This window comes from Gossypium hirsutum, chromosome D03, assembly GCF_007990345.1.
Source record: "Gossypium hirsutum isolate 1008001.06 chromosome D03, Gossypium_hirsutum_v2.1, whole genome shotgun sequence".
Classification (NCBI taxonomy): domain Eukaryota; kingdom Viridiplantae; phylum Streptophyta; class Magnoliopsida; order Malvales; family Malvaceae; genus Gossypium; species Gossypium hirsutum.
The window spans coordinates 38745169-38889347 of record NC_053439.1 but is presented as its reverse complement, the minus strand read 5'-3'; the positions used below and the strand labels follow the sequence as shown (position 1 = coordinate 38889347).

Below are 144179 nucleotides of genomic sequence, written 5' to 3'. Positions count from 1 at the left end.
GTTGTAGCACTCTATCTGTCTGGTGCGGCTCCGCGATTGCGTAGTTGACCAACACGGCTTTCACGTGCCAAGCTTGTGGATTTTGTAAAAACTCTTCCGGGATTACTGCCCGAATTGCCGGATCCTTGTATGGTGTCCATTGAAACTATATGAACATGATAGAAATATTAGTTATATACATAATACTAAATATTAAATACTAAATATCAATCGACTAGCGAATGTATGGAAATATCTATTTGCAATAATACTTACTTCTGCTTCCGACCGTTGGTCCAATAGAAGCCGTATATCTTCAAGAGAGGATGATAATCGAGTATAACTTGCCGGATGGTTCCACCTAATTAAATAAAATTTTAGCATACTTTTATTTTTAAAAATCTACATAATAATTGTAAAATGTAATATAAAATTTACCTCGTTATGAGTGGGAATGTATATGGGTGGTTCACTCGAGAACGTAAAAATGGAAAGCAAAACCGTGCCCATGACTGCAGTAGTGATAGGCAACCTCCGATGTTTGCTCTCCTCGGTCGCGTCACCCCGCACATCTCCCGATATAATGCCAAGACGGCAAACCCCCAACTCAATTCACCAGCTGCTCTAAAATCAACGAGTTTTAGTAGCCATCTTAGATGTACGCGGCTCCGTGACGTGTCGGGCATCAGATAACCTCCAATTAATTAAAGAATGTATGCCCGAGCATATCGGATTCTTTCAATTTCGGTTGAATCTTCATCCGGATCAGGGAATGTGTCATGTAACCAGCCAATCTCGACCTTACGTCCCTCCATTTTCTCCGGAATAGCACCCAAAAGCTCGTAGCACACCGCCTCCCAATTGCTAGATTGAGCAGACCCGGTGACTGGGTGCCCGTCCACCGGCAATCCCAATTGCAGACTAACATCTTCTAGAGTGATAGTGCACTCTCCACATGGAAGATGGAATGTGTGCGTCTCGGGTCTCCACCTCTCGATCAACGCATTGATCAGTTTCGGGTCCAACTTGTATCCCCAGCCTACAGTCGCCACGTGCCAAAAACCCGCTTCCCGCGGGTAGTTCTCTACCAACGGTGATAGAGGAGCATGCATATTTCAGATATTGCATTCCAATACCCGATCTACAGACTTTTATAACAAATAATAAATTAATAATTATCTAAAAATGTATAAATAAAAAACTCGTAAATAATATTTAAAAATTAAATTTAACACTTACCATTTTCATTTGTTCCACCGATATGTGATGCCTATCAAGACAAGTCAATGATCCGGCCATTGATGAAATCGTACAAATTTTTACGATTTATAAAAATATAAAAAAATTTAAAATTATTTTAAAAAAGGAAATTGAAATTAAATATGGATTTGAGAGAATTTTGGAAGAAAATTGAGAGGAAATATGAGAGAGATTTGTTTGTGAAAAAATAAAAAGGGGTGGGGGTATTTATAGTTTTTTTTTGACTGTTGGGGAGGTAACGGTCAAATTTTTGACCGTTGGGTACTGTTCACGCGCGGGCCGAAATCGCGTCCACGTCAGCGCGAGTTGCTGACGTGGACGCGATTTCGCGAAAAAAGGATCATTTCGATAAATAATTAAATAATGAGCCCATTTCGATAATTTTTGAAAAAAATAATATTGGTAAATTGCCCAAACGAGAAAATAGGTATATTTCAAAGGTCAAATTATAAATTAAACTATAAAAACTATTTATATAATTAAACTTGCCCCCAAATTATAGCTTTTTTACCACTTATATACCTAAACTTTGGTTCATTTTCACTTTTGGTTTATTTGTTTTATTAACCAATTAAATCACGACACCTAACATTTTTATTTATTTTAAATTTTATTAAGCGTGTCGTCTTACATATTGGGACACCGGTGAACTAAAAAAAATTGAAAAAAATAAAAAATACAAGGCAAATATGGCTACTAATATGAAAATACAGTTAACTAAATATAATTTTAAAGTTTTAACTTAGAGCAATTAACATAATGAAATTATAAAATCCGGGTATAGGTTTTATCGACCCGCCTCTTTACAATCTCCAAAGCCGAAGTAAAACGAAAGCGAAAAGACAGCGATCATGTGGAGAAGAGCCGTGATGGATAGCAAAGCTTGCCAATCATGGCGCCTGATAACAACAAGAGGCGCGGCTGCCGGAAATGGAAAGCACGCCTCTACGTCGCCGTCAGCGGCGGCGGCCGTTAATTCACTATTGCTGCGTTCCCTCAAAGAACACTATCTTGAAGTCTCCAAAATGAATCCCCCTCCTGTATGTTTTATTCTTCATCTCTCTAACAGTAAATTTTTTTTTTTATCTTTTTTGTTCTTCAAAAAAAATATTCTTGTTAAACCTCTGTAAAACCCTATATGGTAGGAAGTTAGGGTTTTGGATAGGTGTTCAGATGTTGATGAATATATATGTACACAAAAGTTTTTTTTTTTTTTGGGGGAGGGAAGGGGTTTATTATTTGTATGAGATTTAGGGAGGTTCTGCGAGAGTTTTATAGACACAGATATAGGTTCAGTTTAGAATTTGTACGAGTGAATGGTTGAAAATTGAAATAGATATGAGAAGTGAAGTAATGCATTTTGCTGTCCATGAAAACCAAATGTTTAATCTTAATATTGTTCTATTTTGTTTCAATTGCCCATTGGAAACAAATTTAACTACCAAATGTCTTATATACTCCATATGTTTTATGATAGAGAAATAATATCGTTCAGCACTTTTTCTGGTAATTACTTTCATTTAGATCTGAAAGTTAGCTTACTTCGACTTCTGTTTCTTTCGGGGATAAAACCAATATGGTAAAAGTCATCAATCAAAGTTTCTCTTGCTGTGGGAAATCTGTTTGTTGGGTTGATTTTATGGTAAATCTAATGTGGTACATTGAAGGGACTTTCTGCTAGTGTGCATGTTCAAGCTCTCATTGATTCTATTCTGTGTACACATGATGTTTTAATCGGCTTGTCTAATAGTGTAAATGCATAATGTTGACAGAAAGTTAACCCTCCTTCACCATTTACGATTATCAAAGGTGCACTTGATTCTAATGGCCCTGTTCTCAAGCGGACCTATGGCAAGGAGGAAATTAGCATCTTTGTGATGCGGTTAGCTAATATTATTCGTGGTGAAGGTGATGATCCTGAGGACAATGGAATTAATCAGTTATTCCTTCATGTAGATGTATCAAAACCCGGACAGGAAGACTCCTTACAGTTTCTATGCGGATTGTATCCTGATGCTCTTGGAATCCACTCTGTTTCAATGAGGCCAAAAGATGAGTCTTCAGTGGAAGTTGTGGCTCCATCTAAGTATAACGGCCCTGTTTTTCAGTGAGTCATCAACACATCATATTCAATATGCTTAAGTGTTAAATTTGATTATTTGATGCGTCTTGATTGAGCTTTCCTCATAAATTGCTGTGATGATTGGTGTGTAAATGACTAAATCGTCAAGAGAGGAGTTGAAATCATGGGTGTTTTCCTCCTTGAACCTATAATCTTCCCCCATTATCTTGAAAGTGGGAGCATATATTACAATTAGGTAACCCCAGTATCCATTGTCAATTTATCATCAAACTACTTGCTGAAAAAAATTTCAAGTTTTAGCTTGAAAATAAATTTGTAAAACTTGGGTTCCTCAAAGCAGTTTAAGTTTTAGCATATCTGTAACCAAAGAGCAGTGATGCTGCAAAAGAATGTGCAATGATGGCTTTGGTTTTGGGGGCATTTGTTTTAGGTAATGTAATATAATGTGTATAAACCTGAGGTAAGAGACAAAAGGGAGGTACATTTAAGCTGTTCTTGGATGATAAGAATTAGAGCTGTAGAATGAGAGTTAGTCTTGGATTTTCATGTGATTAGAGCATGTTGCCTGGACTTAGATTTGAGCATTGGATACAGGTATGACTCCGACATGGATATGCTTCAAGTTTTTCTAAGTTTTTTCATGTATTTGGAGGATACTCATATCCATGTCTTAATATGTGTTGGACACAAGTGCTGAACATGGGTACTTAAGGAAAAATGAAGCGTTTGGTTAGCATATGCATGATTGGTTGTACAGTTGATTATATATTTAGATTTACCTCCAGCATCCCACCAGAGATGCATTTGGTTGTATAAATATTTGATAGGATAAAAGCTGAAACTCCAAGTAGAAGATTTCCATGAGTGGAATGGACAAAGTATTCTTATTCTCTAAAGGCTTCTAAGAAACTTCTTCTTCAACTGTGCTTTAAACCTCTAGCCAGGCCGGATAGGCTCTTGTTCTGAATTAGATCTTCAAATTTTTACTTGAACAAGTAAAGATAACGTGTTTCTCAGGTTATTAGTTACATTACTTCATAAACGCTTCATTAGTCTTTTTTATAAACTTTGATTTGCTTAAAACTGATTTTTTTCAGCCGTGAAAATAATTTAGGTAGATACACTCTACTTTCATTATAGATGCTTTGTAGCCACTATGCAATGATAAATAAAGTTTATTTGCTTCTTATTATTTTTCTTTTGGTACAAAGCAGGATGTATCCTAGAGATAGGGGAAGAGGTCGCAGATTTTATGATTTGAATTCTAGATTTGTTGAATGTCACCTCTCATTCGGGTGACTAAATGAACTAATTGTGTTAAGCCCTCAATTCATCTTAATTTTCTTTTAGTCATCATTATATAACCCGCTGCTCATTTCTTATGTTTGCTTATTACTAAGCCATCTCTATGCATTTGGGCAGAGATCTTGATGAAAAGATGAGGGATGCATTTCATAGTTTCATAGAGGAACGAGGGGTGAATGAAAGTCTCTTTCCATTTCTACAAGCATGGCTGTATGTAAAGGATCACCGGAATTTGTTGCGTTGGTTCAAATCGGTAGGCACATTCATTACTGAAAAATAAATTTGGAGTTGATGATGCAAAGCATTGATCAAGTGATTTTATGAAATAGAGTCATCTTTCTACTTTTCAAAATGGTAGATAAAATCTTTGAGGATCAATGCATCATTCCTGCTGGTTTAGATGATGTTTTAGTTTACATATAAGATTCCTTCCTTAGCAAATGGAATTTAGCATTAAGACTCCTTCAGGCTGTCTCTTTTATGTTTCATATTGGAAGTATGGCCTGTTTTTGTGTTCAATATAAGTAAAACTTTTCTCATTTAATTTATTCTAATGCTTTTAAGTGCTCTTTTTGGCTCGTTTTCGTTGTTCATTTTATTTATACGAATGTATTGTCTATAAAACATGAAATTTGGGAAATGGATAAGCTTAGACACTCTTCAGCACTTGTGTGGGTAGAGATCTCTGTTTCATTACTTTGTCGAAGCAGAAACTATGCCTGCTTCAAAACCACTTCTCCTTTGGGTATAGTTAAGATTCTTTACTTTCCTCATTGGTCCAAACTTTTTACATTCATAGTTACCTGTTGTTGTTTTAAATCATTCATTAATTAAGCCACTTTTCAGTTTGTTCTCTCTGTTGCATTGTAAAGTTTGAGCAGTTCTACAATTGTTCCTTGTTTCATTCAAGTTATTTCAATACTCGATAGCATCATCTGTAATGTCTGAAACTCACTGCTTAAAACTGGCAGATGTTGCATTAGCGAAAAGAATTAAAGCTACTTTCAGTTTTTCTGTACTTTTTCAGTAATCCATTCATTAATGCGCATGTCAATTTTCTCTTTTTGGGTAAAAGAATTTGTTTGGGGGAGATTAATATTTAGTTCTGTTTGAAATTTCGGTTGGGGTTCTAATGGGGTTGCAAGGTGTTTGCGAGAAGAAGATGATCGAACTTAAAAAAGAAAATTTTAAAAATTCAAAATATTATTTAAAAATTAATAACAATTCTCCAATTTTCTAGAAGGTACAAAATATACATTAATAGTTCATATCAATGGTAGATGGTAGAAGTAGCAATTAGATTGCACTTGGGATATATTAGTTAATAAGGTAAAATTGCATACTTGCGAAGATTTTTCGGTTTTCTTAGCAATAAGATGCAACTCATGGAATAAGTAAGACATTGCAAACGGATGTGCATTGGTAATGTAATAGAGATTGACATAGGTTGAACTATGGGAGATACTTGATAATAGCAATGGATGCTTGCTCTGGAAATAAGTTTATCGTCCATGACCTGCTATGAGAACTCTGCTTGGTAAAATCAATTAAGTGTATTCTGTTTTGATTCATTACGAAAACGGTCCTTCTATATAGAGAAAAAATATCAGATTCCTGGTTGAACAAGGGGTTTGTGTCCTTAGTGCGGTGATTTGAATAAATAAAATTATCACATGTTGATTTAATTAATATTTGTATGTTTGTCTTCAATAATTAGAGACACAGATATATTGAAAAGCTGTGCTCTTATGGTAGTAGGTCGAAAGTTTGTGTGTTGGGTATAGACCTGATTATGGGTCGGGTCAGACTAATGCATATGCTTAGTTGCAACTCTGCCTAAAAAATAGACTTAAAATTTTGTCCAAGCCCAACCTAGATAAAAAAATACTGAACCTGAACCCAACTCGCTTATATTAAAAATTTATTTATATTATTTTTTATATAAAAACAAATTTAAAAAAGATGGTACATCAAATACGCTAAAAACATTAAAATAAATGTTTTCCAACACTTTGAAAATATATTAAAAAAATCTTTATACTTAAATAATACTACGATAGTTGCAACTTAGCAAACAAATGTTTCTAAAATAGTAGCAAACTTAATAATAGAAAAAAAATTCTACAATATCCAAACAATAACAACAAAATAATAACAATATAATAACAAAATGACAACAAAACAACATCAAAATAGCAGCACAAAATAGTGAAAAAAAACTAGGTAAATTCAGGTCGGGCTTGGCCAAAAATCTTACTCAAGGCTCAACCCGTTTAGAAAAGGGTCTTATTTTTTTGTCCAACCTCATTTTTCGAGTCTATATTTTTGCTCAAACTCTCCTACTTTTCGAACGAGCCTTCGAGCCTAGACGGGCGGCCTGACCCATAATCAAGTCTAGTAGGGTACATTACTTATGCATGACATGAGTCCACTCACAATAATGGAATCATAACTCAAATTGAAAAAAAAAGTCATTAAAATTTTGTTGGCAATATTACTAAAGTCCGTGTTTGAACACATAAATATATACTTAAAAACCATTTCAAGTCAAAATAATAGAAAAAGAATAAACTTGATTTTGCAATTTACTTGTTTAAGGCTTTAAATTTATTGTTTTGGATTTATTTAAAAATTTTGTAATTTAATATTTTTATATTTTTTTTATAAATTTTTGGAGTTTTTTTGAATTTCTTAAATATTATTTTGATTTTTTGTAGCTTTTTAGAGAGATTAGTTTGCTCAATTTTTTAAATTGACTAGGACCTAACATGTATTTACACTCATTTGTTTTTTCAATTTATTTAGGTTTTCGAGCTATAAATATTCAACTTGACTCGAACTCGAAAAACTATTTTACTTATTCAAGTTCATTATAAAAATTGAAAAACTTGAAATTTTAAAAAATTCTCAAGTCAAATTGAGTTTTGCTCAGCTCTATGACTGATTCGACCACTAATCTGGTTCTTACAACATTGGTTTTTAAAACATATTAGATCCAAACTAGTCCATTGAGTAGGTACACACATGTTTACAATCCTATTAACATTTTTTTTAAATGCTCATATCAAATATGAACAAACATTCAACAGTAAATTGACGGCTAGTGTAACGATTCAATTTTTAGTGGTGTTAAAAAACACAGTTTTAGGATCCCATTTACGTAAATCGAATCCGTAAATATAAAATAGGAATATTTAAAAAGTTAATATAAAAATATAATGAAGTTCGATTAAGTAATTTAACTGAGAAATTTGTTAATTAAAGCTCAGGGACTAAATTGTAAAAATACAATTACTATTGAGTTTTAATTGAGAAAAGACTTAGGAACCTAGATAGTAATTATTCAAAGGACTAAAATAGTAATTAAATCATTTTTTTTTATAGTTAGTGGACTGTGATGATGATGGCCATTTTAATTAAGGTACAAACAAGTTTAATATAATTATAATTAACTAAAATTAATCTAAATTTAATTGAGGTATAAATGGCAAAATAAGTAGAAAGAGAGATAGAAAACTCATCATCTTCTTTCCCAAGTCGTCCAAGTTAAAAGAAAAATAAAAGAAGAAAACCTTACGCTATCCAAGCATTCGGTCAAGCAAATTCATAAGGTAACTAAGCTAAATTCATGTATTTTTTTATAGATTTATGATTATGGGAGCTTGATTTAGTTAGATCATGAGTCAATTTATTCAATTGTTAAGCTTTTAGCAAGTGGTCATTGCTAAGAAATTGATGAATTAGGCTTGAATTTGATAGATATTAAGCTTAGGTTATGATAACGATTAAATTGTAAAACTTAATAAGCTTGATAGTTAACTTTGTAACATTAGGGACCAAATTGAATAAACTAAAAACCTTTATGAAATTTATGCTAGGAATAGAAAGTATAGGGTCCCTAATGAAAGAATGTGAAATCAAATTTTGATCTGATGCTAAATATCGAAAGATATGTATATCCCGAGTAGAGGGACTAAATTGAAAAAATGTAAAATATGCTTGCCTTTATATTTTAATGTGAATTGGAGGAAAATTGATATATTTTATTTGTTGTATTATCGTACATAGCTAGAGACGATGTCAGGCCGGCGAAAGGGAAAGGAAATGCGAGAGTCACTGATGAGTAACTACGATTCGGTTTGTACTTTTATGATTTGAGTTCAATATGTTATTATTACATATATGCTTATATACGTATGTGTGAATGTTGCCAATCTATTTGTTGAGGTAAGTGTATTACTGTCACGTGATTTGGTTAAATACTTAATGATATTGAATGTCGAGAAGTTGGACTGAATTGAATATGATAGAAAAGAGTATGATATAATTGATATATAATATGTGATATGAATATGGTATGAACCATGCTATGTGATATTGGACATAAATGAATTGATTATGAAATGAGATTATGATATTTGAATTGTGTAACAATTTGATTTATTGTGGTATCAAAAAATACAGTTTCAAAATTCCATTTTCGTTAATCGAGTTCGTAAATATTAAATATAGATATGTATGAGGATAATATAAGAATGTATTGAAGATTGGTCAAGTAATTTTTTCAATTAAATAGTCAATTTAGGCTTAGGGACTAAATTGTACAAGTCCAATCACTATAGGTTTTTAATAGTCAATATTGATTAGCCAAAGGTCCAAAATGGTAATAAAAACATTTATGTATAAGTATTGGTGGATGATGATGGCATATTTCATTATATGTGATTAAATGATAATTAAACTAATGAAAACATGATCAAACTAATTAATCTAAGTTAATTAAAGTATAAAAGTTAAAAATAATGGAGCATTCACCATCTTTCTTCATCCTTCAACCATCCACCATTGCTAAAGCCAAAGAAAAACCCTTCAACCTTTGAAAAACATTTAGGTACAAATTGGGTATGTAATTCAAGTTATTTTCTTATAATTTTTATAAATTTGAGGTCACGAAAGCTTGATTTAGCTAGCCCATTTATCAATTTTTAAAACTGTCAAAGTTTTAGAAAGTTGGCATTGTTAATTTATTAAAGAATTAGGATTGAAATTGATAGATTCTAAGCTTAGAATTAGAAAATGACTAGATTGTAAAGTTATTTGTCTTTATTAGTTAACTTTGTTATATTAGGGACCAGTTTGAATAAATGTGAAAGTTGTGATGAAATTATGTGAGAAATAGAAAACAGAAGGTCCTTAATGATATTATAATACATGTGTATTGTATTTGATGTGTGCGAAGTAACAAATCAATGAGAAGCCTCATTGAGCAAAGACAGAGGCAAGCAAAAGCTTACCTAGGTTTGACAGCAAGCAGTGAAATAGTGGAGGTGAGTGGTCATGAGTGCTGCAATTAAGCACCAATTCGCGTGATAAGGGGAGCTTAGGTAATCTAAACACTTATCCTAAGTTCCTATAGTAAGTGTTTCTGTTTATGTAAGCTATGATAACATGCGAACTATACCATGTGAGCTTTGCTATGATTATGTGAGCTGTGTTTTATTTATGCGAGCTATGTTATTGTGCAATTTATGCTATATGTGAACCATTATATGCGAGCTATGCTATATGTGAATCATGTTGCATACGAGCTATGTGTATACGAACTATGTGTAATGCGAGTTATACACTGTAAACTGTGTTCTTTTGCGAGTTCTACTAAACTGCGAGCTATATTAATTGCGAACTGTGAATGTGTTTAAAGTGATATGTTGGCGTTGTGAACCCTTAAAACAGTTGGATATCATTGGCATGCCATAGGATTGTGAGTACTCACCTTTATTGCTGTGATAGGGCATTGTGGCTCGAAGATAGCGTTGGAGAGACAAGGGAATGTAGAGCTTAGCTCCATTCACTAAAGATAGCGTGGTGTGTTTGAAGAGTGTTAGCACTCGTACTACACTTATTGGAGATAGCGCAGGACTTTTGTGGTTATTTAATGTGTTTGGAGATTTGTTTGTTCAATGCATATGATTTATAATTATGTTTCACTGTCACAAATTGCCAGTATATCAATATAATGCATTATGAGTATTATATATATTATACTAACTACATGCTTCGAAGTTACAATATGCTATTAGGTTTCCTAAAGGTTATGCAAACCGCTTATTTACATGTTATGACCATATGAGAATGTATGCGAACTATTTAATATCGTGTGTTCAATTGTGATTTATTGTGAGCACTCACTGAGCTTCAATAAGCTCACGCTCCTTATATGTACTTTGTAGAAAAATAGCTCACGGGAAAAGTGGCAAAGTGAACATTCCAAGTGACCCACCGCAAGGCAATTTTTTTAGTATGTTGACGTGTTTTTCAACCCCAAATAACGAAAGCAATGTGGGACTATTCCTATGGATTAGATTAGATTTAGATTTAGATTTTAAATAAATTTGATAGGTTGTAAATGGACATTATAGATTGTTTAATTTTTTTTTGAACTTTTATAAATTGTTGGATGGATGTTTGACTGCTTAAATTGTGAAGGCGTGATAGCTTGTACGTTTCATTGTTTGACTAACACATAAATTGATACAGAATGATGTAGATGAATGCGGAAAAGGATCGTAAAGTTTGTTCAAGTCGCGGTTTTGACTTAGGGCTCTAGACATTCAAAAAGAAACTTGGATTCTGACACAACTTGAAATGTAAACGAAACCAATTCAGATAAGAAATAAATAGAACAATTAAAAATAAATAAATAAGATGAATAAAATAGAAAAATGAAATAAGATATTATAATAATAAAGAAGAAAATAAACTCAATAGATGGAATAGATGAAACGTGGCGTGTAGAAGTCCTAAGAAGTCTTGGAAACAAAAAGAATCCACAACTCCCTTCAAGCGACTCTAATTTTCTCTCTAAAAAAGAAAACTTGGAAAGAAAAAGTTTTAAAATGATCCTTACAGTCTTAAAAGATTGTTAAATTTATTCTAAAAGAAAACTTAAGAGAAATTCTTGAAAGAAAAACTCAAAGAGAATTTATTAACTCAAAAGAGAAGTTGAATAATAATGAATTGAATGATTTGTGTACAATGAAAATGCCTATATATAAGCTAGCTAAATAAATCTAAATAAAACTCTTAAGTATATTAGAACTCTAATTAATCTAAACAAGAAGTAGTTTTAAACTAAATTTTCTTGTTGACATAAAACTCCTAAATAACTTAAACTACTTAATAATTGTTAAAATTCGGAATAATAAAATAATAAGAGCTGATAAATACAATATTGGGCTCAAATATAATGAATTTTAAGCCTATAATCTGAACCCAATATGATTTAAAATCGAATTAAAATCCCGAAACTCGTAATTCTCATCATAATCCCATCTAGAAATTCTACTCACGCAGTCTTCACTAAAACAGTCATAACTTGAGCTCCAAACCCAAAACCGAGTGGTTCAAAGTGTGTTTTGAAGCTAAAAGATAGATCATCGAAAGCCATGAAGACATCTCAACGCAGAAATGCCTGGATCCCATCCAAAAAGTCGTCGCAAGTATGCTGATTTCTCAAACTTGAAAATTGACATATTCGGTGAATAAAATTTAATAAATTTCACCACATCCGTGCATATATCATAAATGCAGTTGGAAGAGCTCGTCGAACATTGAGGTAAGTCCCAAATTGTTTAAGTATGTTTGAAACAATCTAATGCTTGGTATGCATGAGAGATAAATTTTGACTTGTTGCGTGAAATTATTGATGCATGCGAATTGTCTAATTGATGAATGAATGAGTAGGCAAAACATGTTAGGGGTTGTAAGAGTAAAGGTTTTGTAAAATGATAAAGGGTTGTCATGTAGAAACATTAAATAAGTTGTAAAGTAAAAATGAATATGTGAGGGATAAAGTTTGCCAGTATAGGGTTAGCGTGAGAAAATGGGGTTCGTGGATAGACTGTACACGAGACAAGCTGCCAATTATATGTTCAATAGATTGTTTTATTAAAAAGGCTTCGCATGTTTTCTTCCTAATTGGTGTTCGCAAAACGGACTTCTGTAGGGTTCGCCAAATGCCATCTGCAAAGTGGCATGTGAAAGGTTAGAGTTCACAAGGTGCGAACCTTGCCAACCTACGAGCCTGAAAACGTTAGACATTAGGAGCTCGCATGAACTAAATTGTTTTACATTGTGTGTATTTCACATTGTCTGTTGCCTTATGTGCTGGTTAACTCTATGAAGAGTCAATTGAACTCGATTGATGCATGCGAAGTATGTTTGTGAAAGTATTGTATGTCTAAAGAATGTCCATTAAATATGTGATAATTTTAATTAGAGAAGTACGATTTTAGGATTTTTTATACAATGATTAATTATTTGTGAGGTGTGATTGGTGATCATTGATTGGAGAGTCACTTCGGTGACTAATGTGACGTTTGAAATTCGCGTCGGACTATCCCGGTCGAGTTTGGGGTGCCACATATATAATTAGGGCTTAAATAATTTGTAATTAAGTTTTGACTTTTTCATCTATTAAATACAATATTATTTAGTCATTGGGTCATTTCATTATAGTACCATGATTAAGCTCTCCCTTACTGTATATCATTACAAAAACTACTTAATCAAGTGCTCATCCAATGACCTTATCATATATGTGTTACTCTCATAGTATATCTTTAATCTCTTTAAATTCGTTCACCCAATATGATTCTAGTTTATCTCATGGTAACCATTACATCTTCCTTCATGAAAAGGTTGATTACTAATACATAGTAATTAAATCATCCGTCCTAAACAAATGACATATGACCACGTTACTTTTCCATCGATCATGTAATGTAGATGAGAGGATATCATTTACCCTTTATTGGGCTATTAATTTTGCTATTGTAGGTGAAATTATGTCATGTAGAAGTCGTATACCCAAAGTACTAGCTTTTGACTCTATTACCAATTGAACTCGGGTTTTCAATATATCAAATTATATGAGTCGCACACACATAGTCCATTACTTACTCAAGATTGAGATAAGCCACGCTAAGAACGCACAAGTGAATAAATCCATAAATGAATCTGGGATTTATTCTACTTGGTTCTTGTTCGATGTATTGTCATTATGATCCAGCCACATAACACAACTTAATATTAGTTAAACGTTAGATAGTCAGTGAGCTAATATTTTCTTTATATTTTGCTTTGCGTGCAAAACCCGTTGAGGATATAATACACAAGATATTAATGTGAATGATAGAATTTTTATTAAATCAAAATTTTCAAAAAAATTACAAGTGTATTTGATGATTTAACTACACTAAGGACACTAGATCCCTACATACATTTTATGAGTTTTATTATGAATTTATTCCCTCTCCTTTACAAAAAAAAAAGGGGTTAGTCTCATTATTTTAATTTGTTAGAATTTAATCCTAAAAGAAAATAGAGAAGTTAGACTAGGTATTGGTAAAATCATGAACTCAAATAGCTGATTTTTAATAAATTATTACATATAAATTATTGAATTAATACTTATTTTTAAGTTAATGATTTAGCAACAAAGTTTAAGGGTGTTATTGAGTTGGATTAACTGCTCAGTTTTGTAAAGTACAAGAAAGTGAGAAATAAATTTCGACAAATTAAAGTAGAAGGATCAACTTTTTCAATTCTAATAAAGTAGAGGGATACAATTTGCGGTTAGACCAAGTTTATGAATCAATTTAGAATCTGAATAAAATTTTGAGGACTTTTGATGGAATTAACCTTAACGAAAAAAAGTATTAAAGCTTTTATGAAAATCAGACGGCCAAAACATAAACATCTTCAAGCGTGGGCGGCACTGATTGTTCTCCACGTGTCCGAACCCTCAGATTCGTTTTTCCAAACCTTACCTTCGGATCCGAGCCTCATTTTTGCTCTTCTCCTCGTTGAAAATTTTTCACTATTTCTCTCTCTCTCCGAGCTAATTTAATTTCTCTCTCTAAAATCGCATTTCGGATTCGAACCCTAACTTTTTTTCCCCCAAAAATTTGACACTCTTCATGGATCGTTTTTTCAAGCTCCATTTCAAAGGCTTCTCTATGTCACTGTAAGTTCACATCTCATCTTTCTTTCTCTACGAACCCTAATGTCTTTTTTTTTTCTCCTACAATTTTTTTTTGGTTAAGTTTTGAGACGCTTAATTTATGCCTGGGCTCTGATGTTCTAGGGTTGGGAGCGGTAATGTTATTTGTAGTGCCATTTTATTTAGGTTGGAAATTGCTTGATGTCGTCTTGATATTTATGGTATTGATTAAAAATGTGAGATTTATGTGTAATTTGTTAGTTTTACATCTGTTTGGTTGCCGAGAAAATGGAGGATACCGGGACCTTTATCCTGAGGAATTGTAAACTTCAATTAAGCAAAAGCTATAGTAGTTCTTTTATTCCTTCTCTTTGGAAGGTTATAAGCTTTCATGCTAAGTTTTGGTTTTCATCTTTAATTTCGTTCCTACATTTCTAATTACTTGTGGATTAGCGTTTTCACTTCACTTGTGGTTGGTGCTTTGGTTTCTTTAACTCTTTTCTTTTTGTTATTCCCATTTTTGCAAATGGGAGGTCGCCTATTTTATTTTATTTTTCACTTGGTTTTAAATTACTAGGTTTTTGCTGTCCTTATCTATTTATCTGGTTTGTTGGCAACGTCTCATACGGTAAATTGCCTTAATTAAGTTTCACCAATAGGAAGTTCGCGTTTCATGTAAATGAGGACTCTACATAATTGACAAGAAAACAAAGAAAAACAATCATTAGATTTCTCTAGTTAGATAATAAGACACTTTAAATATTAGGTTCCAGTTCAACAGCTTGCCACATATGATGAATTCATAGTAAACTCCTGTAGATAGATTTACCATCAATATGCTATGGAGCGTGGAATTTCTTATAGGGCATTCGGGAGTGTGTATAAGAACAATTTATAGCCACAATTTCTTCCCATTTTTCTTGGTTGGGTTAATATATTGTAATTTGCACTGAGAATGCAAGGGACCATGACTGAATGAAAATATGAATGGCAGTGAAAATATTTGTGAAGTTTTTTGGAGGATGTCAATGGCAGTACAAACACTTGTAGTAGTTTAGTAGAGGAGGATGCCAAGCTTCATTAGAGGGTTTAGGGTTTTGTATTAGAATTTTATGCTTGATTGCAGAAAGACTGAGTTTTTATACAAAAAGGTTATGTGGTTATTCACATGGGTGCCTTCTTTGTGGATAATGCATGGTTATTCACTTTTGTGGGTCAGGTTTCTTTACTTTGGTTCTTCTTGCTTGCCTTGTAGTCTTTATTCGGTTGCCAAAATGTTTTGTTTTGATAGGAACTTATGATAGTGTTTCATGCTAGCTCTTCATACTTAGGTTGAAGCATAGCTGTTCTAGGTATTTAGGTTCTTAGCTAGAGTCAAGGAGTTGAAAGTTCATCTCACCATCAAGAAACTACTCGTTAATAGCTAGTAAATGTTTTAGCTATTGTCCCTTTATTTTTTTCAAGAACTGGATTCTCTTTTGTAATTGCTAAGGTGAAAGCCATTGTAAATTTATGGTGTTACCTCTTAACCTCCAAGAGTTGTGTAGTCTGCTGGGGCAGCGTTGCCTTTGAGCTCAAAAGCTGAAGCTTAATGTCTATCCTTTTCCTGTCAAGCTGTGAACTTTGTTCTGAGGCCATAAATCCATCAATAGTTATGTATATAACCACTTCAGTTGTGCACATTGTTCGTTGTTCATTGGAAGTTTTTATTTTTGTTTTTTTTCCTGGGGGAACATAGTTAACTAGAAATTATTATGTTTATGGTTCTTCATCCACCAGTGCATAAAATGTTCCTTTTTTCCATTCTTATATGAAATGGAAAATTTATTAGCAACAGGTCGACATGGCGTGTTTCATAATGCTCAAACATGAGCTACCTATGGAGGCTAGATATTAGAAACCTTAAAGAGTTAGCTGGGGCGTAAAGTTAATTCCTTGAAGAAAATTTTCTAAACGTGTAGATAGGCTTCAATAATGAAAGCTTGGTGATTGAAAGTTGTTGGTGAATTTTTCCTACCTGTCTATTCTGTATCTAAATATGTGTGGTGACAGACATTGCATGGGGGATCGAAATGCACCGTTTCCTTTGGGAATGGTAAGGCAGTTAAGTCAAAATTTTTATAGGGTTTGGGGATGATCCATGGAATGTAATTTCAAAAGATAACTATCCAAAGAAAGAACCTTCTTAAACTACATTATCTGGAAGCACTGTTCATTCCTTGTCCATTCCTTTTGTGGAGTAATAGAAAGTCCTTCTTAAACTATAATTTCATTGCTCAAGAACCAATAGATGTAAATTTGTAGAAATAATAGAAAGTCCTTGTCCATTCCTTTTGTGGAGTAAAATTGGTTGCATTAGGTGAAAGGTTTTTTACTTTGTTACAAGTATCATGATATGTTGTACCCTAGAAGATGTATTGAAGCATATTAGTTTTTTGGGCTATGCTGTTATTTTATTTGTTTCTTGATGCTGTTTTTTTTTTTTACTTGTTACCACACTTTCCCTACAGACGAAGAAAGAATGGTGGGACAATTCTCATTATGGGATAGATGATTTAATTTCTGTTTCCATGAGATCATATATTTGATTTTATGCATGCAGGATAAGGTTGAGTTTTGAAACATGGCTATTGGGGTGAATGTTTAAATGTTAAAGAAGAGGTTTGTTTCTAGTTACAAATTGGATTTAGAGAAGGATTCATATGATTGTGTGCTTGGTATGGAGTCGCAGGCATGCAAATCTTTAACTTGATTCTTATTCCTTGTAGGCACTAATTTTCTTCTCACAAAGCTTTAGCCGTTGTGTTTTTGGCTTTGGATTATCCATGCCTGGCAACGAAGTTGGAGATAGGATCCATAATTTCCTTGGAGGAGAGAGTTTGTCTCAGGGCCAGCATCACTCACACGTCTTTGATGGTACCTGGTCTGGCTTAAATAACAATCAGTGGGTTGGAAGCCAGAGACAAGTTGGCGGGCCTCTTGTTTCCGGTTTGAAGAATTTCAGTTTACATCAATTAGGTAATAATCAAGATATCTTCATCGTTTAGTTTCTGCTTGCTTTTGTTGCAACAGTTTCCATGATGTGATTACAGTGCATTGTTATTACATGCTTCTATACCACTGTTTAGCTGACGTGACTATATTTTTTGACATTAGCTGATGCTGACAGAGGACAAAGTGGTCAGTCTTCAAGCCCGCAGCATGGCCTGAACTTTACACAGTCAGGTCTGAGGCCTGAAGGTGTCAGAAGTCAATCTCAAAATCAATCATCAAATGTAAATGGCTATATGCAAGGGCATCAGGCTTTCCAGACAAGGCAGAATGAAACCAACTTTTTGGGAGTGGATACAGCATCTCGGGGCCCTGATCTTCATAAGAAAAATCCAATGAGATTGGACGCTGCTGAATTGCCAGTAAATTATGATTTTTTGGGCGGGCAACAGCAAATTAATGGACAGCATCATGGCATGATCCAGCCTTTGCCGAGGCAACAAGCAGAGAGGACTGACATGCAGCTGTTACAGCAACATGCCATGCTTAAGAAAATGCAAGAATTACAGAGGCAGCAACTTCCAAACTCACAGTTTCAGCAACCAGAAGCAAGACAGTTGAGTTCTGTGAATCAGGTTTCCTCTGTAAAACAGGGATCAGATAGTGTTTTTCTTGCTCCAATAAATGGTGTTCCTGTCCATAATGCTTCGAATTATTCGTGGCAGACAGAGAACGTGAACGTAAATGTAAATGCAAATTGGCTGCAGGATGGTGCCACTCCAGCCATGCAAGGATCCTCTAGTGGATTTTTGTTTTCCCCTGAGCAAGGCCAGGTGCATTTGATGGGTTTGGTTCCTCGACAGGTTGATCAGTCATTTTATGGGATCTCTACTAGTGGTCCAATAGTAGATCAATATCAATATTCTTCTGTCCAAATGGATGAGCCTTTAATGCAGCAGGTGCAAGCCAGAAGTAATTCCTTTCCAGGTAATCAGTATGCTATGTTCCAAGATCAAGTTAGCTTGCAAGATGGGTCTTTGGTTTCTGGACAGGGCGACCAGGGTAAAAATGTCTTTGGTGCTGCAGCTGGTCAAGGTTTAAATAATGGATTTCTTTCAGAAAATTTGCAGCAAATGACTATCCTACCCAAAAATGCAGTGATGCAGGAATCTAGTGGGAAGCAAGGACAACCTGGTCCCTCAGAAACATCCCTCAGGAAGTCATCGATTCAGGCTGACCCCCCTCAGGCTGTGGCTACCCTAGATCCAACTGAAGAAAAGATATTGTTTGGTTCAGATGACTGTGTGTGGGATATGTTTGGAAAGAGTGCCAATATGGGCTCAGTTTTGGATGGTATGGACTCTTCTGGGGCATTTCCTTCACTGCAAAGTGGAAGTTGGAGTGCTCTTATGCAGTCTGCTGTGGCAGAAACCTCTAGTAACGATATTGGGATACAGGAAGAGTGGAGTGGTTTAGGCATGCAGCATAACGAACCTCCAAGTGGTAACATGCCTTCATCAATTGTCAACTATGGCAGCAAACAGGAATCTGCTTGGGCTGATAACAAGTTTCCGCCTGCCTCAACACTGAACTCTAAACCTTCTCCCATGTCTCAGAGATTTGTTAAAGAGTTAACAGAAGACAGTAGCAAACGGCTAGATTGCAGTTCTTTACGAAAGCACGTAGCTGAAAGTGCTGAATTCTTAGGAAATGCTTCTCACTCTCCCGGTATGCAAGTTACTGCAAACAGTATTTCAGGTCACCAACAAGGATTGGCCATACATAGTCCTCATTGTCAGCCACAGAATGAACCAAATGGTTGGAACTCCATTGATTCTGCATCACATAGTGTTGGTACCATATCAAAAAGTCAGGATATTCAAAGGTCCTTGCAACCTTCTCAGAGTAGTGATCAGAGAGGTGCTATGTATAAGGAGAGAGGTCATAGTTCTGGTTTTGATCTTACAAATATTAAATCAGGGAATGTGAATTCTGGCTTGGGAAGCCTACAGGTGAATGGGGAAGCCTCTGATCTGGATAATTTTGCTGAAATTACAAATAAAAGAACCACAAGGGTCACCAAGGAAAGCAGCCAACTTCCAAACAGTCGTAATCTTCATCTCTGGAAAAGTGTTGATTCTCAAGTTAACCGTGGACTAAGCAGGGTTCCAGTAGAATATCAGCAAATTCAGGAAAGGAGCCCTGAAAATTTGGATTCATCTGGAAATCATTGCTTGGACAAGGGAGCATCTGGAGTAAATGTTTCTGGGGATCTCAATGTCAAAGAAACTTCTAATGACAGTTTTTGCTCCAACTTACCACAATATACTTCCACTGGTGTTATGAGAGACAATGTTTGGCTGGATGTAAATGATTTACGAGGAGGAAAACAGAAGTCATCTGCTCATATTAGTCATAAACCTTCTGTGACCCGTAAGTTTCAGTATCATCCTATGGGGGATTTAGATGTTGAGATCGAACCTTCTTATGGAACTAAAAGTGTTGCACATTCACGAGCAACATCCCAACACGTTTCTCAAGGATTGAAGGGTCATGACAAGGGATACTCTGGGCAGTCACAATTAACTGGTCATGCTGGTGGAGAGGCTACAGAAGTTGAGAAGGTTATTTTATTTGTTTGGTCATATAAGTAAATAGTGTGCAATTTGCCTACTCTTTTTCTCTGTCTTTACCCGTGATGAACTTTCCTTTATCTTTTTGGAATAACTTAGCCTTTGGAAGACTAAATAGTTGTATATTAACTTTCTTTTTCTGTATGTTAGGGTTGTTTTCCTGGCCTTAAAGTAGACAAGATACCCTCAAAAAGTTCAAATCCTGGTTCTGCACCTGACAGATCTTTTGGTGGTTTTGTGCCAAACAAGACATCTCCAACAAGGTAGTTCAACTGTTGCACTTCTCAATTTTTTAGCTTGACCTGAATTCATAGCTTTTCTTCCGACCAAAACAAAGAAAGGAATTCCTGGTGCTTTTTTTTGTTGATGTAAACTTGGCTATTAAAAATTCCTTTTGCTGATAAAAAAAAAGAAAAGAAAAAAGCTTTTGGGTTGTTAAAAGTATTGAATAAAAACTTAGCGTCATTGTATTAATATTTGAAATCTAATTTTGATTTGGTAACCCTGAACATCTGCTTTCCTTGTATTATTTTTGTGCTGGTTTACTTGTTTACATTCTATTGAGCTCTGAATCTTCTCAATGTTTGCAGTCAAAATATACTGGAGCTTTTTCAAAAGGCTGATCCGCCAAAGGAGCATGGTACTGCAACACGCTTAAGCTCTTCTGAACACAATCAATCATCTGAAATGCCTGATGCAGAAACTTCTAATGGATCAGTGGGTCAGTTTCAGCATAATAGGCCTATTGCTTCTCAAGGTTTTGGTTTACAATTAGGGCCCCCATCCCAAAAGTTTACTATTCCAGATCGTGCAATTTCATTGCAGAGTTTCCCTCAAGGAGTTAATTCTCTAAATTTAGTTCACGGCTCTTCTGAGGTAGGAAGGAAAGGTCATACATGGTTGGATACTATTGCTTCTGTTCAGTCCTCAACTCATGGAGCATCCCATGGAGATAGGAGTAATGTTTCAAGTGTCTCTGGTCAAACCAGCAACAAAGCCTCACAAAATACTATGGAGGCCAGTGTTTCTGCAGGTTTTACCTCTTACAATGCTCATTCAAAAAGTCATCTCCAAAGCCAGCACGTCAGTAGTGTTGGCAGTCAAGGAACACCAAAGGAATATGTCAATGCACCTTTTGGTGTTTTGGCATCTCAGATGAAGCAGACTGATGATTCTTCTGTGATAGTTCAAGCTAGTCAAGGAAGGAAATCAGCACCTTGCGTGCCCAAAACTGCTCCTGGTGAGAATCTTGCTTCTTCAGAGGCTTCTTGGCCTAGTAGTAGCAACGAAAACAATGCAAGGGATCCAGGCCAGCATTTTCCAGTCTTGGAGGCTTCTTTACCTTCTACTACATCTGAATCTTCACAAGGTGCTTTTACAAAAAATATGCCTAATTTACATGCAAGTGTCTCAGCCCCACAACATCTATTAGGAGCTCAGAGTGCTCTGGCCTCACAAAATTTGTTTAAGCCTAATCATCAGTCAAATATTAAGTCCGAAGCATCTCATCCTGGATCAAAAAAGCTAGATGATCAAATTGCCCAGGTAGTAGGTAGTGGTCGATCTGAGTTCCCTGCAGACTGTGCTAAACCACAAAGCTTTGTTGGAGAAAAGCAACCTGCAAACGCCCAGCAGGTATTGCGAGAGAACGATGCCAGCCAAAATCTTGCAGCCATGCAAAGAGATATTGAAGCTTTTGGCCGTTCTTTAAGACCGAATAATGCTGCAAACCAGAATAATTTATTGTTGGATCAGGTGCAGGCCTTGGAAAACGTAGAGATTGATCCGAGTTATAGGAGTGTCAAAAGATTTAAAGGTCCAGACTCTGGTTTGGATGCTCAGCTGGTTGGTTCCCATGGTCAGGAGGAACGATCTTATGGATCCGGTACTGTGATGAGAGATGCTGCAGTTAATTTTTCATCAGATCCTTCTGGAAATTCTAAGATGCCAAGCTTTTCATCGAACACTGGAGATGACAATGAAAGACAGTTATCTTCTAGTGACATGCTGGCATCTTCTCAGGATGATTCCCAGGATTTCCCCAATGCTAATAATCCAGCTGCTGTTCTGAAGAGTGAACACTCTCAGATCAGTCCCCAGATGGCTCCGTCTTGGTTTGATCGGTATGGGATGTTCAAAAATGGGCAAATGATGCCTGTATACGATGCTCGGAAAATTGCCATGATGAAGGCTACAGAAAAAATATTTACTGTTGGTAGACCTCCTGACAGCTTGCATCCTCTTCATTCAAGTGAGCAGGTTAATGCTGCTGCTGCTGCTAGTCAGTTGGATAATGCCCAGCAAAGCTCAAACCTGTTGCCCGTAGCAAGTGATCATTTCTCCCCCCACTCTCTGTGTCCTGGTGTCACAAATCAGAGTTTGGTTGTTGTGAGAGCAAAGAAGCGTAAAAGTATGACATTTGAGCTTCTATCATGGCATAGAGAAGTGACACAAGGTTCTCAAAAGCCTCAGAACATCAGGTATTTGAGATGTGTTCAATTTGATGTAATTACTTTTAACAGTATCTATGTGAATGACCACAAGCACTAAAACATTTCCAATTATAAATTGCTAATATGAAAAAATTAGTTTCTCTCTTTTTCTCGCTGTCATTGTGTTTTTCCTTTCCACTTTTGGAATTATGTTGAAATTTTTTGTTGACCACAGTGTGGCAGAAGCAGAATGGGCGCATGCAGCGAATCGCTTGATCGAGAAGGTGTCTTTGGTGTTCAACTGTCTTTTATTTTGTGTTATTCCTTGGAGTCTCTGGCCGTTCTCATCTCAAGGACATTGATCTAAATTGCAGGTTGAAGATGAACCTGAAACAATTGAAGAATGGTCACCAGTGCTTAGAACGAGAAGAAGGCTTATATTGACAACACAGCTTATGCAACAACTACTTCGTGCTCCTCCAAGAGTAGTTTTTTCTACAGATGCTAGCGAAAACCATGAGACTGTGGCCTATTTTGTTGCCAGATCAGTTTTAGGGGATGCATGCTGCACATCATATGTCCCTGAAAGTGATACAGCTGATCCTCCTGACGGTGGATGCATGTAAGAACATGTTAATTTTATTTGAAATATTTGAATACTGTTTTTACCAGCTCTCATTTGAGGGCATTATTGTTTGTCATATCAACTATCTTTGTAATGATTCTTTTGTTGTTAATTTGCTGTTAGCCTCTCTGAAAAGCTTGAGGAGAAAAATGAGTCCATCTTAAAGGCTGCAGAAGAGATTATTGTCAGGGCAAAGAAGCTGGAGAATTATTTACAGAGGTAAGTCACATCTAGTTTTTACCAATCTTATATGCATAATATCTCTTCTGTTAATCTTTTGCAACACTGATATTAATATGAACCGTTCATGTTGTTTACTAAGCTTGACGTTAAATGTTGTGGTCAGAACTTCTCAGACCACCCATTAAATTTAATTATATTGTTGTCTCACGCGGAAGGGTTTACTTGTCACATCCATGGATGGCATTAGTTGTCCCTTTTTTCTTATACTCGTAGTTTCTCCAGCACAGGCTCAATTGTCCGTTGGATTTTAGATTAAGAAGCATTCTGCCTTTTGAAAAGTCTGGGCTGATACGAATTTCTAATTTATCATATGATTATATGTTCCCATTTCTATTAAAACCACAGGAGCTGATTTTGTAGTGGAGGAAGAGGATGCAAACTGCTATTACTTTGCCATTGAGTATTTTATTTGACTTTGTAGGAGGGATGCATCATTTCATATACTATACAGAGGCTTTTATTCTTATTTTTCTTTGATTTGCATTTTGTTGGAAGATCTTAGTTGGGTCTAGACTGAACCTCTATTCATTTGTTTTAGATTTTTAGTTCGTTTGGTTGCCCGATATTGGCCCCATTATTTGTTTTACCCTAAGCTCTTGTTTTATCCTGACTCGGGTGTCACGGTCTGTGTCTAATAGTAGTGTGTTTGTTTTTTACCTCACGTTTTTTCATATATTTGAATGATTGTACCCCCATTTTCCATTTTCAAATTGCGGGCAAAGCTATTTGTCGAAAACTAAGAAGTTCGGTAACATCTAACATATGGTTTTCTAATGTTTCGTCTTTGTCATGCAGTCTGGACAAGAGAGCCTCAATCTTGGACTTAAGAATAGAATGTCAGGATCTAGAGAAGGTTTCTGTCATCAATCGTTTTGCCAAGTTCCATAGCCGGGGGCAAGGTGATGGGGCTGAAACCTCGTCATCTTATGCAATTGCTAGTTCTCACAAATTCTTCCCCCAGAGATATGTTACTGCACTACCAATGCCCAGGAATCTCCCCGATAGGGTACAATGTCATTCACTTTGATCAGTAGCTAATTGATTTTCCCCTCGTTTTCGGCCAACCGGTTCTTGCCGCACCACCTTCATCAAACTTAAATATTTCACCACACAAATGGAAACGTTGGAGAAGAATGTGCGGTTTTAAACCAAGGAAGGCTCATAGAATCTCTTCACTGGTGCATGATTTTTGAGAAATTAATATATAAGTTGGTCAGTGAGTGTAGGCCATTGGTGCCTCTTGATTTTTGGGTGAATTGGGGGAGAATAGAAGAGCTTTGTTTCTGATAATTCAACATATAGAAAGCTGAATATTCAGGTAATTAAAGTGTAATTTATTAAAAGCCTTTTGGCCTTCCCATAATAGCTGTCTCATCTTTTGTTCTCTTTCAGACAGGCAGTGGAAGGGGTTGGGGCTTAGGGAATTGGTTGGCGATGTTTACAGTATAAAATGTTCCAAAGCCTTCAATCAGCTATTATCCTTTTATATCGGGATTCAAAGGTGAGTGTAAGATGTTGGTATATGTTATTACCACTATATTTTTTGATATATATATATTTAAGGTTACAACATGAATATTTTTTTAAAAATAGTTTAAAAGTTCGGATAGCATAAATCAATGAAATATTTTAAGGCTCTCTAATATCTGGGAATTCCTTTTTTCAATTTGAGTAGTCTAGAATCTGACATTTCTTCTTAATATGATGTCACTCTAACATGCCAGTCCTAAAAATAAAAAATATATATATAAATAAATTTTTTATATAAAAACATATTAGTCATTCAATTTTTGTGGTGTTAATATAATTAAATAAAAAATATATCCTTTCTCTATTGTCTCTCCCCTCCCTAACCACCATACCTATCAGTCAATTTCTGGTGAACGTGTCATGTTATTAGTTTTAAATTTTATTTATATGATATATTTAGTTATTTATATAACAATTTTTATAACATCTGTCAATCTATATTATATAATAACATATACTCAATTGGCATGGGCATGGTTGCCAATATAAGAGGATTTGGATTTGAGTAATTTGAAGTGTATTATTCTTCTATTTATAGGTTGGGGAGTGACTAGATAATTCGAAGTATTGTGTCAAAAAGAACAGATATGATCAAAATCTATAATGAGATTATTCAAAAATATATATAGCATTTTATAGGAATAACAAAATTAATTTATAACATCTATTTATAGAAGTTCTAGTATTTGGTTAGAAATTTTTAAAGTTTGAGAATAATCAGTTAAATGTTTAAGAAACTTGTCCAAGAATTTTCGCAAGTTTAATTCATCTAAAATCACGTTATATTAATTTTATATAAAAATAGTTTAAAAAATAAAAATACACTAATAATAATACAACTTATTTTGGGCTATTTTTTTGAAGTAATTTAAATTAATTCATTAATTACGAAAATGATTAAGGGAAAAAATTATATATGTAAATGATTTAAAGCCTACATTTATCGCCTGTGCTGCTTGACATACTAGTGACACCACTTTTTAATGATATCTAATTATCAGTTTTTTTTTAAAAAATTTTTTTGGGTGCTATCATTGTTTCAAGCTGCACAAACATGTATTTTTAGAAATACCCATGGAAAAAATAAAAAAATAATTTATTAATAGATGTCGGTGTATCAGGCAATATTGGAAAAAAATTTAGAAAGTAATAATTTTTTTGTGCTATTGGCATGTTAGACAACATCGGTGTCGAGGAAAAAAAAATTTAAAGGGTGTCGCTGGTGGGTCAGGTAGTATTGGAGAGTAAAAAAAATGATTTTTTTTAGGTGTCGTCGATATGTCAGGTGGTATTGGTATATATTTTGAAGAAGTCAACAAGAAGGAAATCTCTTCTTTAGTATCGAAATCGGCATGAAAGGTCATTTTAAATGGTGAAATTGATGGCTATTGAGTACCGCGGTTAGGTTTTCATTGAGAAAAAGAAAAAGAAATAAAATAAAATAAAAAAACAAAAATGACAAGAAAGAAAGAAAGCATAATAAAAAGGAAAGTTATGTAAACTTAATGAGAATTAAATGATAATTTGAAAAAAAACATAGAAGCATTAATTTTGAGACGTAAATTTAAAGGAAAAGATATTTAATGAGAATTAAATGAAAATTTTAATGTTAGTGACAATTTTTAAGAAAATACTTAATGGGAAATTAAATGCAAATTTTAAAGTTGGTGATAATTTAAAAAATATATATATTTAATGAGAATATTTAATGGTAAAATAAAATGGAATTTTAAAGCTGATGGCAACTTTTTAAAAAAGAATATTTAAAGGAAAAATATTTAATGGAAATTAAATGTTGACAATTAATTTTCACTATATTTATTTTAAAGTTGGTGAGAAATTTTTTTAAAAAAGTATTTAAAGAAAAACAATATTATTATATGAATCTCTCAAATTTTAATTTAAAATAAGTTAAATTACTAAAATAGTCAATTTTGTTTCCCTCAGGTTACATTTCAGCCACTTATGTTTGAAATATTACGTTTTATTCATTTACGTTATCGTGTTGTAACATTTTAGTTATTGAGTGTTAATTTTCGTTAACGGCGTAATGGTAACCTGATGTGGCACGTTAAATCATCATTTCAAATGAAAATTTTAGGTTAAATTATACAATTGGTATTTTTTTTTTCATTTTGAGCAATTTAATTTTTTTCTTTTACGTTAAAAGAGATGGAGAAGGGTGTAACACCTCAAACTCGGCCTAGACGTTAAGATCGAGTCTGAAGGGTTACATTAACGTTATTAGGAATACCAACTTTTATGAACATAGTTACAGACCATCTAACATATTATAAGCATTTATAAAAACCTAGTCGATAATTCAACAATCTTAGAATGTCATAATACGAAGAAAATACTAAAATTACTGATGATATAAAAAGGGTGATATAGCAGAATGACCGAGCTTTCGTTACGCCGACTTGATCAAGATTGTGAGTTACTTGAAATTCAGACAACAGACAAGGATGAGTTGATAACTTCATGTGCAAAAAAAACATGAAGTCAAATAGAATTATCAATATAACAGTGATTTCCCAAACTTGTTTTCAAAATCCAAACCAAAGGATATTCAGTATGGTATTAGCAAATTAAATGAAGACAAAACAATTCAGGATTAGAATCAGTACAGAATAGATACATATGTAGTTTTCTTACCCCATTCGCTACACACCATCTCCGACCAATCCAACACACCATTAAAGGGTTTTAATACTCATCCAGCTCTACACACCACGTAGTGTCGGTACGACATGTTCGATATGATTGCAGACTAGCTGCTAGGTCAGGTTGTTATAAAACACTAGATTCAGATATAGTCTGTGGCTTGGCCACTGAACCAGAATAGATCACTTCCTCCTTTACACATTTCCTATACCATGCAGATGTAAATTACAGATGTTAGACATTAAGAATGTACACATGGTGCTCGGGTACAGTTCATATTTAGATAGTACAGATCAATACTATTACAATTATAACATTCAATATACGTTCAAATACTCAACTATTTAGTCTTGGATCATTAGATAGCAACTTATACGGTTCAATTCAGATCATACGAAAACTATACAAGGCATGTACGGATCCACACGCCCTAGAACATGCCTGTGTGCATGCTCGTGTGTTTCACACGGCCTAGTACACGCCCGTGTCCTCTGGCCGTATGGTCATTTTTGCGCACTTAGTGAGTCACATGGCTTGGGAACAAGCTTGTGTCCCTGGCCGTATGTCTCTAAGTTGTGAATCAGTGAGTTACATGACCTAGGCACACGCCCGTGTCCTTGGCCTGTGTGTCTCTAAATTGTGAATCAGTGAGTTATACTGTAATGACCTAAATTCAAGGTTATCAGAACAGTTGTTTCGGGACCACAAATCTGATGAGGAAAAATTTATTTTTCTTATATTTTTATGGTCTACGATTTCACAAAGTGATATCGTGAAATTTTCGTTCGAAAATTTCGACGTTTGGGCACTCAATTTAGTCAAAAGGACTAAATTGTAAAAAAGTGCAAAAGTTGAGTTCTACATGTTAGAGGTGTCCAATTGTTATGAAACTTTAAATTGGAGGTCCTTATATGGTAATTAGACCATTGGTTAATTTGGTAGACAAAAATGAACATAAGATAAGTGAAATACGAAATTTTTAAGTTAGGGGCAATTTGGTAATCTAGTAAAGGGAAAAAGATGGCCAAAAATATCATCTTCTTCATAGTGAACGAAATCAGCAAGGGGGAAGCCATATTTAGGGTTTTTCAAGGTTCCAATCTTCATAGTAAGTGATTCTAAGCCCTATTTTTAATGTTCTTTACGTTTTTGAGATCCCGGTAGCTTAATTTAGCTTATTCTAGCAATAATTTAACCTAGGGTTTATATTTGAAAAAATATCCATAGGTGAAAAGTGTTTATTTTGATATTTTATTATAGAATATGAAGCTAGAAATTATGTTAAATAACTTTTTCTAGTCGATTTTAAGCGAAAACGAGTAAAACCCCATAATCGGTAAAATACCTAATGTTCATAAATACATGTTAGAGTGGGAATTTGATGTTTCCATAGAAGGGAAAAATGTTCAGCATGTTATAAAACATAAGAATAAGAGATGAAGTTTAATTTCCGAGCCTTGGGGAAAAATGTAATTATGTAAAAGTTTAGGGGCAAAATCGTAATTTTGAAAAAGTTAGAGTCGAGGGCTGTTTTGATGAATGTGAGTATTAAATAAGTTAAATTTTCTATTGTAGATCAAGAAGAACGAAACTCGAGGTTAGACAAAGGGAAGAATAAAGTTGAAGACTAAGTTGGTGAATTGGACTATCTTTGATACCGAGGTAAGTTTACGGTAAATAAATACAATATTTCAATAATTATCATTAATATTGTTATTTTCCAGCAATTATGCATTTATTTTATAAATTTATTTAATGTTGACTCAAGTATGAGATGACGGAGAATCGGTGTTAAAAAGTCTCGTTGAAACATGAGGAATGTATCAGATACAAATGTCATGACATTTGGGTAGAGAGATCCCATGTAAGACCATGTCTGAGACATGGCGTTGGCACCGAGATGAGAGGTCCTATGTAAGACCATGTTTGGGACATGGCGTTTGCACCGAGATGAGAGGTCCCCCGTAAGACCATGTCTGGAACATGGCATGGGCACCGATATGAGAACATCCCATGTCAGACCATGTCTGGGACATGGCTTTGGCATGTTATGATCAGAAGAGACCCAAGTATCCTTATTATTCCAATGTGGCTTAACGGACTAGTAAACGAATCATATACATGAAAGTTCAGTTAAAAGCAAAAATGGCAAGCTTAGGTGAGTTATAAGAGTTAAGAATTTATTAAATTAATAATTGATATTCAACGATGCAACAAGAGAAGAGTAATTTATGCACACAAGTATACTAAGTAAACAAGCAAGAGAACTAGAATGAGATTAACTAAAGAGTAAACTAGAGATATAGACACTTGAGTTTAATTATTTGTGTTTAATGTTGTTATTTATTTGCTAGTAAACTTACTAAGCTTTATGCTTACTTCTTTTTTTTTTCTCTTTCTCTTATAGTATTGCAAAGCTACTTCAAAGATCCTAAAGAAGTCGGAGATCGTCCACACTATCAACCACAACTGCTCGGTATTTTATGATGAAACACGTTTGAGTTATGGCATGTATAGGGATTTAGTTATTTTGCATGTTTGTAATTATGATTTTGCTAAAGAATGGTGTGTAAGTATTTGATGATGAATGGTTATTAAAATGGTTAAGTATGAAGGTGTTTGTTGTTATAAGAGTCTAGGTGATAAATTATGCATGGAAATCATGAAAGGGGTAAAATTTTGCAAAGAAACAGAACTCAGGCAGCACAATGACGTGACTTTGAAAAATCACCTAGGATAGTATATAATGAGTTAGAAGGTGAATGATATATATATATTGAAAGCTTATTGAGTCTATTTTCATGGAAAATTAACGGTTTAACAAAAGGAATTTTATATTTTGAGATATGTGAATTTTAGTGAGACAGGGTCAGATCTATTTTTGGAGTCCCCTATTCTGAGTTTAGAAAATCATTAAAATTCTACAAAAATGTTTATTAGTTATAGTTTATATGTCTAGATTCCTTATTGAGTCTATTTTCTGTAGAAACAAGTAAGAACTTCATATGAAAATCCTACAGTGAGAAAACTTATTTTTAGTGGCAAGAGGTCAGGACAGTTAAGTGGTGAAACAGGGGAGACTTTAACTAATAAAATGTACTAATTGGCTGAACCAAAAATTCTAAAAATTTTATGGTAGGAAGATATATGAGTCTAGTTTCAGGAAAAATTTACGGAATTAAATTTTGAGTCCCGTAGCTCGAGTTATAATCAATTTAGTAACTGCTGTGCGGTTGGACAGATTTGCTGTAAATAGTGAAATTAATTTTCAAAACAAGTTTTTATGCTTCGAATTAGTAAGATAAGCAAAATAATGCCTCGTGCTCGACTCCGACAACGGTATCGGGTAAGGGGTGTTACATACACGTCCTAGCACACGGCCGTATGACGTCGACAATCATGTTTCGCTAAAATCGGGTTTTCAGTATGCACCTAATAACGTGTTGACATAGGAACAACGTAGAGAAATCCCGAAACCTAATTTCCATCCAACAACCAATCAAGCAATTAAATTGATGAAAATCACATACATTAATACTCAAACAATTATGTCAAGAACCTCGACGCGAAACTTCCAACAAACGAACACTTACCAAAAAATCAACAGAACTAATACGAAACAACACGCGAAGGACCACTTTCCTCAATATTCATGCCTAAAGGGAAGAGATCAACGACAATTTAACAGAGAATTCGAATGAAACAATTAGAGAAATCTCAATTTAAATACACAAACGGAAACCAACAGAACTTCGCAGAAACACAAGACTTAACGATAGAACTTACACAGAGATCTTCTAACAACGCATCGAACAACTTAGGGCCCTCAATTATTTCCGACAACCACTCGCCAAACACAGTCAAAAAGAAAAAATCAAAAGAAAGAAGAAAAATGTAAAAGAAAAGAAAAGAGAGGAAAAAGAAAAAGAAAAAAACGTTTTAGAATCTAATTTAACTTCCAACAGATTTCTAACATTTAGCTAAATTTTTGTAATACCAACGCCAAGACTTAAACACAACACCAGAGAGTAGACAAATTCTTAACTAGTGAACTAATTGGCTCATTCTTGACACAAATTAGTAAGGAAATAGACTTAAATCAAAGGCTCAAGAGTAGAGGTTAATTTTAAACAAAAGAGCAAAACTTCCTAAAAACTTGGCTTGAACCCCTAACCTCAAACACATACACAAAGCACATAGCCACAAATACAAAAATTTAATTACAATATAATATGGCAATTAAACATTCAAAATTTTGGGGCATTACAAAGGGAGGAAAATAGAGGGAGAAGTAGAAGAGAATGGAAAAAAAATAAAAAAAGAGAAAAAATTAAAAGAACATAAAAGAAAAAAAATTACTCAAAACGAAAAAAATGGGGGCCGATTATATAATTTAACCTAAAATATTTGTTTGAAATGATGATTGAACGTGCCACATCAACTTACCGTTACACCGTTAATGACAATTAACGGCTCAGTGACTAAAATATTACAACAAGTTAATGTAAGTGACTAAAACGTAACATTTTAAACATAAGTGACTAAAATGTAACCAGATGGAAATAAAAGTGACTATTTTAATAGTTTATCTTTTAAAATATTAAGTTGTCTTTCATATCTCTTTTTCCTTTCCCATGTTTTATTTTTTCTCTCATGTATCTTTTTTTTTTCTATTTCAATAGTTTCTTTTTAGTTTTTTTTTTCTGTTTCATTGGAGGCACCCAAAAACCATATATATATATTAAAAATTATCGTTGTTGCCTGACACACCTGCGATACTTATTAAAAAAATATTTTTTTTCTCTTTTTTTACTCACTGTGAATATCAATATTTTTCACGTGTATTTCAAAAAATAGATACTAATGTTGTCTGACACAATGGTGACACTCAAAAAAATTTTTTTTTTAAAAGTCGATGATTGAGTCATCATTAGGGACGGTGCCGTTGGTGTGTCAGGCGGCACCGATGGTCATTGTGGACTTTAGGTCACTTACATATGTAATTTTTTTCTTAGGTTATTTTTGTAATTAATGAATTAATTTGGATTATTTTAGAAAAAGCCTTTATTTTTGTGAAGTGAGTTTTTAATTGAGTTGTTCCGACTGAGTTTAAAATAATAGAGTAACGTTTGAAGCGCAAAACCTTAGCCAGAAAAAAAATAAAAATGGAGGCAGCGAGAACTGTTAAGGACGTTTCTCCCCATGAGTTCGTGAAGGCCTATGCAGCCCATCTCAAGCGCTCCGGCAAGGTGGTTTTTTTTTTTTTTACAAATTCATCCCTTTCTTTCTTTAATCTTTACTTTGAGTTTGTAGATTTCGCTGCTTTCTTTCTTGTTTTAGTGTTTTCTTCTTTAATTCAAATTTCCCTCTTTTTTTTTTATTTAATTGGAAGAGTCTTCTGATTATGGGAAATTTGTATTATTAAAAAGATGATCATTATATAAAATTTTTAAGAAAGGAGCCTAAAGCAAGTAAATTTGAAGTAAAGCTTGAACAGCTTGCTCTCTCATATATATATATAATTTGTAATGTGTTCCTTTTTAGCATTTACGTAATTTTTCGAGAAATTTAAAGAACATGAAGGAATAAGGGTTTACTTCATTGATAGCAGCTCATTCCTCATATTCCCTTTCTGCTTTGTTTTTTGATAGATTGAGCTTCCTCCATGGACTGATATTGTCAAGGGTGGTAAACTAAAGGAGCTTCCTCCATACGACCCTGATTGGTACTATATTAGAGCTGGTATGTAGATATCTCGCTCCATAATCCCTTTACCGTGTGATATACTGTTAAAAGCACTAAAGGATACAGTGCAACTATATTCTCATATGTCATTGTTGTCCATGACTTTGTAGCTTCGATGGCGAAGAAAATCTACTTGAGAGGAGGTCTTGGTGTTGGTGCCTTCAGGAGGATATATGGAGGTGCCAAGAGAAATGGCAGCCGTCCACGTCATTTCTGCAAGAGCAGTGGCTCTATTGCTCGTCATATTTTCCAGCAATTGCAAAACGTGAACATCATTGATCTTGATACCAAGGGGTGAGTATTTTTCGTGTATGATTCTTGGGTTTAGGGTTTGTCATTGCTATTAGCTCAAGTCCTCTGAATGTATCAAGCTGATTGATTCTTCATGCTATTAATAGTGCAAGGATTGGTAAAGACATCCTTTTGACTGTAATCTGTTTACTAGGCTGGGATGCTGCAATTATCTTGTCTACTTTAGTGTAAGAGACATTATTGCATCGAAGCATGTGTGCATGAAAATGCCTTGTGACTTGTGATGTTCTCAGGACTGTTGCTAGAAAATCTTTGAAAATCGAATTTATGACCTTTAGGATTATAGCAGAACTAGCTCTTAAAAATTTGACTATTGATATTTTATTTAACCAGGCAAGATTTTCCTTTCATTAATCTCTTCAGATCATAAAATGTATATTTTCAAAAGATTTAGTTACTGTATAGCAGATACTAGTATGGAGAACACCTCTATGTTGCTTCCATTTTCCATTTTTCTTCAACTACCTGTATCCAACACATATTTGGACATGGACATGGGATATAGCCTTTTCAAATCTCTCCAAATAATTTGATGTACTCATCTATGAGACATTCCGCAACTGCCACACCCGGGTCTGAGTAACATAGGAAAAGCTTATTTATATCAATGATCATCCTGTTTTGTTTATATTTGCATATAATCAACATTCTTTCATATGTCATATAAACTAAAATCATATCCCTGTGTATCAGTGGTCGGAAAATCACATCAAACGGCCAACGGGATCTTGATCAGGTTGCTGGAAGGATTGCGGTTGCCCCTTGAAAAATTAAAGTAAATAATTTTCTATGGCTAGAAATTAGTTTTTGTTTGAAAGAGAAAGGTTTCAGGAGGTAGTGTTAAATTAGTTATCTCTTTGGTCTGTATGTCATGTTTTCATTCTCTTCTCTCTATTTTATTTTATTTTATTTCTCTTAACCTCCATTGTGCTGCTTGTTTCTTGACTTATGACTTAAAATAGGTGTATTTGAAATTGACTAATTTCAAGCTTGCTTTAACTTTATAGTAGACTTGTCCATGGGCCGGGCGGCCTGACCCGGCCCGACGGCCCACCCGAAATATAGGAAGGTTTGGATAAAAAAATAAGCCCGAAATATGGGCTTAGGCAAAAAACAAGGCCCGTTTAAAAAATGGGCCGGGCTCAGGCTCAACTTTTTTGGCCCGGGCCCGGCCCGAATATAATAAATATATATTTTTTATTTTTATTTTTTAATTTAAAATACTTTAAAAATATTTTTATTTTTTTATTTTTAAAATATTTTTGTGTTTATTAAAAACCGGGCCGGGCCGGGCCGGGCTTGGGCTTATTATTTTTTCTCGGGTCGAGCCTGGGCAAAATTTTAGGCCTATTTTTCAGGCCAGGCCAGGCCCGGGCCTAAGAGTCGGGCCAAATTTTTTCCCGAGCCTGGCCCGGCCCGGCCCATGGACAGGTCTAACTTTATAGGATTAAAAAAAAATCGAATTCAGGGATGGGTTGGGTTGATTTTTTCATTGAAAATTTTAGGGTTGGATTTGGGAAAGTTTAGGTAAAATTTCTCTCCCTTGTTAAATTGTTTACTAAAATATTTCTTTTAAATTTATAATCATATTTTTAAACAATAAATTTAATTTAATAAGCTTTTATAACATATTTTTTATTTTATAAATATTTTTCCAGTAGTCTTGTACTTAATTTGATCATTTTAGTTTATATATTCTTTGAATTGGGCAAATTTAGCTCTAGTAATTTTCAAAATTTGGAACTTTAGTCTCGGCCAAATGATAGTAGTTAAATCCTTTTGGAGTTTTATTTTACTATTAGTATTATATTATGCGTAAAGTTATAGATTTAATCTATATTCTCCAAATTTTAAAATTTTAATTCTGACAACAATTAAATCTGTTAATTGATTTTTTTAGAATAATAGGTGAAGATAATAAACTGATATGACATTACATTATCATCATATGTTTTTTTACGTCAAATTTTAAAAGTAGTAGAACTTAATGAATTTAATAAATACTATTTACTAAAATTTTAAAATTCTAAGATGCTTAAAATAATCTAATTAGAATTTAATCAATTCTTAATATTATTTATTTCCATAAATTCTAGAACTATCCTTATAATAAAAACCAAGAAATAAGAAGAGAAAATAAAATTTTCCACCTCACCCACCAAAAATGCCACGTGTTAGTTTTGCATAAGCTAACCGATCAAATTGCGATTCGCCAAACGCTTATAAAGTATGAACCCCATAATAGACAAAGGGGGATCCTACATATACGCCCTTTTTCTATTCCATTAGCTCGAGTGGCCCTCCCCGTAATTATCACCAGATACGTGTCCTTTTTTTGGCTATTTCAATTTTCCGACATATCTGATCTGTTACGGAAAAACAAGGTAACAATATCTTTTTACCCTTTTTTTGTCATTAACAAAATCCCCAATTTCGATCTCCATCGTTTCTCAATTGATTTGATATCTCTTTTTAATTATAAAATCAACTTAGGATTTCCATTAAATTTCTTCATTCTCTGCCGACCTATCCGATTTTATTTTATTTTTCTTCTCGTTTCTAAGATCCGTTAATAAGGTTAATTTTTCCTTATCGATCTGTATATTTCGATTATGTCTTTTCTGGGGTTGGAGCTTTCTGGATCTGGATTCCGGTTTGATTAAAATTAGTTTTCAAAAACAAAATTTTGAGGTTAATCGATTTCTAGGTTTCGGTTCATTAAAAGGTTGTTTGATCTATAGATCTGTTAACCTTTTGGGTTGAATTTGTTGGGAATTGATGTTTCGTCTGTGAATCAGCCTCAAATTTATAGATTTCCTTAACAATTTCTAGATCTAGGGTTAGGTTCTATTGGGAATTGGGGCTTTTGTTGTTTTTCGTTTAATTGACTCAGGGAAAGTTAATTCGCATCTGATATCATGATCTTAATCCCTTTATTGTTCGCTAATTAACACATAATTTCCAAATTGTTACCCGACCGATCATTTGAAGGAAGGACATATTTCTGAGGTATTAAAATAAAACTTTTTCGTTTAATTTCCAAATAAAAAATATTATTTGTAAATTTAAAATTTTTTAGAAAATGGTAATTCTTTTAATAAGCCAAGTCAGTACCAGGACATGATACCCAGATTGACACACCTCTCACATGATAATAAATAATAATATTAATAAATGAATTATAACAATAACGACCTTTTTTTCTTCACTTTTTCCATGAATTGATACATGAACATGTGAGCTTTTTAATGAACTTCGTAATCTTTAGTGTTCTGTCATCTACAATACAACAGTAAATAAATTATGGCCATTTTAGCTTAGTGTTTGTTTTTCCATGTGTGAAATGTCATCGTTGGATGCCTGCTATATATCATTTGATAGTTAATCATGACATTCGTTTACTGTATCCAATTCTAATGTGGTTTGAGTCCTCATTTATTTATGTCTTAAGTAAGTTATTGGGATTTGACTTCGAGGATGCAGGGATTTATCCTAGTGCATTTTGTTGTCATTGTAGAGTAGCTTATTTTAATGAGCATAATCTGATATTTGCATTTATTGCTCAGTTCCCTTTATTATATAGCTTATTTTGTTGACTTGTTCTTGTGGCTGTTGTCATTTTTGTCATCGTTCAATGTCTTTGATGTTGTTACTTCCTGATTCGAGTTACAGTTGAGTAATTCTATCAACAACTCTTTTGCTTTATTTGATCGATTCGACTTTGTGGTGCAGTTCAACATGGTACATAAGCGGCCTTTTATCGAGGATGTATTTGAGGTTTCATGCAAGCAACCAAGACAAGCAGAACATAGTAATCAATGGGTTTTATCTTCTGAACCCCTTTTTCCTGAAGACGCTGCCCCGTTTTCTAATGCTTCAGGTACAGAATTTCTAGCGTGTAATAAACTACACATGGTTCATGTAGGCTGCTATGTGGGCATGTTAACGTGACACTTATTTTTGGCATTGTATCTATATTGTAACTGATGATATAAATAGTAATTGGGACCAATATTAAACATGTATCTATGTTATGAATCCTGATCCACCGTCTTGAATGAATCCTTTTTAGCACCTAAAATCAGGTGATTATTCAATCTTTAGTCATAGCCCTTTGTATTTTAGTTATTTTCAGGTGCTTATTTCTTGTGCCTGGATCAAAGTTCACTGTCTGAGTCACTCTTGAGTCCATTTTCATGTGTTCTGCGTTTTTACCATTTGAGAACACTGATTTTTTGAATAGCAACAAACTATCAGATGATTCAGTAGCGAATATGTCGATTTGTTGTCCCCCTCTTCTCAATTATTTCTTACTGCATTATAATGTCTAATGGGTAAAGGTGAGGGCAGATTCCCAAATGTTAACACCAAGTGCGATGAAAAGCTTGCAAATGCCATTGATACTGAACACCAAGGAAATCCTGAGGATTTAGAAGCCAATATTCCTGGCTGCATTGCCATATCTTCCCTGGGCACCTCTAGCACTCATGAAGAAGACTTGTGGCCGGATGAACCACTTCACGTGCCTTCATTTGCAGAATGTTTTAACCCTGAACGTCCAGTAAGGACAGTAGCTCGTTTGGAAGACATCTATTCTATACTTTTGCAATACCCTCCAAGGAAACCAGTTCTTGTTGGTCCTAATTACCAAGCAGATATTCCTGAATGGGACTCACAGGTCACTAGGAATGCTTCTAATTGTGAGGAGGTATCTGAAACCGCTAGCAGATATGAGAGAGAAATGGTTGGAACTTGCATAATACCAATTCCTGCCTTAGAGTCTTCTGCTTATGATGAAAAAGTTGGACATGGAAGAACTAATTGTAGTTGTGAGGACAAGGATTCTGTTAGGTGTGTCAGACAGCACATTTTGGAAGCAAGAGAGGAACTACGAAAATCCCTTGGGCACGAGAGATTTATGGAGCTTGGTTTTTATGACATGGGTGAGGTAGTGGCAGAGAAATGGAGTGAGCATGAGGAACAGCTATTCCATAAAGTTGTATTCTATAATCCAGCATCCTTGGGGAGGAATTTCTGGGGCAGCCTTGCTTCTGTCTTCCCTCATCGAACCAAAGCAGATATTGTCAGCTATTATTTCAATGTGTTTATGCTGTGGAAGAGATCTGAGCAGAATAGATGTGAATCAATGAGTATCGATAGTGATAACGATGAGTGGCAAGGGACCGATGATTCTGGCAACAACGAAGCTGAGTTCTCAGATGAAGATGAGGACTCTGTTGTTGAATCACCTGTATGTGACGAGGATTTTGCTCATCATCATAGCAAGGAAAACGGCTTGTGTGTTCTTGATGAGGATATTGCAGACGAAATTTGTGATAACCAAAGTTCAGATTTTGCTATCAAAGATTCAGAAACATATGGTGGAAAGTTGTTTAGAAACTGTGGTTCTGATCTCATGGATCAGGTGCATGGGAACACCTTGAACGATGTCTCCCGAGGAGAAAGAGAAGTCCAAGATGACTCATGCACATCATCTGATACAGGGGGTGCTTCACAAGAAACCCATGTCCCTGCTGACAACTTCAATGGTGGTAACCGTGGATATGTCTTGGAACCATGTTATCCCAAAGGATGGGATACCAGATATCCAACTTGCCAAACGAATTTCAGAGATGATTCATGATATTAGAGATGAAAAAAATAAATAAAAGAGCAGTTTTGGATTAAATCATAGGAGTTTTTCCCTTGGCTGATTGAATTCTCATCAATCAATCATTCACGTATAATACAAACATGCCTTCATTGTAACATAGAGAATTGTAGGTGGTGATTGGGTTTGATTCTTTTTGGTTTGGGGGGGGTACTTTTAAGGTAAAGCTATCTATTATCTTTTATAAGACTTCCACTGATTTTATCCCATTATACTTGGGAAAATATAGATGTGGTGGCTCGTAATTTAATTAATTTTTTTAAAACTTAAAAATAATAAAAATATTTTTATATTTTTTAATAATTTTTAAAAATAACTCTTATATATTGACATGATATTGACATGTATTATAGAGTGATTTGATAAACAACGAAAATTTAAAGATTAAACAAATTGATGGTTGAGTGAGTGACATGTTCCTCCACTGCTTAAGTGTAATACAAGATGATTAATAGTAGTAGTTGTACTAATACCACAATACGTAGTGGAAGAAATTGTCAAAATGTTATTAGCTATCAATGAATCCAAAATTTGGAAAACCAATTCTCTTATTTTATCTTTACTGTTTCATTTTTTAATTACCTTTAAACAGAATAATCTATTTCTATATCAATTTAAACCTCATAATCTTTTCTTTTATTCTTAAACTACAACATATTTTGCGCCCACAATAATATAATATCTTAGATATCATATTAATGGTTGCTAGTATAAATAATTTAAATAACCAATTCTTTGGAATTCTTTTATTATTATTATTATAAAAAGTAATTTATTTATTTTTTTGCATAACGATTTCGAAATAGAAAGTTGTTATGAAAAAAAATATAATTTGTAACCTAAGATATGGACTAAGAGACACATAATTTGATGAATATCTACATAATGCAATTCAATAATGCAATTTTCGTTACTTTTTTCTTTTTATGATTAAGGAGGGTAAAAGTTATTACATGGCAATCAATCTAGGAAAAGATAAATTAGTAACATTTTCATACAACACATTCAAAGCAAAATCAAGAGGTTGAGACCAAGAGTAAAAACCAATAATCAGCTTTTGCTAAGCAATTAGCCATCCTACTGCATTCTTGATACACATGCCTAATACCACTGTTGTATCACATTTGTTGTTTATAATTTATTGTATTCTAGAAACAAACTTAAAAAAAGGTTTTCCACACTTCATCTAAATCTTTTTTATTTTCTTACTTGTAACTAAAGTTGTTACTCCATTACACTTTAATGTGTGTACATATAAAGAATAGTTTGAGAAAAGAGTAAGAGGCATGTTATTTAAAAGTAAACTTTGTTATGCAAAAGTAAAATGTTGATGATGTATGTTTTAAAACAAAGGAATGTTGGTTGAGTTGTTTGATTAAATTGAAGGTATAGTAGTTGATATGATGAAAGAAGTTGACTATTCCAAACCCAACTTTCTTTTTCAAAGTGAGGTTTCTTACTTTGCTTTCAATATCAACTATGGGATTTTGACTTCCAAATAATTTGATAGTTTTAAAGCTTACTCTAAAAGTGGGTAAAGCAATTAAGCTATCATCTTATTTTGCAAGAAATATTTTCAATATGCCATTTTAATGTAACATCTTAATAAATCATATATCTATACTCTCATTCACCTAACTTTCTCCTTCTTTCTCTCTAGTTTGACACTTGTAAATAAACGGGTATTTAATGGTTTAACTATTACATTTAATTTTTAACACATTTGTTTATATACAAATTGAATGAATGGTTAATGATTTTGTATATAGAACAAAAAAATATAGGGTGGTGGGAGTGTTTAAATGGTTAATCGAATTTTTTAATTTTTTAACCGTTAATCAAATCGAAATTTTTAAAAAAAAAATTTAATCGAACCGGAATTTATATATTTTATTTAATTTTGTTAAAACAAGTATAAAACATATAAAACAAATAAATTGATAATGTTCATTTGACCAAATTAACCAAATTAGTAATAGCCTAGTACATATAATATATAATATATAATATTATTTATTAAGTTCGATTAATTACCCGATTTCGAACTGAATTAATCGTTAACCGAAATTCAAAAAACTTTTAACTGATCTCCGAATGAACTAGATTAGTTAACTGATTGATTAACTGAATTAGATAGACTCGATCGTTTAATTCGGTTTTAACCGAAGTTTGAACTCCCCTATAGAGTAGCTATACAAGCAGAAAAAGAATTAGAATAACAATGAATACTTACTACACGAGAAAAAAACCCTTTCCAAAATCCAACTCGTAGAGTTTGGCAAAAGTATCGGGGAAGTCTCTGTATTTAGGAGCAAATTGCATTTTGGTTTCTCTATTAGAAAAATGGATAAAATAACCCGTTAATTTTTTTCTGTTAAATGACGATGTGGAATGTTAATTTAAATGGTTAATTACTAATTTGATACCTAAAATATCATATTTAATTTTTTTAAAAATTTCTTAACCATAATTCTAAAAAATTAAAAAATCTTTAAAATAAAAATAAATTATTAAAAATATTAAAAATTATATTAACATGTTTTAAAAATAAAAGTTATAGGTACAAAATTTCTAAAAGTTCAAACTTTCGAGACGAAACCAGAAATCATCATCTTTTTACAAGATTTTCTTCCCTATTTTACAAAATCCAAAAAATAAACAAAAGTTTCTCATGCTTGATTGAAGAAAAAAAAACTTGATTGAAGCAAAAAACAAAATTGACACTCGCTTCCAAATTTCTCATGTTTTCATTAATGTTTAGTTTCATCTTCATCACCTATGCTTCAATTGAAAGGTACATAAAAATTTATTTAATGTTTATTTTATTCTACTTTAGTGAATGCTCATTTTTTTGCATCTCCTATACTTTTATATCTCCTGATGGTGTGTAATCACTGTTATAAAAATTCGACCACTCATTTTTGCATCCCCTTAGCTATTATAAAATTTCCCATTTAAAGATCTTATTGTTTAATATCATAAGAAGCTTTAATATTTAAGTTACTAGGTTTAACAATTTTTGAGTTTTGAACAAGGATGGGTTTTGAAATTTTAGAAAATAATGTTTTTAAGCTTATGAGAAGAAATAAAAGATAAAAATTTAGATTTTATTTTAAAATAAAATCCCAAAACCATCAACATGTCTCCAGAGGTGGAAAAGCAGCGAAATAAGCTCCTTGTCTTCATCTTCTTCTTCGTTGCCAAAGAGAAACAAAATTTAAAGATTTTGTTTACTGTAAATATGTTGTTTCTTTAGTTTGATTGTATTTCAACAATAATAAAACCATGATTTTATTGAAATGAATGTTTTTAGAATTGCACTGAATAGTGTATTCAACATGTACGGTTAGTGACTCATTGCTTTAGAAAGTTCCATAAAATTGAAAATTTTATTGAAAATGGAAACATTTCTCCACCATTGAAGGAGAGCTCAATTTAATAAAAAAACATCATGATTCACGAAAAAATAGTTTCTTTGAGTGTAAGTTTTGACTTTAATAAAACTTGGTTTGATTTTGTTTTAATGAAAATCTGGCTTTGATTTCTTAAGAGAAAAAAGATAACAAAAGATAAAAAAAATCAATAAAAATATTTTTACTGTAATTTTTAAGATATTTTTATTTTTTTTAAAAGTATCAAAATAATTTTTTAGCTATAGTTCAAGAGCTAAATTAGTAACTAACTATTTAAATTAACGTGTCATGTCATCCTTTTAATGGTAGTTAATGGATTAGTGACCAAAATATAACAATTCGATTGCGTTAGTAACTATTATGTAACTTTTGAAAGTTGGTGATTGATTTGTAATTTTAAATAAAGTTTAGGGGCAATTGGTGTAATTTACCCTAAAGTTTTTTGTATTTTATCCCAACTTTTTAGAGTTTATTTCAAGTGACTTGAAAGTGTGTACTCTTTTTCTTATTTTAATATTTCACATGGGTTAATTGATGAGTTATAAAGCGTAACAAATGATTTTTTATTTTATTTTTAATTTTTAGAGTTAGGACTAAATTAATATATTTTGTAAGTATCGAGGGCCAAATATATTGAATTTTTTAGAATTAGAACTAAAATGACAAATTTTGTAAATATTGAAGGCTAAATTTGTTGAAAATTTTTAACATAATTTTTAATATATTTTAAATAAATTTAATAATATTTTAAAGATTTTTTTTAATTTTTTAGAATTATTGTTAAGAATTTTTTTAAAAATCAAAATGGCATTTTAGCTATAGTTTAGGGACCAAAATAGTAATTAAGCATTTAAATTAACGTTCCACGCTAAAAACTTTAATGAAGGGACTATTTTGCACGTTTCGAAATGTATAATAACTAATTTACCCATTTTTTTCAGTAGAGGGACTGAATCTTAAAAGTTTAAAATATTAAAAAACTATTATATCTATATTTAAACATTTAAGATAAAAAAAACTCAATCTAACTTAGATTACTGTTTATTTTTTATTTGATTATAAAAATATGAATAATTTTGAAGATTAATGAAAAAGCTTTTCAATTTGGTTCCGGATGAAGAAATTAAAAAGTTTGGAATTGTAATTAGAATCAATAGTGGTTAGAGAGGTAAACAAGAATCATCAACTACATTAACTTGTTTCCTCCCAAAGTCTAAAATGGTAGCCCAATGTCATCAATGCTAAGTTTTTCCTTTGGGTAATCATGAAAAATCTCAAGTAGATGATATATCTTTTCTCTGTTTTGAGGAAAGTAAAATTTTATAATCCAAAAATTGGATCAAGTAAGTTCGAGATCTTTTTATGTTTACGATGTTTTACTTAAAGAGTTAATCCACTATATCTCAACAAGTATAAGCTGTGATTTAAGTCTCATTCACTCATTAAGTAGTAACATCACACCTATACTCTAAACAGGATCACTATCCCTTTAAGACTTTGTCCTCGAAAGCTTAGATGTAAACTAAGCGACTCTCTTTAATTTACTTACAATATTACACTCACAATGACAGTTCTTATTTGAACAAATATGAAATATGATTTGTTAGGTTACGACCACTTTTCTACCCACATAGAAAGGTCTAAAATTATTTTCATAATGGCCGAGATCTCCTCAATATTCAACATGCATCATGATTAGATTTTTTAAACAAGAAAACTTGAGCTGCATTGAAAGACTTTGATTTGATGCTTGATTAATTTGATTCCAGTGTCTTAGTTTCACAAATGGTCATAATGTTGGATAAAATATGTGCTAGGAAGCAAATTTTATTCAATTTTCCATCTATGCCTACTAGCATTGTACCTAGAAGATAAAATTGAGACTAACAAAAAGTTAATAGATTTTTGGCTTTGCATTTACTTGAGGAAGTGTTTTTTTAAGAGGAGACTTCAATCAATTTTTTGAGAGCTTAAATGATAGAGTTTTCTTTCTTTCTTTTTATATCTTTTATTGAGATATTGGGGACAATGTTCAATTAAGTAGGGAAGGGGGAATTTAGGAATTTTTGCATATTTTGCATGTTTGTATGTTTTTCTTTATTTTTAGATTTTTTTTAAAAAAAATTCTCAAAATTTTGTATGATTGCATGGGCATGTAGTTGAATTGGTGATTTTAATTCTTTTATATGTAACACTTTATACCCTACCCGATAGAGATTCATATATAAGATGCCACATTCGTTATCAAAACAACTCAAATAAATAATTAGAGTAACAATCAAAATTACAATGCAAAAGCGTGGCAACTAAAGACATGTAATGCATGAAAATCAAACTTAAACATGCCCTTATAACAAGAACTAGGGTCAATTACAGTAAAAAAATGAGATCAAGTTACGAATCTTGAGTCAACACAATAAAAATGTAGGGCAATGTCTGAAGATAGTGAAATCATGTCTCAAGACATGCCTCTCCGAATTTCAATTTTTGCTTTCAAATTTGATGTCTCAAGACAATAGGACCATGTCTCGAGACCATAGGTTGCAAAATCACTAATTCAACTTCAATACTTTATATCTCGAGACTTGACACTCTGTATTTGTATTTAAGATAAGCTAGTAATGTTCAAGACTTCTACCCAAAAATACATGAAATGCTCAAAATTATTTGTATGGTCTTAGACATGCACAAGTACAAAAATGCAAAATAAAATACATTTTCAAGCATGCAATGGATCCCTTACATGCAACCAAACATGCGTCACATAACACCAAACCATTTCAAACGCAATTGGCACGTAGAAACAAGTCTAAAACTCTTATAAACATGGCATACAACATCACTTCATGATTTCACTAGTTAAGTAGGATGTAACAAGTGTTCCATCCATAAACCATAAAGAATCCATCATCAAAGTCCAATACAAGTTACAAGATCAATAAAGTTCCCAAACATATGCCAAAATATAACATCTAAAGGCATAAGAGTCTCCTTACCATAGTGATTTTGTCGTATCTACTCATAATTTTTCGAACAAATTGGTTTAATCAATATTATTAATATCTTCATATATTGTTCTTTGTAGTTTTTGCACTTAAAGTAAAAAAAAAAAATCGATTCACTAATTATCTAACATTTAACTAATATATATCATGCATATTCAAAATTTTACTCTAATTTTGAGAAGTATAATAAGTGACACATCTAGTATATATATAATGGCTTTCTTGTAATAATATTTCGGGACAAATCTCAAAATCATACATGAATTTTGATTCGGTGTAATATGAAACTTTGATTGTGGCTCAAATGTATATATAAAAATTTAATTTTAATTCAATTGTACATATTTAAACAAATAACTACATCAATTTATTTTTATATTGGATAAATATAACTATTTGTTTATGCAATATATAAATATAAAATGATGTTATATCAGTAATTGTGTTAATAGTTTGTGAGCTTTGGCTCAGATCAAAATTTCATGTATAAAATTACATAAAATCAAAATTCTTATATAAAATTATACATTAAACCAAAGTTAATGTGTAATTTTAAGATTTATCCCATAATATTTTAAATTTTAGAACATAATTTACATTGTTGATTGATCTTTCTTCTCTATACAAATATCATTGATGTTGAGAGTGTAGACATTATTTAATTCACAAATAATTTTCTTTTAAGGGTGATATCGGTTTGGTACGTCGAGTTTTTTAGATTTTTTGAACTGTCCATCATAATTCGGTTTGGCTCCATTCTGTTCTCAATTTTTTATATTAATTTATTGTTTTGATTTTTTAGACTTATTTTGATCAAATGGGCTTTATTTTATGACTTTTGAATATTACTTGACAAAATTTCAAAGCTTTTTTTCCATAAATATTTCTAAAAGACAAATTTTCAAGAACTTTTAAATTACTTTCACTATTTTAAATATAAAACATTTATTTTTATATCAGAAAAAATTAAAGTTAATTATATATTAAATAAAAAATAAAATTCGATTTAATTTCGAGTAATCTCAATTTTTGAACTTATATTCTATAAACCATTCAAATATCTCAATTGAATTCGATTTTGCTATTTTTTTTCAGCCGTTTTATACAAATTTCATAAGATGAAAACATCAACAGTTTTTTTTCACATTAAATATCCACTATTTAGAACTCCATAATTAATTCAAGTTGAATTAATCAATTTGGATTTTTATTTAATTAATAAAATATTTTTATTGTAAATTTAATTACAAATGTTAATATATATATTTAATTACAACAAATAACTATTCAAATATCCCTAATTCATTAAAATAAAATTTTGGTTTAATGATAAAATTAATATCTAAAAAAATTATAAAAAGAATCTCTAATTCATTTCGATATCACGAGTAAAATAACATCAACACAATTAGAGAATTAAACAAAACGTAAATAAAACTATTTAAAAAAAATATAAGATGAAAAGAAAAACTTTTAAGTACTGTTTGGAATCACCTAAAAATTGGATCTAGTATACTTGCTTGCAGTTACACAAATATGACATGTTTGAGTAATCATTGTAATTGACAGATCCCATTGAATTGGGTCCAATTGGAGTACTTCAATTACAGTTTCTAATTCTTTGGGGATGATGAGAATTGGAGTAATCACGCAAGTAATTACACCTAAAATCCAATTTTTTTAAAAATTATTTTATATAAGTTATAGAAATTATATTATAAGTATTAACATGCATGAGTTGAGATGATTATGACCAAAATGTTCTTATATTATAAATCCTAAGAAATTATATTATAAAAATAATTTGTGTATTTTATAAAGTTATAACAAAAAATATATTATTTAAATCCTAAAAAATTTCTAAAATTATGGTCAACAAATTTATATAAGAAATAATTTTACATGTTATAAAAGTGTTATAATATATTTATTTAAAAAAAATTATGACTAATAAGTATGAACATAATTTATTTACGCGTTTATGCTATATATTATAAAAATAATATATTTATTCATAAAAATATTATAGTTTTTTTATCATAAATTATTTATAAAAAAATAACCACTATACCAAAATAGGCTTTTCGCGGCGTTTTTTCAGGGCTATAGCGGCATTTTTTAGCGCCGCAAATACTTTTACCGGCGCTTCGATAAGCGCCGCAAAAAATGCCGCTACTGCCTGCGTCGCTAACTTTAGCGTCGCTTTTTGTAATAAACGCCGCAAAAGATAAAGACCTTCTATGGCGTTTCTTTTATCGCGCCACTATAGAATACCGTCTTTAGCGGCGCTTACACAGAAACGCCACTATAGGTGGGAGTCTTTCGCGGCGCTTATGCAAAAAACGCCACTACAGATCGGGTTTCTTTACCGGCGTTTGTACAGAAAACGCCACAATAGATATCTGCTCTACCGGCGCTTATACAAAAAACGCCACTATAGCTCGGGTCTATAGCGGCGCTTATACAAAAAACGCCACTATAGCTCGGTTCTATAACGGCGCTTATACAAAAAACGCCACTATAGATATGTTTCTTTACCGGCGCTTATAAAGAAACGCCACTATAGATATGGCTCTGTACCGGCGCTTATGCAAAAAACGCCACTATAGATTGGAGTTTTTTGCGGCGCTTATACACAAAACGCCACTAGAGATTGGTGGCTTTAGCGGCGCTTATGCATAAAACGCCACTAGAGGCGGGTTCTTTAGTGGCGCTTATCCAATAAACGCTGCTAATTTTGGCAGATTTGAAAAGTTTTTTTTTATATTTTCATCCCTCCTGTAAAAAAAATCAGAAGAAACCAAATCTAATACAGCCAAAAGTAATACATGTATATAATATTTAAAATAAATGTCAATAAATAAAATAAAATTCGTATTATTCTTACAAAAATTGTAAAAGTTAAAATGATAAAACTAAAGTTAAAATTGAAGTATATTTACACGATAGTCTAAGACGACGGTGGTTGCGACTGGTTAAACATCTTTATCATATTCTGAAGCTGCTGCTGGAGTTCATCGAACTTTTTAAGCTGTTCTGCTTCCCTCATTTTAGCCTCTGATTCCCTCGCTGCAGCCTCTGCTTCTCTCGCTGCTGCATCTGCTTTAAGCTGCTGCTGAAGTTCTTCATACTTTCGTTGAACCTCAGCTTCTCTCGCTGCAGCCTCTGCTTCTCTCGTTGCCGCATCTGCTTTAAGTTGTACCTGGAGTTTTTCATATCTTTTTTGAACCTCAGCTTCTCTCGATGTTGCCTCCGCTTTTAGTTGTGTAATTTGTTCACTTGTTGTCGCTTGCATCTGAACTAGCTGGGCTCTTAACCTCTGAACTTCAGCTTGAGCTTCACTCCCCGAATGCATGTATCGTTGCGAGCTGGATCCAAAATATTGGGATGGGCTAACGAAAGATCCTTGAAATCGAACCCGACCGTACCTTTCAGGACCCAAAACTTCAGTGATAATCCGGTTATCAATGTCGTCAATATGAACAGAACTATCACTTGAAGCAATCGCTTCGTACTCCGCCTTTTTGTCCTTCAGTTTTTCCTAAAAAATAAATGACATAGTTAAGAACGCAATATATTAAAAAAACAAATGCAACATAACTTAACAATATTTGCTTTACAATAAATGAAATAAACCATTAGAACAGTAAAAATAATTAAAACAAGTCAAATTGTATTAAGCGAACGTACCATAATTTCTGCAGCTTCAGGAGTCATAGGGTTTCCATCTTTCTTCTTATGTGTAATGTCAAAAAGTTGAAGGCGTCCAACTTTTTGACCCGACAGCACTTCCTACAATACAGTAGTAAAAATATTATTTGATATAAAGTAATAAATATCTGCCAGTACCATATAAATCCTACTTACCTCGGCCTGAGCTACACACGCAAAACTTCTCGACCCAGCTGTGTGCGTGAATTTTTGTTTCTCCCTACTACTTGTTCCAACTCGTTCATGATCCTACGTTATGAAATTCTTAGTACGTTCATTATTAAATACTATAAACCAAAATAATTACAAGATTTTTGTAGTAACACATACCTCTCCTTTCTTCGATGTCCAAAATCTAACGACCTCTTCCCATTGGTACCTAAGCATTCCTGGCGGGACATTTTGTAATTTCTCGCCGAGTGTTGTTTTTATCTTAAATTAGTCTTTCTTTAATGTGCTCTTATGGTCTCTCCACCTTTTTCCTAATGCCTTCTTTAGATAAGCATCGGAGACCTCTAGAGCAAATCTCGCCTACAAAAAACACGTTTTGTTTTTAACTTAAGAAAGGAAATGTAAATGAAACTTAAACCCAAGTATTATAAATGACATACACGTTTTGTTACCTTAATGCTATCGAGAGCTTGGTTCTTATTACTCTCGGGTACTTTATGCCATGACTCGAAGTTAATTGGCAATATATTTGGATTCCGTGATAGAATGCCAATGTATCCTGCTAAAAGGCGAGCTTCTGATCCAACAGGCTGACCAAAGCTATTACTGGATACTTGGACACGCTCGATTGGATCTAGATCGTATAAATCCCTCAGTAGAGTACGTCCGCGAACTCTCCGCGTCCTGACAGTTTCAGCTAGAAAATAAAAGTATTGTAATATAAGAAATGTAAAAAATAAAATAAATAATAAGTCAACACACATGTAAGTTATAAGTTAAATTACTTTGAGCTTCTATAGGTTCGTCAGGTGTGACCGGAACATTTGAAGATCCAACAGCAGTTTGTTGTTCAGTGCTGTTTGTTTCGTTCGAGTTTGGAGTACCTTGAACAATGCGGTGCGCTCGCACGGGTCTTCTAGGCATTTTATCTGCAATACAAATAGATACAAAACAATAAATTAGTTGAAAACTTAATATACAATTACAACAATAATAATATGTTTAAAATAGTTGAAATATATAGTAAGACCAATATTATGATATGATATTACATATAATTAAATAATCGTAAAAGCTTACTATATTATAATCCATAAATATCTTCATCCGTATCCTAACGAACCCATTCACTGTGTACTAGTACTAGGAATGTTTTCGTTTAAGTTTTGTTCTGGAAATGGCAAAGTTTCTGTTCTGTCGTCGATGCCATCTCTACTTCCACTGCCTATGTCAAACAAGTCTCTAGGTATGTTACGGAGTACAACGTACCAACCCTCATCAATTGGATCTTTTGAGTAAAATACTTGTTTGACTTGAGAAGAAAATACGTACGGCTCATCAATCAATTGTTGTCCTGTATGAATCAAGCGATTGAAGTTCACCATTGTGAAACCAAATTGATCTTGCTTAATTCCACGACCAGTATTAACATCGGCCCAATCACCTCGAAATAAGACAACTTTCTATTTTCCGTAGTAATCCAACTCAATTATATCAGTAAGAAGTCTGAAATATTCTACATTTCCCTCAACAGGATTGTTGTCCCTAGCACTAGCATAACTAGTAATTGAGGAATTAACAACTATTCCACAATTTTGCGTTCTCCTTAATCTCTCGCGATGTTTCGTATGAAATCTGAATCCGTTAATGACAAACGCACTATATCTTTTAACCACCTGATCTGGACCTTGAGAAAGCCATTTAACTTCGTCGGTCACGTTCTTCCCACTCCAAACCTATTGTATGGACAGTCAACTGAGTAATTGGCGATGTTATGAGAGAAGATTACAATTATATGTCGATGAAAGCTACAATTGCATACCGTTTGGGTTAACCATTCATGGAAAGATTCTGTGAACAACTTATTGATGTCTCGAAGTTGTGTTCTTCGGGAGTGCGCACGAGATCTCAGGTTTGTTTGTACTTACTATGTAAAAAATATGTTCAGCTTGTTAGAAGATAGCAATTTTTAATTGATGAATAGAAAATATAATTTTGTAGAACTTACTTGCGTAAAGGTTCCATTGATTCGTGGTGAAACAGAACATACCGATGTGCTTGTACCCACGAAAAACCATCTAATTCTGCAATTTCCACTTTGCCGATTGCTTCTCCAAAACTTTGGAACAAATAAGTATCGGCCAAGTTATGATCCGTGAGACCAGCATTTCTATTTGGTCTTTTCAACCTTGTCTCGACATCATCCAAATATCGTGAACAGAAGGTCATACATTCCTCTGCTAAGTAGGCTTCAGCAATCGATCCTTCCGGATAACGCTTGTTGCGGCAGTAAGACTTTAATTTGGATAGGAACCTAAACATGAAATAATGTTATGAAAAGTTGTAGTAACTAGTAATAGGGTTTACGAAAGGAGAGTTGCTATGGGATACACCTTTCTATGGGATACATCCATCGGTACAAAACGGGTCCGCTGAGAATTGCTTCTCCCGGGAGGTGGATTATCAAGTGAACCATAATAGTGAAGAAGGAAGGTGGAAAGATTTTCTCCATGTTGCATAAAGTCAATGCGGTTCTATCCTGTACCTTCTGAAGTTCTTGAACATCCAGCACTTTGCCACAAATGGCTTTCATTATATTGGATAGTTCAATTATACAAGACGTCACCTTCTTCGACATACAACATCGTAGAGCAACTAGCAGTAAATCTTGCATCAAGATGTGATAGTAATGTGATTTTAACGAATACAGTCTTCGATCTTTAACACTAACACATCGAGATATATTTGATGCATACGCATCTGGAACCTTTATATCCTTCAACACCGTACAGAATACTTCTTTCTCTGTCCTCGACATCGAAAAAATTGAAGGCGGCAACCGATATTTCCCATTAGGAAGTGGATTTGGATGAAGATCAGGTCGAATTCCCATTTGGACTAAATCAAGTCGACTCTAAAGATTGTCTTTCGATTTTCCATCTACATTCAAAATTGTACCGACAATGTTCTCGCAGACATTTTTCTCAATGTGCATAACATCAAGATTGTGTCGTAAAAGCTGATGCTCCCAATAAGGCAACTCAAAAAAAATACTTCTCTTTTTCCACAAGTCTGCCTCATTGGGATTATCCTCTTCATCGGAGTCATCATCATCTTCATCATTTGATCTTCTATTTATTTGCGTGTTCGCCGGGTTGTTCATCTTTCCATAACTGAAATTTATATCTTTCAACATGAACAAGATATCACATCCACTTGTCTGCGAAGGAGCTTCTCTGAACTCTTCGGTACCGTCAAATACTGAACTCTGAAATCTAAATCTATGATTTTCCGGTAACCACCGACGATGCCCCATGTAAGAGAACTTTTTCCCATTGTATAACCATTGCGAACATGTTTGTGCAGCACAACAAGGACACGCGTAACGACCCTTGGTACTCCAACCGGATAAATTGGCATAAGCGGGAAAGTCATTAATGGTCCACATCAAAGCTGCACGTAAATTAAAGTTCTCCTTTCTCACCACATCGTATGTCTCAACACCAGCCCATAATTGTTTTAACTCATCTATAAGTGGCTGTAAATAAATGTCGATATCATTCCCGGACCCTTTCTCACCAGGGATAATCATAGATAAAATAAGTGAAGATTGCTTCATGCAAATCCACGGAGGCAAATTGTAAGGAACAAGCACAACTGGCCAAGTACTGTACGCGGTACTCATAATCTTGAAAGGATTAAATCCATCAGATGCTAGCCCAAGCCTCACATTCCTAGGATCGCTTGCAAAGCTTGAAAATTTATTGTCAAATGATTTCCAAGCTAAAGAATCTGCCGGATGCCTCATCTTCCCATCATCGGTTCGTCCGTCATGGTGCCACGTCATAGACTCTGCTGTCTTCGACGACATGAAAAGCCTTTGAAGCCTTGGTATCAGCGAAAAATATTGTAAAATCTTGACCGGCTTCTGTCTTGGTTGTGCAACATTTTCATCGCCGTTCCCATCTTCTGTGTTTCTATTTATCCAACGTGATTGGCCGCATATATGACAGCACTGTTGACTTCTCTGATCGCCCCAATACAACATGCAGTCATTCGGGCAACTATGAATTTTGGTGTACCCAAGACCTAAATCTTTTATCATTTTCTTCATATCTTTGTATGATTGAGGGATTTTTGCAAATGGAAACATTTCTCTCAAAAACTCTAACAGCATTGTCAAAGAGTTCCCGGTCCACCCTCCCAAACATTTTAACTGAAAAAGACGAATATAGAAAGACAATTTTGAGAATTTTGATCCCTCATACAGTTATTCGTTCATGTCATTAAGTAGCGCGTAGAACTTTGCCGCTTCTCCATTCGACTCTTCATGATGTACACTTCTTCCGGGTTCGGTAAAAGTATTTCCACCGAGATTACTATCATAAAATGGCACAAAGTCGGGTGGGAACGACTGTAAACCTTGACTATGAATATTAAATGCTTCCCGCAATATCCCTTCCATGTCATCCTCTCTAAAAGACTGATGGTAAGCAGTACTATCATAGGATACATCCATCCTTGAAGAGGAAGTACTACGCGGGCATTCTCCATGAAAAAGCCATTGTTTATAACCCCGAATAAACCCATCAATAATTAGATGCTCGTATACAACTTCACGAGAATGCCAGTTTATGTTGACACACTTATTACACGGACAAAGAATCATGTTCTCTTGGCTTGCATGTTGAAATGCAAAATTTAGAAAAGTCTGTACTCCATTTCGATAACCGTCGCTTACCCTTGACAAATTCATCCAAGACCGGTCCATTTCTTATTTCTTGAAGTCTGATTTTCACCAGAAATTACAAGGGTAAGTTGTTCAGTGGTAAGTTATGTATTATGTAACTTATGTAGGTTATCATATTAATGTATGTTATGTAAGTTGTAAGTTATGTATTATGTAACTTCTATAAGTTTAAAAAATTAATGTATGTTATGTAAGTTGTAAGTTATTATGTATTATGTATGTTATGTAAGTTGTAAGTTATTATGTATTATGTAAGTAAATGTATGCTATGTATTATGTAAGTTTATATAAAAATCATAAATATAAGTTATGTATTATGTAAGGTAACATATAAGTTGATGTAAGTTATGAATGTAAGTTATGTATGTTATGTAAGTTGTAAGTTATTATGTATTATGTATGTTATGTAAGTTGTAAGTTATTAAAACTGTGTATAAACGCTTTTTGTCAAAGATGTTTTAAAATATATATATCAAAGAACAAATTATGTCAGAAAAAAAAACATTGAATTCACATTACAAGATATAATTAATTTGTTTATTTTTCATCAAACAATTTTTTATTAAAGAAATAATACTTTGAATTGCCATTACAAAATAAATATATTTCGAAAAAGTATATTTTTTAATATAAAATATATATATCAAAGATGTTTTAAAATATAACCTTGAATACATTTCATTTAAAATATATTTCGAAAAAGTATATTTTTATTTTAATAGAAAATATAAATAAATATACAATTATATTTGTACGTAGAAGATTATTAATCATTAACATAAAACCAAGTTGCAAATATAAGATCGATAATTAATCATTAATTTGAAGTAAAATTTATAATTGCAACACAAAATATCGGAAATCGATGATTTACAAACGGTAAAACGATTAAACGATTCGCCCATAATTTATTCAATTACTCAAATATATATAGTTGTTTAAGAGTTGTATTCCAAAATTTAATAGTTTAAAACAATTGCCTTTGCCGAATAGCAATTCTTAACATTATGTATAAAATAATGTAATAAGCTGCATAAAGAAATAAATTTAGCTAAATTGGTAATTGAAACTCCCTTCAAAAAATGAGAAATAATAATTAAACTATACAACTAAAATATAACAGAAATTTTTTTTTTAACAATTTGACTTTTTTTTATAAGAAAACTAAATAGAGAAACATAGGAATAAATACCTTAAATTTCCTCAATTGCGAAGCAAATCCTAGAAAAAAAAGACAGAAATACATTAGTACCAAAAAAACAGAAGTAATTAAAGCCAAAAAACTTAAAAAAATAGGAGTTTATACTCACAAACTTAAAAAAAAGGTACATGACAGTGAATTAGATTTCTATTAGAGGTTTAAAATTGAACATATATATGAATATATGTTGAAACCTAACCTAACCAAATCATGCGGGAGAAATCACATTTTCTTCTAAATTAAACATAAAAAAAATTATGTCAATTGGGTATAAGGATATTAGACAAACAACATTACGCAAACAATTAGATGATACTCATTCTATTCCCAACGCTATAAAGCAAATAATTTTTGTCAAAATTGCTACCCATTTGATTATCAACAGTTTCATTAAGGACGTTTTGAAAATAAAGTTGATTTAAAGGCAAATAATGCAAATACCAGTACTAATAACAGCCTGTTTTCTAAATAGCAAACCTATTATAAGCATCTGGAACATTTGCAAGCACATTACAATCGTAAAATCATAACCTATATTTAATTATTTATTAAATTCAGGCATATCATACATTTCATATATATATATCACCTAACCAATGTGAAATAGCTTAACATTATATGTTTTAATACATATGACAAACATGCCAGTACCTTATAAGTTATGCCGAATTTCATATATTAAACATCACCAAAATATATATATATATTTATATATATATATAGTATACCATATACTTATAATCCATGTATGATTAAGCGACAATAAAAATAAATTTAAATCATAACTTTAGCAAAACCGAACTTATAAACTACAAACTGAATTCACATTACGCAAATAATGCACAGTAGCCATTGCTTAACCGTTATATTAAATTTGCACTCAATTAAACTTTCCAATTAACGGTTTTTGTCACTAACTACATTGATAGTTAAAATAAATCAATGTACGAATTAGATGATATGTGGTGGTTTCTGTTTAATCTAATATTTACCAGGATAAAAGTACTGGAATGAAACATGTGTCAAAGCAACATACAAGACCAAGTAAATGTTAGCTAGCAGGTCTACTATTTAATTCAGAAGCGTCCCCTTCTAAGTCGAGCCTATGCCATGATGCAGCAGTTAATCACACAACACAACCAAAATAAATAAGTTTCTTAGCAATATAATGGTAAAAATATATTAGCACAGAACACACGTCAATGCTTTTCAACTTAATATTGTATTAGCACAGAAGGAATCAGAAAGAAATTGTACCTAAATCCCTCACCTGCTAAACGATGCAGAAAACAGAAAAGGAAGCAACGAAATGGAATTGAATGAAACCCTAAACACAGACCCTATAAAATCAGAATAATACCAATGAAACCATTCAGAAAATAAATAAACATTCGAAGCATTACATTACCTTTAAAACGATGAACAAAAATTGAAGAGGAAGACCGAAAACCCTATAATTAAACCGAGTATATTTTTTGTCATGTCAGTTTCTCAGCACAATATCAGGGAAGGAAAAATAGAATTAACAAATTGGGGAAAACCCAATGTATACGGAGGCAGAATGGGGAAAGCGAACCTTGAACAATTATTACCCCGACCACCAATTCCGACGATGCTTCTCGACGTTCTCCGTCAACTGTCTGTGTCTACGGAACGTATGAACCCGGTTTTTATCAGTTTTGCAACAAATTGAAACAGCAAAACAACTAAATTTGAAAGAGATACAGAATTGATTTTCAGAAATGGGAGAAAGCAAAAACCGTTTATGAGTTAGGGATTTCAGAACTTAGGGATTTTAGAATAGGGAAAATGAAATTGGCGCTGGGAGAGGGGGTATACCCCGAAATCTGATCTCTCACTAAACGACGCTGTTTCAATTAAATATATTTGCGGGGTTTTTAATAAAAACGCCACTAATAAACAGTATAAAACGAAGTCGTTTCAGTTACACATTTTGCGGCGTTTTTGTAATAAACGCCACAAATCTTGTTCTATAGCGGCGTTTTCTGTATAAGCGCTGCTATGTTTTCAATTTATTTGTCTTTATTTATAAGTTTAATGATTTTTAATAGATATTTTTTTTTGATAATTGTTATGACATTATTTTAAATTGATATAGTAATATGCATTTATAAAATTATTTCAATTTTATGCAGTACTATATATATAATATATAACATATATATATGCATAGATATATATCGTGGCATATATTATATATATATAACCCTGTCACTTATAATCATATATACTAGTGACATATATAATAAGAAGTAAAAAGCAGAAAGAATTTTAATTTTTTTTTTGGTTTTGTACCCTAAAACCCGAAGCTATTAATCCCTATAAACGTAAACATTAAAATTAAAGGCTAAACCCTAGCTAACTCGTAAAATTCATGCAAATCCGAAGGCAAAAACCAAGCATTGTAACATTCAAATTATCAATACGTGTGAACCATAAACCATAAACATCAAGCCGTAAAACAGTAAATTTGATCATTAATACATCTTATAAGCCGTAAACCTCGCATTAAAACTAACATGTAAACTCAAACCCTAAACCCCATTCCTCAAGCCCTAAACCTAAATAAAAAACCCTAAACATAAAATTATAATCCTAAATTAATAAACATTATGTGTCAAACCTTAAAACCCCAAACCGTATGCAACAAAACTAAAATATTAATCCCAAAACCCTAAAATACATAACTTCCATTTGCGGCGTTTTTACAAAAACGCCGCTAATACCAATAAACAGTGTAAAAACGAAGTCGTTTCGGATACAAACCTGTTCTATAGCGGCGTTTTCTGTATAAACGCCGCTAATTTTTCAATTTATTTTATTTGTCTTTATTTATAAGTCTAATGATTTTTAGTAGATTTTTTATTTTGATAATTGTTATGACATTATTTTAAATTGATACATCAATATGAATTTATAAAATTATTTCAATTTTATGCAATATATGTATAATTTATAACATATATATATGCATATCGTGGCATGTTATATATATAACCCTGTCTCTTATATACTAGTGACATAATAAGAAGTAAAAAGTTCATCTAATTTTAATTGTTTTTTTTTGCTTTTGTACCCTAAAACATCAAGCCGTAAAACAATAAATTTGATCATTAATATATCTTATAAGCCGTAAACCTCGCATTAAAACTAACATGTAAACTCAAACCCTAAACCCTATTCCTCAAGCCGTAAACCTAAACCCAAAACCCTAAACATAAAATTATAATCCTAAATTAATAAACATTATGTATCGAACCCTAAAACCCCAAACCGTATACAACAAAACTTAAATATTAATCCCAAAACCCTAAAATACATAACTTTCATTTGCGGCGTTTTTACAAAAACGCCGCTAATACCAGTAAAACAGTATAAAAACGAAGTCGTTTCGTTTACACATTTTGCGGCGTTTTCTCAATAAACGCCACAAATCTTGTTCTCCAGCGGCGTTTTCTGTATAAGCGCCGCTAATTTTTTAATTTATTTTATTTATGTCTTTATTTATAAGTTTAATGATTTTTAGTAGATTTTTTTTGATAATTGTTATGACATTATTTTAAATTGATATAGTAATATGAATTTATAAAATTATTTCAATTTTATGCAGTATGTATAATTTAAATATAACCAACATTATAATTTATTATAACTTATTGAAATTATTCAAATTAATATAATGTATAACAACTTTAATTTAGATCCCAATATATGCTCTACTTTTAAGCTAACAAACAAATGTACATACGTAACTAACACAATATTAATATATATATGTTTCATAATATATAACTTATAATATAATAATATAATTCAAACATTAATTGAGAATATATAAAAGAATGAACTACTATTCCTAATTAGCGGTGTTCTTACACAAACGCCGCTATCGACCCAAGATTTACCGGCGCTTCTCCAGGAACGCCGCTATAGACCGGAAATTTAGCGGCGATTCTCCATAAACGCCGCTTTAGAGCGGAGCATCAGCGGCGGTTTATGAAAAACGCCGCTAAAGATAAGACCATTAGCGGCGCAGATGCAAAAACGCGGCTAAAATACCGGTACTTTACCGACGCTTAACGCAAAACGCTGCTGTAGAACGGGTTATTAGCGGCGTTTGGGAAAATACTGCCACTAGTGTTCCAAAATATACAAAAACGGCGTCGTTCTGTGTTACTGTATTTGCGACGCATTTTGTAAAACGCCGCTGAAGAATGGAGTATTAGCGGCGCTTGGGCAAAACCGCCACTAATGTTCCCAGATATATGAAAACGGCGTCGTTCTGTATTACTCCATTGCGGCGCTTTGTATAAAACGCCGCTGTAGAACGGAGTTTTAGCGGCGCTTGGAAATAACCGCCACTAATGTTCCCAACTATATGAAAACGGCGTCGTTCTGTGTGACTCTATTGCGGCGCTTTTTGTAAAACGCTGTTAATGCTTGGTTTTAGCGGCGTTTTTTTATGTAGCGCCGCTAATGCTCGATATTTTGTGGCGTTTTTCGTAAAATGCCGCTAATGCTCGATTACTAGTGGCGTTTTTTGTCCAAAGGCTGCTAAAAGTGCCGCTATATCCCTATTTTGGTGTAGTGAACTTTCTAGAGTTATAGCAAAAAAAATATTATTTATAAGCAGTATTACGAGAGTTTTGAAAAATTTTTAGAACTTTTCTTTTTATAAAGGTTAAATATAATAAATATTATATTATTTTTTACTTAATTTACGTATTATAGAAAGAGATATAACCTAGCATAAGTCTTTTTCCAAATTAAGTTTATATAAGTTTTTATAATTAAATTTTTTGGATTGTGGACTCAAATATTGTAAGGTCAATGCTGATTATGTAAATAGAAAATATTTTCTTACACCGTATCGTGGGGTATGATACCTTTTAAGAGAATGATGCTAGACACAAGTACAATAGACAACTTGCGAACTCTTTAATTTGAAATATTCAAGGCTTCGAAATGTGGTTGAGAATACGTTTATTGTTCTAAAAAATATTTCTTATATTAACAACAACACCTTAGTATAACATGAAAAAAAAACCCAAGTTAGATTGTACTAGCATGTTTCATATTTTATAATTTCAATTATAGGTGGAATCGAGATGATCCATATTTCAAAGAGTACATGGAAGAAAGAGATCATGATAGTCTTAAAGATGCAGATTTAGATGATCTTGAACTTGGTCTAGGACCAACAGATGATGATAAAGAGCATATGTTGAATATTAAAGAGAGAATAACCCAATAAATATGAACTAGAACAGTTAGATAAAATTGCATATGATGTTTATTTTTCTTGTTATTTTTTAGTAATCATATTATCAACTATTTTTTTAGCCTAACACAATACATATGATTATTTGATTTTAATTTTTGTTACTTGTTTTGAAATTATTTTTATCATACTAATAAATTTTTGTAGTAGTTAATATTTTAAAAATGTAAATTATGTAATTATGTAATTACATTTTGTACTATCAAATATGACATAAGGAATTACGATATAATTACACTCTGTCACGCAAACACGTCTAGGAAATTGCAATTTCTTGCAATTACAAGAGAGTGTAATTACTAGTAATTAAATGAAAATTTAATTACTATGTGCTATCTAAACCATTATTCTTTTTTTTTTATTATTATAGAAAAACACTAGTTGCTCAATTTTTTCAAATTAAATCTTTGCTTTGGCAGTGGCGGCACCGACTTTGAGGTTGGTCGCAGCTTTTTCAAAATCATTTTTTGTTGTTTTTATTTTATTTTTAATTTCAATTCACATTATTATTGTTTTGTCCACAGTTTTGTGGTTTTATTTTGTCCATATTTTTCATGATTTTTGTTTTGTCTTCTTTATTTTCTTTGAAAGCAGATGTGATTTTATTTTTAATTTTTAGTTTCTAGTCATATTTTGGCATATATATATGAGATTTGCCATTGTAAGGATGCCGCTAGATCTATTAGAAATCGTTCTCAAATGGCCTTATTATGATGGATTATAGTGATAGTGATAAATCCAAGATGATCAAATTGATGTATTTTTAGTTTGTTTTTGAATTATTCCAGTGGTGCAATTACTATTAGTTTATCTTTAGTTTTTTTTTCTAAATTATTTTACAAACATTACATTTATACATTAATTTGTAGTAATTTATTTATAGTTTATATTATATGTCATGTTTTTGCATTCTTATTGTGGATGATTGCATATTTATATATATATATATATAAAAAAGATGAAGGGCGGATTTTTTTTTAACTTGAAATACTAATTAACAATCTATTAAGAAAATGACCTACTTTTTATTTTTTTTTAAAACTCAAAATTTTCAATATGATATTTCTTCCAAACTTGCTAACATAAGATGCCCTTCTTTGTCTTTATGCTTGATGAATCTCTTCTACCTGTTTCAGACCATGCACGAGTCTTATGATCACATACACATGTATGTATGTATGTATGTAACAGGTAGTAGGGCAGAATTAAGAGAAGAGAGAGGAAATATATATATATATATATATCTTTAATAGTAAGTTGTCTACTTGTCAAATTGAGCATATCATATGACTTTAAATTGAAGGACCAAAGCTATATATTATATAGCAGCCCAACACTCTTCACTCTCAAGTCAAGTTTCTGCAACCAAATAGCCACTACCCATTTACCACACCCAGTCACCCACTGCATATATTTCTGTGATGATGATGATGATGATGATGATGATGATGATTTACCACTTCAACCTTATTCATCTAGATTTTATATAGTAAATTATTATTCAACAAAAAAAAACTAATTTCAATTATACATGAAACACATGCCTGATTAATTCATATACATAAAAAAAAAAGTAATTGGGTGAAACAACATAGTGCTTAAATGCTCAGTGGGCATCATAGGCATTCATGATGTGCAAGCACATGATACTATATAATATAATACAGTTTTTGCCTTGATCACTTAGTATTTGACACCTCTTCACCTATCAGTACACAAAAAAACAAAGAAGAAGAAAATTAACAACTAAACATTGTAGTAAGATGCCGGCAAAGAGGGCACAAAAGAAGGGATTTTATGGGGATTATCAACTAATATATAAGACATTCACGTTGGTGTTTCAATGCAAAGATGAAAGCCGGCTGGCTGCCTTAGCTTATTAATTTTGATGAACAAAAGGCCGGCAGCCATTATCATCACTATTCGACAGTTCCTGACAATGTAATAGTGAAGATAACATGAGCTAACATCTCAATTCCCTTTTTTTAATAAAAGAAAAATCGCACACAGCTTTTCTTCTAATATATGATTTATTGTAGGGAACTGTTTCATAAGAGTGGACAATACTGCTTAAATGCGATACTTTCGCATTCACTTTCTACAGTAAGATAAGATTTTTTTTTTTAAAATAAAGAAAAAGATCGGCCTTGCAGTTTACAACTCTATAGGTTCAAGTTGTAGACTACATTTCAAGGAAATTACCTGATCAAGCCAAAATAATTTCCTTTCTTTCCAAACAAGCTGTCCAGTTTTCTTTCTTTTCTTTTTTCAGCTACATCTTTCCAAATTGAGGTTTAAAAAACAAGCTTGAAATGTTCAAAAACTTTTTCATAAAAATAGGTGCAATCTGCAGGGTTGTAATTAACAGCAGTTGAAAGTACAGTTCATTTGTAAGAAGAGATCTTCTCAATCTCAAAAGTACAGCATTGCCCCCCAATCAAATCACTGCAATTGACATGATCTCAACTCACCAAAATTACCATTCACCCCCCCCCTATTTGTAGTACCAAATAAGCATACCCTTTCCCTTGCTTACATCGAGTGAATAGCATGTACATTTATTTATTTTTTTAAAAAAGAAGAAAGAATAAAAGAGTGGAAGCTTTCACTTAGAAGAGTGGGGACAGTGGGGAGCTGGCTATTCCTTAATAGCAAGACAAAGGAAAGAATAGTTAGGGAAGGGCAGTTAGTTTTATAGTAGCTCACTTCCTCCTACACCTTTGGGATGCTCAACCACTCAATAAATCACAGCCATTGGATATGGAACTAATTCATGTATTCATATAGTATTTTTTTTATAGGGGATGGCGTAGGATTCTCAGTTTGAGTGCATGTGCTGCTATCTTTCCTCTCTCTTTACTTTCTTTAACTTTTTTATTTTTATTTTTATTTTTTAATCTTTGCTTCCATGCATGGATTTCTCCTCCAAATATAATCTAAGTTTTGTAGAGAAAGTGAAAGGAAAAAAAAAACTGAAGAGAGAAAAGGGAACACTTACTCTCTCTATTTTTTTTTTCTTTAAACTTTAGTTTTTGTATTTGGCTTTGTTCATCGCCATTATTAGCAACAAAGCTAAAAACAATAGCAAACAGAGTCCCCCACTTCTTCGAACTTTTTGATCCTTTTCTTCATATTTCAAGTTCTCAAACTACCCCCAACAAGCCATATTTATTGTTATTTCAGTTAAGCTTCTTTGGTTCAGTTACCAGATCTGTTTCTAAAGTGTAGCCCCAAAAAAACCCTCTTAATTTTCTGATCTGAGTTGTTACTATTTTTGTCTTTACAGTGTTCTGTTTCATTGCCATTTGGCTTTTTTTTCTATGTTTCATCAGATCAACTATTCGATCATCCTTTCCAATTCTTTGACCAGATTTTAAGTTCGGTCTGGTTTATTGATCTTTGAACTGCGAATTGTTGAGGTGTGTTTTTTTCAATGGAAGAAGAACAAGAATTCAAGCATGTATGCAAGTTCTGCAGCAAGAGTTTCCCTTGTGGTAGATCTTTGGGTGGTCATATGAGGTCTCATATGAACAACATCATCATCAACAACAACAATTCAATTGAAACAGATGAGAAGCTGTGTAAGAAAAAGCTTGTGACTCTCAACAATGTCGGCCATGATTCAAACACTGATGAAACTGGTGTTGATGGTGGATATATCCTGAGAGAGAACCCCAAGAAGACATGGAGACTGACAGATTTAAGTGAAGACAGTTCAGTTCATGACAAGGTCTGCAAAGAATGTGGCAAAGGTTTCCAATCATGGAAGGCATTGTTTGGTCACATGAAGTGTCATTCAGACAAAGAAAAAAGCCCCGTTAACAGCTTGGAAGAGCAAGATTCTTGGAGTCATGGTGAGCAAAAGCCGGTTGTTGATAGCCAATCCGACAATGAAACTGGTGTTCCCAGTAAAAAAAGGAGATCCAAAAGAAGAACAAGGTACATAGGAACTCCAAATTCTGTCATGTCTGAAATTGAGCAAGAACAACAAGAAGAGGTTGCTTTAAGTTTGATGATGCTTTCTAGAGATGTCAGACATTGGGTTGGTCTGAATTCAGACAATTCTATGTTTTCGGAAGCTAAAATTCAGATTAAGAATCCAAAGCTGAAGAACTTGGAATCTGCAGTAATGGAGTCTGAGAGAAAAAACAAGAACTTAGTTATTCAAACATATGATCAAGCATCTGATGTTGTTGAATCTGAATTCTGCAAAGATCCTCACAAAAGAAGCAAGTTCGAATGCACAACTTGTAAGAAGATTTTTCATTCATACCAAGCTCTTGGTGGCCATCGAGCTAGTCATAAAAGAACCAAAGGCTGCTCTGCTTCCGACAACAGTGAAACCAGCACTGAAACTGAAACCTCCCCGGAACCAAACCCGACATCCGCCACCGACACTGCTAACTTGGTTTCAGACAGCTATGGGGTTGTTAAGAAGAACAAAGGCCATGAGTGTCCCATTTGTCTCAAGGTTTTCCCATCAGGCCAAGCTCTGGGTGGTCACAAAAGATCTCATTTAGTAGCTGAAGCGAAAGAAAACCGAAGCCAAACCATTGAAACCCAAAACACAATCCCTGAAATTCGTGATTTCCTTGATCTTAACCTGCCAGCTCCTGTTGAAGAAGGGACAAGCAGTGTTCATATGGGGTTCGAACCATGGTGGGTCGGAACCACCCACAAACACGAACCATTACTGGGGTTGATTTCAAACTGAATCCGCCATTGTTGTTCCGGAATAAAAGCTTTCAAGGAATGTACACTGTACAGTAGAAAGAGAAAAAGAAATCTTCATATTATTTCATTCATTCTTTACGGATTCAAGGTAATGCTGCTTATTAATTGTTTTGTTTGAAATAGCCATTGATGTTCAATCTTACAAGTTGTTTTGTTTGGTCCAATTAACTTGTTGGTTCGAAATTTGTAGTTGATTGATCTGTTATGACAATGTACACTGCAATTGAATATTTCATGCTTCTTCTTGTCATATTTGGAATGTACCTTTTCAATGAAAAGCAATTATTTTTTCTTGGCATCAAAGGTGAAATGAGTGATGTGCTGAAGCTTCAATTTGTGTGCTAACTTAACCCGCAACATTATACAAAAATACCAGTAGATAATCGTCTTGTGTTTAGCATTATAACATAAAAAAGATTGATAGTGTACATGTGAGATGAAAGGTGGTTGTTTAGTCACCTACCATAAAGCATGACAACGCATCTCTCACATACTTGGTAGTCATTACACTATTGCTATTACTTTTATATTCTGTTTTTTTTACTCCAAATCTTGTTTTGCTTACACTAAACCCTTTTTCATCTAATCTTTTCCTTTTTTTATTATTGGTAATTTTTTTATAATTATAATTCGGTTATTTTGTAAAAATCATCCCTAGCAACATAAAATATCAAACTTTCTTTTAAAAAATTGTTTTCCAATTTTGCTTTACGAGATGAGGATAGCTCGAGTTGAAAAAAAAACAAAAGAAAAAGAAAGAAAGAGGGAGGGGGAGATTGGACCACATCTTCAACTAGCTGAAGTAGGTCATTTGTTAGTTCTGCAAGAAAAAAAAAAAGGCAGTACAGGGTCACAATTCACAATATCAGTTGAAGATATTAGAGTATTATTTATTTCAATTTATATACCATACATTAAATTATCACAGACTCCGGATTAAACCTTAGCTCAATTAGTATCAATATTATTGTTAAGAGTTGGAGAGAAATTAATGACAGTTATATATAAAAAACCATCCAGATCGATTTCATATATTGAGAATAAGATGAATATTTTTGATCAATGCTGGGTCAAGTTTGGCCCCTAACTTCCAAACTGTTAGTGATTAGGGGCCTAATCTCACACATGGCAGCCAGCAATGGTGAATACTCCTTTCTTTTTGTCTTGCCAATTTAGAGTAATATTCAAAGCTTGGATTATTTTCTGTGTGATTCAAGTTGATAAGGTTGCATATTTGTGTAAGGTGGAAGGTGTGAGGCTAATAGTGTGGTGGTTCATTGGATCTCCTAAAATAGAGGCAAAACCAACCTACATCGCATAAACAAAATATTTGGGATCCGAAGCAGAGATGTTTATGTGTTGATTTGTGTCAAGTTTTTGTAATATCATACTCGTTAACTAAGTTTAAGATTTTATTTAAATTCTTTCAATCTAAAGCTGATTCATATTATTTTTTAAGAAATTTGAAAAAATATATATATTTTAATATTTAGTAATTATATAATTTTTTTAACATATATATTTTCTTTTATTAAAATTTTAAATATAAACAACTTAACATATTCTTTTTAATATTCCTATTATAATATAGTGCACTTATTTTTCAAATTAAGTGCATTATGATATATTTCTTTTCTATTTCTCTCTTGGATAGTTTACAAAAGTTTTTACATTTTATTTCTCCAATGCAATATAAATGGAATTACTCTAGTGCTAGTGTTACACGTATTGAGGCAAAGGTACTTCCATCACCTTACTCCGTTAAACATATATATTTTGGACCTTCATCAGTGATGTCCTCGTTGCAAGACCTACTTTGCTTCATGCACACTTCACCTGTGATAAAAAAGACACTAATCACTTGTCACACACATACCCTCTAATGAGTCACATCAAATTTTATTACTAACCTAACAAGAAACTACCAAATTACCGGCTTGCCCATCAGAGGAGGACATGTTGTGTAGAAAGGTCAATATTAATATGCCTTTCCTAACTCTTTGGAAGGAGATCTTCTTCTGCTTCAGTAACAACTGACTTTCTCTCCCCAACTTTATAGTATCCCAATTGCCTCCTCCTCTCTTCATGACTCTTTGCCCACTTAAGGTGAATCACTTTCTCTCCCCAACTTTACAGGTTATAAATATTTAAAAAATAAATTAAAGTGCTTTTATAGTCAGATCAAACTATAACAAAAATCAAGTAAGCAAACCAAAATTAATCCAAGTCAACAAGCTTATCTCATACACCTGATCCTAGTGTCCGTCCTAATCGTAACATTATCAATAAGAAACTTAAAAAATAGAATTTAGACGAGGGATGAGATCCCACACAGTATAGTTTGCATAGAATAAAGCTTCCGTAACTTAAATATACACTCAAAACATGATTTGATCCCACACAGTACGATTTGCATAGAATAAAGCTTCCCTAACTTAAATATACGCTCAAAACATGATTCGTGAACAAAGAAACACCTTGCGGTTTAAAACAACCTTTTACCTAGTGTCTCACTAGTGGTTTTAAAAAACTCCGTGAATTAACTTAGGTTACAAGCGTGGTTCTGGTTGTGTTGACCGTATCTTTCGGCATAACAGGTTACTCCTTACCTCGGGACCAAATTGGTTATTGGACAGTCACAATCATAACAGGCATTCTGAAAGCTATTCCGGTAATAGGATCACTTTTGATAGAGCTATTGCGTGGAAGTGTTAGTGTGGTACAATCAACTTTGATCCGTTTTTATAGTTTACACACTTTTATATTACCTCTACTTAGTATTTATGTTTATGCATTTCCTAATGATACGTAAGCAAAGAATTTATAGTCTTTTATAGATGTCACACCCCGAAATTGGGGTTAGAAGGATCAAGGTTTGTAGGATAAGTCAGTGATTCTAGATAGACTTTTATGTTTATCTTTACATTTTAAGGTTAGAATGAGCCTGTTGGTTCAGTGGTTAGGAGTTAGTTTACCACTTGGTCTTATGTTTGAATCCCTATGTGTGCAATCAGGGATTATTATTTTTGTTATTTTTCTATTGTGTAGCTAAGTGGTTAAGTTTAATTGAAATTAAGTTCCGATGTGTCTATAGGTGGGTTAGGTTGGGTTTAGTGGGAATCCTAATTTTAGAAAAAAAAATCCTAAAATTCTTTCACCTTGCTACTCTCTCATGTAAATATCTTTTCACACTTTTCTAATTTGAGTTTTGAGATTCTTTTGTTACGGTATGATTGTTTCTTTCTTTTCCATTATCATTCTTGATTCTTTTATTTTGTTCTTTGCTTTGTTCTACTGTTGATATACTCCAAAGTTCTAATAGTTTTGAGTCGCCCCATTTGTTCCAACATTATTGTCAATTGCCGCTTCTCAAGACTTTGCTTGTTCTCTTGTTTTAGTTTAATCATGATCTTAAGGAGGAAAATGGTAAGTACTGTTGTTTGAGTTTTAATCAATTGTCCTCGAATCTTTCTATTCTGTTACGACCAAAAACTTTCTTGGTTTGTGTATTTGTGAAATTAAGTTTCAAATTGGTTTAGTGGAGGTGCTTTGGTCGATTTTTTGGGCTTTGAAAGCGCATTTCAGGTGTGTTTCTTAAACACTTGTAATCGGGGGTGAATTAGATGTTAATTTTCGTGTTTTACAACAAATTTGGGTGTGGTTTTTGGACCACATGGGCGTGTGCTGCGCACGGGCCATGGGTGTGTGCCGTTTAAAAAGTTAGGGTAATATTCTTGTCACACGACTTGGGGTGAGTCACACAAGTTGGCCACACGGTTGCTTGACCTCTGTTGGGGATTTTATCGATTGCTCACGGTCTGAGGAGTTTCCACACGGCCTAAGACATGGTTGTGTCTCCCCTACTTTCTAAATTGTGTAATTTGTTACATGGCACAGAGAGTTACACGGTCTGCCCACACAGTCACATGACCGTGTCCCTCAGCTACATGGCTGTGTACCCCTGTCACACAGTCTGAACCCTCCCACATGACCTAGGCACATGACCGTGTGGTCCTATTTTTCAGTTTTTCCAGTATCTTTACAAATTGATTCGTTTTAGTCCCTAAGTGATCCCTTGCATGTTTAAGCCTTTGTAGGAGTGATTGAGACATTATTACTAGTTGTGGAAGGTCTATGAAAGGCATATTACTGTTAGAATATTTATATATATGTATTTATAAGATTTAATTTTGTTATTCACACAGGTTGTGTAACAGCCTGATTCTGGGCCTAGTCGGAACAATGGTTTCGAGGCCACAAATCCGACGAGGAAAAATATTATTATTATATTTTTATGGTCTAAAATTTCACGGAAATTTTTTGTAAAAATTTCGTTCAAAAATTTCAACGTTTGGGCACTCAATTTAGTCAAAAGGACTAAATTGTAAAAAGTGCAAAAGTTAAGTTCTACATCTTAGAGGTGTCTAATTGTTATGAAATTTTAAATTGGAGGTCTTTATGTGGTAATTAGACCATTATTTAGTTGATGGACAAAAATGGGCATAGAATTAGTAAAATAGATTTTTTAAGTAAGGGCATTTTAGTCATTTGGTAATTAAATAGAATTAAATGGGAAAAAGATGGCAAAATATGCTCATCTTCTTCATGGTGAACGAAATCAGCAAGGGGGAAGCCATATTTAGGATTTTTAAGCTTCCAAGCTCCATAGTAAGTGATTCCAAGCCCCATTTTTAATGTTCTTTACGTTTTTAGAGTCCCGGTAACTTGATTTAGCTTATTCTACCATTAATTCGTGTTAGGGTTTATATTTGGAAAAATACCCATAGGTGAAATGTGTTTATTTTTCTGTTTAATGGTAGAATATGAGGCTAGAAATTATGTTAAACAATTTTTCCTAAGCGATTTTAAGTAAAAACGGGTAAATCGATATAATCGGTAAAAATATTTATTGTTCATAAGTGTATGTTAGAGTGAGAATTTGATGTTTCCATAGAAGGGAAAAGTGTTCAGCATGTTGTAAAACATAAGAATAAGGTGTGAAATTTAATTTTTGAGCTTAGGGACGAAAATGGAAATATGCAGAAGTTTAGGGACAAAATCGTAATTTTTGTAAAAGTTGAGTCGAGGATTGTTTTATTAAATGTGAATGTTAAATAAGTTAAATTTGCTATTATAGATCAAGAAAGACGTGAAGACCACCTTAAACGGGAAAAAGAAAAGGTCGAGGAGTAAATCGCAAAATCACAATATTTTGTTCCGAGGTAAGTATGCATGTGATTTAATGTATTATTTTAATGTTATTTTATATATATTTCTGGGATTTTATTGAAAATGGAACGAATACTTGATATAGACTCTAAAATGTGGTTAAATTGGAAGGTAGTAAAGCGTTGAAAATCAAAGTTTCCAATTGAACACTCAGAATAAGCCGGGATAAATTGAACAAAAAAGGGGGTTGCTAAGTGCTGATTCCCCCAAGGGGTTGCTAAGTGCTGATTCCCCAAATCATCGGTGGTTGCTAAGTGCTGATTCCACCGTGTCTTCGGATATGAAAGGGGTTGCTAACTGCTGATTCCCCAAATCGTTGGTGGTTGCTAAGTGCTGATTCCACCGTAACGGAATGTATAAGGGGTTGCTAAGTGATGATTCCACCATATTTTTTAATGTGCAAAAGGGGGTTGCTAAGTGTTGATTCCCCCAAGGAGTTGCTAAGTGCTGATTCCCCGACTCATTGGTGGTTGCTAAGTGCTGAATCCACCAAATAACGGTTAATATTCTGAGTGTTCAACAGGAAAATTGGAAGGGTGATTGAACATGTAAATTAAATATGATTTTGTGGGGAATATTGGGTTTGATATTTAATCAACCCATGTGTAAGATGAATGGAAGTATCAAAACTACAAAAGAGCAAGTTGGTTACAAACAGCTTAAAACAACAGCAGTTGGGTAACTTGGAAAATTCACCATAAATGGTGGAATTTGAATTAGAGGTTGGGTAATATATGAAGTTGAAGCTGAATGAGTCTATTTGCATATGAAAGAAGCATAGCAAGCAAAAGAGTTATATATTTTGAGATATTTAAATTTTAGTGAGACAGGGCTGAATTGATTTCGAGATCCCCTGTTCCAACTTTGGAAAATCACCAAAAATTGTACAAAAATAATTGTGGGTTGAAATTTATATGCTTAAATTACTCATTAATTTTATTTTCTGTATAAATAAACAATAACCTTATATTAATTTTTTACAGAGAGTTAAATAGATTTTAGTAAAGGGTGGTCAGAGCTATCGAGCAGTGAAATAGGAGAGGGTTTGAAAAATAAAATGTACTAATTGGAAAAACCAAAAATTCTGAAAATTTTATGGTAGAAAGGTATATGAGTCTAGTTTCGGATAAAATTTACGGAATTTAATTTTGAGCTCTGTAGCTTTAGATAAAAATAAATTAGCGACTATGATGCAGAAAAACAGCTTGCTGGAAATTGAGCAAACAATGAAATTTATGAATGATTAAAATTATATCACTTTGTAATATTATGAGAAATTTATTAATTTGTTATGTGGTTACTTACTAAGCTATATGCTTACTCTTCTTTATTTTTCTCTTGATTATAGTGATAACAATCTGCCGAAAGTTGGACAAAGTCAGAATATCATCCACACTATCGTCATCTCTCGGGGTATTTTGTAATCAATACTTTTGAAACATGGCATGTATAGATGGTTGAATGTAATATGATATAAATATGTTTGTAAAATATTGTTCGGTTAAAAATGTTGGTGTTTATTATTGAATAAATTGTGTATGCACATATAATACTATAATTGGTTGAAATATTAAGATCGTTTGAAATTGTTCTTTGAAAATTTGCAGGAGGTTTTATGTAAAAATAAGCAGAAATGCTGCTGAAATTTTACAAAAAAAATAGTAATACCTCGTGCTCTATTCCATCAAGGAATACGGGTAAGGGGTGTTACAGGTTGTTTATATGACGTGGTATACTAAACTTGATATATGAAAATGTCTGGATATGATAATTGGAAATTGTGTATATTATTGATTCCGCTAATTTGTAATTGATTATGAGTATGATGTGAAATATTGGAAACTAAATATGGGTATGTTTGATTCAATATATTTGTGTGCATTGAGAGTTTTGTACATGCATTATGGTTGAGATTTGATTATGAAGAGAAGGAAGTTCATTTGGCAGTTAAACTGCATTGATATAATTTGACGGTAAATCTGCAACAATGTTGGCAGCTTGGCTACATAACAATCAAGTGGCACATGACCACTTTAAGGTGTGTATCGGTTGGATGGATCAACCATAATCTAAATTTGGTGTGTAGAGGATGGAATGGTCCAGAGTACCCTATTTGGTGTGTGTGGGATTGATGAAGATGGTGTGTAGTGGTTGGATAGGTGGTGCCATATCACATTTGAATAAGATTTGCTTATATGTTTAATGATTAAGTATTATGATGCTCTACTCTATTGTTATTTCTGATTATGATTTGAATTTGGCTATTGTATGTTTAATCAATTGTTGTTACTGCTTTGGTTACTTTTGTTTAAACTCACATTGAGCTTCATAGCTTACCCCCTTAGTTTTCCTCTTTTAGGTAACTCACGTGGTTAGTTTTCAAATGCAGCAAATCAGAGTTCTAAGAGTTTAACGTTTTGGTTTGTCTTAAATAAAGTTTTTCTAAGATTTAAATATTAAGGTTTAGATGGATTTGTAAAAAAATTTAAGTGAACTGCGATATGAGTTTCCGATTTTGAGTTAGCTTTAGCATTTCGTGCATGGGCATTTATTATAAAGACTGTTGTTTTCTTAAATAATTGGTCAGGTTTTAAGTGACTGTTTATGGATTTTCAATCAAGGTAAAAGGTCATATTTTACGTTGCAAGACTGACTTTGAAACTTCAGTTAACAAAATTTCTAAATCCGATTTGGGTACAAAGTTAAAACATAAGTTGTTAATTTGGTTTTAAATTAATTTATGCGATGATTAAATTAATGTTGGTAAGCGTAAAATAAATTTAATGCTAGATTTCGTTAAACATGAGAAAAAAAAGTTTTTTTGAAAAGAAATTAAGAAATTTGAACAGAGTTTTACTTTGGGTCATTCCAGTGCCCAATGTAACCTCCAAAATTTGGTCGAAAATTTTGGATCAAGTTGTAAGGGGTTATAATAGAGAATATAAACCATAGCTATATTGTAACCAATCATTGCTACAAATATGGATTATTGAAAAAAATAAGATATGTATTTGGATATTTCCTTTCAACCCCACCATATTCTATTATTTATTTGATATGACATGAATAGTTGAAGGAAATTCTCCAAAGAGAAAATGGATTATGGTGAGTGTGTAGCTTGAACGCGTTCGATCGAATTGAGTAAAAAAATTTCAAGTTAATTAAGTTGACATGTCCTATTTTCCTAATTCGATTTGAAAAAAATTCAAATTGAATCAAGTAAAATGAAATTCAAGTCGAGTTAAATTAAAAAAATAAACATGTTAAAATTAAAATTTTGTTACAATATAACTAATTTCATGTTAATGTAAATTTGAAACCATATATATTTAAAATCTTTTTCAAAGCAAAATAAGAAAAAAAAAATTTCTATGATAAACTTAAATTATTAATTAACTTATTTCGGTCCCGAAATTATTATTTTAATTTTCTTTTTAAATTTTAACTTTATTTATATATTCAAGTCGAATAACTTGATTTGATTAACCCAAAATTTAAAAAAAAAATTCAAATTTCTCAAATCGAATCAAATTTTACATACAGCTACTTTTAGCCAAAGAAACAGCTAAGCTTTTTAGAATTGTTTTACCCACCGAAAGAGTTTTTTTTTAACCACCAAAAGCGGCGTTGATGCATGAATGTTTAATTATTTTGTAATATATATTTTTTGTTATTTCAGTTTTATTTATTAAGTATTGAATGTATTATGAACCATTACAATTATTAGTTACTTTTAAAGTTTAAAATTTAGAATTAGAAATAAACCTTTATTTGTAAAAAGAAAAAAGAAAACTTTAGTTGGGAGCAAATCCAGTATAGCTTTCCGACCAATAATAAGCCGTAAGCTTTTCGACCAATAACATCTCTTAAAAATATGAAAGAGATTCTTATGGAAGGGACAAAATGAAAAGGTAAAAGAGGGCAAAGTGAGCTGGAAACAAATTTGTAAGCCAAAAAATTAAGCTTGGGTCTTAAGGGTATAAACAGTTGAATAATACATGTGTAATACAACACCATTGGGTGTTGAAGCTGGTTCATGGCGTATAGCCTAGATCAATGATTAGAAGATTTGTTATGCATTTGCCATTAGCTCAGAACAGTAGCTTAGATCAATGATTAGAAGATTTGTTACGCATTTGCCACTAGCTTCACAGGCTTTTCAAGCAAGGGGCTGGCCAATGCAAGGGTAGAGATACCTTGTGAGTAAAGTCTAGCATGAAATAAGGCCAAAGGCAAGCAAAGTGCCTTGGAGTAGGGTCATTTGGTGCCCACTTCATATTCCCAAGCATTCCTTTATATCTTGACTGGCTACAAAAGATAAACTATGGGCTTAAGGGATGAATATTGATGGAAATCATGTAACCGCAGGGCAGGAGACAACGGATCACTTGTTTGTAGAATGTTTTTACTCTAGAAGAATATGGAATGCGGTGTTGCAACTTTGCACATCGCAAAGAGACCTAGGAACAACAATGGTTACATGCAAAACTGAAAGGAAATGCTTCATTACAGTAGTTCTTAAGCTGGCTTGGAATGCTCATGTTTATTGGATATGGACGCAGAGAAACAGTAGGCAATTTAGAAGCCAACAAAGATCTGATTAAATAATCAACTCTTTTCATTAGATGATGTATAGGTGATTGTTGGTTGTACAGATGAGCAGTCTGATGTAATTTTTTTAGGCATACTGGATATATATTCATACCCAACACTCACACTTGAGTCTAAATAACATAGATGAAAGTATCAGCTTTGGCTAGGATCAAGGAGATCATGTATGCACCTAACCAAAAAAGAATCCCTCCTATCTTCATTTCTTGTAGGAAGAGATGGGAGATCTTTAAGGTAATTAGCATCTGTAATGAAAACCAGTAGACAAAGATGAAGGGCAAAATCCTTAGATTATCCACTAACAGAAAGTTTACATGCATCCGCAAGCCAAAACAAATCTAATGACTAGTGAAAGCCAAATTGCTTAATTGGCAAGCGGAGAGTCCCATCTCCAGAAATAAGAACATCACAATGTTAAATATGTTTCTCAAGGGAAAAGGTAAATTATAAAACCTAACAGAGTAGGCCAATGGCACAACTGATCTCCAAGTAGTAATAACCAATTGCCTGACATTTATCAAACAAGCTAATGCAATTTCAATGAAGAATTACAAAGGGAAAGTCGAATAAGTTGCATCATCTAAATAATGAACAGCCAAAAAATTTATAATCCTGATCTAAAATGGAAATTGCCAGAAAGAGGGGCATGATTGCAGTAGTATTTGCTTCAATAGATCTATAAGAACCACAAACTGAAGATACACAGTGATTACTAAGAGAAAGATGAGTAATTTGCTAGCATAAATGTTACTATGGAGTGGTAAACTTTTGAAAAGTAAGCAAAGAGATCAGCATATTTATGCTAATAGTAGGAAACTCCAGAGAATTTATGGACCTAGGCCTCTAACATTGTCTAAGGGTGCCTAAACCTGCTCACATTACCTTTCAGTACCCATTCCCATGACTCAGACTTGAATGCTGGATAGGGGTATGTTCAACTTTTTGTATTTGGAACGTCATATCCTAATATATGTGTCTAGATTATTTGTGCCAAACATAGATAATTCAAGAAAACTGAAAAGTCAAAGCAACAAAAACATGGAATAGAATAAGCAAGATTGTTCGTAGCAATAAATGATTTAAAACCCACCTTATTCTCTTTTCTATCCATAACAAAACTTCAATATTCTCAATACAAGTTCCACTACAGCAGTTGAACCTTTGTTCACAAAATATGGCAAGGAATTCTTACTCTGCAATATGTACAAACTTTGACAAAAGCATGATAGCCATTACCTAAAGCTCGGAAATGCCTTTGAACTTCCCGAAACCTTCATCTAACGCCTATCATTGTTACTCAAATTCAAGTGCGAATATTAGATTTTTCTAAGTTTTTCATGTATTCATAACCCTATGTCAGACATGAGTGTTGGGGATGAGTACTTAAAAATCTTTAACTATCTCTACTATCATACTTTTGCCTAAGTTCTCAAAAGAAAACAACTCAAAACTTGGAATGGATAACCAAAATAATATGAGAACCAATGTTATCTGGACCCGAGTTATGCGTCCAACATGAACATATTCATTCTTTCTAAGTTCTAAGTGTCAAAGCAACATAGATGAGAACAACACATCCATAAAATCAACTTAAATTTCTACTTCCTCGCAAAAAAAGGCAACATGAAAGAACAATCTAGGTATGAAGAAGCTTCCTTATCTGCATACCTATTCAAGTTCCACCTCCTCTACCACCAAAACGCCCAGATTATCTTTCAGCTAAATAGGCTAAAAAGAACTAAGCTTAATAACAAAAACAATCATAAAATTCAACAACAAGAAGGAAAAGCATAAAATAAAAAGAGAACCCCACATGTCATCCCAGACTGTTTATTACATAACTATAAAAATAAAAAAATAAAATCATGCGCTAAAAGAACTCAATTTATTCTCTCAATAAATCAAAGTTTATTCTTTTCTTAAGGAGCTAGAAATAGTGATATAAGTATGTATATGGTTAAGAAGAGGGTTTAAAAATCCATGATGCTTTTGACCTTTGGAGGATAGAGGGAATAGAGGAGAGATTGTCTTTTGGCAACTTCCAACTGAGCTTTACCGTGGGAGAAAGCGGCGGACAGCTGAGAAGGGTCGCGTAAGTTCTTGTTGTCTCGAAACGCATCCATGGTCCGACGTTTAGAGTACTCCCTTATGTTGTAGTCGCAGAACTGACGCGCCACTCGCAGCAGTGAACGGTAAAGCTGAAGAACCTCTCTTCTCATCGGCACACCAGCCCCCGACGCGGCCATTTGCTTTTCTATTTTTTTAAGATCTTACTTTTATCACAGAGAAGAAAGAGAGAATGAGTTGAGAGACTGCGTTTTCTCAAGTTATACCGGGGAAAACACAGAATCTTCATGCTCCGCCTCAAAAAAACAGATATTGGTTTTTCGGAGTTTTTTTTTTTTTTTGACTTTTGAAATTAAAAAGAATAAATTTAAAAAAAAAACTTAAAATGAATAAATTATTGATAAAAGTATAAATTATCAACATAAAATCTAAAAAGAATATATCTAATAAGATTTGAAAATTTTCAAAGTGTTTTAACTAAAACATCCATTATTTTTATATTAATTTTTAATAAACATATTTTTATATAATTTTCACCTGCTCCTAAATGTGTTATGATTTAATTATACGTATAAAAGAATATATTTACATAAATTTAGTATATTAATAATTCGTAATTTATAATTTTTGAATTTATCCATATCATATTCGCAGTGCATTATTTTTTGTATTAAATCTAAATTAAAATAATCTTTTATCACATAAGCAATAAATCAATCTGGGTCAGTTGAACCTAATACGGATTGTAAACGTCGATAATGACAATGTATCGTAAAGAAAAGAGAAAGAAAAAATAAAAAAACACACAGATTTTTACGTGGAAACCTTTTTAGGAGAAAACCACGGGCAGAGGTGAAGATAATTCACTATGTCGAATTTGAATAATTACAAGAATAATAGACTATATCTATTTACAGGCTTGTAAAACCATATTCTAATAGGAGTGTAGTAAGGTTAAAACACCTTATTCTAATCAATATAAAATAGATGAAGTGTAATAAGGTTAAAAAACTTTATTCTAAAATAAAATAAAAGAAATATAGTTCTATATGGGTTTTACTTTTATTTTATTTTATCACTGTATTTTATTTTAATAAGGATTCAAGTTACTCAATTCTAACAATTTTCACATTGACATGAATTCTTAGTGAACAAGTTCTTCATCGCGAACTCTCAACGAACAAGTTCTCCATCTCTTCCATAAAACCCCTTAAGGGTTTAACTTCAACAATGAACACCGACCAAGTCTAAGCAATGCACAAACTTGGTTATAGGAAGTGACTTAGTCATCATATCTGCAGGATTTTCATGCGTACTAATTTTGCTCACAATAATATCACCACGAGCAATAATGTCACGAACAAAATGATACCAAATATCAATGTGCTTTGTTCTCTCATGAAACATTTGATCTTTTGTAAGAAAGATGACACTCTAACTGTCATAGAAAAACTATACTGATTTGAAAGTCTTCATTGAGTTCACTAAAGGGTCCCTTAAACCAAATGGCTTCTTTACAAGCCTCAGTAATCGTCATATACTCAGCTTTAGTGGTAGACAAATCGATTGTACTTTGCAAAGTGGCTTTCCAACTGATTGCACAACCTCCGATTATAAATGCATAACCTGTGAGAGATCTTTTATCAAGGTCTCTAGCAAAATCAACATCAACATACCCAATGACTTCATCTCTAGTTCTTCCAAATTGTAAGCAAACATCAGTAGTATCTCGTAAGTATCTTAAAATCCACTAAACTACTTTCCAATGTTATTTACCAGGATTCGTCATAAATGCTAACTACACTGACTGCATATGATAAATCTGGATGTGAACAAACCATAGCATATATTAGAGATCCTATTGCACTAAAATATGGAACATGTGACATGTATTCAATCTCATCATCCGATTATGAAGACAAAACCGATGAATGTCTGAAATGGGCTGCTAAAGGAGTACTAACAAGTTTAGCACTCTCCATATTGAACCTGCAAAGAACTTTCTCAATGTACCATTTCTGACTTAGGTACAATTTACGTACTTTTCTATCTCTAAGAATCTCTATACCAAGAATCTCCATACCAAGTATTTTCTTTATTGGTCCCAAATCTTTCATCTCGAATTCTTCACTTAGTTGAGCTTTGACATGTTTTATCTCTCCTTTATCTTTTGTTGCTATTAACATGAAATCATGAGTAGATACACAAAAGAACTATCACTATTTTTTTAAAGTAAAAACAACTGTCAAAACTATTTCTTTTGAAATCATGAGAAGTCATAAAAGAATCAAATCTCTTGTACCGCTATCTTGGTGACTGTTTCAAACCGTAAAAAGGGACTTTTTCAGCAAGCAAACATAGTTTTCTTTTTCTGAGATTGTAAAGCCTTTTGGTTGTTACATGTAAATATCCTAATCAAGTTCTCAATGTAAAAGTACAGTTTTTACATCTAACTGCTCAAGCTCCAAATCATGCATGACCACAATACCAAACAAAACTCGAATCGAACTATGCTTTACAACTGAGGAGAACACATTTGTGAAGTCCACACTTAGAATTTGACTGTAATCCTTTACAACAAGCCTTACTTTATATCTGAGTTTTTTAACTCTTAGAGTCTTTTTTTTTTCTCTTTTTAAACACCCATTTACAACAAACAACCTTTTTGTTTTTAGAAAGTTTCACAAGATTTCATTTTTTGTTTTTGTGGAATGATTTCATCTCATCTTGTATAGCAAACATCCACTTTTCTGAGTTTTCACAGCTAACCGCCTCAGAATAATTAGATGGCTCTTGGTTTGCATCTATATCTTCAGCCACATTTAAAGTATAAGCAACTAGAACAATCTCGACATACTTTTTTGGAGGTTTAATCTCTCTTTTAGTTCTATTTTTGGCGATAGAGCATTATGGTGAAGAAGAAACTCTATTCTGAATATATGTATTAACTTGAAGAGTTAACTATGTTGTAGGTTCTCGATTAATCTGACGCTCCACTTGCTTTTGTTGTTCTTTATTAGAAAAGTTTTTAAAAGATAAGTTAGATAACATAGCAATTTCATCAAAAACAATATAATTACTAATCACAACTTTTCTATTTTCGAGATACCATAACTTATACCATTTTACATCAGCTTTAGAACCAAGAAAAACACATTTAATGGATCTTAGTTCCAATTTTCCATTATCAACCAAAGATCTTTTAATCAAAATAATCAGCAGGATTACCAGACCATACCTGTTGTGGAGTCTTTTTCTCAATGACAATGGATGGAGATCAGTTGATCAAAAAATATACAGTAGAAGCTGCTTCAGCCCAAAACGACTTTGATAAGTTAGCATTCGATAACATACATCGAACCTTCTCCATGATTGTTCTGTTCATTCATTCTGCAACACTATTTTGCTATGGAGTATGATGAATTGTCAAGTGTCTTACAATTCTTTTTGACTTACACAGTTCATTAAACTCATCAAAACGAAACTCTAAGTCATTGTCAGTGCGGAGGTGTTTTATTTGTTTTACAATCTTTTTTTCAATCATAGTTTTCCAAGACTTGAATGTAGAAAACACATTACTTTTTTGCTTCACGAAAAACGCTCAAATTTTTCTGAAAAAACTATCAATAAATGTTAGCATATAATTAGCTCCACCTCTCAAAAGCACTTTAGATGACCCTCATAGATCAGAATGAATATACTCCAACGTTCCCTTCGTGTTATGGATTCCTCTGGTGAATCAAACTCTTTTTTGCTTCCCAAAAACATAGTACTAACAAAACTTCAGTTTGTAAATTCCTTACCTATTAAAAAGTCCTTTTTTGCTCAATTCTGTCATGTCATTCTTACTCATATGCTATAGGCGTATATGCCAAAGTCTAGTAATATCATCATTTGACAAGGAAGAGAAAGCGATAGTTGCATCATCAGTAACAGTAGAACCCTGCAAAACATATAACTTGGCAGTCTTTCTCTGCCATTTCATCATAACGAGGGAACCTTTAGAAATCTTCAAAATCCCACTTTCAGCTGTGTATTTGTACATTTTTAAAATTAAGAGTACTCAATGAAATTAAATTTCTCTTCAATTCTAGAACATGCTGCACGTCACTAAGTGTTCTGACAATTCCATCAAACATCTTAACTTTAATCATTTCAACACCTGTGATTTTACATGAGACATTATTTCCCATCAAAACAACACCTTCAGACATTGTTTTATAAGTTATAAACCAATCCCAATTGGGACTTATGTGGAAGGTGCAGCTCGAATCAAGTATCCACTCCTTGCTCACTTTAGAATTTTTGACAGAAACGACTAAAAGTTCACCATTGCTGTAATCTTCTACAACATCAGTTTCACCAGATTTTTCTAATTGTTTTCCCTTTTGATTCGTAGCTTCCCTTTTGATTTTATTCTGCAGCTTATAGCACTCAGATTTAATGTGCCTTTTCTTCTTGCAGAAGTTACAAGTTTTACCTCTGTTCGAACACTTCGATCTACCCTTAAATTTACCGCAAGGATTCTGTTCCTATGTCATTCCACGATCATTATCAGAATTCAAATCTTGTCTCCCATTAACAATGAGACCCTCTCCCTGAGAGTCAGATTTAACCACAAGATGCATTATCTTATCATACGAGGTCAAAAAATCATAAAACTCATCAACTGTGAAAGACTAGCAGCTATATAAAATCGTGTCTCTAAAGGTTTAATAAGACGAGAAAAACGAACAAAATAGAATCAACTCTAGATCTTCCTTATCATATTGAACCTTTATGGCCTTCAAGCTTGAAAGAATTTCTTTAAACACTATTAAGTGTTCGTGTATAGACGCACATTCCTCCAAACGATGAACATAAAGACGCTATTTCATTTGCAACTTGCTGGTTAGAGTTTTTGACATACATATTTATTCTAGCCTCTTCTATAATGTAGCAACAGTCTTTTCCTTCATCACATCCTGCAAAATTTTATTAGAAAAATGTAGATGTAACTGTGTTAACGCCTTTTGACCTTTACACCTCTTCTCTTCCTCCGTCAATATCAAAAGCATCTTATCTATCTCTAGCAGAGCATCCTCTAAGTCCATCTGTGCAAGATCTGTCTGCATCTTTACCTATCACAACGCGAATCTGATGTTGCGATCCAACAACAGAATTTCATACTTCAAGAACGCCATTACCGTGATTTGATATGAACAACCCGAAAGCTCTAATACAAATTTGTAAACAATAGAACATCAATAATGATAATGTATCGCAAAAAAAAAGAGAACGAAAAATAAAGAATACAAATTTTTACGTGAAAACCCTTTCGGAAAAAAATCACAGGTAGAAGAAAAGATAATTCACTATGTCGAATTTGAATAATTACAAGAGGAGTAAACTGTCTATTTATAGACTTATAAAACCATATTCTAATAGGAGTGTAGTAAGGTTGAAACACCTTATTCTAATCAATATAAAATAGATAAATTGTAATAATGTTGAAAAACTTTATTCTAAAATAAAATAAAAGAAGTGTAGTTTATATGAATTTTACTTTTATTTTATTTTATCATTGTATTTTATTTTAATAAGGATTTGAGTCACTCAATTCTAACACAGATAGAGTTTGTTAGGTTTCAGATGGGCTGCTCAGCCTATATACTTAAGGCAGCACCCAATTTATATGCACTTCGTTCCTGCAGGTTTAGGATTTTGGATATTGGCATCATCACTGTGCCATTACTATTAAATAATAAGAATGATATGTATACAAAATGGATAAAAAATATCAATATAATTGGATTGCAGCCATGATGGCCAATTTACAGGCTATATACATATACATATCCCACAAGTATATGGCATTCATCAAGTATTTCCCCTTGAGATTGTTAGATAGCCACCGAGAGTATAGCAGATCTTCGTCACCAACCAGCAAAAACCTATAAAAGTATATGAGCAAACGTTTCAGATACATACCTCTGTTGGAAGATTGTGTCGATGTTGTACACAACATATCAAAAGGGATGAGTTCAAGTTAGCCAATGCAAGACATTATAGGATGACATGGAGGATGCTTTTTCACTTTTCAGTTTGATGACCATTAAGGGTTTGGGGGATTCTTCAACTCAGATTGAATGTTGTAGTTTACTCCTCCAGAATAAGCACTACCAGGTACATTGACTAGAAGTTCATCCTCTGGTATGTCCTCAACTATCTCTGAGGGTCCCTGATCCTGAAACAAACCAAATTGTAGATACATAACACCTAAAATATGAAATTTATGTTATAATAGAATACCATCATCTTACGAACTTTCTTTTCCCTAGTTTGAAACATGTTATGACATAGAAATGAACAGCTATAAAATGTGTAATAACCACCCTTGCTTATTTACCTTTCCACAAGAAGAATTATTTTCCATATTCTCGGCTTTTTTGAGGTCAGCCATGATGACTTTAAGCTTTTTCTTTGCTTTGGCCCGAATTGAACGACGTTCAATGCATTGTGCTGCAGTAACAACAGCATGACAGGCCACACAAAGGGTCCTCATATTCTCTAGCCTGCATTCACCTGCATAAAATTTCGGCAACATATGAAAATCGAAATCAAGCTCAATTTAACAGAAAAGCAATAAAACAAGATAGTCAAGATCAAGAAAGTACTAGAAAAAGTAAGTTTGTGAACAATAACATACCTCCGCCTCTATAAACAGGGACAATGTGGTCCGCATGCCATGCATTGCCCTCGGAAGGATCACTAACAAGCTTGTCAACCCTGCAGAAGGTAAACTAGGAAATTGGTTCATAGAAAATACTGTGATCTCGAAAGTACTACTAGTGTATGACTTATGTGGCCATATGCCTACAAAGCTGTTTAATACTTTATATGTCTAGCAGATTTCTTTGCATGACACTCATACAGTCACTGCATAATTTTCTACAACAAAATATTCTGCAGTAATAAGGAAACTGCACTGGTAACTTATCCTGATTGACGTACAAGCTCTTCTGACTTGCAATCTTTGGTGCTACTCTTGCAATATACTCCCGCCGCCTCTCTAATGTTAAAGGTTTTAAGTGCTTCACAAGTTGGTGACAGTCTAATTGGCAATTTGTGCAGATACCGTGCTCAAGTTGAAAAAGTTCCTGGAAATATTGAGTTGTCACATAAAGCATGTAACCCAATGGGGAAAAAAAAAATCAAAAGAATAGATATATTGGTCAAGTAGTAAAGAAACATATGCACAAACCTCACGGATGAAACTGCTGCTAGTTCTTAGGCGGTATTCTTCATAGCAGCCAAGTTTACAAAAAAGATCCTCAAAATATTCAGGACTCTTGGCATTTCTCCCCCTGAAGACATAGGAAGCCAGTGACATATGTGACAAATGGTAAAGCAAGAGAAGGCTAATTAGTCCTTACTCGCATGGTTTTTGGCAGAGTTTACAGAGTGGTTCACCAGTCAGCGTCCAACCCTGAGTATACTCTTTCTCCTTTTTACTGTAACTACGCTGTAGATGGACCTTTTTCCACACAGCATTTGGAGGCAAAGAAACATTTATCTCACAAAAAGGTGTTGTGCGGCGCTTGCTCCCACCTTTTAGCAGTCCCTGCAATAGAATAAAAAGCAACACCTTGAGTTATCCATAATGAAATAAAGGATATATCCTAGAGTAGAATAAAATTCATTCAGACATACCCCAGTATTATGGTTAATGCTTTCCTTCAAGTAGCATAACTCAACAGACAAAGGGAGTTGCAAAGGCTTTCCGCGTAGTTTTCTTTGTTCAATGGGTCTTAGATTATTCCATTCATCAATGAAGGCCCAAAGAGCATGCCTATATGTGGGGTTGTCCTTGAAATATTTGGAAACCGTTTCCTTACTACCACAAGCAAGAGCATTTTCTAACTCAAGTTCCTCTAGTCGAAAATTCTCAAAAAGTGGCACAGGTCTCAAATCTTTCCCTTGGATGCAGGAATACAGGTGGATTCTTCCAGTATGGGCACTTACCTGTATATTTCAAGTACAATGTTAATGTTTAAGAAAAGAAACCCACTGGATTTATATTCCTATTTATTGCACTGTCATTTAATGTAAACTCCAGACCACTAATAATATCATCATTGTTGAAACCTACAGTCAACTATCTATTCGAGAGAGGGGGGATATTTTCAAATGATGTTTTTATGGTTTTATCTCTATAAAGAGATGAGTTTTCCTAGAGAATTAAGGTTGCATGTGGGTAAAGGATTAATAGGAAGGTTGGACAAAAGTTCTACAGTAGAGTTTAATCATTGAAAAGGTAATCTATATAATCAGTTCATTTATTGAATGTATGACAACAATACCATTTTTCACCCATTTTGTCAATTAAATCACACAGGAGATACAAGCTTTGGAATGAAAGTTTTGGTCAAGGATCAATCAAATAGCAAATGCCTGCAAATACATAAATCTAGGGGAAATTTTCAATAAAAAAGGCATAACCCTGGAAGGATTTGACAGTTCTTTGATATATTTTGTAGACTGATATAATTAGCAGCCAACTACTTGCTATCATTATAATTACTTTTTGGCTGGGTTTTGGCAACTAATTTGTAAGTCCAGCTTGGCTTGCTTCCTTGCTTGAAATGTTGAATGAAACATTCTCTGAAAATGCTATAAAATTTATAGCATACATTCTGAAAGAATTTTCTATCAAATAACTTGAAGCTCATCTAAATCTTGTATGGCCATATATGGTTTTGAATTCATAATTTAGGATAATCTCTGTACTAACGTGTGAAATTAAGAAGAAACAAGTCACCATGTTAACATCTCTTTACATGTCTACCACAAAGACTACTTAAAGGACCAATTTGAAATGGAGAAAATTTTCATCCGCTGCGCAGGGTGAGAAAACAACTAGAGTTTTGCTTGATGCAAAATAAACCAGAATCTACAATCAGGTATAGTTTGTTTACCTCAAACCGCAGAGAATCAACTTGAATAGTATTACATTCAGCGTCTGATGGTTGAACTAGTGCACCAACATCTGCTGTGGTTATCTTTCCCTGCATTAACATAGACTTTGAATTAGCTAATTTTAAGCCAAAATCTAAAGGACAAATCATTTTGCTGTATTGAGAAAAAAATTTCAATTAGTACATTTGGCAGTGGATCTTGATCTTCGCTTCTGTTATCCATTTTAAAAGAAGGGCATACGTCGCATCTTCCAATATCAGCTGCAGAAGGATGCAATTCTTTTTCATTTCCCATGGAATTAAGATCTTGGAGTTGTCGATCAGGAACCACACCACCCTGTATATCAATAGAAGCATTATTAACTTGTAATAAACAGGAATATAGCTCAAAAGTGAAAGAGAAACAAGAAAAACTAATTCACTTGAATAGGAAAATAGTAGCAGCAGGTGAAGAAAAGTTTCTCCAACAAGGTTAGTTTAGCTGACATGTAGGTATTTTCTGCATGTGCTTGGTCAAAGGGAAGCTCAAGCATACAGGTTAACCATTCCAGCGAAGCTCCTTCTAGTAAATATAAAAGAAAAACTACTTTTTATTCTAATAATGTTAAAGTTTTACATCATTATGACTGTAGCTGTCACCAGTTTGATTCATTGTGTCGGATCCGTCATTCAATTCAACAGCAACATCAGCAAATGCTTCTGAAGGCTGCAAATCCTGGGAATATTCAGGGTCTTGCTGCTGCTCTAAATCCAGTGAAAGTTTTCCAGGTGCTTCTTTCATCAAAATTTTTTGCTTACAATTTGCATAAGGTGTTACCATATCAGAAATGCCTTTAACCTACCAAACCAGAAGAATAAAGTTTGATCTTTTAGAAAAACTAAATAAAATAAAAAATGAAACGATATGATGCCTGCTAAACAAAACAAACCACCAATTTAAGTCCTGCATTTTACCAAACATGCATATCCACACGCATATCATGATTGGAATGGGAAAAAAGAAAAGATTTCTACGAAAGAAAAAGAATTTTTTTTATACTAATAATGTTAAAAAGTTTTACATCACTGTCATTGTAGCTGTCACCAGTTTGATTCATTGTGTCAGATCCATCATTCATTTCAACAGCAACATCAGCAAATGCTTCTGAAGGCTGCAATTCCTGGGAACATTCAGGGTCTTGCAGCTGCTCTAAATCTACTGAAAGTTTTCCAGGTGTTTCTTTCACCAAAATTTTATGTTTGCAATTTGTATCAGGTGTAACCATATAAGAAATGCCTTCAACCTATTAAACCAGAAGAACAAAGTTTGATATTTTAGAAAAGATGATCATGATGCCTGCTAAACAAAACAAACCACCAAAACAAGTCATGTATTTTACCAAAAATGCACATGCACACACATATCATGGTTGGAATGGGAAAAATGAAAAGATTTTTATGCCAATCAGGTTAAGTTTCAAAACACATTTAGCACTAGCACAGACAGAAAGCAATACTGATGAATAAGCATCAACAATATAATATTAATAAGTGTTTGGCTATGTAAGGCTAAAGGCAATCTATTGCATGGAACAATTCTCAGTAGCCACCAACGTACATAAAATGTGATTAACAGGCAAAAGCAGTCAGAACAGAAATCATGTAATCCTGATGTCTCCTTACAATAGTTCTGAAACAGTAGAGAGAAAACTTAAAATGGTGCAACAAAACAATGTCAATTACACCCCCATCTTTGCCCTGCTTCTCATTTTAAGAAAGAACCTAAACTCTGCTAAGTATACCACAAACAAATTTATTGTAAAAATATATATATTTTTGTATAAGATCACTCCGATATTAGGAAGTTGTCACTTATTGTATGAATAGTAGCAAATGCATAGAGAGAGAGAGAGAGAAAGAGAGAGAGAGGAGGTACTTCTATCTCTTTCATTGCGTCATATTTTCCATTTGTTGTAGATGAAACACGGTGCAGACTCTTGTTTAGATTTTGCCAATGTGACTCATCCAAAGTATCCTGTAGTATGAGAAAACTATAAATAGCATAAAATAATATGAACTGTCTGACAAATTTGCTAAAATTTCTTCCATAATATATGCACACCTTTGCCCAGAGGATGTAAATGTTGACCGCACTTGTTTGCCCCCGTCTGTGAGCTCTATCCTCAGCCTTTAAAAGACAAAGGATGGAAGGGGAAGTAAGGCAACTGATCAAATTTGAACAAGCAAAAGTATGTATTTATAAAGCTCTGAGGACGATAGGTCCTTAAGCAAGTTTGGGATTAATACAAGATAAACCAATAAAAGATTGTAAGAGCTCTCTCTATCTCCCCCTCCCTTTCTTGCCAAGATGATGCACAGGAAAGTTACAGAAATCCAATTCCACAACCTTAATTATTTTTTAAGCTTTGTTTTACATTCCTGCCATCGTTATTGCTATTTCTCATTCCAGGAATAAAGACCTTAACATATGCATTCAGAAAAATGCAGAAATGATCAACTACTTTTCTGCTTTAACTGACATTTCAATCAAGCAGAAATTTTGATGCATATCATCAATTTTTTTGCTCTTTTGGATGTGTACATTATCCTGCCATCTAGACTAGCAAGCAACGCATACTGGATAACTGCCCTATAAAATATTTGCTTCTAATTTCATCCATAATCTTCCTTCATCAATTAGGGAAAAAGACCAGGGGGGGGGCACTTCCTTTTACAGTATTTAAAATAGTTTTAAAAATGGAAAATCAAGAACACGTGTCTAAAAGGAAAAAGCAGAGAGAATAACAGGCTAGTTGGAAATTCAAAATAGGACCACAGAAATCTGAAGCTCCTAAAAGCTCTAATAAAAACAGTGGCACCAAAATAACCTTGCGAAGGTGATTGTTGGTATTGAAATTCGAAACTAACCTCAAAATTTTTAAACATTTAACACCATTCTACATTAAATTCAGCGCATTCAAAATTTTATTGAGACTGGAACAGGATTTCTTAAAGAGTAATGCTATAATTCAGCAAAATTAAAAAAAAAAAAAATCTATATGTAAAAACCTGAAGCATCAAAGATGGTGACTGAGGCAACTCCAAGAACACAACATGTTTTGCTGATGAAAAATCAAGTCCAACACCCCCAGCAGTTATTCCAATTATTGCAATTTTGGCCTGATGAATGAGGCTGGCTATGGTCAGTATAATACAGGAAAAAAGTAGCTTGACTGCAAGTCAGAAACTGGTCTCTTTAGTAATGTCTGCCACACTAGAAATAACACATAGGACATATGTAGAAAATGCTTGTATCTGTTCATGCTTTTTCCAGTATTTTTAAGTATCCAGGGAAGCACAGAACATGAAAACTGTTGCATGGATGAATAGATTATTGGAGTAAACATCTTGGGTTAGAAAATAAAATGTATAAACCTAAATTAACAAAGTGACTATCAAAAAGAGAAAGACATTGTATCAGACACAGAAAATCTTGTAGCAATATAACCACTTTTTGAGCATAGAAATTTCAAATTTCATGAGCTATGCAATTCAACGTGTTTAATCTAGATAATAGTTGATAATTATGCTAAATGACAAAAAGGTCAGTAAAGACAATCCAAAAATGTTTCTTAAACGAACAAAAGGAACATAGACAAAGAAAAATTTAACACAAACCCCATTTGGTGATTTAAATGACAGTACAGCTGATTGTCGATCTTTTGGAAGTGTGGTTCCATCAATACGGACAAAACTAATTCCTTTCTCACATATGAAGTCCTGGATAATTTAAAACAGCAAACTTCATGGATTGCCAAGGAAAAAATAAAGATGGTAGTCTTAAAAACCATTTATTTAAAGTTAATAAGGTGTCATCATGGATCTAACCTACTAACACAGTAGCATTCACTATTCAGAGGGCTACAGACTAAAGAAAAAATTTTAAACAAAAATATTTTACGCATCAAAAGATTTGACTTACAGCCCATCAAAACGAGCGGAAATAAACCTAGACAAAATATCACAGTTCCATTTTTACTTTAAACTAGAAAGTAATTAACTGCTTAATTTCATATTGAAAACCTAATTTTTCTTTTTTCGTATATTGCAGATCATCAATGAGACAGGACAAATCTATCACGCACAAATTCTGTGCAACTAAAGAAATAAAGAGAATCTTTCTTTTTGTCTTTATCAATGCTGATAGTAATTCTTCCACAGTCAAGGATGCATCTCAATATTCCATTAGATGTTACTCTAGTGAATGAAGGGCTTATTATATCTTACCTGTATTCCATCAAGAACTTTATGGTGATGGGCAAAAATTATCATTTTATGAGAACTGGAGTTTAAACCAAATTCTTCCACGCCATCTGAATTTGCAATTAGTGGGTGATTAGAAAACCATTTACGAAATCCACGAAGCTTTGCAACACCAAGTTCTTGATAAGAAAGTTCACTAGAATTGCAATTGTGAATGCCATCTGGAAGCAACAAGGAGCAATATATAACTACAAAAACAATACTCAGATACGGCCAACTGTGTATTCATGACATCTAGCACAAGCAAGCAAAAACTTGCAACACCAGCATGTGACACCAAGTATGGAATTAATTGTATTTACTTCCTATTCATGAAAGTTTTCTCATAAAGGTTCAATTAATCAAAGATTTCTAAGCATCCATTATACAAAATATATACCAACTATAGATATTTGTGTCTCTATAAACATAATGATGCAGAAAATAAAAAATAGAGAAAATCACTAGAAAACCAAAGACTGAAATTTTCTCAAAGCTGAGATAAATTTCTAATACCTTTTTCAAGTATCTGAAAGACCTCCACAATCAAAAGCCAACTAAAATTACCAGCATAGTTGTTTATAGGCTATTTGCCTAATTCCCATACATTATACATGGCAAGATCAGTTAATAGAGAACCTAATGTCCTAAACAAAAATAAAATTTACAATTAAAGCACAAGAAAATAAAAGATAATTAAATAGCCCCTACTAATACGCATTACATGATCTTAAAGAATGAAATAAGTTAAGAGTGCACGCAACCTTAAGTTAATTCACATTAAACAACTTCAGTTGCATTATGAACAAGAATATCTCCAAAACACAGTGAGAAACATAGGAATAGAAGATTTCATCCCAAATAAAAAAGGAATAGACGGCATCTATACTGGAAATAAAGCACCACAGTTTGGAAAGAACTGGAACAATGAATCACTCAAAATTTCAATCTCTCTATAGTGACCAACATTAAGAAGAAAAGAAGAAAAAAAACAACTCTTCATGTCTAAACAAGATTCTACAGGGAAAGGAATGCACTTGTGCTAGCTTTAGATGATGACGCTCTATGTGAAACCAAATTCAGTTTCCAATTCTTAGAATGCAAGAGAAAGTTATGCTTCAACTCTAGAAAACACGCTATTTGCAATGCACCTTTGGGACTACAGCTAATAGAATATCGGCTTACAACAATTAATCATGTGCCATCAACATGACAAATTCAGCATATTCCAAAGGCATAAGCAACACAATATACGCAAAGATCATCTAGATAAAAATTTTCATCATTTATCCGAGTCATATGTGTTTGTTAAAACAGAAAATGTTTAAAGAGGAATCTGTATCAATGGCTTAAATGGCATGAAATACTGCCTAATCTTCTGCTAGAAATAAATAGCTCTGTTTTGGTCTATCCAACACCAAACAAAATATAATGAGATCAACATCACAGAAGTTGAGTAGGCAGAGAGAGACAGAAAACTAGCATGCAGGGTTGCCTTATAACATTGAATTTCTCACATGCAATACATACAGAAATGTCCATAATTACCATTGTTTCCGCCCAGTTTCTCCATAGCAATATCGTTGGAAGCATTATTTTCAAAAGCATCAGCATTGGAAAAACTGACAGCTGCCTTGGCTGAAGCTATGTCTGATTTCTTCAAATGCAACCTTATAAGCTGCCGACGTTTGGGAGGTAACTGGACCAGGACATGTTCCTTCAGACGTCTTATCTGCAATTGGTCAGCATCTATCTATGGATCAGTAACTTTTGAAAAGATATAGACCAAAGAAGTACAAACATAGTATTCCTTTAATAAAAAGACTTGGCAGATAAAAATGGTAATTTAAAACTGAATAGAACTTCCAAATAAGAACAATCACTTAAAGATTGTCTTGAATGTACATGGAAAAAATGGAAATCCACATTCAAATTTGAATGGTTAGAATGCAGGATGAGAAAGTAACCTTTTCATCAATCATTATTGCAACTGCTAAAACAAAAGAAATTTATTCTCATAGAATGTGTGAACGGAACAACTAATAGCCTAAATAGAGCACAATGATAAAATTATACCACAAAACCATCCCCATTTGCGGGAAAGGCTTTTCAGTTGAGCACTCAAAAAGAAAGAGTTTGCATTAGTATCTGAACTATTGCTTATATTGACTGTTTAAAATGGTAAGTGCTCAAAAAAGGTACATTGATGCTTCCTTTTGCCTCATTAATATTAGATAATAGCCAAGCAGAATGTTAAGTGCATGAAAAACAAGGACAAACCATGACTGTTTGGCTAAGTAACACATTCAACTCCTCCAAGCGAACACCCTTTGAGAAATCCTGCAGGACAGCTTCATCAAATGTGTTAAGACTTTCACGCTAACAATCAAACCAAAAAGTAGATGTTGATGAATATATAGAACTTAGCACCATAATCCTTTACTTATGTAGCTACCAAATCACTCAACCAAACACAGTCATATAACAAACTGTTACACATAGCCACTATGGCTACACACAAAAACTCTTAAGGAAAAGAATTGAAGAACTAGCTTATAAAAGCAAAAATGCAATTTTGTAGCAAAAGCAATTGACCACATTACCAAAAGCAATTGACCTTTTTATAAGAAATTGATTAAGCAACAGTAACTTAATACCACGCATAGGAAAAATTCTGGAAGAAACTATACTGTGTTTCTTGAAAGGCTGCTCAAATGTTACCTTAAAACCTTGAGTGGTCTGAGCAAAGTTGACATCACAGTAAGTTTCTGCAAACTTGTACTTGGTCACTCCCAACAAACCAGGCCTATACAACAGAAGCATGGTAAACCAATTGCTAACAAACCTAGAAAAATTGCAAGATTCTTAAGTGTAAAGAAAGCTTACCACAAAATATTTATCTGATGAAAAATATCATATGGCCTACATTGGAAAGTATAGAAAGTACGATTTTAGATTGCACTAACAAAAACAACATTAAGATAAGAAAGCTATCAAAGGTAGAATCACTACTGAAAATTATTAGATATATATTATGCCCATGCTAAACTTAATATAGATGATGATGGTGCTATTTTTGCTTCAAATTCCATGCTTCAACCTTGACAAAGAAGGTGTTCCTGATAAGAGTACTATACGCCTGACCTTCTCCGCCAAATCAAGAACTGTTTGTATCTGTTGATACAGGACACATCCCAATATTCAGTAAAGGATATTGAGCACTAAAACTACAATAAATGAGCAATAGCGCTCATAATATTACAAGTAATTTGATTCTCTCATTCTCTAGAGGAATTATTATCTGATATAGTCAACAAATATAAAGTATGATTAAAGCAAGGGAGGCGTTTACCTCTGCTGATTCAGTTGATTTTCGTGAACATCGTAGATGGTGAGATTCATCAACTATTAATAAAGCCCATTCATGTTCAAGCATGCTCTTCCGCAAGTGTTTAAGCATAGTGTAAGAAATAACCACAACTCTAGGATATTTGTCTAAGTAGGCAGGATTATCCCGATGACCAAAAACTGAAGTCAAATAGAATATGGTGATAAAAATAAAAGAATTAGTCCTACCACCACAAAGATTCAAAATCTTCAGATGAGAAAGGGGGATAAAAATTGACGAATATATGCTACAATGACTTGTCAACATAAATATCAGTATTTTGCATCGGCAAAAAACTAACGTACTACCTGAGATTATTAAATAAAAGAGATTACTATTACATCAACGTTTTTTCAACTATCAAAACAAGCCATTTCCCATTGTTTGAGGTTCACAATATGGATCATATGTGCATCACTATGCTCGACTTAGGATCATATCCTAAATAAGCTTAGTAATAGTGAAGTCCCTTTTCATGTGTATGAACCATGCCATTAGATCTTCTTCCTCTCTCCACATGGTTTTCTTCCATTTATTCACAACTTCTTACAGAAAATTTGAGGGTTTCCAGTTTTCTTTTAGCATGCCGCTACCACCTTCACATGTTTCTCGTTTAAAGAATGGAAATGTAAAAAAATAAAAAACTAGTTACAAACTTCTCATCACTCTTTAACATAATCTCCACACATTTCTCTTGTAACTTTTAAAGTTTTAGGTCATATTTTTCCTTAACTGATAACTTCAGACAACAGTATGATAGCAATCGAGCAAAGGTCATATTTTGATTAGGCACTGATATGGAAGTTGTATCAATTTTTCAACAAGGTTACTGAAGTGGTACTGTTCACATTTCAGAATGCAACAGTAAAGTATAACTTGACAGAAACTACTTCTTATGGTTCTAAATATGGGTATCGCTTGAGTCTTTCTATGGTTTTCATCTTTCTTAGACAATATTGTGCTGTCCAGGACTCCAAGTAACCTAATGTCAATGATACAGATTTAGTTGTTATGGCTGAATCTTGGAGAACCTACCTAAGCTCAAGGGCAGTGCTACATCTAGGTTTTGAGATCAAATTATAACAAAAAAATATTATATTTTTTCAATATTGACCCCACCTAAATTACATAATATAAGAAAAGGGTCAGTGAGTAAATTCCACATCCTTTTTGTTATGGAAATTGAGTTCAACCCCCAAATCTTACTAACTACTAAAATTTCCTAAACGTATCCCCTTGAAGGCTTTGTTCTATTTTAAACTAAGAATAATTAACAATGAAACATATACTCTCAAAAAAAATTTTGGGCTAGAAAAAAAATAAGTCAAAGCTTCCTTTGCTATATCTTCGATTGTTTGCTTTCCTAACAACCACCCAAATTCCTCCACCCCTAACCCCAAAAAAAATAAACCAAAAAATGAAAAGATGGAATGTATGCTAAATGTTACCAAGATGTATATCAGAAGGTAAACAAAAGGGTAGCCACCGCTCCAATTCTTCTGCCCATGAATAACGCAAAACAGCAGGGCAAACAACGAGAATAGAACCTTCATTAATGAAACAACCAGCAATAGCAATAGCCTGAACACAAATCAGATACGTAAACAAAACTTATTTTCATGCCATCTAAAATCAGAAGCCCAAAACCTGAGAGTTCAAACAATCTTCCAAATATAAACAGTAAAAGGAATTATGCTTTCTCAAATCTAAAATGTAGCCATTGCACTTAAAAGGAAAATATTGCATATTTCTTGCCAAATGTAATGACAGCATATACCACACAAATAAGTACAATGATTTTTTTTGTTATGAAACCATCTGCAGTGCAGTTTTTTTTTTTTCTATTGTGGGGTGGGGGGGATAGAAGCTGAAAAAGATTTTCAGGCATACAGGGCAGCCGTGAAGCTACAGCCATATAATTCATGTCAAGGGATTAAAAGCACATAGAACATCATACTCATACAATTACCTGGACTGTTTTGCCAAGCCCCATTTCATCTGCAATTAGACACCGACCGCCCCTTCGCAAACCAAATTTGATACCTTCAAGTTGAAAAGGCAGAAGTGAATTCAGCAGTGTTTCCGGTAGCTTTGTGATTAATTCATCAACATCCTCATCAGATAGATGTTCTGGTCTACACGGTCTCCATTGTCCAGCAACAAAGCAATGTGAAAATGTTTCAACAACTCTTAGTGTTAAATGGGGTATCTCCTTGATCTCAATATCCTTTGACTTCCTTAAACATGACAAAACAGAACCATAATCCCTGAGCTTATAAACACATGCCTTTCGACCTCCACTGTCTTGGGTGTAATGTGAGTGCATAACCTATCAAAATTGACACAACAATATCCAATAGAATGTCAAATGCGCGAAAATAAACAATACTAAGAACCTAGAGCTTGATTGATTATTTAAAATTAAACGATTTCAAGGAAATGAAAATAAATAGAATAAAACTTCAAAATTATTTGGTATAAGAAATAGGCAAAGCTGTAAATTTAAACCTTGACCCCATATGAATTGAAAGAGAAGAAATAGAAAAATTCAAAGAACTCAAAACTAGAAACCAAAAACCCAACTCACATCAGATAAAACATCCCCCAATCTTCGCAAGCACTCTTCATCGCCCGGGTACAGACAACCCTTCAGCGTCTTCGGGGTGATCGAGAAACTGTCAGGGGAGCAAATTTCGAGCCTGGCCTGGAACTTTTTAGACAATTGGGTACTGGAAACTGGCATCGATTTCGAATCTTGAGGTCGTTTTGGGATCTGGGCATTGTCGTTTGCGAGTTTAGGGCACTTGGCGAGCCTCCAATAATGAGATTGGTTTTCTTGACAGTGAATGTCTGCACTGGAGGATTGTAGTAGCGCTTTTCGCTTTGCGATTGCAGCTAACCGGTTAGTTTCCGCTTGCTTTCTTTCTCCTTCTGTAAGCCTCATTACTGTAAGTTTTTTTTTTCTTTGGGTTTTGTCTGTTTAGGGGGGAAGGGGGGGGATTGTTAGGGTTTTGAAATGAAGTTGGGAGGTTTTGAAATTGGGGGAAAAATAACGGGAAAGTTATCCGTAGTTTGGGATTCCGACACGTTGCTACTAGACTTAGGATTCATTTCAAAGTACATATTTTTTTTAGATTAAATTTAAGTCGTAATATAATTTTTAGCCTTAAATTTAGTTCCATTTTGATACATGTATTTTTTTCACTTTGGTACATAAATTTGATAACTAGATTTTTTTTAGTACTAAACTTGAATTTCGTCAAAATTTAATGATGTGACCAGAGTTTTTAGAACATGACTAGATTGGTCAGTCTTATCGATTGAACCAAAGATCGATTGTTATATTCGTCCAACCAAAGAGATTGAACCAATTAAAAGGGAAACAACTCGAAACCAGTGAAAATAAAAAAAATTAAGACAAAACCTGTAGTTGAACAAGTTGAATTGATTTAATAAAAATAATATTTTTTAGATTTTTATGAATTTTTAATTAATTAATTAATTATTGGTTTAGCAGATAAACCAATCAAACCAATTGAATCAGGAATCAACAATATGATCAATTCAACCATAAGTCTAGTGATTGGAACATTATATGCGACACTCTAAGATTGCACCAGATCATCATCTCTAGTTTTATATAATTTTTTAAATTTTCAAGTGACAATGTGGCATAATCAGAATGTCATGTAATCAAATTGTTATATTTTTTAAGTTCATGGACCAAAAATTATATTGTAAAAGTAATATTAAAAAGAATTTAAGAACTTGTATTTTCCTCAAAATTGTATTTGATTAATTTTTTGGGTACTTTTCATGTCGTTTTATGGTTCATGTTCAGGGTTTGTGATTGTCGCTCACAATAATAATGTCTCCAAATTTCGAACTCCATTTGCCTCCTAGGAATATAATGTGCCTTATCACTGCACCCAATACTTATTAGTATTTTACTAAATTATTTTATATTAAATTTTTTACATCAATTTGGTAATTAAAATTGTAAATTTATAAAAAAATGTTGACATGGCTTGATAAGAAAGTGTTGGCATAAAAAGTTATTCTTAAATTTTTTTTAAAAGTATAAAAAAACTTTTCAAGAATTACAAAAAAATCATTTAGTATATAATTTTTTTTAACATTTGAATAAAAGCTATTTTATATGAAAATTTAATAATTGCATTTATTTAATATTTTTAATATGTAGTATTTATGTGTTTAAATTTAATTTTACTTACAATTTAATCTAGTTTTGATTTTAATATCTTGCATATTTCATGTATTATTACTATACATTTTGTCGAAACTATCTTTTGAAAAACAAAATTTTTAGGTTGTCGACTTTAAAAAATGAAAATTGGGACTCGCCACCAATCTTTTATTAAGGTGTGATTGGATCACCTAAAAATAGCTTTAGTCTACGAGTTTTAGAAAAACGGGTCCGGGAGTCGATTACGTATGAGGAAGGATTAGCACCCTCATTACGCCCAAAAATTGGTACCTAGTTAAATAATTAATGTCTTAATGTCGAAAATTTGAAAAACGTAATCCTTAGTAAAAAACTTAAAACGTTACGTATTAAGACCCTTATCATTTTAGAGAAAGAAAATACCACACCCAATACGTTAGGGCACGACATTCTAATTTTCCCCAAAAATGAATTAGGGCAAAATACTAGTGCAATAAAAATTTAAAAGAATATCCATTTATTCAAGATTTAAGAAATCGCGGCCCAATACGTTAGGGCACAATTCCTTTAGAATCCCAAACTCGGAATATTTCCTTTATTATTTTTTTAAAAATATTCATTTCGAGAAATCAATGCGTCACATCCAATACGTTAGGACACAACGTGTTGAATTCCCAATAATAAGTTCTTATTTTTAAATTAAAGAAAAATGCTCGATTGTTAGATTTAACGAAGAAAATCGGAACCCAATACGTTAGGGCTCAATTTCCTTGAAAATCCTAAATACAAGCACTATCTCAATTTTGAAAAGTTTGAAATCGAGTAAAAAATGATGTGATGCTACATTAAATATACCATGCAATAATAAATATTACAGCGTCGTAGAAATAATATAAATAAATGAATAAATAGAATCAATATACATAATAAAAAATAATCACATACAAAATATCAAATGAATGATCAAAATAAAAAAAATGAATTTTAACATATAAACGAAAACATGAATTAATAATCGAATGAAGAAAATAAACAAAATATAAAGAATAAAAGGCACATAGTATATATGCATTGAAATTAAAAGTCATACACATAATTTACATATGAAATCTTGGGCTATGAAACTTATACATACATGATGCATTTATGAAAATAAAGGAAAAAAAATTATAAAGTATATAAAAATATATATTTGCATTTTTAAAAAAAATAAATATGTTCATATATATAAAAATTAGTTAAAAATATTAATATGTGTACATACATATGTATACTAAAATAAATATATACATATAGATAAAAAAATAATTACATATAAAAAAAAATTATATTATACTACAAAAAATAAATATGCGTATATGAAAAATATATATACATATATATTTTTTAAAAAATAATTAAATATAAAAAAAGAATAAAAAAACTAATTAATAAAAAATAAAGAAAATGAAAAAGACTAATTTGAACTGTAAATAAAAACTCTGAGCAAATCTATACATAAATGGAAACTGAAGGACCAAATTGAACGCGCATATTACATGGAGGGACCGGAAGGGAAATTTTCCTTATTTCCCTAAACAGCGTCGTCCAATCAAGGATCGAATTGAAATCGAAAATAAATAAAGGGGTAGATTTAAAAATAAAAAAAAAACTTAATTACAAAAACATTAAAAGGCAGAGGGGCTAAATAAAAATAAATAAATAAAATTCGCAGTGGTATCACCTTCTCCCTTTTTTAAAATTGTAAATAAGTAAAAAATAATCGAAAGAAAAAAATAGTAAGCCACCTTTAAAAAACTGACAATCGTTCTCTTTTTTTATTCCTCCTTTTTCTTTTACAATGAAGAGAGAGGCCTCTATTTATAGTTGAGCCTCCCCAAATCCAACGGTGCAGATCAATTACATCAACGGCTGAGATTAAAGGGTATCTACAAATTAAATCTCTAAGATTACAAAATCATATCTTCTAAGATTGCATATCATATCTAAGATTATATATCATATCTAAAATTGCATATCATATCTAAGATTATATATTATATCTAAGATTGTATATCATATCTAAGATTGCATATCCCTGAAGATTATGTTTCCATAAGCTTGTAGATGGACCTTCAACCTTTTCAAGTAATGGGCAATTCCGATAGGGCCAAATGATATTACTTTGGGTTTTTTTTTTGTGAGCCCGGGCTAAAATTGGGTATTACACATTTCATTATTTATATTCTAAATATGTAGTTTCTACATGCATATATCACGAGGTTAGAACTTTAGTTTGACAAACCGCGCGACCTTAGTTGATTTCTTGGGTTCAAGTCTACCTAAGTTAGCTTTACTCTCGAAACATAAGAATTCTCGCAGAAATTCTCTGAAGCTTAAAAAACAAAGCGGAAGCAAACTCGAAAGAGAAAAAAAACCATGAACGAACAAAAAAGCTACAAGAAAATAGCGTACATAAATTGTTTGAGTAAATGCTCTTAAAAGTATTCTATTACTTTGAAGGTTTACAACTAAGTATTACAAATAAGGGAAAAACCTTTATTTATAGTTTAGCTCCCTTAGATTCGACGATACAAATTGAACTACATCAACAACTGATATTAGTATCTATCTACAATATGAGAGTTTTAAGGGATTTAAACTCTATACAATCTTATCTCTTAGAATTTACGTTAATCATGATAACTCTAGTTTTATTGGAGTGTTTCACTAGGATATCAATGCTTCAAGTAGATGGGTTTATCTATGTGTTTCATGAATTGGGCCAGTTCAAGTGAATCAAATGGGCCCTATTTAATTAGTTGACCTCCATAGGACATTATGTGCACATTCATCATAGATTTTATGTAACACCTAGTTTCTAATAAACTTGTAATTAAGGATAATTAAAGGACTAAACTGAAAGAGACCGCAAGCTCACGGCCTCTATTGGAAGAAAAAAGAAAGCTAGAAACTGAATTAAACATAGTTGAGAACCAAGCCTGGTTTGGTTAGAACGGAACCAACCGATTCTTTAGAAGGATATATAATAACTGGCAATGGACGATACTCATAAGGCCAACAATAGAGCAGGAAGAGCTATAAATAGCTGGGAAATGGTTTTCCATATATGATTTTCTTCTCGACTCAGCTTCATTTTCTCCTCTTCATCTTCTTCAGTAGCTCAAAAAAGGAACAACCATAGAAGGTTTTGCATGGAGTAGACTTCGTGAGAATAGAGGTGGAAAAATAAAGAAACTAGCAACTTGGTAAGGTTTTTAACCCTTTTAGGTATATTAAAGTTAAGGAAATAAAGCTATGAATATTCAGAACTATTTTAAGGGTTTTGCATGTTATTAAAGTTTAGGTTTTTAAGATAAAGTGCAAGTTTAACCAGTGGGTTTTGGTTGTAAATTCTTAGTTGTTAGGAAAGTGGAAGCTCTAGCATTCGAAGAAGCTAAGCTGTGGAAGTGATGAAGTTTTAAGTGAGTTCTTAAAACATCATGGATGTTATGATTTATGTTGTCTAAGCATGCCATGGTTGCTTAAACATGAAAAATGATGATATGTGCATGCATTGCATGACTGTAGGGAAAACCTTAAAATGATAAATGAAGTTAAGATGATAATAAGAAGTGACCTTATTAGGTACTGTCTCAGGCGAAGCTCTGTGCCTTACGGAGGGAACACTGTGTTGTTTAAGCATTAAGGTTAGGTGGAGTAAAAGCGGTAATGGGAGGAGGATTCAAGAAATCTGTATTATAGAATAGTATTTACCACGATGGTGATATCGACTAGTTCTTCGGGCGACACTGTGACGACAGTATATGGCGTAAGATAATAGATAAAGGACGCTATGATAGTTTGGTATGAGTTATGTAGTGTAAGACCATGGATGAAAGATGCCATGGCAGCATGGTACACGATATAAGATATAAGGTATACAATGTAAGACCATTAATAAAGATGCTATGGCAGTTAGGTATAATAAGTAAGACTATGGATGAAAAACTTCATGACATCATGTGATAAAACGCCAAGATGGTGAATTGATGTAAGACCATGGATAGAAGACTCCATGACATTCACATAGATAATTCGTAGAGACAGTAAACACGAGATAAAGTTTGTTGGGACAGTAAACACGAGATAAAGTCTGTCAAGATAGTAAACATGGGATAAAGTCTGTAGGGATAGTAAACACAAGACAAAGTCTGCCGGGACAATAAATAGAAGATAAAGTCCGTCAGGACAATAAACATGAGGTAAGTCTGTTGGGACAAGAGAAACAAGAAAAAAGGGTATAAGACCATAGTTGGGCTACGACAATCTATAAAGTTAACCAGGACCTCAAGTGAGGGGTATGTGGCCAGTGCGCCAAGTATGAGAAGCCACGTAGGTGGAAGAAGAGTTAAAAGAAAGTGTAAGTATTGGCAAGCGGATCTTGAGGAATCCACCAAAAGTAATGAAAACAATGGAGATAGACATGAAATTCAAAAAGGCATGGGCAATGACCTAATAAGAGTTAGAGAAAGATAGGTCGTATGAGAGCCGGCCTAAGTATTGAAAGGTAAGAGGAGACAGAATGTCTGCCAAGACTATTCCTCTTTGAGGAAAGTCCATTTCGGGTACATCACCACAATGAAAGCCCATAAGGAGACAATGAGCAAGTGAGATGATAGGCTCGTATAGCTATAGGACGATAAGTCAATTGTTCATTAATGGGACAAGTAAGGTCTCAAGTTAGTCTTGTGCATAAGACGGATTACTGGAAGTAATACCGCCATTGTTACCAGTGGGATGGAATAAGAATGGGTTTACTAGGATGGTGAGGCCTATTGAAGGTCAACATAATACGAAAATGTCAATAGGACCTTTGAGACTAGTGTATATAAAGAGGGAGTCTGCTAAGGACTGGATCCACCATGAGAGTTTGCCAAGAAAGGTATGACTTAAGGACCTTTGGGCGAAAAATAAAAGAGCGCTACCACAGAGGTACAAGATGGTAGATGGGTGTACTCCCAAGTAAGATAGAGGACAACGAATACCTTGCATGCGGGGTGTATGAAATGAAGAAAATATGAGAAGTAAAGATGGGTTTTGCTGATCGAGCAGAGTAATTGAAATATGGTCGGGTGGAGAGTGACCAGAGGAAGGTATTGAAAGAGAGCCATGAAGCTCGGAGGATTGGGTGGAGTCCGCCACCCTGATGTTCAACAATAAACATGAGCAAGCATGGAATATTTTTATGTTTAGTTTGTTGGAAAAATCTTGATTTGAAAATAATTTTCTTACATAGCGAAAAATTAAAATTTTGAAAACCGACTCGATTTGTGATATTTATAGCAATAAACCTTAACCAAAATCCTGGATTAAGTGGATCCTTCATATTTTTTGGCTTTTAAATAAATGATCTTCTTCGCTATTCTCGTATCACGAACTGATTCGAGTGTGAGCTCGAACCAATTGAATCAAAACACAGATCTAGAAAAAATTTTCCTTTTGAGGTGAAAAAGAAAATTTCTCTTCTTTAATAGAAACCAGTAAAAAGAAAATTTCTCTTCTTTAATAAAAACCAGTAAAATTGTTATTCTGAAAAATATATTTAAAAGTTGAGAATAAATTCTCTCTATTTTTTGGCAGAATAACAATCTCTCAAAAATTGTGTAAATAGCTCTACGGATGCCATCTATTTATAGGAAGAGAAGGTAGAGAACCCTTTTAGAGTTGTAGAGGTTTATTTTAAATAGAAAAATAACATCCTACGTAGAGCAGGAGAGGGGTGAATGTCCCACCCTTGTATTTCAACTAGGGTTTTTGCCCCCTTCATGTTATATGATGGGTTTTAGGCCTCTCTCACATCGGGTCCAATTACGAGTATTTCCTAAGCCTTTTTTGACCAGTACTATGTAATGTGATTCAAATTGATTCAATTTTTCTATTTCCTAAAACAAAATTTAATATTCATATATATAAAAAAAATTTCTCATCCCTATTTTACCCTGACAAAATTTTAAAGATTTTACCCTTTATAAAATTTTGACAATTTTGCCCTAGTAAAAATTCGAGAAAATATGTTTAATATTTCACAACCCAACATCTTCACTATGACCAAATGATTTATTTTTATTTTTAGGCTTCAAAATAGTCCAAAATCTAAACTTATTCTTTCATCATTTTTAAGTAATCCTATATAGGATTGCAACTTTCCATTTTCATTTTTATTTCTATTTCTATTTTTGGAAACCTACATTCATTTTCAAATGATTCCATTTCTCCATTTCGTATACAACCATAATCATTCCTGAATGTTTCCCATTTCTCTTTTTTTTTATTCATTTCGTTAATTTTTATTCAAGCACACAATTTATTTCTGGTTTCAATGAGCTAATAGAGGGACCGATTGGACATATGTAGTTGAGGCTCAAATGATTTATAAATAAGTTCCAGATTTTCACCTATTAATTATAAATTCATTTAGTCACGAAGTCATTCCACTATAGTATCGTGACTGAGCTCTCTTCAATGACATACCATTACGAAAGCAACTACTCAGTGCTCGTCTAATGATCTTGTCATAAGTGTGTTACCCTCATAGGGTATCTTTGATCTCTTTGGGATAATATCCGTTCTCCCAATATGATCCTATTTTATCTCATGGTAACAATTACATCTTTCTTCATGAAAAATCAATCATTATTAAATAGTGATCAAGTCATCCATCATAAAGATAGACGATTCGTGGCCACGTTTACTTTTCATCAACTATGTAATGCCAATGAGAGGATATTATTTACCCATATTTTGGGATATTAATTCCACTATTGTGAATGGCGCTACATACTACAAAAGTCGTACACCCACACGAGCTTTCAACTCATTATATATTTGAACTCAGGCTTTTACTTACATCAAAGTGTATGAGTCATGTATACATAGTCTACCATACACTCAGGATTTAGGTATGCCACACTATGAACATCAAAAGTGATTAAATCCATAAAAAATTCAAGATCTATTCTACTTGGGTCCTGTTCGATGTACTATCAGTCCAGTCAATCACATCTATGTCTCTATCTTCTAGGAGTCATCCATTCTGATGCCTAAGACATCTCTCGTATTAGACTTGATAGATGACGTATTATTCTTTCAATCAGTTTGCTTATTTTTTATTAGACTAAGGACATGTTTAGGTTTATTTAATAATATATGTTTAGGTTCATTTAATAATACCTTTTAGTATTAGTTAAACAATAAACAACCAATAAGTAACATTTTCTTCTATTTTGCTTTGCGTGCAAAAACCATTTGAGGATAATAATACAAAATATGTTAATCATAATCAATGAATTTGTTTTATTAACCAATCCATTTAAAAATTACAAGTGTATATTGACGAAAATACTACACTTAGGGCACCAGACCCAACATAGTTTACTTTACATATGTTACCCTCGTGTGATAGGATTTAATTATGGTGTAATAAAGGAATTCACTAATTTCATTTGGACTTATCGGAGTTTGCGTAATGATCATATGATTTGTGAGGTTGATCGAAGACTTAGAGGAGGGATCAAGCTAGATGTTGCTGAAAGCGGGGATCACATGCTATTAGAGTCATGCACATAGGAATGGGGTACTATTGGAGGCTTCACTCCAAGAGTTTTAATGCTGTAAACGTCAGTGTGCATAAGTTCTAGGGGTTTTCCAACCCTTGTTCCTTTTTCATTAAAAGATCGCTTAGTTATCTTACCTTCAAAGTAAGATTCACATTGTGGAAGATCAACTTCTTTAAGCGAACTTAAGATGTCTAGGAATATGGGTGTGTTTGGGAGGATATGATATACTGGTACGTTAAGGAGGATTTATATTATTCCGGGTGTGTTAGGTTGGATATTCTAGTGTGTTTGGTTGGATCCGTGTATCCATCAAGCTCCAAGTCTTGTTAATAGGGGTAAATAATTGAAATTAGAAATTTTGAATAAGTGTGATTGATTGAGCTATGGAAAGAAATGAGACAGTGAAATTGTGAATTGATATGTGAATTGGAAATCGAGATATGAGATTTGAATATATGAACCCAAAGTTCATGAAGTGATTAAGAGTAAATTTTTATTATATGATATTAGTGAGTACAAATTACAATAGAATTGATATTGAATATAGTGAATAATTGAATGAATTGTATATGAATTGAAATGAACTATTGGAATGAGATGTGAAAAATTCAATGGAATTGAGATAGTGAAATAAATATTGCTTATTGTTTTTAATTATCAAGTTGATTTAAAATATGAGATTATTAATGAATAATTATATACATAAATTAAATATATATAATTTATTGATTAATGTTATAAATTTGAATTATGGTAATACCATTGAGTATTCTCATACTCAGCATACGGTTGTTTCTGTGCGCAGGTTAGTAGAAAGCCAGTGTCCGGTCCAGCATCCAAAGTAATCTCGACCTCAGATAAATTTTAGTGATGTACCTTTCTTTTGATAATGTGGCATGTACCTAGGTGATGTATAGGTTAAGTATAAGAGTTTTGTGATTACGGTTGTAGAATGATGTTTAAATTGGTTATAAGTATGAAATGGAACTAAAATGACATAATTTATACAAATATGAAATGAAAATGATTAAAGTATGCTATGTCTGTTATTTAGTTATAAGTTATCCGATATGTCCGGTAATGCTCCATAACCCGGTTTCGGCGACGGATACAAGTTAGGGGTGTTACAGTTCATCTGGGCTCCATTTTAGGTTGGATTTATACAAGTATGGAAGAAAATAGGTTTTCGGGAGTAACGAAGGAGTTAGAAGCAATTTGGGGTCAAGTATGGACAACTTGAGGACTTCAAGATGTGTGGAAGAAGTGCAGGAGAGGTTGTGTCATGCCATACACATTCTATGGCACGATATACACACTTTAAAGCAAACATAAGGGCATGAACTCACGTCGTGTCGCGCCATGCCTTCCCTATGGCGCGACACACAAGCCAATTTCAACAACTTTCCATTCTTGGTTTGATGCAATCTTTAGAGATATTCCTCAAGTGGAACAACATGTCAAACCCTAAACGAATTCGATATGTTATCCTTATTAGAAGACACACCCTCCAAGCCTCCACAAGTAATCGAACACCCATCGCTATCCTCTTCTTCGGGATTCTACGAATTCTCAACCTTTCAACTGTTCCAGGACTGTCCTCTAAAGAGAGATGAAATCTCGATATAGAGGGTTGATTTCCCTTTTTTGAATCGGTCATTGCATAACGTTCCAATATCTTGTCTATTTATGAATCTTGATACAATGTTATCACTTTGTTCTTTTGATCCTTTAGGATTCGAATACCTAGAATAAAATTAGCTTATCCTAAGTCCTTCATGCCAAACTATTGGGTTAACCATAGTTTAACCGATAAGAATGTCCTTACAACATTTCTAATGAGTAGAATGTCATCGACATATAAAACGAGAACGACCATCTTTCTATCCTCTAAATGTTTGTAACTGCAAAGTTCATCTATGCTTTGCTCAAATCCAAAATTTTTGATCGCTTGATCAAATCTTTGATTCCATGATCGGGATGCTTGTTTAAGTCTATATGTGGATCTAAGCAGTCTGCAAATTTATGCTTGTTTCCTTTAGCTATATATCTGGTGGGTTGCTTCATGTAGATTCTCTTTTCAAGATAGTTGTTCAAAAACGTTGTCTTGACACCCATTTGTAAAATCTTGTAATTGAGAGCCATTGTAATGGATAGTAATATGCAGATTGAATTAATTGTTTGTAATCAAGTAAATATGTTTACATTTTTATAACATTACATAACAAATCTTGGATTGTGCTATACATGTTATTATTTGTTACTACTATTATTGGGGAAGAAATGTGTTGTTTGTGGTTGGTAGCAGGTGTAGGATAAAGAAGAGAAGAGAAAAAAGATAGGAAAATGAATGAAGTGAAATATTTCCATAACAAAATGTTGGTTAGATTGACAACACAAAGGCCATGGCAATTTCAGGAAGATGACGCAGCACTCAGTCCACGTCACTCTCAATTAACTGTACTTATACCAGATAAACCACCCTTTAAAAGAGGAAGAAAAAGGTATGTGTTGAGAGGGAGGGACCTACTCAATAAGGAAGAAAGAAAAGAGAAAAACAGATCGGGGATTACGAAAAAAGAAAAAAGGAGAGAAAAACAATTTTTAATCTCTTTACATTAGATTCTTGTGAAATCTTAGAGAAAGAGTGGGTGAGGGTAGAAGCTTACGAAGTAGAAGAATTACAGACACAAGGAAAGGTAAGTGAAATCTGCCTTGGGTTTTGCATCAAATCTCATTATTAAAGTGAGAGCTGGAGTAGCGAAAGCTTCCTGCAGTTTTGCCTTCATTTTCTGATTTGAACCTGTGATTCGTGAATTTAAATAATGATGTTGAATGGTTTTGTTATGGATTCGAATGTTCAACCCATGAGCTAATTTTCTTTGGTTTGGAATTACTATAGGTGAATTTTTATTAACTTTAATGCCCTTGTTTTGATTTTGAGTAGGATACTATTTCATTCGATTTGTGATTATTTTTGATGCATGCATGCAAGCTCGAGACATAGATGATTGTGTAACATGTTATTAGATCTAATTTAATTTTAAAAATATTAATTAGATTGGATTATAACAGGTTGACACAAGCAAGTATTTGAAAGAATATTTGCAGCACTTTAGACATAGAAGTTGTAATCTGTACAGGGAAAGGGAGAAAAATTTGGATATCATTCCTGAGTTTTGTAGACATACAAGTTCCTACACTGAGTTGGAATACATAAAGTCCATCTCAACTTTCATAGCTATTTCCCAGAGCTTGGAATCAGCACTCTGCATTGCTTCATCATATGTGAGTGGGTCATCATCTTTCTGTTCAGCAGACTAAGTGTTAAAAACACTTTCGCCAGACTGAAAGAACTCAGGCCTACCAAAGACCCTTTTGCTACAATGAAGCGCCCTATGTTGCTGATCGTCTGCAGGTTTACTATTAGGAGTTGGTTCTGGAACCATTTCATTAAGGTTTTGTATATTTCTCAAAAGTTTCTTGAGTACCTCTTTACTTTGAGGTTTGAAGTCACTCATGTAACTTTCTTCAAGGAAAGTAACATGAGTTGAGACTATTACTGTTTGATCTTTTGAGTTATAAGCCACCATTTGTTCCCTTTGGATATCTTATAAACATGCACAAAAATTTATAACATAATCCTAAATTACTAACAAATTAATTATAAAATAATTACAATATTCATACAAAACTACAATATTCATACAAAAAATTACAATATTCATACAAAATACTAATCCAAAACTATAAATACAAATTTAATTATAAAATAATTACAATATTCATGCAAAAAATTACAATATTACAATATATCCCGACATTACAATATTCATACAAAATTACAAAATTACAATATTCATACAAAATTATAATATTACAATATTCATACAAAATTACAATATTCATACAAAAAATTACAATATTCATACAAAATACTAATCCAAAACTATAAATACAAATTTAATTATAAAATAATTACAATATTCATACAAAATTACAATATTCATTGGCGCCTCTCTATGAGGCACCTTCATTGGCGCCTCTCTGTGAAGCACCTTCATTGGCGCCTACCTGATAGGTGCCTACCTGTAGGCGCCACCCGACCCGACTCGACCCGTTGACCGTATTTTGACCCGTATTTTTTTAAAAAAATTATTAAAAAATATAAAAAAATATTTTATTCAAAAAAAATTTATTATTTTTTTATTCATTGGCGCTTATCTAATAGGCTCCAATAAAAAAAGTAACCCATTTTGGTAAATACTTTTTCTGACACCCTATTTCAGTAGATTTTTTTTTCACCCTATTTGTGTAAAAAAACCATTGTTTTCGGCCTCCCCTTAAAATTGTCCAGTTTATTGTAATATCCCCCTTGGATATCATGATACCCCTGTATGAAACCCCAAAAAATTTCAAAATTCTCATTTTTAACTTACAATCACACAAAATATATCCTACTAAGTTCAAAATCAAAACATCCATGAATTTAAACCGAATCTAACCACAAAAAATAAATGGAGTCCATGCTCAAATCATTTAATTATTTACAAATTAAGTTTAGATTGTCACAATCGACAAATTAAAATTGAGTTTTCGGATGATAGGTTACGCCCTCGTAGTGATGCTTGCATATTGTTCCCAACACTTGCACATACCTTGATCTTTAATGCCAGGTTAGGTGATGTGCCAATCACCTCACATCGGCTACTTTTCTCTCACTCGAAAGCCTTTCAACTTTGTCTGTGTCCCTGCAAAAGCACACCATTCTAGACAAGCTTCAGTGTTAGTAACATAAGTAACAACATTAATCATTCGAAAATCATACCCCGAACATATAGATTTCTCTTTGGAATTTAATTTGGGCTCAACAAACTTAAAAACCTTGACCTCCCCATCGATATCCATGGTCAACTCTCCTCTAACTATGTTAATGGTAGCTCTCAAAGTTGCTAAAAATGACCTTCCAAGTAAGACTGGTATCTCGACATCCTCGTAAAAATTAAGCACTACAAAGTCGACAGGAGGAATAAATTGTCAGACCCTCATTAACACATTCTCGATGACTCTTTTTGGATGGGCTAGTGATCGATCGACCAGGTGTAATGTCACCGAAGTCTCTTTAAGGTCCCCTAAACCTAACCTCTAGTAAATGGAAAGAGGTATAATGTTAATGTTAACCCCAAGATCACATAGGGTTTCCCAAAATTCACCCATCCTATTTTAATAGGTATAGTAAAGCTCTACGGGTATTTTAATTTCATGGGGACTTTTCTCGACATGACAACATTGTACTCGACATTTAGGGGGATTTGTTCCCCACAACTAATATTCTTCTTTCGAGACATAACCTCCCTAATAACTAAACATATTCTGGCATTTTTTCTAATAACCCTAGCAATGGGGGTTTAACATTCAGTTCTTTGAATATGTTGAGGAATTTGAGAAATTATTTGTTATCTTTCTCTTTCATTTCCTCTAAATGAGTAGGGAAAGGAATAAGTATTTGGCTCAATTTTGGGTCGTTCTCTTGCTCAATTCTTTCGTCCACTCCATTTCCAACACTAAGAGTGTGGGTGTTTGTGTCCTTCTTTACCTCATCCCCACTTAACAATCTCATCAGATCTTTTATTACCACCCTAAACCTAAGGGTAATGGCTTTGGCATACTCCTTCCCCTCCCTCTTCGAGTTTGGTTTTGTATTACTCAGTATATTTGAGGAAGCTTTGTTTTGCAACATTTGGACAATTTGGTCTAATTTTCCTTGCATTAGGCACACTTCCACTTACACTGAATGCAAGCCTTCCTCAAGTTTACTTACATGAATGGGTATTGGAGGGTCGCCATTATAGATACAGTTTTTGTTGGGCTCTTGGGCTACCCTAAATGGTTGTAGAGGTTGGTATAAGGCATTAGACCTATGTGGGTTGAAGCTAAGTACTTCTTGGTTAGAGGGATCCCCTTGGTTCCCTACCCATCTAAGATTTGGGTAATTTCACCACCCTAGATTTTAGGTGTTGGAGTACAAATTATACCCCCTATTCCCTAAGTAGTTGGCATTCACATGATTGATCTCATTATGGCCTCCCTAATTGGTGCCTTCACCCTCATTTCCTGCATTTAGATTAGTTAAAGTGGGATGGTTCAGGTTTTGCAGTTTTGCCAAAATCATTTCGAGGTAGTTTAACCTCTCGAGGATATATTGGAATTTATCCTCACTACTGACTGCATTCATGGTCGATTACTTATTCTGGTATGTGAACCACTCAGCCGACCATATGTATGAATTCATTACCATATCTTCTCTGAGCTGGCACCCCTTAGGATAAGTCTTTAACATGAATGGCCCCGCATGACGCTCCGTCAAGACTCGATCAAAAATTAATGTCAAGCCCATTATAAAAACTTGTAATTGTAACCAATCTTGCAAGCCATGATAAGGGCACTTACGCAAAAATCAATTTGAAGTGCTCCCACGCTTCATATAGCATTCTCCCTTAAGTGGTTGAAAGTTAGTGATATCCATTTGGAGCTTCATAGTTTTGCTCAGAAGGAAATATTTGGCCAAAAATCAGCTCGCTAGCTCGTCCCATGTATTGATCGAGTTCATCAGCTATGAATCTAACCACATAAAAACATCGTTAATCAACGAGAAAGGGAATAGCTGAAGACATATAGCGTCATCGGTTACCCCGTTATATTTGAAAGGATTGTAGAAGGTTAAGAAATGCTTAAGATGTTGATTAGGGTTTTCATTCATTCATCCACAAAATTGAAGATTCCTTTGGATCATCTGAATCATTGTTAGTTTGGTCTCAAAGTTGTTAGCATTAATCATCGAACAATTAATGCTTTCTCGGATGACATCAAGGTTGGGCATGGCGTAATTTCACTACGTTCTCTCTGTCATTGGACTTTAGTGTGGTGGTAGTGGTAGTGGCTTTGTCAAACGGTGGGTCTACTAGTGGAGGTTGGGCTCTTCTCGGAACTTGTCCTCTTTGAGCGTATGTTAAGATTCTTTTCGATTTCGATTCGAATGATACAATCCCATTACCGGTTTGAGTCATACACTACTCTCAGCAAAAAGAAAAGAAATTAACAAAATCAATTAAATTTGAGTCATGCACTACTCTCTACAAACAAAATAAATTAACAGAATCAATGAACTTTACAAATAAAAGAACAAACAAAGAAACAAAATAAAGAGTCATATGTATAAATCAAGCTTCGGTCACTTATCTCTCTAAAGGCATGCAACAACATTAAAACCACTTAATCTAACATCGACTCCCCAGCAACAACGCCAACAACTTGACCGCCCCTCACTGTCCTCGCGAACCACAAGGAAAATCAACACCAAAACAACAATCTATCAGACACTAAGTGCGCTGTCTGCAAGTGTCATAGGTCAGTTGTAATAAATTTGCACAATAGGGTATTGGAGTACTCTGAGGATCGAACCCAAAGGAGTCAGTGATTAAGTGAATTCTAGCTACAAACATGCAATTAAAAAGTCTAAACAATTACTCGCTAGATGTTATAGTATGACAATACATAAATGAAGTTGATAATTTCACTAATTTACAAACTAATTACAAAAGGACTAAATTGTAAAGCACGCAAAGTTACGAAACTAGGCAATAAGTGACAAATGATGGTTTATTTATTTTGATGTGGTTCACCAACTCTTGAATTAGGGACATAAATTGCTTAAACTCCTAAAATGGCTCAATTTTACATCTCGGTCTCAATTTTACCAAGTTAGACAAGTTAGTTTGGTCTCAATTTTTTGGTGACGTTTAGAGATTTTTTAAAGATTATGAATCTTTTTAGTAGCCTATTTTTAGTCAATGTTGTTGAATCTTTTCGTATATAAACACCAGTTTTTAGTTCAATAAAATATACACTTTCAATAAAAATTACTTCTAGTTTTCCTCTTGCCTTTGTTGTTTTCTTTTCACAACAAGTTTTTGTCAAAACCTGCAATAGGAAATATTGCCCAGAAAGAGGCTCAATAGAACTTCGACTCTAATAGGCATAATGCTAAATTGAGCTTGAACTCCTTAAAGCTCAAAAGTTTATCTTTTAACATTAAGATCACTTTTAAAAAAAATATGGAAAAGATATTATTAGTGAAATTTTAAATTCTTTTATATATTTTAGAATCTACTTAGCTATCTAAAAATAATAAATCATTAGTACTCCATTACTTGAGTGTAGAGGTGATCATGGGTCGGGCCATAACAAAATTTTAGGCTCGTTTGATAGGCATTGGGCCCAACCTGTAAATGGACCTAAAATTTTGCCCAAGTCTAGCCCGGATAAAAAGCTAAAACTCGAGCTCAGCTCGGTCCACCTGTATTAATTTTTTATATTATTTTTATATAAAATAAATTTAAAAAATATAATACATCAATTACACTAAAAATATTAAAAATAAATATTTTCCAACAAATTGAAAATAAATTAAAAAAAAGTCTTTATACTTAAATAACACTAAGATAGGTGCAACTTAACAAGCAAATGCCTCTAAAATAGTAGCAAAATTAACAATAAAATAAGAGTTATACAATATCCAAATAGTAACAACAAAATACTAGCAATATAATAGTGAAAAACAACAGCAAAACACCATTTTTTTTGGCAAATTCGGGTCAGGTCGGGCCAAACCCAGGCCAACAAAAGCTTATCCGAGGCTCGGCCCATTTGCTAAGCATACCTTATTTCTTGCCCAAGCGCATTTTCTAGTCAATATTTTTACCCAAACCCTTCCACTTTTTGGATAAGCCTTCGGGTTGGGCCAAATGGCTTGACCCATGATTAGGTACACTTGGGTGTGTTCAAATCTGATTTCATAAGTTGAAGAAGTTTACTTACAATTAATCTTGAACTACTAGTAGAAAATTAGACTTACTTTATGAAAACAACCATATTTTTAGGCTATAGAACTCAAACTCATAAGATTCAAAATTTATTGAGAAAATGAATTGAAGATATATGATTTGGACACACGAATCATACAAAAAGAGGTTAGTATGTCTCATAAATTCCATCTTAAGTCCAAATCTAAGAATGTAGTTATTTGGATGCTCTCTTTCGATCTATGATTTGGACACACGAATCGTAAAAAAAGAGGTTAGTATGTCTCATAAATTCCATTTTAAGTCCAAATCTAAGAATGTAGTTTTTTCGACGCTCTCTTTTTGTAGTCGAATGAGCAAAATGACATTTACAATTTTCTAGTTTTCGTCAATTCATCAAAATCCATCAATTTTTTCTTTTCAGCCAATATTACATTTTATAGAGAAATCATATGGAAGAGCTTAAACTTATTTCAAAATCTCAAAACATAAAAAACACAATATCCCAATTTTATAAGGACACAAGGTGGTTGGTGGCTTTCTGAAGCCCTGAGCTTCCTTCCTCTTGAATTTAATCAAAACTATCAAACTTGAAACACTATTTTAAGACTGAAATTAATTAATTAAATTGAAGTCAATTTTATAATTAAATTTTTTACATAATTCAATTTTAATCTCGTTAAAATTATATCAATTTTACTAGATCAAAATATATATAAAATTTATTTAATTATAAATTATTTTAACTTCGAAATAATTAACAATGATTATCTATTAATTTAATTATTTACTTTGAACTTGATTTTTTAATTTATTCATCCAATTAAATAATAATTCAAAATAATTAAATTAATCTTTATATTATCTCTTTTAAAAATGAGAAAATGCAATTTATTTCTAATTTTTCAAAATTTATTTCTCTTTTTATTTTTCTATTTGTTCATGATTTAACACGTATAACTGTGAAAAATAGAATGTCGATAATGATGATATGTCGCAAAGAAAAGAGAAAGAAAAATAAAGAACACAAAGATTTTTACGTGAAAACCCTTTCAGGAAAAAAACCACGGGTAGAGGAGAAGATAATTCACTATGTCGAATTTGAATGATTACAAGAGGAGTAGGCTATGTCTACTTATAGGTTTGTAAAACCATATTCTAATAAGAGTGTAGTAAGTTTGAAACACCTTATTCTAATCAATATCAAATAGATGGAGTTTAATAAGGTTTAAAAACCTTACTCTAAAATAAAAAAAGTGTAGTTCTATATGGATTTTACTTTTATTTTATTTTATCACTATATTTTATTTTAATAAGGATTCGGGTCACTCAATTCTAACAATCTCCACCTTAACACAAATTCCCAATGAACAAGTTCTTTATCGCGAACTCTCAACGAACAAGTTCTCCACCTATTCCATAAAACCCCTTAAAGGTTGTAACTTCAACAATGAATACCAACCAAGTCTAAGCAATGCTCAAACTTGGTTATGAGAAGTGACTTAGTCATCATATCTGCAGGATTTTCATGAGTACTAATTTTTCTCACAACAATATCACCACAAGCAATAATATCACGAACAAAATGATACCGAACATCAATGTGCTTTGTTCTCTCATGAAACATTTGTTCTTTTGTAAGGAAGATGACACTTTCACTGTCACAAATTACTGTACTGATTTGAAGGTTTTCATTGAGTTCACTAAAGAGTCCCTTCAACCAAATGTCTTCTTTATAAGCCTTAGTAATTGCCATATACTCAGCTTCAGTGGTAGACAAAGCGACTATAGTTTGCAAAGTGGCTTTCCCACTGATTGCACAACCTCCGATTGTAAAGACAAAACTTGTGAGAGATCTTGTTCTATTAAGGTCTCCAGAAAAATTAGCATCAACATACCCAATGACTCTAGCTCTAGCTCTTTCAAACTGTAAGCAAACATCAGTAGTACCTCGTAAGTATCTTAAAATCTATTGAAATGCTTTCTAGTGTTCTTTACCGAGATTCATCATGTATCTGCTAACTGCACTTACTGCATATAATAAATTTGGACGTGAACAAACCATAGCATACATGAGAGATCCTACAGCACCAGAATATGAAGTATATGACTTGTACTCAATCTCATCATCTGATTGTGGAGACAAAGATGATGAAAGTCTGAAATGGGCTGCTAAAGGAGTACTAACAGGTTTAGCACTCTGCATATTAAACCTGTAAGGAAATTTCTCAATTACCCCTTCTGACTTAGTTATAATTTACTTACTTTTCTATTTCTGAGAATCTCTATACCAAGTATCTTTTTTGCTGGTCCTAAATCTTTCATCTCAAAATCTTCACTTAGTTGGGTTTTGACCTTTCTTATCTCTCATTTATCTTTCGCTACTATCAACATGTCATCAACATTAAGGAGTAGATACACAAAAGAACCATCACTGTTTTCTTAAAATAAACATAACTGTCAAAGATACTTCTTTTGAAATCATGAGAAGTCATAAATGAATCAAACCTCTTGTACCACTATCTTGGTGACTATTTCAAACCATAAAGGGATTTTTTCAGCAAGCAAACATAGTCCTCTTTTTTTGAGACTGTAAAACCCTTTGGTTGTTTTATGTAAATATCTTCCTCAAGTTCTCCATGTAAAAATGTAGTTTTTACATCTAACTACTCAAGCTTCGAATCATGCTTGGCCATAATATCAAGCAAAGCTCGAATCGAACTATGCTTCACAATTGGAGAGAACACATCTGTGAAGTCCACTCCTGGAATTTGACTGTAACAATTTGCAACAAGCCTTACTTTATATTTGGGTTCTTCAACTCCTGGAGTCCCTTTTTTTTTTCTTTTTAAGCACCCATTTACAACGAACAACCTTTTTGCCTTTAGGAAGTTTCATAAGATCCCATGTTTTGTTTTTATAGAGTGATTTTATCTCCTCTTACATAGCAAACATCCACTTTTCTGAGTCTTCATAGTTAACCACCTTAGAATAATTAGATGGCTATTGGTTTGCATCTATATCTTTAGCCACATTTAAAGTATAAGAAACTAGATCAGACTCGGCATACTTCTTTGGAGGTTTAATCTCTCTTTTAGTTATGTTTTTGGCAATAGAGTATTATGGTAAAGAAGTAACTCTATTCTGAATTTCTGTACTGGCTTGAGAAGTCCACTCTGTTATAAATAATAGATTAATCTGATGCTCCACCTTCTTTTGACGTTCTTTATTGGGAGAGTCTTTAAGAGATAAGTTAGCTAGCATAGCAGTTTCATCAAAAGCGTCTCTGCTAATCACAACTTTTCTATTTTCAAGACACCATACCTTATACCCATTTACACTAGCTTTATAACCAAGAAAAACACATTTAATGGATTTCGGTTCCAATTTTCCATTATCAACATGAGAATGCGCAGGACACCCAAAGATATTTAAATCAGAATAATTAGTAGGATTACCAGACCATACCTCTTATGGAGTCTTTTTCTCAATGGCAATGGATGGAGATCGGTTGATCAAATAACATGTAGTAGAGGCTGCTTCGGCCCAAAACGACTTCAGTAAACTAGCATTCAACAACATACATTAAACTTTCTTCATGATCATTTTGTTCATTCGTTCTGCAACGTGGTTTTGTTGTGGAGTTTGACGAACTGTCAAGTGTCTCATGATCCCTTCTGACTTGCATAATTCATTAAACTCATCAGAACATAACTCTAAGTCATTGTCAGTGCGGAGGTGTTTTATTTGTTTTCCCACCTATTTTTCAATCATAGTTTTCCAAGACTTAAATGCGAAAAACACATCGTTTTTCTGCTTCAGGAAGAATGCCCAAACTTTTCTGGAAAAATAATCAATAAAATTTAGCATATAATTAGCTCCACCTCTCGAAGGTACTCTAGATGACCCCCAAAGATCAGAATGGATATACTCCAATGTTCCTTTCGTGTTATGGATTCCTCTGGTGATTCAAACTCCCTTTTGCTACCCAGAAATGTAGTGCTCACAAAACTTCAATTTGCAAATTCCTTACCCATCAAGAAGTCTTCTTTTGCTTAATTCTGCCATGCCATTCTCACTCATATGCCCTAGGCGCATATGCTAAATTCTAGTAACATCATCATCTGACAAGGAAGAGGAAGCGACAGTTGCATCACCAGTAACAGTAGAACCTTGCAAAATATATAACTTGTCAGTCTTTCTCTACCCTTTCATCACAATGAGGGAACCTTTGGAAATCTTCAAAACTCCACTTTCAGTTGTGTATTTATACCCTTTTGAATCAAGAGTACTTAACGAAATTAAATTTCTCTTCAATTATGGAACATGTTGCTCGTCACCATCGATGTAATCTTATACAACATCAGCTTCACTGAATTTTTTTGGTTGTTTTCCCTTTTGATTCGCAACCTCCCTTTTGATCTTGTTTTGCAGCTTATAGCATTCAGATTTAATGTGCCCTTTCTTCTTGCAGAATTTACAAGTTTTACCTCTGTTTGAAGACTTCGATCTACCCTTAGATTTACCGCAAGGATTCCGTTCCTGTGTCCTTCCATGATCATCATCAACATTCTGATCTTGTCTCCCATGAACAATGAGACCCTTTCCTTGAGAATCGAGTTTAACCACAAGATGCTTCATCTTATCATACGAGATCAAAGAATCATAAACCTCATCAACTGTGAGAGACTAGCAGCTATATAAAATCGTGTCTCTAAAGGTTGAATAAGACGAGGGAAACGAACAAAGTAGAATCAACCCTAGATCTTCATTATCATATTAAACCTCTATGGCCTCCAAGTTTGAGAGAATTTTTTTAAACATTGTTAAGTGTTCATTCACAGACGCACCTTCCTCCAAACGATGAGCATAAAGACGGTGCTTCATATGCAACTAGCTGGTTAGAGTTTTCGACATACATATTTGTTCCAGCCTCTTCCATAATGTTGCGATGGTCTTCTCCTTCATCACATCTTGTAAAATTTCGTTAGACAAATGCAAATGTAATTGTGTTAATGCCTTTCGATCCTTACATTACGCTTCATCTCTTCCTCTGTCAATGTCGAAGGCATCTTATCTATCCCTAGCAGGGCATCCTCTAAGTCCATCTGTGCAAGAACTGTCTGTATCTTTGTCTACCACAACGTGAATATGGTGTTGCGATCCAACAACGAAATTTCATACTTCAAAAATGTCATTATCGTGATTGAGATGAACAACCCGAAAGCTCTGATACCAATTTGTGAAAAATAAAATGCCGATAATGATGATATATCGCAAAGAAAAAAGAAAAAAATAAAGAACACACAGATTTTTACATAGAAATCCTTTCGGGAAAAAAACCACGGGTAGATGAGAAGATAATTCACTATGTCGAATTTGAATGATTGCAAGAGGAGTAGACTATGTCTATTTATAAGCTTGTAAAACCATATTCTAATAGGAGTGTAGTAAGATTGAAACATTTTATTCTAATCAATATCAAATAGATAAAGTTTAATAAGGTTTAAAAACCTTATTCTAAAATAAAAGAAGTGTAGTTCTATATTGATTTTACTTTTATTTTATTTTATCACTGTATTTTATTTTAATAAGGATTTGGGTCACTCAATTCTAACAATAACATTATAGAGTTATAATTAGGTAGCAAAGGGATCAATTGAACATATATATTGCGAGTTGAAATAACATGTGATTAAGTTTCAACTCTTCATTTATTAATTACATTATCACTAAACCACAAAACTTACTGTTAAAGTATCATGATTCAACTCCCAAATATATATTTACAAATAGTTGTATCTGAAAAACTTTTGTCCAATAATCTTATCATTTGTGCATTACCCTCGTAAGGCACCTACAATCCTTTTAGATTTTGTTTACTTACCAATTTTGATCATTTTTCTTAAAGTTTCCTTATATATGATTATGTGAATTATTGATCATCCATTAAATAATTCAAGTCATTATTACTCTGACCAAATTTTATCTACACCAATCATATAACACCTTTAAGAAGATACCTTTGGCTCTTTATTTGAACTATGGTTCCATTATCTACCTTTTGCTTACTACTTTGAAACAATATGTTTTGAATATATCAAAAAATGCAAGTCAAACATACATAGTCTTTCACTTATTTAAGATTAAGGTAAATACATAATGAATGGCACAAGTGAATTAATCTATAAACGAAGTTAGAAATAGTTCATCTTGAGTCCAGTCTAATGTATTATCAATCTAGATAATCAAATCTATGTCTCTATCTTAAGAATCAATCCTACTCCACTAGCCAAAACAAACTATCTCTCAATTTGAATTTATGGGCAACATAACAATTCTAATATGAATCGTTTGACCGTGATAATTCCGTGAACTACAACTTTTCATTTAAATTTCCAACTAGCACATTGTTTTCAGCACATAAAACAATCCTTATGATACAAATTTAATATAAGTAATCAATAGAGTAATTTATTAAATATGATAAATTACTACATTTAAGCTCACAAAACCTAATAATAATGTGGCTTAAAAAAGATTCATCTCTCTAAAAGGAGAAGCTTCTAACAACTAGTAGACGTGTATGAAAAATGAGTTGATAACCGTCTTTAATAAATAGGAGACATTACATCAATTAATCATTAATCAACTGAACGACTATAAATACCGGACCTTGACGTCACTTCAAGTATGACCGACCTCTTACATATTTTCTCCATAATCATCTATCTTGCTAAAGCATTGACTTACACAAGGTTTGGTGCCTCTGTCTTGCAAATAATCCAGCCATACAACTCGATCTATTCCTCAGCGGGGCTACTCACACAGAATAAATAAATAAAAGAGAAGCAATGCAAGATTGTTCCTTGGGTGAAGCAGTGATGATAGTTCTGCTTGTCCAGCTGGACCATTGGTATCTATATACTTTGTCAACTTGCCCACCTTTTGATCATTCATACACAATATTTATAAGTACATATTGAATATATTCATCGTTAAACCGAACCATCCTTCTGTATTGATTCCATTCTACCTGCATTCACATCTTCATTAATTATAGACCATTTACCTTTAATTTAATTGAAGGACGATGCTGTGCCTCTACTTTCTATCTACACTTTTATTGTCCTATATATAATAAAAGTAAAGCAAGAGATTAAAAAAACTAAAGAAATGGAAAATGGAAAACAACTTGAATTTCCACTCTTTTTCTGCACCACACAATCTTCCTTTTCATCATCCAATTTTGTAAAACAAGTTATTTTAGTTTTTTATTTATCTTTTTTAGTCTTCAAAGCTAAAATGAAGATTAAAAGAGACAAAAATTTAAATGGAAGATCAGAGTTAGAGTTGCTACAATTTCAAAGCTCTCGCGGACTGAATCTTAATTTGATTAGTATTAATATTGTTGCTAGTGCATGAGGACGTGAATTCGAATGCACTCAAACACATTTATCCTCATATTTAAGGAGTTAAGGAGAGATTATGCATAGTTCTAAATGTTATATATATATTTTGAAAACTCTCTATCTATATTACTCATTTCCAAGTGTAAGTCCTTGTACATTTATTTAAATGTTCACTGGACTAGGGGTGAGTGTTCAATTGAGTCGAGTGAAAAAGTTTCGAGTTCACGAGTCCTATTTTATCATCCTAACTCGATTTGAAATTTTTTAAATCAAGTCAGGTGAAATGAAATTCAAGTTGAGTTGAATTGAGTAAAATTGTTCAACTTAAATTAAAAAAATTAAACATGTCAAATTAAAATCTTGTTACAGTATAACTAATTTCATGTTAGAACACATAAATTTGAAACCATATATATTTGACAACTTTTTCAAAACAAAATAGAAAGAAATATTTTACTATGATAATCTTGAATCGTTAATTCTTATTTAGGTCCCAAAATTATTATTTAGAATTTTTTTTAATTTTTTAACTTTCTCTATGTATTTTTAATTTTTTTAAATTTTTATAATTTTTTAAAAAAATATTTGAAATTTTTATAAATATTTTGAATGTTTGAAAATTACTTTAATTTTCTTTTGTAATTTTTTATTGAGAGAGACCAATTTGCTCATTTTCAAACTTGACAGGGGCCAAAAGAGTATTTACACCAATCTATTGTTCAAATTATTCGAGTTATTCGAATTGTAAAGTTCAACTCGATTTGAACTTAAAACTAGAATTACTTATTTGAATTGACTCGATTAACTTAAAATTTGATTTTTTTAATCGAATCAAATTTTATTCACCTATATTATAGACTAACGTGGATATTGCGGATTCTATCTATCTGCCACTAGTTGTTAATTAAGGGAACAAATCATGGTTCTGAAATTCCTGAGGAACTATCCAAAAGAGATATGGCATTATAAAATAATAAAAAGAAAGAACAGCAGCACTAAGTATTCTCATCAAATCATGCTACCCGTTCACTGATTTTCAACCATGTCGAATGAGATTTTAGCGATGTGGGATTAAGTTTGGTTTCAAATATGCCCACACATAGCCCCTAGATTCCATTCATTCGCCATCGCCAACCTGGTTATGTATAGCGTTTCACATGCCTTTTTTTATTGAACGGTAATGGAGGCTAAAGGAATATATATAGCTGCAAAACAAATGGAATAAGAATTGGTCCCTTCTTTCTCTCTTTTTTACTTTGTTTATATTTCTTTACTTTACTTTCTTTCGTTTTCTTTTTCGGGTTTATTCACCAAATGTCCGCAAACTATTACTAAGATTCTAAATTGGTCCTTGAATTTCAAAATAGTATAGTATCAGTATTGTATCAATCAGATCCTTCTATTAGCTAGCTATCCAACCCAGATCTAATGCTATATCAAATTGTAAACATGTGTGTACTTATTACATGGACAATTTGAATTTGACATATTAAAGAACACGATTAATAAAATTTTAGGACGATTACTTTTTGTTTTCATTTTTAACTCATCATAATTAAGTTGTCCATACAGTAGGTACTTATGCGTTTACGATTTGATCTATATTTTAAATATGAGTCATGTCAGATTTGAGGTGATATTTAATGCCTAAATTGACAACTAAATTGATAGAAGGACTTGATTGATACAATACTTGAAAATTCAATTAGAAAATTTTAAATTTTGAGAACAAATTTAAAATCTAGGTCATAATTTAAGGGTTTCTTATGAAATTAACCCTTTGTTTTTTCATATTCACTTCGGAACAATATTAAACAAAATATTAACCACAAATATAAGTTTGACATGAATTTAATTTTATAAATATAATAAATATGTGTTAATACCGAAAAATAATACCTAAGATACGACTTTGTAGTAAAGGTGAATAATATGGCAAGCAAGGAAGTCAGCTTTCATCAAATGTGCATGTGAATTTGACTTAATTCACTTCCCTTTTTCATGTAAGAAGCTATAAATACGTGTTCTTAGCAAGTTTTCTTCGCAAATCACACATTCCATTTCTGGGAACAAAATCAGATTATTACACAACAGGGGAGTTGTGCAATCTAAAGTTTGTCTGAAGATGGAACAGCAATTCAAGCAAACCAGGTATGTATGTATGCATCTCTCACTCTTTATTTTTGTTCTATAATTTGTATATCGGAGTACATAACAATTTTTTAATTTTTTCTATTTTATCGCAATATAATCTTATTTAAAGTATCCGTACCTTCATTCTTCCTTCTTATATGTAAGGAGTCCGTTTTCCGACCAACCTCGATTTGGTTCTTGGCAAAGAAGAATTAGTTATTAGATTCTCCCTTTTTTTTTAACAACTTTAAGATTCTTGTTAGATTAAAATTTAAGCAAAGAGCCCCCCCCAAAAAAAATCAGAATCTGAACTGAAAATATATATTCTGGAACGAACTGTTCTTAATGTACCTAAAGTACTGCAAATAAGGTCCCAAAAATGACAATAAAACATCACAAAATGTTGAACCTAAAGTAGTGTTTTTAATGTGGAACAAACATATAAGTGTCGTACATATATTCATATTCCACGTTCATTGTGACTTTTTTTTTTGGTTGTTTTCTTAGGAAACAGAACTGGTTCCAGAAGCAGTTTTCGAGTCGAAACGGTGAAGATAATCGCCCGAAACCAGGCGCACATGAAGCCGCCATTGCGGCGGCTGCATTTGCTATTCAATCAGTCGAAGAGGCTAAAGCAGCGAAGCTCAAGAGAGGGAGCTTCAAGAAAGAAAATAGCAGGAATGGTGTGCTTCATTCTAATAGAATAACCACTCAATTCTCCCTCAAGAAAACTAAAAGTGCAGGTAATTTTTCCAACAATTTTGCATAAACTTTTATAAACATGTCTAATTTTTGAAGAAACTAATGAAAACTAATGTAAAAAAACAGTGGAAAATTCCAAGGATAAGCCAATGAAACATAAATGTAAGGAAGTAGAAAGAGTACATTCATATTCCAAACCAAGCTCTCAATCTGCTACAATTCCAATAGCACCAGGAGATGAATGGTAAGTATTAGTTCGCTTGATTCATTTAATTAGTCTCGAACTGAGTTTGAGTCCTAATAGCTCAAGCCATCAAGTGAGCGAGTGCAAGTAAGTTTTTAACATTCTGATACTAAATTACGATTTTTATGCCAAATAAAGATATGTTCTTAAATGCTTTAACAAGCCTAAAATCCTTTAAACTAGCTAGAATTTTCGACCCTTTTCATCTAACTTTAATCATCTCAGGTATGACAAGCTGAAATCAGTTGTTTGCGGAGGCGACAAGTTGCCCAAAACCTACGGTTAAAACTTATTGTATGTGCTCGACATAAATATATTCAATTTTTCGTAACTTCTTTTCCTGTATTTTTTGGGTTTTTAGAGATTTATATCTTCCTACAATATTCAACATAAAATGTCAAATTAGATCTGTTTAAGGGTTCATATTTTTATTTTATTTAGACTTAGATAAATATGAAGTATATTAATATCATACATAAATCTAATTTGACCCATTAATACTTTAAAAATTTTGAAGAGTCGAAGTAATAGATACTAATACCATTCTTGATTGTTGAGAGTGCAGAAAACACTGGAGCTGAGAAGGGCAAGTAATGTATAAGATTTACAAAGAAAACAAGACAGTAATTTAGATTCATCACTGCGTGTGCAAATATATCAAGAGATTGTTAGAAAATATGAACATCACATATATAATATAATTAATTATATGTTATTTTTATTTACTATCATAATAGGTTAGTCCAAATTAAAAGTGATCTAACAGAAATGAGATAATGAAATAAGCTTTTAAATTAATATATATATGTAGAATCAACATGTTTGTAGCTACAACATGCAATAATTATTGATGTATTTTGGAAATAAAAACAGTGGTATTTAGTATGATACAATGAAGAACTATTTTTTTAAAATAGTACATTATCTATTCTCAAAATACTTTAAATAAGTGCACCTCCCTTGTTTTTTCATTGGCTTTCGCATTAGGAGGATTGGAAGTCCCCTTTTCAGTGGATTAATCTTGACGTTGTTTTTAAAATTGTTTTTTTGAGGTTGTTTTTACTTGAGCCATTGGAGTTACCTAATAATTTTCTTGTGGTACAAGTTAGGATTTTAGTCAAGAAGCAAGAATTTGAAAGCTTTGAGACTAGAAGAGCTTTTGGGAATTTGATGTTTAAAGAATTTGATTATACGAGATATAATGTGGTATTTATAGCAAATAAAGTTTGACAATTCTCAAAATAAAAAATTCCCTCCAAGATAATGAGAGAGAAAAATCTCCAAAAACAATTCCATTAGCCTACAAAAATTTAACCAAATCAATTAGCTACACAATTATCCTAAATACATCACAATGACATCAAGTCCAATCATGTGGATGTCTTTCATGTACTATCAACTCTTCAAGCTCGACAAACCCTAACTAAGCTTTTCAAACTCTCAAACATGCTTGAATACAAGGTTTTGGTAAACAAATCAACTAGTTGGCTTTGAGTGGGCACATACTTCAATTCAACAAGCTTATTCTCAACTAATTCTCAAATGAAATGGTGTCTGATATCCATGTATTTGGTTTTTGCATGTGGGACTAGATTATTTGAAATATTTATGACACTAGTTTTGTCACAATAGGTCGTGAAAACTTGTATAACAATCCCAAACTCCTTCATCATATGTCTCATTCAAAGTAGCTAAGCACAATAGCTACGAACAACGATGTACTCTGCTTCTAGTGTAGAAAGTGAGATTGATCCTTGCTTTTTGTTGTACCATGAAACTAAATTTGATCCCAAGTAAAAACACCCTCCAGATGTATTTTTACAATCATCCATATTCCCAGTTCAATTAGCATTACTATACCCTATTGAACTTAGCACACTATCTTTAGAGAACCAAATTCCAAGCTCAGGTGTTCCATAGACATACCTTATAATCCATTTGACTGCCTTGACATGAGATTCTCTTGGATTGGTCTAGTATTTGGAAATTATACCCATGCTAAAACACAAATCGAGATGACTAGCATTGAGATAAATTAGACTTCCAATCATGCTTTTGAATGTGGTTGCGAAAGTGGGCACTTCATCAACATTTGTGCATAATTTTTCATTAACAACCATATGTGTCCTAGCAGGCTTAGAACTCTCAAGTCCAAACTTCTTCACCATATTCCTCGCATATTTCTCATGAGATAGGAATGTCCCATCCTCCAATTGCTTGATTTGGGATTCAAGGAAATATGACAACTTCCTTACCATGCTCATCTCAAATTTGCTTTACATCATTTTAATAAATTAGTCCTTTGTAATTGTTGATGTAGCACCAAATATTATGTCATTAACATAAATTTGGGTCATGGTTGTAGTGCCTTTGTGCCTTCGAATGAATAGAGTCTTGCCAACTGACCCCCTTTAAAATCTTTGGACAATTAGAAATTGAGATAGCCTTTCATATCAAGCTTGAGGTGCTTGTTTTAGACCATACAATGTCTTGCTCAGTTTGTAGACATGCTCTGGGTTTGTTGAAGCCTCGAACACTTTAGGTTATGCTGCATAAACTTCCTCTAAAAATCCATTTAGAAAGGCACTCTTAACATCCATTTGCTATTGTTTGATGTTAAGATGTGTTGCCACAACAAGCAACAATCTAATTGCTTCAAGTCTAGCCATAAGAGAAAAAGTTTCTTCAAATTCAATACCTTCAACTTGAGTATACCATTGGGCTACGAGTTTGCCTTTGTTGCAGATTATGTTATCATGATTATTGGTATTTTAGTAAAAAATATGAAATAGAGAAAATGTGAAAGAAAAAAATATATTGGAAGAACACTATAATTTGTTGTATTGTTCAAATTATATAGCTAAAAAAATAACAAAATATATCCTGCTAATATCTAGCCACTTAACTTACACCTAAAGTCATACCACAAAATTAAAAATCCCTAAAAACTTGGTATACAGACTTATTATTTAGCAAGTCTAAGGCACATTCTTAACACTCCTCCTTACCTTAGTAGTTGCAAAAGCCTGATTTATTTCTTGAAAATTTAATCTAACTTTTGGAAGAGAATTGGTTAAGATATCTACAATTTGATCTTCAGTCTTGCAAAAAACCGACTTGATTTTACCAATCTTCTATTCTTTTTTCAAATGATAATCATCAATCTTGCTGTGCCAAGTCCCAAGAGCTTGTTTAAGACTGTATAAGGCATTGTTTAACATGTAGACTTTCTCTGTTTAACATGTAGACTTTCTCTTCCTGTCTCTCGACTTGGAATCCCTCGGACTGCTCTTCTCTCATTGCTTCAATCCACTTGTCATCTTTCTCAGCTTCTTTAAACTCAATAGACTCAAATATAGCAACATTACACCTTTCATAAATTTTAGATAAATATCTTGTGTCACAAATTGAAACATCATCTATGTTGTCATCAAAGTACTGAGGAGTCTCTAGCAATTGCTTCATTGTTGGCTTCTCCTCCATTAGATTTAGAGCAAAGATTTTTGCTTTCATTTTTACTTTGAATACATCTCTGCCTTTTGAGTCTTTGATCAAGCACCATTTGTCTTCAAATATGACCTTGAAACCTTTTTGAATCAATTGCCCAATACTAAGAAGATTTTGGTCAATGTTAGGCACATATAGAACATCAGTTATGAGTTTCAAACTTGTTAAACTTTCAATAGCCACTTTTCCTTTTCCCTTAACTGGAATAAACTCACCATTTCCAACTTTTATTTGGAAATGATAGTTTTATCAAGTTCTTTGAAAATTGTTGGGTCATTGGTCATGTGATTTGTGCAGCTGCTATCGATCAACCAGGAATCATTGGAGGAACATGTCGCCATAAAAAGGAACTCATCTTCTTGTTGCTCAATAAATGTTTTTGTCTCTTCATGTTATTGAGACTTACAGACCCATTCTATGTGCCCAATACTGCCACATTTTCTGCATTTGATATCAAGCAACCACCAACGCTTCTTTGGGACATGATGGATATGTCTCATTGTTGTTATTATTGCTGGTCTTATCTTTAGTTTTCTTGTTTTTACTTCTTAAATTTTCAAACTTTGCCCGAAAAGCACCTTCTACTAATGCTTCTTGTCTCATCTTTCTCCTTTATTCTAGAGCCTGCAATGCATTCACTAATTCTACCAAGGACATACTTGACAAATCCTTAAATTCTTCTAATGAAGAAATTTTAGACTCATATTTTTTAGGCAAAGTGACAAGAATTTTTTTCACTATTCGATCATCAGAAAAATCCTTACCAACAATATTACCTTGTTTACTATGCCCTCTGTCGAAACCATTTTTTTGATAAAAGAGGCCATCGACTTTAATTTCAAAAACGAAAACGAACATGGGAGCCGCCACCAATCCTTTTTTGATGAGGTGTGATCAGGTCACCTCGTAACAATTGTTTTTGAATAAATGACTTGATTTATTAAAACAACGATTTTGGTCCACGAAATTCAAAAAGATGGGTTCGGGAGTCGGTTACGTACGAGGAAGGATTAGCACCCTCGTAACGCCCAAAAATTGGTACCTAGTTGATTAATTAATGTCTTAGTGTCAAAAATTAAAAACTTTGAAGAGATTTAAAATACGATCCTTTGTTAAAATATTAAAAAGTTTGAGAAATGAGCATATTTCACGTTAATCGAGAAAGAGAATTACGTCCCGTAAGTTAGAACACAATGTCTTAAACCCCGATACGAGAATGAATACCGAAAAATTTACTTATTTGGAAACTATTCGATTATCTCGGTTTTAGAAAAGGAATCATGTCCCGTAAGTTAGAACACGATCTTTTATTAATTCCTGAGATTGTTAAAAAAACTTATATTTAAAAAAAGATTCGTGTATTCAGATTTATCAAAAAAATCGAAACTCCGTAAGTTAGGGAACGACTTTTCGAATCTCAAAATACGACATATCATTTATTTAAAAAATTTATGTATTGAATAAATGTAACACGAATTGGTAGAAATAAAGTACGGTGTTAATATGCATAACAAAATAATAATAAATGCGATAATATAAATAAAAATAATACAAGCGAAAACAAAAATAAGATAAATAATAATAAAATAGGACAAACCAATAATAAGTAAATAAACAAATAAAAACTAACACATTTTAAAAAAAATAATGGACAAATAAATAAATAAATAAATATTAAGTAAAACGGTTTAATAAAAAAATAAATAAATGAAAATATAGAAATGAAATGAAAATATTAAATATATATATATATAAATACGATAAAAAAATGAAGACAATTTTAAATACTAAAGCACCAAGAAATAATAACTATGTATTTAAATGGATAAATAAATATAGTAAAAATATATAAAATAAAACAATATATATATAAGGAAAATGATAATAGAAAAAATAATATTACATTAATTAATTTAATAATAAAATAGCAAAAATAACAAAACGAACTAAATTGAACTTTAAAACAAAATTTTGGGGCAAATTAGAAATAAATAAAAGGAACATGACCAAATTGAATGCTCGAATAACAAGGAGGGACCAAATGGGTAATAAACCCCACCCTCCAAAACGCACAGTTTCAAGGTGGACCAAATTGAAAACCGAAATAAATTATAAGGCAAAATTAAAAAATGAAAGAAACTTGGTTGTATATAATGAAAAACGTAGAAGGGCTAAATGCGCAAATAGCCCATTAGTAAAAAACATGCGGATCCTCCTAGGTGGGTCGACGCGTGGGTCGCCTCAAAACGACGCCGTTTTGGCGCCTGAGAGGCCTGCCCAAAACGATGTCGTTTTGGGGCCTATAAAATCCAAACTTTTAACAAAAATTTCATTTTTTCCTCTTCTAAAAAAATACCCAAAATGCTCTCTCCCCTAGCTTCTAGGCCGGCCAAGGGTTTGGCCATCAGCCACCTAACCGACCGCCGATCGTTGGCGACGACGCCGCCTTCTGCGGTGGCCGGAAGGCCAAAAATTTCTCTTTTTCGGGAGATAAAAAAAGTAAGCTTTCTTTGTGTTTTTTTATGTGTATATAAAAAAGAAAAAAAACAACAGATTCGTAAAAAAAATAAAAAATAAAAAAGAACCTTTGAATTTCTGTTTTCTTCTCTGTTTTTTTTTGCTATATTTTTTTTGCTTGATTCTTTTTTTTGTATTTCAAGAAAAAATCCGAGGAGCCCCTTACAATCGGTTTTAGATGGCTTTTATAGCTATTTACAGCTCCATTTTTAATCGATTTGTCACTTATGTTGCAAGCAACTTGAGGGCGGTGGAGCAGTGGCGGTGGCAGGGCTGTCAGGGACTAGGTGCGGCGGCAGACTTGTAGTGGCAGGTAGCTAAGTGCGGCACATTAGGGTTTAGGGGGGCTAGGGTTTGTTTTTAGTTTTATGCTGTTGGGTTTGTTTAGTTTTGGGCTGTTTGGGTTTGGGTGTAATACCCTCTACACGTATTCGTCGCCGAAATAGGGTATGAGACATTATCAAATTTTACCAAATAAATTTTTCGTATTACGAGTTAAATACTATTCACTTATTGAAACATGTCATGACGTCCCTTAGATGGGCCTTCGAAGCCCAAAACATACATCAGGACCAAACCGAGATTAAATCGAAACCATAAGAAATTTTTTGCAAAATCCCAAAGTTTTTTTTGAACTCAATATAACCCCTTTATAAATATCTAATATTCCCAGCAATTTTAAACCGAGACCAATCCAACACAACCAATCCATTTCAACATATTTTCAAGATAGATTTAACGTATTCATAAGGTAACCTCATCACATACAAAAACCAAAATTTGTTAGCCATACCAATGGCTAACCATAAATTCATTTCAAATTAACATTTATTTTATTAGCTTATACATGCCATTGATTTACAAAATAAAGTTTCTTTATATACCGAGATCTTGAGGTTGATAGTGTGATACGTCTCTAACCGAATCCGACCTCTGAGCTCTTAACACTACAAAACAGTGGAAAAAGAAACAGGGTAAGCACTTTGTGCTTAGTAAGCTCATGTAACAAGAATTATACTTACCTAATATTTTCAATACAATGCAATAAACATTCATACACCCATTGAATACATTATTCCCCTATCATGCACAAACTCAACATTCAAATTAGTCCAATAATTCCATGTATCAATAATATATATATCACGATTGATGAGCTCATCAATACCATGATTTTCATTCCCTTGTTATTTTTCCATATTTATCCCGTTGAAATTCTCGAAATTTCGATAGATTTTCAGGGGTACACTTTAGTGTACAAATCCGGATCCGTCAATTCATATTCATGTGCGCACATTTCCATTTCAGAGAGCACACTCCCGCGAACCTCATCCTTACAGCGGGATTACCTGTCCAGGCTAAATCCCCTGTAATATAAACTCATAGAGTATTGTCGGGATTACCAGTCCAGGCTAAATCCCCTGCAATGACAATTACTCTAATGAGCTTGGATCTGAATTACCAGTCCAGGCTAAATTCAGACCCTAATTTGGATTACCTATTCGAGCTAAATCCATTTTCCACATATTCTTCGGGAGGGCAATATCAGAATAGGATCACCCGTCCGGGCTAGATCCTTTTTACTGTCAATTCCTTTTCAGAGATCCATCGAATTTTCCTTTCATTCAACCGGGATTTATTTTCTCTTTTCATCAAGAATATCAGTACTTCATCAATTATCATACAATAAACATCCAAATCATATTCACATCAAGAAAAATATATTTCAAGCATTTAAGAATATAATTCAAGTTACATGAACTTACCTCGATACTTGTTCGTAAACAAAAATCTATTGATCCCGAACTTTTTCTTTTCTTCGATCTAGCTTCGTATTTGAATTTTCTGGATCTAAATAAATAAATTTAATCATTGATCTAATACATTTCATGTTCATATGTAACATTCTCTATAATTCCATTATTATTTATAGTGCATTCAAAGCTGTCTCACTAAGTCATAGTCACTAAATTATTTATATCTTGAGCTACGGAACTCCAAATTAAGATCCACTAATTTTCCCAAAAACTAGACTCACATATATTCTTACCATAAAATTTTCAAAATTTTTTGTTTAGCCAATAAGTACAGTTTATTCTTTAAAGTTTCCCCCATTTCACTATTCGATAGTTCCGACCCCTTTTTACTAAAAATTAATTATCTCCTTTTACAGAATTCAGATGATGTTCTCATTTGTTTCTTTTGAAAATAGACTCATTAAGTATTTTAAACATATAAATTTAAGCCCCTAATTATTTTTCTCCAATTTTTTTATGATTTTCCAAAGTCAGAACAGGGGAACCCGAATTCATTCTGACCTTATCTCACAAAATCTATTATATCTCATGATTTACAATTCCATTTCTTACACCGTTTCCTTTATAAGAAACTAGACTCAATAATATTTAATTTCATATTTTATTCATCCTCTAATTCGATCTATAAAATTTTTGGTGATTTTTCAAATTTAGACTATTGCTGCTGTCCAAAACTGATTTTGTGCATATGTTAATTACCATTTTTTCCCTAAGCTTTCAGTAAATGATAATTTCATCCCTGCTCAATTAACCTCTCAATTGAGCTTATTTTTATAAATTAACACTTTATTATATCACTTTAAACTACTTTAAAACCTTTCGAAATCAGAATTTTAGCACTATACTTTAATTCCAAACCTTTTCACAATTAGGTCCTACAAATCAATTTCTTTTGAAATTACCTAATAAAATCATCTCATAAACAAATTAAAGCTTCAATTTCATGCTATTTCATCATAAAATTCCAGCACATATTCATAGAAACTTTCAATTTCATTCATAAAATCAAAAACTAATGAATTTAGTAATAGAACCTAGTTGTAAAAGTCTTAGAAACACAAAAATTACAAGGAAAATGTAAGGATTAACTCACTTGGTGCAAAAATTATGAAAAACCAGCTTGAATAAACCCTTAGGACGTTTTTGGCTGATGAGAATGCAGAAAAATAAAGAGAATTCTAAATATTCCAATTTGGTCCCATTTTTATGTTAGTAAAATTTGTTATTTTCCTATTTTACCCTTATTTCACAAATTCTCCTGATTTTTCTTAGCTTATGCCGCCCAAAATATCTCCTTTTGGGCTTATTTGCAATTTATGTCCCTCCTCATTTAACAATTGAGCTATTTAATCGTTCTAGTAACTTTTACACCTTTTTCAATTTAGTCCTTTTCACTTAATTGACTACCCAAACATTAAAATTTTCTAACGAAATTTTAATACCATATTACTAACACTTCATAAATATTTATAAAAATATTTTTGACTCAGTTTTATGAGATAGAGGTCTCGATACCTTGGTTTTACCCAATTTCTTCAATAATTTCATTTTCTAACTAACCACTAAATCGGTAAAATTCTTCTATCTATATTTTTATACGATTTTCCTATCATATCAATATTCATGCAAAAATATTAAAATAAATTTATTTTTAAATCAGATTTATGGTTATGAAACCACTGTTCTGATAACCTTGAATTTAGGCCATTACATTGGGCCTGCTGTTTTGTTTTGTAATTTGGACTGTTATTGGGCCCGGGCAAATTGGGCTGATTACACCCTCCAACTTGTCAGAATAGTTTTTAATGATTTATGTTTCTTTCATTTTCAACATTTCAAACTCTCTAATCAAATTGAGCACCTGTATATTTTTTGTTCTTTCATTACCCTGGTATTCTTTCTTGAGGTAGTCCCAAATTTCTTTCGCTGACCCCAAATTCATGATTCTTGTAAATATTTTGTTTAAAACAGTAGAGAAAAGACATGCTTTAGTCTTGGACTTCCTTGAATTTTTCTTTTTGTGAGTCTTTAGTTGATTCATTGTTGGATTTGCTGGTAATGACGAAACATCGTAGTCTTCTTCTATGTCTTCCCAAAGATCCATCGCATTAAGATAGATTGTCATTCTAACAGCCCAAACTTGATAGTTATCACCATCAAAAATTGGTAGAACAATATGAGAAAACGTTGTGTCAGCTTCCATGTCTAAAGCTTATGTATTTCTCTCAACTCACAGATCCTTTAAAATATATAAGAGCTCTGATACCAATTGTTGGTATTTTAGTAAAAAATATGGAACACGAAAATGAAAGAAAAAATATATTGAAAGCACACTATAATCTGTTGTATTGTTCAGATTATATAACTAAAAAATAACAGAAAATATATCTTGTTGATATCCAGTCACTTAACTTACTCATAAAATCATGCCACAGGATTAAAAATCCCTAAAGACTTGGTTTACAGACCTATTATTCAACAAGCCTAAGGCACATTCTCAACAATGCTCATATGTTTTATTTTAAAAATCTACTTTGTGTCAATTGTGTTACAATTAGAAGTCCTAGGCACCGGTTTCCAAATCTCATTTCTCTCTAATTGTTTTAACTCCTTCTACATGGCTTGAATCTAATTAACATCCCTCAAAGCATCCTCTACTTGTTTTGGCTCGATCTCGGAGGTGTAGCGAGCAAGTCTCACCATGGCTTGATAGTTTTGCCTTGGCCTAATCCTAAATAAAGTTCTACTCCTGTTTTGAATACTAAGCCATTAACTTATGAATTTCCCAACCACATAAATAATTAACTTATTGTAAATTGACAAACAATATAAGAGATATAGCGATGAAGCATGACTATCTTAAATAATCTCTAAAATAGTTGCTACAATTCATAAGAGAATTCAAAAGTTAAAAGTTATATGGCTAACAAAAGTAAAACTAAGAAAAGTAACTAAATAAAACTCAAAAGCTCTCAAAATAAAGGGAACACCCTTTCTTCTGTTATTTAAAGGCCTTTCTAGGATAAAATCTCGAACCAGTAGTTAAAAAACCAAAAAGTCCATTTAAAATCGAAATAAAATAAATTTAGCAAAACTGGGCCAAGGCCATGGCTTGAAGAATCTACACCACTACCTTTTTAGGCAGATTCAAACTTCTTCACTTTCTAACTTTTTACTCACTCCACTTATTACAAAATCATTTTCCTCCCTCGAACTAAATCCAATGCCTACAAAAAGACCTTGAAAAGAATTATTTATTTAAAAGCATTAAAAATAATATAAAAACACTAAAATAATCTAAAACTATAACTAGTTGTAAAATGAACCTATTAACTCAAAATCAACTAAAAACCTACTTAAGAATAATGCAAATGTGAGTCAATTAAGGTCTAAAATATGTAATAAATATTCGCACATCTACTCTCTATTTTTATCTTTTATCGTTACTTTTTTCACATCAACAAAATATAATAACCCCTAAATTCCTAAAAAAAAATTAATTCATAATTATTCCATCATTGAATGTTAAAAATTCAATTTAATCTCGAGATTAAGCTAAAAATTCAAATAAGTCCAAGCATTTTCAAAGACTTACAAACCAATCACCCTGAAATTCAGATCAAGGGAGTTGAACAAAATTGGGTGTCTATATTCTTTAGGCAAGAAAGTGAAATGGGATTTTATGATTGAAAAAGGTTGGCTTAAGGGTGTAAAAAGCCCTCAAACTTTTTCAAGAAAAGCAATTAAGTCTCTGTTTTTTTTTTGCACTCAATTGGGTTTTGAACTTTCAAAATGCATAAAAAATGCCCTTAAATTTAAAAAAAAAACAATTAACCCCCTACATTTTTTTTTTGCATTTAATTGGGTACTTAAACTATCAAAATACATCAAAAAAGCCTTTTGATCGTTAACTTTAACAATTGACCTTTAAAGTTGATTGCTCCTAATTTTTTTCAGTTAAAGCCACCTTGTGTCACAACCACAACGTGACGTGTGGAAAAAATTATAAAAAATAAAAATTTATAAAATTTATAAAAAAAATATTAAATTTTAATAAATAATTAAAAATTAAAAAATATAAAAATCGTAAAAATATAAAAATTTTAAAATTTTATAAAATCATAAGAAAATTATAAAAATTTTAAAGAAATATAAAATTCGTAAAAAAATTATAAAAATTATCATTCCAAAAGAAGCATTTTATAATTTTTCTATAACATTTATTGATTTTTATTTTTTATTATTTTTCGCCACATGTCACGCAGTGTTGCGACACATGATGGCTTTAGCTGGAAAAAAATTAGGGTTGTTAACTTTAATGGTCAACTGTTAAAGTTAATGGTTAAAGGGCTTTTTTATACATTTTATAATCTTTTATGATTTTTATAAATTTTTACAATTTTTATATTTTTTAACAATTTTTTTCTAATTTTGAATAAAATTTAATAACTTTTATATTTTTTATTGATTTCTATTTTTTATAATTTTTTGTCACATGTCACCTGTGGTTGTGACACGGGATGGCTTTAACCGAAAAAAATTAGGGACAATTAATTTTAACTGACAACTATTAAAGTTAACGGTCAAAGGACCTTTTTGATGCATTTTGATAGTTCAAGTAACCAATTGAGTGAAAAAAAAAGGGTGCTTAATTAGTTTTTTTTTTAAAATTTTGAGGGTCTTTTTTATGCATTTTGAAAGTTAAAGTAATCAATTGAGTGCAAAAAAAAAGAAAAAGAAAAGAGTAGGAGCTTATTGTCTTTTTTTTTTTTAAGTTTGAAAGCTTTTTACACCCTTAAGCCAAAAATGTTTAATAAAGTTTTTGTAACATCCCAAAACAATTAGGGGTTAGTTTAAAAAAATGAAACTTGATTAGGAGGTCTAATTTGAAAATGATGTGTTTTAATTTAGTTAGGACCTAAATGGAAAAAGGGTAAAAGTGAATTAAAATATTAATAGTGAGTCTTGACCATGAGTAGACCTATCTATGGGCCGTGCCGAGAAGGCCCGCCCGAAAAGTGGGAGAGTTTAGGTAAAAATATAGGCTCAAAAATGGGTTTTGGCAAAAAAAAAACAAAAGGTCTGTTTAGAAAACAGGTCAAGCCTCGGGTAAGACTTTTTTGGCCCGGCTCGAATATACAAAAAAACCTATTGATTTTTTTTCTCTATTTTCTTGTTATTTTTTCTCACTATTTTGCTACCATTTCACTACTATATTGATACTATTTTGTTGTTATTATTGAGATATTATATAAATTTTGTTTTATTGTTAATTTTGTTACTATTTTAGAGGCATTTGATTGTTAAGTTACACCTATCTTAGTGTTATTTAAGTGCATATATTTTTTTAAATTTATTTTCAATTTGTTAGGAAATATTTATTTTAATATTTTTAGTTTTTTTATGTATTATATTTTTTTAAAAATAATATAAAAATTAATACGGGCGGGTTGGGGCCCGAGTTTCAACATTTTTTATCTGGCTCGAACTTGGAAAAAATTTTAGGCCTATTTTTGGGCCGAGGCCGGGCCTAGCAAACAAGCCTAAATTTTTGGTTGAGTTCGGTCCGGCCCATGAACACCTCTAACCATGAGTATTAATTATGATTTATAAAAATAAAATAGAAGAGTATTAAAAACAATAGGTTAAATAAAATAATTGATTAAAAGTATAAGCTAATAAAGAATAGACAGGCTAAGTACGAAATAGATATATACAATTAAGTGGCTAAAAACAATATGAATTGAGTCTTACTATTAGTAGTTAAGAGTTTAATAAATTACTTAGAAAGTTAAAGTTTGAACCCACTTTTTGCATTTTTCCTCCTTATTGTTCAAGCAATTAAGAATGGAAACCAAGTTAGGATAAGAATTAATTATGGTAAAAAATGAATATGATATAGGTAGTAGCCTAATGGTTAAGCTTGCTCTTTTCTCCCTAACACACTTGGGTTTAAGTCATGCCAACTCCTTACCTTTTTTGTTAATTTCGGTAAAATGGTTTAATTACTAAAATAGCCCCTTAAAGTTTGTTTAATCTTAGCATTTAGTCCTTATCCTAATCATCATAGGATATTGATTATCTTTTTCAAATTTATCTAGAATTCATATCGTATCCTTCTTCAAAATTCAAATAAAATTTATCTTCCTTATTTCAAATCTTAATAAAATTTATCTTCCTTATTTCTATTTATTCCCCTTTTCTTCTTCGTCTTTTCCTTTGAAAATATTTTCTCTCCATTGTTGATAATTATTTTTGTTCTCAAATCAAAATCTGTTCCCAATTTCAACTCTACCGATTGATTTTTCGTCAATTACATCCCGAATTGTCATCAAAGTTTCAATAAGAATTCTTATTTCAATTCATTAAAACTCGCCAATTTTGGAATTTTTTTCGTTAAATATTTTAATCCCCTATTAATATTTAATGTTTTTGCCAAAAACCTCCACAAACATTGAAAATTCGTTCTTGATTCTTGTATTTTGTCAATTGAAAAGCCCTTATAGGTGATTAGATCGAGCTTGAACGAAGGGTAATCGCCCGAGACCCCGAAAAGTTAAATGTGTATTCTTTTACGAAAAATCGAGTCAAAATCTGAAACTACCTAGTCGCACACGGCCTACTACACGGCATGTGGCCTGCCAGTGTGGATCACACAGCCTCACACACAGCCATGTCCCCCTGTCTCTCCGCACATCTTCGTTTCGCACACAGTCCAGTCACACGACCAGGTGGCTCCTACACTTCACTCATCCGTCTTGCACATGTCTAGGGCTTCACACACGATTCAATCACATAGCCGTATGGCCCCTAAATCTAAAAAATTACAGTTTTTCCTTATCTTTTATTATTTTATGCAAATCATACCCTGAGTAGGTTTTTAATGACATCTAGAGAACTAGATTACGCAATTAGGTCCTAGACTAGGGTTAGAATGATTGAATATATAAATGAATGAATTTATGATTTTAATACTTTTGATTGATTGCTTGATCCATGGATGATTTTATGTTTATCAATGTTATAAATGTCGAATGAACGTCTTGTATGCCTAAGTGATTGAACTATTGATTGATGGATATAACCGTGAATATCGTTATTATGCAATGAAATAGAATGTTGAAAGTATTAATGATTGAATGAATGAATGCATTAAAGAAAGATTGCATTGCATATGCATGTGGTGGGAGGGGATGATATTGAAGGAGGAAGAACGACAACTCTTATTGACTGCATATATGAATGATTGATTGTGTATCCACAGAACTGCAGATTCCAACTACAATCTCACTGTGCTGCACTATCCCTTTAACGGCTATTATCTGCGAGCAATCGTAACTCCGCAGTTAAATGAATGTCCACTGTGTATTCATAGTCATAGCAGATTCCAACTGCGATGGTCTTACTGTATACCCACAGTTACAGCAGACCCTAAATGTGACGTTTTCGCACTGTGCTATCACGATCCCTCCAACAACTTTCTACTTAGAATGGCTATGTTTTTGTAGTTACCAATAAATTTTATCTGCAATTACCAAATTTCAACAAATGTAGTGGTAAAAGTCCACGAGCGGAGTAAAAAGGTAGAGGGGGTTCTGAGGAACTCCCTATTTAGAGAGCTAGTGGTTGGGGGTAGGATTAACGAATGTTAAATGAAACGTTAAAAAAATGTTGCATGATATACTATGCATACTCATTGAAAAGTACATGTTGAAACGACCGAATTGATAAATGTGCACATATCTAAAGGGAGTGACATTACGGCTCTATAGTTGAATTGTTCAATTAAATTCAACTGAATGTTAACGTTCTGTTTGTCTAAGTGACGAAAACTAAATTATCGTATTGATCGGATTATTATGTGAATTTGATTATTATGATTGATAGTACATTCAAATATTGATTTGGTTTTATTGTGAAAGGACTCACATTGAGCTTCCATAGCTCACTCCCCCTAATTTCCATCTTTTCAGATAACCTAATAGACTAGGACGCATACTCGACATCTGAAGGGTTTCGGCTTGTTCTTGCTAATGATCTGTTATTATTTATTTTTATTTTATTAAAAATCATGGTATGGAATAATTATTTTTAATTACTTCAATTATTATGCATGTTAGTAATAGTTATTTATATAGATTGAATGGTTTATACTTGATATTTCTTATTGCTAATGATTTTAGAATGTTGTTTATTTATTAAGTGTATTAAACAAGTTAATTTAATATAAAAAGATTATTGATTTTCCATTGCTATATTGATGTTAGTTTTAGAATGATCAGAATGAGGTAATTCCTTGTATAAAACAGATTTAAAATAGAAAAATTGTTTTGTTAAAAGACCAAGCTACCTTGGGGTGAATGTGATCTCTTTGATTCAGGTCTAGGTCAGGTTAAGGAGGTTATAGTTTTACTCCAAAATTAAGGATTTAAAGGAAATTAAAAAAAAAACTTAAGTAAATATTAATTTTTGATTTTTAAAACCAATAACACATAAGCTTTTTAATAAGAAAAGGTAAGGGTATTAAATATTTAGATATACATTATAAAAGTAGAGAGATTAATTTATGCCAAATTAAAGTAGAGATATTTAATCTTAAAATTTAGCAAAGTAAAAGAACCAAACTTACCTATCTATAATACAACATATACATATGAATTAATTAGAATAAAATTTTAGAATATCTTTTATTGTTATTTATATTACTAAATTGACATTTGAAAAATAATTTATTATAATTATTATGTGATAATAATAATAGTAATATTAATTAATATGATAGTATATTAATGTGAAATTAATTAATTTGGTCATATCTTTTAAAAATTTTAGTTAAAAAATAACTTAATATATTATTAATTAATAAAATTATAAATCCATAAAATTATTTAAAATAATACAAATAATTTTTTTTAATTAAATAAATAAATATTTTATATACAAATATGATCTTAATTTAAATATGATAATAATTAATAGGGTTAACATCACTTTTTTTATAATTAATAAAAAATAAATGTGTGAGATTAACCTTGTACATCTAAAAGGATAATACCAATATATGAGTAACCTAATCTATAATGCATAAATTTATTTATTTATTCTTAATTTATATGTCTAAACTCAAAAGAAAATAAATTTATTTTAAACTTAAATTTAATATTTAAATTTTTATAAAAACTAATTATGTATAATAAAAACGGTTCGGTTCAACATAAATCCCAACTTGAAAAATATCATGACTTATATCAATTCGAGAAATTATAATAAAGAAATAGATCAATTAAGAATTAGTATTTTGTATTATCTATGTTTCTCATATTTTTAAAATATATAAATTAATAATATAATATAATATAATAATTTTATTAAACATATTTTTATTAATAATGTAATGGTTATTATCTATTGGGGATTGACCCGTATACCCAACGAGAAAATAAAAGTAAAAGTAGAGAAAAACAAACACAAAAATATTTATGTGGAAAAATTCCTCCGAAGAAGAGGACAAAAAAACACGGGCGGGACGTGGCCAATCTTCTCATTGGGACGTCGTGGTCAGCTTGTAAATACGAGGCACACTCCATATTATCACATAATTAGACTTTGAATCCATATTAAATTACACCTATTATTTTAGATTAATTATCAGTTAATTAGTGTTACAGTTATATACCAATTAAAACTAATATTTAGCACTATAAATATATTAATGAGCAAGAGATTTTCATTTCAAATAACATCTAAAGAATTATTAAAAAAATATTTTAACATTATTTAATTGATTTTGTTTTCCATCAATAAAAAATGCATAATTTTCATTATTATTTGAGATGTTTAGTTATTATTATTTACTATTATTTTATTTTAATAATATTAACATAATTGTGAATATCAAAGGCAATAAATTATTAGAGTAATAATTTTTTGTAGATGAAATCTTATTTCATATTTAAATGAAAAAATATTTCATCTAAGTACTTAATATTTTACCATAAATTGTTTTCCATTTTTTTATTTCCATTACTTTTAAAATATTATTTTATTCTCTCAATAATTTTTATTTTTTTGATCATTTAATTAGCAAATATATATTTTAAAATTTATAAAAATATATTATTTAATAATTTTAAAAATAACACAAAATTATTTGCAATGCATATAAATACGTGACGTAAAAATTAACGTCACATCAGATCATCATGTGTTATTATTATGGGAGAAACTAAGAAGTTGCTTTATAGGATTAGAAATTTAACGATAAGTACTAATAATATTTTATAATATTTTAATGAACTAAATGACAGTTTTACCATTTTGGGACTAAGACGGTCTTCTTCTTCGCTCCAATTAACTACAATTTACAAGTTCGAAATTAATTAATTAATTAATATTTTTCAGAGCTATTTTAGTACTTAACCTTTCAATATTTTATGGGTAAATCATTTTATTATTAAGAAAATATTTTCAAAGAACAAACTTACACCATGTTTGGTTGCCAATACACCCCTAATCGGTGGGCCCCACTTAATCCCCTCTAATACTTTGTTTGGTTCAATGTATTGCTATTACGGGTCTAATACATTGCTGATCTAATCCCCAAAATCCACCTATTTCTAATCCCTTCCTTGAGCTCAATTTAGGTGTTGCTTCAGTTTTGGTCCCTGTTTTACCCTCCCGATTCACGCTTCTGTTTTACCCAAAATCCACGTCTTCTGTTTCTTCCTTCTACCTTTCTTCTCCACTCTCCTTGCTGTCTTCTCCTCTAACATCCAGTGTGTTCTGCTCCTCTAACATCCTCTGGCATACCATTCGTGGGTGTGTTCTTCTTTTCAAGATTTTTTTTCCCTTTTAGTGTGTTTTCATAATTCTTTATTTGGTCTGTGAATGAAAAGGATGAAAATTT

General features: G+C 32.6%; 6 protein-coding genes and 1 non-coding gene across 20 annotated transcripts; 6 read left to right on the top strand and 1 right to left on the bottom strand.

Annotated features, from left to right (window-relative positions):
* The first annotated feature begins 1908 nt into the window (after positions 1–1908).
* LOC107949794 (uncharacterized protein At2g39795, mitochondrial) lies at positions 1909–5171 on the top strand. The gene is made up of 3 exons (XM_016884553.2): positions 1909–2279; positions 3012–3346; positions 4745–5171. The coding sequence occupies exons 1-3, from the start codon at positions 2091–2093 to the stop codon at positions 4905–4907; spliced, it is 687 nt and encodes a 228-aa protein (XP_016740042.1). The 5' UTR covers positions 1909–2090; the 3' UTR covers positions 4908–5171.
* A 9314-nt stretch (positions 5172–14485) lies between these two features.
* On the top strand, positions 14486–25199 carry LOC107949795 (uncharacterized). 6 transcript variants are annotated; one of them, XR_005911349.1, is made up of 11 exons: positions 14486–14654; positions 17233–17291; positions 17399–17648; positions 17787–20245; positions 20405–20517; positions 20845–22734; positions 22922–22970; positions 23061–23308; positions 23435–23530; positions 24350–24872; positions 24951–25199. XR_005911349.1 is itself a non-coding variant. In XM_016884554.2 (10 exons), the coding sequence occupies exons 3-10, from the start codon at positions 17456–17458 to the stop codon at positions 24579–24581; spliced, it is 5280 nt and encodes a 1759-aa protein (XP_016740043.2). In that variant the 5' UTR covers positions 14486–14654; positions 17233–17291; positions 17399–17455; the 3' UTR covers positions 24582–25199. The 6 variants fall into 6 exon arrangements, 2 of the variants coding, with proteins under 2 accessions (XP_016740043.2, XP_040946024.1); XR_005911347.1 differs by having other exon boundaries at positions 24947–25199; XR_005911350.1 differs by lacking the exon at positions 17233–17291.
* Positions 25200–32830: 7631 nt separating this feature from the next.
* Positions 32831–39668, top strand: LOC107949796 (40S ribosomal protein S19-3). 5 transcript variants are annotated; one of them, XM_016884561.2, is made up of 5 exons: positions 32831–33000; positions 33403–33493; positions 33607–33790; positions 34502–34583; positions 37541–37911. In XM_016884561.2, exons 1-4 carry the CDS (start codon positions 32917–32919, stop codon positions 34572–34574), a joined length of 432 nt encoding a protein of 143 aa, XP_016740050.1. In that variant the 5' UTR covers positions 32831–32916; the 3' UTR covers positions 34575–34583; positions 37541–37911. The 5 variants fall into 5 exon arrangements, with proteins under 5 accessions (XP_016740050.1, XP_016740045.1, XP_040946023.1 ...); XM_016884556.2 differs by lacking the exons at positions 32831–33000; positions 33403–33493 and adding an exon at positions 38149–39668 and having other exon boundaries at positions 33776–33790; positions 37541–37688; XM_016884555.2 differs by lacking the exons at positions 32831–33000; positions 33403–33493; positions 33607–33790; positions 34502–34583 and adding exons at positions 36050–36817; positions 38149–39668 and having other exon boundaries at positions 37541–37688.
* A 24227-nt stretch (positions 39669–63895) lies between these two features.
* On the top strand, positions 63896–66058 carry LOC107949798 (zinc finger protein ZAT1). Its single transcript, XM_016884562.2, has one exon. It carries the CDS (start codon positions 64466–64468, stop codon positions 65744–65746), a length of 1281 nt encoding a protein of 426 aa, XP_016740051.2. The 5' UTR covers positions 63896–64465; the 3' UTR covers positions 65747–66058.
* A 16359-nt stretch (positions 66059–82417) lies between these two features.
* On the bottom strand, positions 82418–97340 carry LOC107949799 (DNA annealing helicase and endonuclease ZRANB3). Of its 5 annotated transcripts, none has more exons than XR_001697896.2 (26): positions 96887–97339; positions 96269–96628; positions 95748–95880; positions 94264–94439; positions 94012–94085; positions 93798–93833; positions 93633–93717; positions 93192–93251; positions 92460–92643; positions 90897–91093; positions 90288–90389; positions 89679–89789; positions 88732–88797; positions 88546–88644; positions 87692–87913; positions 87247–87468; positions 86815–86967; positions 86631–86720; positions 85366–85677; positions 85089–85276; positions 84917–85019; positions 84667–84812; positions 84362–84441; positions 84062–84237; positions 83644–83899; positions 82418–82888 (listed from the first exon to the last, which is right to left on the bottom strand). XR_001697896.2 is itself a non-coding variant. In XM_016884564.2 (26 exons), the coding sequence occupies exons 1-25, from the start codon at positions 97241–97243 to the stop codon at positions 83768–83770; spliced, it is 3864 nt and encodes a 1287-aa protein (XP_016740053.2). In that variant the 5' UTR covers positions 97244–97339; the 3' UTR covers positions 83444–83606; positions 83750–83767. The 5 variants fall into 5 exon arrangements, 4 of the variants coding, with proteins under 4 accessions (XP_016740053.2, XP_040946022.1, XP_016740052.2 ...); XM_016884564.2 differs by lacking the exon at positions 82418–82888 and adding an exon at positions 83444–83606 and having other exon boundaries at positions 83750–83899; XM_041090088.1 differs by lacking the exons at positions 82418–82888; positions 83644–83899 and adding an exon at positions 83444–83606 and having other exon boundaries at positions 96887–97340.
* Positions 97341–112508: 15168 nt separating this feature from the next.
* LOC121215694 (small nucleolar RNA R71) lies at positions 112509–112615 on the top strand. The gene has a single exon (XR_005911670.1). It is a non-coding gene; the product is annotated as a small nucleolar RNA R71 (small nucleolar RNA).
* An 11639-nt stretch (positions 112616–124254) lies between these two features.
* On the top strand, positions 124255–125726 carry LOC107949800 (uncharacterized). Its single transcript, XM_041090087.1, has 4 exons — positions 124255–124504; positions 124994–125229; positions 125315–125432; positions 125658–125726. The coding sequence occupies exons 1-4, from the start codon at positions 124479–124481 to the stop codon at positions 125716–125718; spliced, it is 441 nt and encodes a 146-aa protein (XP_040946021.1). The 5' UTR covers positions 124255–124478; the 3' UTR covers positions 125719–125726.
* The last annotated feature ends 18453 nt before the right edge of the window (positions 125727–144179 follow it).

Coding starts and splice junctions, on each gene's coding strand:
- LOC107949798 (XM_016884562.2), top strand. CDS start 64,466: ATGGAAGAAGAACAAGAATTCAAGCATGTATGCAAGTTCTGCAGCAAG.
- LOC107949800 (XM_041090087.1), top strand. CDS start 124,479: ATGGAACAGCAATTCAAGCAAACCAG. Junction 124,505..124,993: donor CAGCAATTCAAGCAAACCAG/GTATGTATGTAT, acceptor TTGTTTTCTTAG/GAAACAGAACTGGTTCCAGA. Junction 125,433..125,657: donor ATAGCACCAGGAGATGAATG/GTAAGTATTAGT, acceptor TAATCATCTCAG/GTATGACAAGCTGAAATCAG.
- LOC107949795 (XM_041090090.1), top strand. CDS start 17,456: ATGCCTGGCAACGAAGTTGGAGATAGGATCCATAATTTCCTTGGAGGA. Junction 20,246..20,404: donor AGGCTACAGAAGTTGAGAAG/GTTATTTTATTT, acceptor TCTGTATGTTAG/GGTTGTTTTCCTGGCCTTAA. Junction 22,971..23,060: donor CGAATCGCTTGATCGAGAAG/GTGTCTTTGGTG, acceptor TCTAAATTGCAG/GTTGAAGATGAACCTGAAAC.
- LOC107949796 (XM_016884556.2), top strand. CDS start 37,547: ATGGTACATAAGCGGCCTTTTATCGAGGATGTATTTGAGGTTTCATGC. Junction 37,689..38,148: donor CCCGTTTTCTAATGCTTCAG/GTACAGAATTTC, acceptor TAATGGGTAAAG/GTGAGGGCAGATTCCCAAAT.
- LOC107949799 (XM_016884563.2), bottom strand. CDS start 97,243: ATGAGGCTTACAGAAGGAGAAAGAAAGCAAGCGGAAACTAACCGGTTA. Junction 93,252..93,632: donor AGACCACTCAAGGTTTTAAG/GTAACATTTGAG, acceptor GCTGTCCTGCAG/GATTTCTCAAAGGGTGTTCG. Junction 85,020..85,088: donor CTCTGCCAAAAACCATGCGA/GTAAGGACTAAT, acceptor CTATGTCTTCAG/GGGGAGAAATGCCAAGAGTC.
- LOC107949794 (XM_016884553.2), top strand. CDS start 2,091: ATGTGGAGAAGAGCCGTGATGGATAGCAAAGCTTGCCAATCATGGCGC. Junction 2,280..3,011: donor CCAAAATGAATCCCCCTCCT/GTATGTTTTATT, acceptor TAATGTTGACAG/AAAGTTAACCCTCCTTCACC. Junction 3,347..4,744: donor TATAACGGCCCTGTTTTTCA/GTGAGTCATCAA, acceptor GCATTTGGGCAG/AGATCTTGATGAAAAGATGA.